Source organism: Dipodomys spectabilis, unplaced genomic scaffold, assembly GCF_019054845.1.
Source record: "Dipodomys spectabilis isolate Male_0828 unplaced genomic scaffold, ASM1905484v1 ptg000416l, whole genome shotgun sequence".
NCBI lineage: Eukaryota > Metazoa > Chordata > Mammalia > Rodentia > Heteromyidae > Dipodomys > Dipodomys spectabilis.
This window is the reverse complement of record NW_024871093.1, coordinates 924,717-1,042,500: the sequence shown is the minus strand read 5'-3', so window position 1 is coordinate 1,042,500 and position 117,784 is coordinate 924,717. Positions and strand designations below refer to the sequence as shown.

General features: G+C 44.6%; 6 protein-coding genes across 13 annotated transcripts; 3 read left to right on the top strand and 3 right to left on the bottom strand.

Moving 5' to 3' along the window:
• The first annotated feature begins 7,462 nt into the window (after nucleotides 1-7,462).
• Xbp1 (X-box binding protein 1) lies at nucleotides 7,463-14,089 on the top strand. Its single transcript, XM_042667644.1, is given in 6 exon segments — nucleotides 7,463-7,756; nucleotides 8,286-8,382; nucleotides 11,112-11,246; nucleotides 12,850-12,909; nucleotides 12,912-12,995; nucleotides 13,273-14,089. Coding segments are annotated over 6 exon segments (1,164 nt in total). The 5' UTR covers nucleotides 7,463-7,523; the 3' UTR covers nucleotides 13,828-14,089.
• A 5,865-nt stretch (nucleotides 14,090-19,954) lies between these two features.
• Nucleotides 19,955-34,223, bottom strand: Ccdc117 (coiled-coil domain containing 117). Its single transcript, XM_042667667.1, has 5 exons — nucleotides 33,890-34,223; nucleotides 33,287-33,337; nucleotides 27,247-27,459; nucleotides 26,460-26,597; nucleotides 19,955-22,764 (listed from the first exon to the last, which is right to left on the bottom strand). Exons 1-5 carry the CDS (start codon nucleotides 34,069-34,071, stop codon nucleotides 22,527-22,529), a joined length of 822 nt encoding a protein of 273 aa, XP_042523601.1. The 5' UTR covers nucleotides 34,072-34,223; the 3' UTR covers nucleotides 19,955-22,526.
• Nucleotides 34,224-41,340: 7,117 nt separating this feature from the next.
• LOC122097189 (vacuolar ATPase assembly integral membrane protein VMA21-like) lies at nucleotides 41,341-50,965 on the bottom strand. Of its 3 annotated transcripts, none has more exons than XM_042667694.1 (3): nucleotides 50,382-50,961; nucleotides 46,981-47,028; nucleotides 41,437-41,481 (listed from the first exon to the last, which is right to left on the bottom strand). In XM_042667694.1, exon 1 carries the CDS (start codon nucleotides 50,685-50,687, stop codon nucleotides 50,382-50,384), a length of 306 nt encoding a protein of 101 aa, XP_042523628.1. In that variant the 5' UTR covers nucleotides 50,688-50,961; the 3' UTR covers nucleotides 41,437-41,481; nucleotides 46,981-47,028. The 3 variants fall into 3 exon arrangements, 2 of the variants coding, with proteins under 2 accessions (XP_042523629.1, XP_042523628.1); XR_006145488.1 differs by having other exon boundaries at nucleotides 41,457-41,481; nucleotides 50,361-50,965; XM_042667695.1 differs by lacking the exon at nucleotides 46,981-47,028 and having other exon boundaries at nucleotides 41,341-41,481; nucleotides 50,382-50,964.
• On the bottom strand, nucleotides 41,341-55,774 carry Hscb (HscB mitochondrial iron-sulfur cluster cochaperone). 5 transcript variants are annotated; one of them, XM_042667688.1, is made up of 6 exons: nucleotides 55,462-55,774; nucleotides 52,067-52,163; nucleotides 51,652-51,741; nucleotides 51,303-51,447; nucleotides 46,981-47,028; nucleotides 41,341-41,481 (listed from the first exon to the last, which is right to left on the bottom strand). In XM_042667688.1, the coding sequence occupies exons 1-6, from the start codon at nucleotides 55,686-55,688 to the stop codon at nucleotides 41,390-41,392; spliced, it is 699 nt and encodes a 232-aa protein (XP_042523622.1). In that variant the 5' UTR covers nucleotides 55,689-55,774; the 3' UTR covers nucleotides 41,341-41,389. The 5 variants fall into 5 exon arrangements, with proteins under 5 accessions (XP_042523622.1, XP_042523623.1, XP_042523624.1 ...); XM_042667689.1 differs by lacking the exon at nucleotides 46,981-47,028; XM_042667690.1 differs by lacking the exon at nucleotides 51,652-51,741.
• A 115-nt stretch (nucleotides 55,775-55,889) lies between these two features.
• Chek2 (checkpoint kinase 2) lies at nucleotides 55,890-88,672 on the top strand. 2 transcript variants are annotated; one of them, XM_042667642.1, is made up of 16 exons: nucleotides 56,007-56,023; nucleotides 57,641-57,642; nucleotides 59,246-59,576; nucleotides 63,812-63,936; nucleotides 64,049-64,196; nucleotides 67,587-67,677; nucleotides 70,296-70,404; nucleotides 72,610-72,663; nucleotides 75,066-75,127; nucleotides 75,881-75,980; nucleotides 77,937-78,023; nucleotides 78,729-78,892; nucleotides 79,118-79,233; nucleotides 80,479-80,564; nucleotides 84,438-84,518; nucleotides 88,169-88,672. In XM_042667642.1, the coding sequence occupies exons 3-16, from the start codon at nucleotides 59,252-59,254 to the stop codon at nucleotides 88,256-88,258; spliced, it is 1,638 nt and encodes a 545-aa protein (XP_042523576.1). In that variant the 5' UTR covers nucleotides 56,007-56,023; nucleotides 57,641-57,642; nucleotides 59,246-59,251; the 3' UTR covers nucleotides 88,259-88,672. The 2 variants fall into 2 exon arrangements, with proteins under 2 accessions (XP_042523577.1, XP_042523576.1); XM_042667643.1 differs by lacking the exon at nucleotides 57,641-57,642 and having other exon boundaries at nucleotides 55,890-56,023.
• A 2,885-nt stretch (nucleotides 88,673-91,557) lies between these two features.
• LOC122097171 (tetratricopeptide repeat protein 28-like) lies at nucleotides 91,558-115,912 on the top strand. Its single transcript, XM_042667662.1, has 2 exons — nucleotides 91,558-91,748; nucleotides 115,613-115,912. The coding sequence occupies exons 1-2, from the start codon at nucleotides 91,647-91,649 to the stop codon at nucleotides 115,910-115,912; spliced, it is 402 nt and encodes a 133-aa protein (XP_042523596.1). The 5' UTR covers nucleotides 91,558-91,646.
• Nucleotides 115,913-117,784: the final 1,872 nt, after the last annotated feature.

The following is a 117,784-nucleotide window of genomic DNA, read 5'->3' as shown; positions in this document are numbered from 1 at the left end:
TTATTTACTTGCAGATTCCATCTCCTTCTTCCCCAGACTCGCAGCTTTAGTGGCCTGGGTACGTGCACAGCAGCCACAGGCCACCCGCCCCCAGCAGTGGCGCAACCTAGATCTGACCCTGGGATCTCGCCGCAGATCACCGCTCTGTGTACTCTGCAAATGTTTGCAGTACTTTTCTGGGAATTTTATTACAGATCACACTAACTGGACAGATAATTGGCAGCCTATGACCAGGCCTAGCCCACTCAGAGGTAAAGGAGGTAGTTTGATCTTGGTCTGGAAACAATTGGAAAAAACTCACCTCACTGGGCGCCGGTGGCTCACGCCTGTAATCCTAGCTACTCAGGATCTAGCTACTAGAGATCTGAGGGTCATGATTCAAAGCCAGGCCAGGCAAGAAAAGTCCAAGAGACTCATCTCCAATAAACCACTAGAAAATCGGAAGTGGTGTGGCTCAAGTGGTAGAATGCTAGCCTTGAGCTGAAGAGCACAGGGACAGCGCGCAGGCCCAGAGTTCAAGCCCATGACATGACCAACCAACCAAAAAACAAACAAACAAAAAAAACCCTCACCTGGTGTCTGTTTCTCTGCTTCATGAACCTCATTTCTGCTCCTCAATATCAGTGACTAAACTTACTTTGTTTTTGAAAGAAATGAAGTATGATTATGTTCCCCAGGCTGGCCTCTCACTTCTCTCCTGGTCTCCAGAAATCCTCCTGCCCTGGCCTCTTGAATAGCTGGGACTATAGGTGTGCATTGTTGTGTCCAGCTTCATAGACAGTTATGAGGCCTGAACTCTGAGCCTGGGCGCTGTCCCTCAGCTCATCAGCTCAAGGCTAGCACTCTACCACTTGAGCCACAGCGCCACTTCCATTTTTTTTCGGTTTGTGTGGTGCTGAGGAATCGAACCCAGGGCCTCATGCATGCAAGGAGCCACCTTCCCAGCCCCCAAACATGCATTTTTAAAGATGTGCATACTTTATTGTTCTTTATTGTACTTTGTCTTCTAGAAACTGTCAGACTTTTTGTCAACCAAATATTTACAGGTGGAAGAAAGGATGACATGGTGATGATAGTGTAAGAAGGGCTCAGGAATGCTAATTGGCAATAAGTGATTGGCCTTTGATAAGGACAGTAATTGTTCCTGCCATTCACGGAACAAAATACATTCATACCTCATGCAACTCTCATTTTATTGTTCATTTATTTGTCTGCCAGCACTAGGACTTGAACTCAGGGCTTCCCACTCTCACTCAGGTGTTTTTCCCCTCAAGGTTGGTGCTCTGCCACTTGAGTCACACCTCTACTTCCTGCTTGTTTGCTGCTTCATTAGAGATAAGAGTTTCACCTGGACTTTTCTGCCTGGATTGGCTTCAAACAGGGATCTGGAGCCACCAATGCAAGCTTGCAGCTCTTGTTTTAGAAACAAGGAAATCGAGGCTTAGAGAGACAGTAAGTAACTTGTTCAAGGTTACCCAAGAAATGAAAATGGAAGATCAGAAAGGCTACCCTGATGTGCTTTGGTGTCACAGCTAGGGTATTTCCCCACCCCATCCCCCCCAGGTTTGCAACGACAGCTCCAGGAATGGGAGAGAAAGAAATGAGAGAAGAATGGTCCCTGCCAGGTCCTCTGAAGCAAAGATAATTCTACTTCCTTCCTGGGCCTGAAGTTTTCTTTTCTGTCTGATTTATTCATCAAACCACGGAGTTGGTTCTATATTTTACCCAGCTGGCTTTTGGAACCACATAAATCTTCCCTGTATGAAAGAACCCAGGAAGAACAGCTTGCAGTCCTTTCTCCCCAGGAATACAGATGTGCAAAGTCAGTTATAAATAAAAAGAAGTGCTCCAAGAGGCAGGGTATGTGGCGCTGGGAATGTGGCTCAGTGATAGAGTGCTTGCCTAGCATGCATGAAGTCCTGGGTTTAGTTCCTCAGTACCACATAAACAGAAAAAGCCAGAAGTGGCACTGTGGCTCAAGTGTTAGAATGCTAGTTTTGAGCAAAAGAAGCTCAGGGACAGTGCCCAGGCCCTGAGTTCAAGCCTCAGGACTGGCAAAAATAAATAAGTAAATAAATAAATAGGGGAGGATGGGAAGGGATGGGAAGGGGAAACAAAGGAGGAGACTAGACTGCTTGATAAGAAATGTACTTATCTTAACCATGTAATTGTAACCCCTCTGTACAGTATTTTCACAATTAAAAAAAAAATTTAGTTGGACCAGGTGCCAGTGCCTCATACCTGTAATCCTAGCTACTCAGGAGGTTAAGATCTGAGGATCATGGTTCAAAGCCATCCAAAAAACTGGATGTGGTGCTGTGGCTCAAAGTGGTAGAGCTTGAAACAGTTGAGAGACAGCGCCCAGGCCGAGTTCAAGCCCTATGACAAAAACAAAATAAGTAAATAAAAATTAAAAAAATTTAGTTGGTTGCCAATGGCTTATGTCCATGCAATCTTAGCTGCTTGGGAGGCTAAGATCTGAAAATCCCAGTTCAAAGCCAGCCTGGGCAGGAAAGTCCATGATACTTTTTTTTTTTTTTTTCCAGTCATGGGGCCTGAATTCTGGGCCTGGGCACTGTCCCTCAGCTCTTCGGCTCAAGGCTAGTACTCTACCATTTGAGCCACAGCGCCACTTCCGGCCTTTTCTGCTTATGTGGTGCTCAGGAATCAAACCCAGGGCCTCATGCATGCAAGGCAAGCACTCTACCACTGAGCCACTTTCCCTGCATGAGACTCTTACCTCTAACTACCAAAAAAGTCAGAAGTGAACCTGTGTCTTAAGTGTTGGAGTGCAAGCCTTAAGAAAAAAAGCCTGGGCTGGGAAGGTGGCTCAGTGGTAGAGCGCTTGCCTTGCATGCTCGAGTCCCTGGGTTCGATTCCTCAGCACCATATAAGCAAAAAGCCGGAAGTGGCGCTGTGGCTCAAGTGGTAGAGCACTAGCCTTGAGCTGAAGAGCTGAGGGACAGCGCCCAGGCCCAGAGTTCCGGCCCCACAACCGGCCCCAAAAAAAAAAAAAAAAAGAAAAAAAGCCTAGGGATGGTGCCAAGATCTTGAGTTCAAGCCCCAGGTCTGGCACCAAACAACAACAACAAAATCTTTTAATACCAGTGTAACTGGTTTTTATTTCTCTTAGGGATGATGAAGGGAACCTGTGGCACTTCAACTTCTTTCAAGCAAGATAAAACCTTCCTTTGCCCTTTTAACCTGGGCATAAAGGATAATTATGGGCTGTGGAGATTCTCTTCTTCCCTTAAAACAACAAAAGCAAGCCCAGAGCCATTTCCCACTTTAGGTCACTGCCAACAGAAGAGACGGATGCCTTACACTCTCCAAGTAAATCTTTCCCCCTGTTGTGCCCTTTGGGCACCCATTTAGTGTACTGGGCAGGTGATCTGTGGCATTTTGCAGATGCCAAAGGAGAACTGAGTTTCTTAGAACCCTAATGAACCCAAGTGAATGTCAGGAAGTTTTCAGAAAAAGGTGGTAGCCAGGGGATTAAAGGAAACATTCATTATGAAGACTTGAAAGGTTTCCTGACCACACTGGGCACCTCAATGTTACTGAAAGTGTTCATAAATGTCTTTAAGAACACAGCAGAGGGCTGGGAAGGTGGCTCAGTGGTAGAGCGTTTGCCTTGCATGCCTGAGGCCCTGGGCTCAATTCCTCAGCACCACATAAGCAAAAAGAAAAAAGCTGGAAGTAGCGCTGTGGCTCAAGTGGTAGAGCGCTAGCCTTGAGCTGAAGAGCTGAGGGACAGCGCCCAGGCCCAGAGTTCAGGCCCCACGACTGGACCCCCTCCCAAAAAAAAAAAAAAAAGAACACAGCAGAAGCCAAGCACTGGTGGCTCACACTTGTAATTCCAGCTACTCAGGAGGCTGAGATTTGAAGATCCTGGTTTGGAGCCAGTCTGAGCAGAAAAGTTCATGAGAGACTCTTTCCCCCAATTAAACACAAACCTTGGGGGAAAAAAAAAAGGCCAAGTGAGTGCCAATAGCTCAGGCCTATGATGCTAGCTACTCAGGAGGCTGAGATCTGAGTATTGTGGTTTGAAAGCAGCCTGGGCAAGAAAGACTGGGAGATTCCAATGAACTACCAAAAGTTGGAAGTGGAGCTGTGGCTCAAGTAAGAGAGCTCTAGACTTGAGCAAAGAGGCTCATGGACAGTGCCCAGGCCCTGAATTCAAGCACCAGGACAGGCACAGGAAAAAAAAAAAAAACAACCAAGTCACAAGCTCCAGTACTAATGTGCGTGCACACACACACACACACACACACACGCACACACACACACAAATATACACACACCAATACACTAAATCACTGAATTTCTGAATCCTGCTCTTTTTTTTTGGGGGGGGGAGGGGGTGGTCCGGTCATGGGCCTGAACTCTGGTCTGAGCACTGTCCCTCAGCTCTTCAGCTTAAGGCTAGCGCTCTACCACTTGAGCCACAGCGCCACTTCCAGCTTTTTTTTCCTGCTTATGTGGTGCTGGGTTCGCCCAGGGCCTCATGCATGCAAGGCAAGCGCTCTACCACTGAGTCACCTTCCCAGCCCTGAATCCTGTTCTTATGCAATTTCTCCCCTCATTTACAAAATTGCTGCTGAACCTTCTCAATTTGGCACACACCTCAGTTTTCCAGGCAAGGAGGAAGGAAAAGAAAGAGAGCCCACAGACTCCCAGTTGGGGATTCTCTATTGAACCCTCTGTGCCTATAACTTCCCCTCCTGTGTGGGTCTGAAGTGCATTCTTGTGTTCTTGTGGCTTCACGAGAATCTGGAAGCTGAGCATTTGGGGGCTTGAATCTAGCCTTAAACTCCCACTTTGCTTTCTCATTCAGGCTAGTGCTCTATCACTTGAGCCACACACCGCAGCTTGTTGGTTTATCTCTGGGACTTTTCTGCACTGGCTGGCTTCAAACCTCCTTCCTCCGATCTTCCAGAGTAGCTAGGATTACAGTCACTGCCTTGCTGAAATAGTATTTTATTAATTTCTGTCATTTTTTTGTTGTTGTTGGTTGTGGGGCTTGAACTCTGGGCCTGGACACTGTCCCTCAGCTCTTCACCTCAAGGAGAGTGTTCTACCACTTGAGTCACAGTACCACTTCCAGTTTTCTAGTGGTTTATTGTAAATAAAGAGTCTCACAGACTTTCCTGCCTGGGCTGGCTTTGAACTGTAATCGTAAGATGTCAGCCTCCTGAGTAGCTAGGAATACAGGCGTGAGCCACCAGTGCCATGCTTCTCTGTCATTCTTTCACCTTTTTGTTGTTGTTGATGCCCAGCTTTCCTCTTTCTTCCCTCTTCTCCTTGTTTCTTTCTCTTCCTCTTAAGAGACAGGGTCATATTGTGTTCCCTAGGCTGGTTTGTCTCAAGCAATCCTTCTGCTTGTCTTCAAGTAATCGAGACTAGGGGTTGGGAATGTGGCTTAGAGGTAGAGTGCTTGTCTAGCATGAATGAAGCCCTAGGTTTGATTCCTTCATACCACATAAACAGAAAAAGTCAGAAGTGGCCCTGTGGCTCAAGTGGTAGAATGCTAGCCTTGAGCAAAAATAAGCTCAAGGACAGGGCTCAGGCCCTGAGTTCAAGCCCCAGGATTGGCAAAAAGAAAAAACAAAACAAAAACAAAAACAAGTAACTGACACTACACATATGATACCATGTCTGGCTGGGCCCCATTCTCAAATTAACACTTTCAACAGTGGGGCCCAAACAGAAAAAGGAAAGAAAAAAAAAGAGATAAAAAGTTAAAACCACTTGGAGCTGGGAAGGTGGTTCAGTGGTGGAGTGCTGGCCTCGCATGCATGAGGCCATGGGTTTGATTCCTTAGCCCCACATAAACAGAAAAAGCTGAAAGTGGTGCTGTGGCTCTAAGCACTAGAATGCTAGCCTTGAGCTGAAGAGCTGAGGAACAGAGCCCAGAGTTCAAGCTCAATGGGGGGGGGGGGGGGGGGGGGGAGTTAAACTACTATCTGTCCCTATTGACTCTACTACTAATCTTTACATCTCTAGAACCTGGAACAAGGAGCATAGAGGAGGAAGCAACTACTTATCAAAGAAAGTTTTACTTTGTAATTTGGGGAATTTTGTAATTTGTCTCCTGCCTATGTGAGGAGTTGGCTTAAGTTTCTCCTGTTAATATTTTTGCAGTCCAAGGGGTAGTGAATTCTTAGAGAGAGGCTCTGGGTTCAATCTCCAGTACTAGACAAAAAAATAAAAGCTGAAAGAAAATGAAATGCTTCCTTGTTACTGCCTGGGGACCTCTCTTTCGCAAGCAAACGGACCCTCTTTGCACCACAACCGCCTAACTGAAGCCTCAGACCTCACTGTAGGTTCAGAGATTCAGGGTAGGCCCCTGGGCCTGTTGGTGAGTGTGTGTGGGGGGGGGGGGAGGAGGTGGAAAGGGAGGGGGAGGAGGGTGGTGGTGGAAGGGAGAGGGTGGCGGGAAAGGGCAATGACTACGAGGGTTCTGGGGCTTAAACTTAGGGCCTGGACACCGTCCATGTTCCTGAGCTTGCCACAGCACCACTTCCCGCTTTTTTGGTGGTTAACTGGACTTTTCCGGGGTGGGGTGTGGGGATGGCTTTGGACTTGGATCCTCAGATTTCAGCCTCCTGAGAGTAGCTAGGATTTACAAGCAGGAGCCACTAGTGCTTGCCTAGGCCTGGGTTTTTGTTTTCTTTTTCTTCTTTTTTTTAATGTAACATTTTGTTTTCTCGATGGAGAAATGGCTCGGTGGCAGATGGCTGACCCAGCACGCAGGGGACTCTGGGTTCTGTCCTTAATATATTACAGCAAACAAAACCAGTAATAGTAACCATCATTATCATCAGAATAATGTAGGCTCCTAGTAGAAAGTTTACGAAAAACCAAAACTAAAAACTAAACGGTATCCCCAGTACCCCAGGATATTCTGGCTGCTAAGTCCTCGGCCAGGTGCTACCCTTACTTTGAAATGCGTGATCTCATCCTAAAGACTCACTTTGCACAATTTCTTCCCACCCCGCTCCCATGCAAAACTGAATGTGCCATCCGTCTCAATTTTCGGCTGACCTCGGGGCGGAAGTGGCGCATGAAATACAAAGTGATCGCAGACAAGAATCTGGAATTCCTCGGCCTGGAATCCCTCTGTTTGCAGTTTAAAGTCTGGCATTCCAGGCCAGGGGCAGGGAGGGATGCACCTGGCCACTGAAGACCCCCTGGCCCTAGGGGACCTCTCGTTCCCTTCCGCCCCGACCCCGGGGCCCCACCCCAGGCTTTCGCGGCTCCCCGAACGGAACATTTCCCAGCAGAAAATACGCCCAGTTCCCGGCGCTCGCCACGCTGGACAATCCTGCCCCGCCTCCTCTGGATAACTCCGCCCCTTCTCCGCTGGGCTTCAGGACCAATGGGCACCGAGATCAGTGTCGCGTCACGAGGCGCTGACCAATCGTGTGCGGCCACGACCGTAGAAAGGCTGGGTGCGGCGGGGCTGGCCGCTGGGCGGCGGCGGCGGCGGCGGGGCGGTGTGGCGTGGACAGTCTGTGGCCATGGTCGTGGTGGCAGCCGCGCCGAGCTCGGCCGCTGGGGTCTCTAAAGTGTTGCTTCTGTCCGGCCGGCCCGCCGCCGCCGCCGCCGCCGGCGCCCCGGCCGGCCAGACGCTGCCGCTCATGGTGCCGGGCGAGAGAGGGGCCAGCCCGGAGGCGGCGGGCGGGGGGCCGCCCCAAGCACGCAAGCGGCAGCGCCTCACGCACCTGAGCCCGGAGGAGAAGGCGCTGAGGAGGTGGGCGAGGGCCTGGGTCGAGGTCCCGACCGGGGCGGGAAGGCCGGACCGGCGCGTCCCGGGCTGCGCAGGCGGGCTGGCTGTCACCATTAGTCAGGATCAGAGCTGGGAGGGGGCGGGAAGGGCCCTGGGAGTTTCAGGCCCCCTTCCTGTGTGACTCCGGGCCGGCCGGCCGGCCTCTCTGGATTGGAACTTGTCGGGGCCCAGGTGTTTAAGGCACTGCCAGGTTGCAGACTTGGCCCGCGGTCCTCCGGATCCGGTTTCGGGAAGCGGCGGGGGAAGGGCGGGGGAGGAGGGGTGGGAATTCCTCTGATGCAACGCGCCCGCGCTGGCCTCCGGTGCTGCAGCCCCGGCGCTGCAGCCCCGCCTGACCCCGCCTGACCGAGGCTGTAGTGGTTTGGTTTTAGTGAGGGATATTTTTACCTTGGCGTTGGAAACTCCAAGGAAGGCTCCAGCTGGCCAAGTTTTCAAATGAAGATATAAGAAAAGTTTGAGATGAGTCTACGTGGCTTGTTCCTTCTCTCCACAGGAAACTGAAAAACAGAGTCGCAGCACAGACTGCCCGAGATCGCAAGAAAGCCCGGATGAGCGAGCTGGAACAGCAAGTGGTAGATTTGGAAGAGGAGGTAAAGCTGACGGCCACGTTCTTATCCCTGCGTGTCCTCCCTCTCCCTGCGCTGCTCTGAGTTCCTGTCCACCCCAAGGTGTTTCAGAATACAGTTCACTGAGTGACTAGAGGCTGAACTGGCCTCAGGGAAGGCCCAGTGGTAGCGCACAGTGTGTGCAGCGATGGAACCTTGGCCTTGGGTGGACCTGCCCACGATGCTCAGCTAGCAAGTGCTAGCAAGTGCGAAGAAATTACCAAGGACAGATAAGAAGTCATTCTTTAAACTTTAGATTCTTACTGCTTTGGCCAAAAGTTCACTAATGCCTTTTCCTTCTTTGGTTCACCTGTTATCTAATCTTAAATTGCTGCCAGCTATACATCTTGAATGTACCTGGATTAGTATTGGTATTAAGGTATAAATCATTAGCTGAGATGTTTAACATATAATCCACCATTATTATTATTTTTTTGCCAGTCCTGGGGCTCGTACTCAGGGCCTGGGCACTGTCGCTGAGCTTTTCTTTTTTTTTTCCGGTTGTGGGGGCCTGAACTCTGGGCCTGGGAGCTGTCCCTCAGCTCTTCAGCTCAAGACTAGTGCACTACCTCTTGAGCCACAGCGCCACTTCTGGCTTTTCCTGTTTATGTGGTGCTGAGGAATCAAACCCAGGGCCTCATGCATGCAAGGCAAGCGCTCTACCATTGAGCCAACCTCCTAGCCCCCCTGAGCTTCTTTTCTTCAAGACTAGTACTCTACTACTTAAGCCACAGCCCCACTTCTGGCTTTTTCTGTTTATGTGGTATTGAGCAATCAAACCCAAGGCTTCATGCATGCTAGGCAAACACTACTACTAAGCTACATTCCTAGCCCACCAGTACTGTTTTGTTGTTACCTGACAGGTGAAGATTAGGTATTTTTAATTGGGTTTAGGATTTTGTGTCATTCCAGGGGCTTGAATTCAAGGTCTGAGAAATACCTCTAGGCTACTTTGCTCATGGCTAGTGTGCTCTGCTATTTGACCAACAGCCCCACTTCCGTTTTTTTTTTTTTTTGGGTGCTTAATTGGAGATAAGAGTCTTGTGGACTTTCCTCTTCAGACTGTCTTCGAACTGTTATCCACATCCTGTGTAACTAGGATTACAGGCATGAACCACTAGCACCTGGCTTGGGATTAGTTTTTTTTTTTTTTTAGCCTAGGCTGGCTCCAAAACATAATCCTCAGTGCTCAGGCTTCTCAGTAGGTAGGATAACAGGCATGATCCACCAGTGCCTAGCTTAGGTTTAGTTTATTTATTTTTTTAAAATAGGTTGCCGGGCTTGAATTCTGGGTCTGAGTGCTATCCCTCAAGGCAAGCACTCTATCATGTGAGCCACAGTGCCATTTCCAGTTTTCTGGTTGCTAATTGGAGATAAAAGTCTCAGACTTTCTTGTCTGGGCTGGCTTGAAACAGCAATCCTCTGATCTCAGGTTCCTGAGTAGCTATGATTCTAGGTGTGGAGCCACTGGCACCCAGCTAAGTTTAGTTTTTATTTTTTTTTTTTTGATTTTTTTGTTTTTGTTTTTGTTTTGCTTATGTGGTGCTGAGGAATTGAACCCAGGACTTCATGCATGAGAGACAAGCACTTTACCACTGAGCCAACTTCCCAGCCCTAAGTTTAGTTTTTAAAACAGGGTTTTCCTATACAGTTAAAACCCAAGATACTCCTGCCTCAGCCTCCTGAGTGTTAGAGTTACAGACATGCACAACCACTCTTGGCTTTTGTTTATTTTTTAAACATTAAAGTTGAAAGTCAGGGAAGGAACAGACAGGAAGAGGAAGAATGATGGAAAGGGTGACTCTGATCAAGAAGCACTGAACGCTAAGATGGACACATTAGATTATGATCACCTTTTACAACCTGTTGAATTTCAGAAAGTGAAAAAGATTCAAAGTCTGTATTTGAGGCACGTTAGCTTTATTTATTTTTGTCAGTTGTGGGGCCTGAACTCTGGGCCTGGGCGCTCTCCCTGAGCTCTTCAGCTCAAGGCTAGTGCTCTACCATTTGAGCCACAGTGCCACTTCTGGCTTTTTTCTGCTTATGTGGTGCTGAGGAATTGAACCCAGGGCCTCATACATGAGCAAGCACTCTACCACTGAGCGAATGTCCCAGCCCTAGTTTTATTTTCATAATCATGGTCTAGCTACTACCAATTATGAGCAATTACATAAGCCAAGTGTTTCAGAAGGAAACTAATTGGTGTAGAATTCTCTAAGGTAGTCTTTTTTTTTTGGGGGGGGAGGGGAGGGAAGTCAGCCATGGGGCTTGAACTCGAGGCAGAGAAACAGTCCTTGAGCTCTTTTGCTCAAGGCTGACACTCTACCACTTGAGCCACAGTGTCACTTCAGTTTTTCAGATGGTTATTGGAGATAAAGTTTCATGGACTCAGTGCGAGGCTTCCAGGTATAGAGTCTTAACTGAAAGAAACATGTTTTATCAGTCACTGATGGCTCAAGCCTACAATCCTAGCTATTCAATAGGCTGAGAGCTAGGATCATGGTTTGAAAGCCAGCCTGAGAAGAAATGTCAGTGAGACTATCTCCAACTAAGCAGAAAAAACAGGAAGCATTGTGGCTTAAGTGGTAGAGTGCTCTAGCATGGAACACAAAAAACTCAGGGATGGTGCTCATCAAGCCCAAAGTTCAAGTCCCAAGGCTAGCTAAATAAATAAATAAATAAATAAATGATCTTTCTTGTGGATTTACTTCCAGAACCAAAAACTTTTGCTAGAAAATCAACTTTTACGAGAGAAAACTCATGGCCTTGTTATTGAGAACCAGGAGTTAAGACTGCGCTTGGGAATGGATGCGCTGGTTGCTGAAGAGGAGACGGAGACAGAGGCCAAGGTAAATGTTCTTTATCTGGAGGCATATGAGAACTAGTTCCCAGGGGCTGGGAAGGTGGCTTAGTGGTAGAGTGCTTGCCTTGCATGCATGAGGCCCTGGGTTCGATTCCTCAGCACCACATAAGCAAAAAGAAAAAAGACGGAAGTGGTGCTGTGGCTCAAGTGGTAGAGTGCTAGCCTTGAGCTGAAGAGCTGAGGGACAGCGCCCAGGCCCAGAGTTCAGATCCCATGACGACCAAAAAAAAAAGAAAAAGAACTAGTTCCCAGGATGGTACACAGATTGTGTCTTCATTCTGCATCTTTGCTCAAAAATATTCCAGGGGCTGGGAAGGTAGCTCCTAGTGTTAGAGCGCTTGCCTTGCATGCATGAGGCCCTGGGTTCGATTCCTCAGCACCACATAAGTAAAAAGAAAAAAGCCGGAAGTGGCGCTGTGGCTCAAGTGATAGAGCGCTAGCCTTGAGCTGAAGAGCTGAGGGACAGTACCTGGGCCCAGAGTTCAGGCCCCACAACCGGACCACCCCCCCCCAAAAAAAAAAAAATTCGATTTTCTTTTATTGGAAACATTTCCATGCAGGTAGGGTTTTTTTGTTGTTGTTGGTGGTGGTTATGGGGTGTGAACTCTGGGCCTGGGTGCTGTCCCAGAGCTCTTCAGCTCAAGAGGAGAGCTCTACCACTTGAGCCACAGTGCCACTTCTGGTTTTCCAGTAGAGCTGGCTTTGAACCACAATCCTCAGATCGCAGCCTCCTGTCTGGGTGCTGTGTGTGTGTGTCAGTGTCAGTCATGGGGACTGAACTCGGGGTGTGGGGTGTGTGTGTATGTGTGTCATGGGGACTGAACTCTGGGTGTGGGCATTGTCCCTCAACTCTCTCAAGGCAAGTACTCTACCACTTGAACCACAGCACCACTTCTGGCCTTTTTTCTACTTACTTGGTGCTGAGGAACTGAACCCAGGGCCTCATGCATGCGAGGCAAGCATTCTACCACTGAGCCTACTTCCCAGCCCTGGGTGCATTCTTTAATACTCATTTTCAAGCGTAAGTACTAATAAAAAAAGTTACATGGCTCTTGCGACCAAGTACTGACAAATGCCAACAGCCAACAAGTTGTACCATGCAAGGATCAAGGAGAAGCAGAACACTGGAGCCAAACTCTTATTTATTGAGTGGGAAGACAAGTTAGATTTTTTTTTTTTAAATACAAGAATCCATGTAGTATGGCTGGGAAGGTGGCTCAGTGGTAGAGCGCTTGCCTTGCAAGCCTGAGGCCCTAGGTTCAATTCCTCAGCACCACATAAGCAAAAAGAAAAAAGCCGGAAGTGGCGCTGTGGCTCAAGCGGTAGAGTGCTAGCCTTGAGCTGAAGAGCTGAGGGATAGCGCCCAGGCCCAGAGTTCAGGCCCCACAACCGGACCCAAAAATAAAAAAAAGAATCCGTGTAGTATAATCCAGGTGGTTCTCCCTCAGTTAGTCTACTGAATGCAACAATCACAGGTGCTACACGTCCAGCTTTGTTTTTAGCTTCTTGAGGGTTGAAAATCTGATCTGCCTGGCAAACGTTTTCTTGGGGACTCCCAATTCCTCATTCACCTCGGTCTTTCCTTTCAGGGGAATGGAGTGAGGCCAGTGACCGGGTCTGCTGAGTCCGCAGCACTCAGACTACGTGCACCTCTGCAGCAGGTGCAGGCCCAGTTGTCACCACCCCAGAACATCTCCCTGTGGATTCTGACAGCGTTGACTCTTCAGATACTGAGGTACAGATTATTCTCTCAGTAAAGAGCTATGATTGGTTAATTCCATCTTTAATATCTGACATCCCTCATGAGACACATGGGGAAGAAGTTAGATTTTATGGAGTTTGGGTGGAACATCAACTACATTCCTAGTTTTTGTACTTTAGGAAAGTGACTGAGGATCTGGTGGGTCCCGAGGCCAGTCTTCTATAATACTGATTGGCATCATGGAACCCAGGACCAAGAGGGTTTTCTGTAGACTCATATGCATTCTAACAGGTGTTTTTGCCTCTTGCAGTCTGATATCCTTTTTGGAATCCTGGACAAGTTGGACCCAGTCATGTTCTTCAAATGCCCTTCTCCAGACACTAGTCTGGGGGACCTCCCTGAGGTCTGCCAAGAAGGAGCTAGTTCCTTACCAGCCTCCCTATCTCCGTCAGTGGGGACGTCATCAGCCAAGCTGGAAGCCATTAATGAACTTATTCGTTTTGACCATGTGTACACCAAGCCTCTAGTCCTAGAGATACCCTCTGAGACAGAGAACCAAACTAATGTGGTAGTAAAAATTGAGGAAGCACCTCTCAGCCCCTCAGAGAAAGATCACCCTGAATTCATTGTCTCCGTGAAGGAAGAACCTATAGAAGATGACTTCATTCCAGAGTTGGGTATCTCAGATCTACTTTCATCTGGCCACTGCCTGAAGCCATCCTCCTCCCTGCTGGATGCTTACAGTGACTGTGGATATGAGGGGTCCCCTTCCCCTTTCAGTGACATGTCCTCTCCTCTTGGTGCAAACCATTCTTGGGAGGACACTTTTGCCAATGAACTCTTCCCCCAGCTGATTAGTGTGTAAGGAACAATCCAGTTCTGTTGCCTTTGTCCTTGACTATTACATGGCCTGGAGGACAGCAGAGAAGCCTATGCTTCATTCAAAAAGCCAAAGTAGGGGGCATACAGCCCTAGAGAACTCCTGAAGTATTTGACTCCTAGTATTGTGTCCACATCCAGCAGTCCAGGTTATTCAGATACTATGATTTAGAATGACAGTCTTTGAGATTACCTTCTGTCTTAAAGGTGATTGTGTACCCTGCAATACTTAGAGCATCATCTTTTGACCTGGTGTCTTAAGTAGAAATGGAATTTATGAAAGACCCTTTATCATTTCTCTCCCTCTTGACATCCTAGGCTTGCCTCTTTTAGATCCTTTAGTTTGTTTCTTCAAGGAGAGAAACATCTACTGAGGGGGCTCCTTTTCCCCCCATGTATGGTTCAAGGAAAGATTAAGAATCTTTTGTTCAGGTGGGCATTGGTAGCTTACACCTGTAATTCTAGTTACTCAGGAGGCTAAGATGCGAGGATCATGGTTTGAAGTCAACCTGAGCAGGAGCGTCTCTCTGTGAGACTCCTTATCTCCAGTTTACCAGCAAAAAGCCAGAAGTGGAGTTGTGGCTTAAGTGGTAGAGTGCTAATCTTGAGCAGAAAAGCTCAGGGACAGCACTCATGCTCTGAGTTCAAGGTCCAGGACCCACAGAAAAAAACAATCTTTGTAAAGTTACAGAAATTTACTATGTAAATGCCATAGAATCCTTTCCTGCTAGTACAGCTGTCTGGAAGGTGCTTCCTCCCTTTATTTAAACTACCAGTGCAATTAAAATGTGCAACGCATCATCCTTGTTCTGTGACTTCTTCTGGATCCATGTCTTTCTCTCGCGCTAGATATATCACTATCAGCTGTGGTATAATTTATCCAGCTAAAGTGGGTGTGCTACCTGAAGTGACTCCATAACTGTCTTTATTGTCTGCTTCAATTCTTGGCTGCTGTAAATGCTGTATCTATAGTCTGAGCAGTCACTACTGAAATAGCTTCATCTTAAGTGACCAGTGTCTCAGCTAAAGTGGCAGAGCTAGAATCCACCCATTTAGGTTCTGTATCATTTTATAAACAGGGAAGGGCACTGCTATTATGTATCAAGACTCACCATTTTCCTAGACTTTAAGAGCATTTTCTAGATTCCAACTTCCTGGTTTCATCTCAGCCACTAGGGAACATGGTAACCTGGGCCCGTGTGTCACCACTCACTTCATCTGTACTGAGGGAATGGTCGAGAAATAGAGAGGGGTTAGGAGCATTTCATATACATCAGGCACCATCTAAATACCCAAAAGTTAACTCATCTCTAAATCTACTTCAGCCACCAAGTGTGTGTGTGTGTGTGTGTGTATATATATATATATATATATATATATATATATATATATATATATTTTTTTTTTTTTTTTTTTTTGTCAGTTGTGGGGCTTGAACTCTGGGCCTGAGCGCTGTCCCTCAGCTCTTCAGCTCAAAGCTAGTGCTCTACCACTTGAGCTACAGCGCCACTTTGGTTTTCTGGTGGTTTATTGGAGATAAGAGTTTCACTGGCTTCCTGCCTAGGCTGGCTTTGAACTGCAATCCTCAGATCTCAGCCTCCTGAGTAGCTAGGATTACAGGCGTGAGCCATCGGTGCCTGGCTAGTTTTAGGTATATTTTGTAAGAGCTTCTTCCACGAAATGAATCTGGGATTGGGGTACACCTCAATGGTCCTGGCATGAAGACCTACATTCAATCTCCTAAACAGTAATCACAAAAATTCCTAAGAGACATAACTCCCAAATTAGAGGCTTAATAACATCATTCTTCATGGTACATTTTTCTGTAACAAATATAACAAGAACTTACCACATTTAGAAATGGTACGAGTCATCCTATGCCCATTTAACAGTTAAACACACTAATCCCCTGTTTATTAGGACAGGTGCAGTGGCTCACAATGTAATTCCAACTATTTTAGGGCCAGGATCACCATTTGAAGCCAATGTGAACCATTTTAACCAACATAGCATAGTCTGAACTATGCTGGAGGATAGGTACAAGGATCAAGCTCTAAGGCTGGCCTTAGACAAAACCAAGTCCCTACAAAAAAAAGAAAAGGAAGACTATCTCTCAACAGGTGGTGGTGCTACATGCCTGTAATCCCAGGACTTAGGGAAACCAAAGAAGGAAGACAAATTTTAAGACAGCCCGGGAGTAGTATGAGTCTTCAAACAAGTGTTCTACGCACTGATTACTGTGAGTGGAGGTATGGCCACACGCACACTTATAGGCAAGTCAGAGCTGGTGGCTGAAGCAGAGCTAAATCCCAATGCTCAGCAATGCAAGCTTGCTCAGGGTTAAGCTTCGGTGTAGTAAACATAAGGACTACCTACAACTGTGCCAGTGATTGAAAACAATCTTGCCTGCAAATTTCACAATCTTGTGAAAATTTAAGGACCAAGGCTCTACTTAGGGATTATATACAGATGTAGCTACAGATGCAATTCTACTTCCATCATAACAGCATCAGCATCTGGAGGTTGAGGCTCCAGTCATATATATTCAATATTGTATGAAAGCAGCAGCTGTGCTGCTATGTTAGCTGTGCTAACAAGGACAGGACTTAACTTGTAGAGATTATCAAGTTTCTCATTTCCTGCACAGATGGGTGAAAATGCTAAATGCTGCTCATTCTTGAGAAAGCACCTGCTATTCCAGGATGTTTTCATATCCAAACACCCAACAGAATGGCTAGAACTAAAAAAATGAACATAAAAATAAATATCTTCCCACAAACCAAAGCAAGGTGTCTATTAATGCCAGAGTTGATCCAGAGTTGAGATTAAAGATATAACAAGAGCCTACTCACCACTCCCTTGGGCCTTACAACATGGATATGCCTCTGCCCTGGTTTTCCTCTTGAGCTGTGTTACTGAAACAGAAGGCAATCTGCCCATTCCAGGAGCATTTTATATTATCAGCTGAATGTTGGTTCCTTAAAAATTACATCTTTAGCTGGGCGCCGGCTGGTGGCTCACACCTATAATCCTAGCTACTCAGGAGGCTGAGATCTGAGGATCGCCATTCAAAGCCAGCCCAGGCAGGAAAGTCCCTGAGATTCTTATCTCCAATAAACCACTAGAAAACTGGAAGTGGTACTGTGGCTCAAGTGGTAGAGCACTAGCCTTGAACTGAAGAGAGCAGGAACAGCCAGCCCCCAAGCCCAGAGTTCAAGTCCCACAACCGACCAGAAAAAAAAAAATTACATCTTTGCCAGATGATGATGGCTCAAGCCTGTCATCCTAGCTACTGAGGAAGCTGAAATCTAAGAATTGTGGTTCAAGTCCAGCCCAGGGAGGAGAGTCCCTGAGACTCTTAGCTCCAATTAACTACTAGAAAACTAGAAGTGTCACTGTGTCTCAAAGTGGTAGAGTGCTAGCCTTGAACAAAAGAGCTGAGGGACAGCACCCAGGCCCTGAGTACAAGCCCCACAACCAACAACAAAAAATACATCTTGGGGCTGGGAAGGTGGCTCAGTGGTAGAGTGTTTGCTTTGCATGCATGAGGTCCTGGGTTTGATTCCTCAGCACCACATAAGCAGAAAAGGCCAGAAGTGGCGCTGTGGCTCAAGTGGTAGAGAGCTAGCCTTGAGATGAAGAGCTCAGGGACAGTGCGTAGGCCCAGAATTCAGGCTCCACAACTGACAAAATAAAAAAAAATTACATCTTTGCCCTCTGACTTCGAAAGTTCCTAATGGGATAGGAAGGTGTGACTTACCTAACAGATGTCCAAAATCAACATCATTTGCAGGAGCTCAAGTTTAAACACTGCATTTTAAACACATCTACTTGGTCTCAAAATTACTGCTTAAAGTCTGAGGAATTAGGAAACGAACAGAGCAAGAATATTTAAAACTGATATTCACAAAACTGTATTTCCTTGTTTATCATTACACTCTGAGCCACATTTTACTATTTGTCAGTCCTTGGGCTTAAACTCTGGGCCTGGGAGCTGTCCCTCAGCTCTTCGGCTCAAGGAAATTCCAACTAACCACCAGAAAACCAGAAGTGGCACTGTTGCTCAAAGCAAGAGGACTATCCTTGAACAAAAAAAAGTTCAGGGACAGCACCAAGGCCCTGAGTTCAAGCCCCATGACTAACAAAAATCCACAAACACTATGCTTTGCTTTCTGTAACTGCAACCTAAAGATTAATACCTACCTTGCAATTTCTGGGATCCACATTTATCACAGGATGGTGATATATAAGCAATACTGCCACCCAGTGACTGGCTAGCTCTTAAATAACCATGTAATTTCCCACCTCATCTGCTCCCCTCTCCTTTTATGCAGGGAATTGAGCAACAACCGCCCCCCTCCCCCAAGAAACAAGCACTCTGAGCCATGTCCCTTTTGTTTGGACTTTGTTTCTGACACGGGATCTCTAACTGACTGTGCTCATTTTTCTGTCTCTACCTCCCAGCAGCTGGAATTGTTCCCCACGTTACTTTTATTTATTTTTGTGTCAGTAAGGGGCTTGACCCCAGAGTCTTGTACCTTTTATATATTTTTTGGTTGGTCATGGGGCTTGAACTCTGGGCCTGAGCGCTGTCCCTGAGCTCTTCAGCTCAATGTGAGTGCTCTACTACTTGAGCCACAGCGCCACTTCTGGTTTTCTGGTGGTTAATTGGAGATGAGAGTCTCACAGACTTTCCTGCCCGGACTGGCTTTGTACCTCCATCCTCAGATTTCAGCCTCCTGAGTAGCTAGGATTACTGGCGAGAGCCACCAGCGCCCGGCTGAGCCTTGCACTTTTTTTTTTTTTTTTTTGAGCCTTACACTTTCGTTTGGCTTTATTGCTCAAGGCTGGCAATTAACTATTTGTGCAATGCCTGCAGTCTGGCTTTTTTGCTAGTCAAAATTGAGATGTACTCTCCAGACTTTCTACCTAGGATAGCTTCAAACTTTTTTTTGTGCTGTTTGAATTTAGGGCCTGGGCACTGTTTCTGAGCTTTTTTGCTTAAGGCTAATGCTGTACCACTTTGAACCACAGTACCACCAGTTTTCTGGTAGTTCACTGGAGAGAAGTCTCAGACTCTCCTGCATGGGCTGGCTTTGAGCTGCAATCCTCGTGTCTTGGCTCTTGAGTAGTTAGGATTACAGGCATGAGCCATTGATGCCCCGCTAGTTTCAAACTTTGATCCTCAAATCTCAGCTTTCTGAAGAGCTTGGATTTCAGGTGTGTGCCACTGCAACCTGGCCATATTCCTCACTTTTCAACCCCTCTATGAACTTTTTGTTTTTTTTGGTCATGGGCCTTACCTCTGTGCCTGGGCCCTGTCCTTCAGCTCTTCAGCTCCAGGCTAGCACTCTACCACTTGAGCCACAGCACCACTTCCGGCTTTTTCTGCTTATGTGGTGCTGAGGAATCAAACCCAGGGTCTCATGCATGTAAGGCAAGCACTTTACTACTGAGCCACCTTCCCAGCCCCTTCTATGAACTTTTATAAGCCATTTCCAGCTCCACATTAATTTTTTTTGGTCAGTTGTGGGGCTTGAACTCTGGGCCTGGGTGCTGTCCCTGCACTCTTCAGCTCAAGGTGAGCACTCTACTGCTTGAGCCACAGCACCACTTCCGGTTTTCTAGTGGTTTATTGGAGATTAGAATCTCACGTTGCTGCCAGAGGTGGCGTTGAACTGTGCTCCTAAGATCTCAGCCTCCTCAGTAACCAGGATTACAGGCATTAGCCATGGGCGCCTGGCCATATTTAAATATTTATGAAGGTTCATTCCATAGCAGTGAACTGCTCAGTGAAAAGCATGCTATAGGCTTTAAAATGGCAAATTATTTTTCATTTTAAGTTTTAGCAAGACATGGTTAAAGTAGAGCAAAATGGAGAAATATTTCCTGCTCCTTATGCAGAAAACCAGAGTTAGAGTCCCATCTGTAGCTCCTAAACTTAAAACTAATTGCAGCTATGAAACTTACCTGTAGTCCCCATACAAGCATCTTTTCAGAGATTTAAGTAAGTCCTTCACTGATATGAATGTTGCTTTAGTTATAATTTAAAGGAAAGAAAGAACTATATGCTTCATTTACTGAAGTCAGGAGTACAAATACTTCAAAAAATTCAAAACACAAGTTTAATTGAAAATGATAAAATACAGAAACACCAGATTCTCACTTTAAAGTAAAATCAACAGTGTCTTCCACAACTTTCCTGGCACTGCACCATTCTTGCTAACCAAGTTCCAGATACAAAATTACGAGCCTTCTGGTAAACATCCTTCCCATGGTTTTAGGCCCCTTTCTAATTATTCATCTTTACAATTATACCTTTTCAAGAATAAGTAGCAGTTGGTTTTTTTGTTTTAGCTGATTAGTATCTGTGAGAACTGCCCTTTCTTCATATTAATTACAGACAAGAAAACCGCACACACTCTACTCAAAACTCAGAAAATATACATTTGTTCATTAAAGCTCACCTGCTTTAGGCAATGTTTTCTCTTCACACATTAACATACTAAGCCAATGTTTGATCCATGCTGCAAAAACTATATAAAATGAAAAGACCTGTTAATTCTCCAGAAAAACCTTAAGGCAAAGGCAAACTCAAAAGGCCTTATGCTACCAAAAAAACCTCCCAAAACAGAATGCAGTGGCTTCGGGACTGTGGAGATGGCTCAGATGAATAAGCACCACAAGGATGAAACCAAGTGCCACAAACATGTGCAAGATAAAGCACTAGAAAATTCACTTTCCTGCAGACAGGATGATGTCAGATGTCACCTGAAACCAATTCTGCTTGAGTTTTTATTTGCAGAATCTCAGTTCCTTCCTGTATTTACCAATTCCACCAAAGCTTTTTAGTGCTCTTCTTCTCATGATGTATAGACCTTTGACCAGACGCCCAACCAACAATGGCTACAGCAGACAATATTGGCGTGCTTCGGGTGTGTGGAAAGCTGTGTCTTCCCTCCCACTCTTAACACTCTCTGGGACTAACTCAGTCCCTTCAAGGTTTTGAATTCGACTGCAACTTCTCAGCATGGAGATTTCTTTAAGGCTATCATCAATGTCACATGTTGGTCCCATTAAATAATGACCTCAGGGCAGGAGTTCCTCAAACTGCATGAATCAAACACTTGCACATCTTTACAGAATACAGTTTCCATTCATCTCTAGGTCTGAGATTAAAAAACTGTTAGCTTGTTTCCAACTGGTTTCAATACTGATTTGAAGTGTGAAGAATTTTACTGTGTAGATATTAAATATTCTGTTTAAATATTAAACATTAAATCTTTTCCTGACTATCCAGACAGAAACAGAGAGCAGGAACAACAGGCAAAGAGAAGAAACAGTCCAACTAATAGACTGGTGACTTCTCCACTACCGTGACAAGGGGAGGGATTTCAGCATGGGTTTCAAAATTGCCAGGAAGCTGGTTTCTAAAAATTCACCTCTACTTGGCAGAAAACATTTTTTCCCCTTCCTATGAAGCAGGAAAAAAAAAATCCAGAAAGCTAATTAGAACTAGAGGGCTACCTGCTGTGATAAAGAGCTAGTATCACACTATTACACTTACTTTTTATCTTCTAGTCAATGTCCCACAGTAATAAGGATTTGTCTCTTTACCTTGCACTGAGTCCCCATCATGCCAATGAGTTCTTCCTGAGAAATTCAAGACTGTGATCCTGGTAGTTCCTAAAGGAATTACCTGAAGCCTGGTTTAGGTACTCAAGGAGGTTAAGATTTCTTGCTGGCAGAAATCCATTCCCCACTAACTTATAGGCTTACTACATAAATTTAAATTGACAATTTCAGCTGAAGTCTTAATGTCACTTGCCTATATACTCTTGGTTAATCATTCCATTTTCAAGAAAAACATTTAGAAACTGAACTTGTTAACACCAATACCACCTTTCCCTTTTTAAACTACAGAAGCTACCAATGTTGGTTTTAGCTGATACAGTGCTTCTTTAGGATTCATGAAAGAATGCTTCTTCTGTGGGCAACTGCAGATGGTTTGCCTCAGAATCTCTTAAACTATCAAAGTTACTTGAGTTGTAAACATTACTGGGCAATCAGACTTATCAATTATACAAAAGAGACAAAAAGAAACAACAGTAGTACAGGGCAAAGGGCCTTGAAGGACAAACCTCTTAGAATGCTTCATTGTATTTTCTAGGCTGAGAGCAGAACTGGTGTGCTTTCAGCTACTCAATCAATACAGCTATGCTGAACAACAGACCACCTTCATAGCCCTTGTTAAATTTATTACCAAGAGGCTTAAGTTACTGCTTCATTCCCTCCTGCCAGGAGTCAACTATCAGAGCAGGGTGGTAGCAGTTGGGAAAGTCTTACTTTTTCAACTCGAGTGCTCTCCAGGTGTATGAATGGCTTAGGCAATATGACAGAAGACAGTGTCACTTTTACAGCTTCTATATCTGCCTTTAAAGAGACCATAACGTAATGTTCCTTTAATATGCCCATTAGAAAACTGCTTTTCTCTTGAGACAAGATTCCTTGGCAAAAGTTGAATTCAAAAAATGGCTACCCAAAATGAGAATCCCACCCTAAATCACAGGTGGAGATATTACACCCGTTTTAGAAAACTTTCAAGTCTCTATAATATGCAAATAGGCTCACTACTAAACTTAGGAACCTTCTACCATTTGACAAATTAGTGTAAGAAACTGATTTCTAGAGTTCCATCTCTTCTTCTGTGCTAGCAGCGGTTTCCAAACTATTGTAAAGTGGCATCCTTGTTTGCCAAGGTTCCAAGAACAGTTCAGTTCTCTGTGGGAAGGCAGTGGCAGGAGCTACATGCTTAGTTTGGCTTTCTCCCATGAAGTTCTTAGTATTACATGATGGCTTTGGCTTATCAGAAAGGAGTTCAGGAAGAGGTTTCCAGAGCACGAGCTCCATGGAAGGACGGCTCCTAAGATACAAAATATACATTTTTAGCAAAAAGTTAGGACAAGAAAATAAAAGCTGTATGTTGAAAATCTTAATGTCTTCTAGTTATAAAGTTACAGTTCCTCAACAGGTGACTTAAAACAACTCAAATTAAGGTCATGCAAATTAACTTTTTTTTTCCTTGCTGGGATTTAACTAAGAGCCTCACACATATAAGTCATCTACTTCTTTTTTTTTTTTTTTTGGGGGGGGTGGGGGGTATCCAGTCGTGAGGTCTGAACTCTGGGCCTGGGCGCTGTCCCTCAGCTCTTCAGCTCAAGGCAAGTGCTCTACAACTTGAGCCACAGCACCACTTCTGGCTTTTTTCTGCTTATGTGGTGCTGGTGCTGAATCAAACCCAGGGCCTTATGCATGGGAGGCAAGCACTCCACCACTGAGCCAACTTCCCAGCCCCTAAGTCATCTACTTCTGAGCTATATTCCCAACTAGTTGTACTGATGTTGTTATGATTAGATGTGAAATATGCAGGGCACTGGTGGCTCATAACTGTAACCCTAGCTACTCAGGAGGCTGAGATGTGAGGATCACAGTTTAAAGCTAGTCTGGACAGGAAATTCCAATAAACTACCAAAAAGCCAGAAGTGGAACTGTGGCTTCAGTGGTAGAATGCTAGTCTTGAGGAAAAAAAAACAAAACTCCAGAACCATATCCAGGCCCTGAGTTCAAGACCCAGGCCTGGGGGGGCTGGGGGTGGGGTGGGGGGGCATGCGACACACAGGGGGCACAGCAGGTGGACACACACAGGTAATATAAGCATTCAAATGTAAAAAGGATACCCCTTGGTTTAATTTAATCTTATAATTTTTCATTAGCAGATATGCATGTCTACAGGTTGATTTGTTTTTGTGGTGCTGGGCCTCATGCATATGTTCACCACTGAGCTACCCCCTTAACCCTGTGGGGACTGCCCTATATTGAATTATTTTGAGTGAAAATGAATGACCTAACAATGACCTAACATATGAAAGTATGGCTTTTGTTTAGTACAGTTAGTAAATATAACGCTTTGGAGTTAAGCCATAATTATGCCACAGCCAGTCATCTTTTTCTCCCAACCCCTGTGGTGGTGAAATCTGTCCGAGAGAGGGAAGTTCAAAAAAAAAAAAGGGGGGAGGAGGGAGGAAGACGCTCAAAGGCTAACTTCTGGAAAACTACCTAGAGTGGCCATTCCTGATTTAAGCTGAGGGCAATGTGACCTGCTGAATTTGACAAAATTATTTACCCACTCTCAGGGCTTGTTAATGATAAACTCAAGCTAGGGCTCTAATGCAATCTGCTGAAGTAGCTAAACCTCTGAATACAAATCACTTCCACTTGTCTGAAGACAGTAATATTCGAACCTTTTGGCATCTCCTGAAGGCGGTCCCAAAATACCTGAATCTTAGCAAGTTATATACTAAGTTTTATTAGTACCAAGTTTATTTGTAAGATAAAAGTCTTTTCTATGCAATCCCCAAATGGTACTTTGTAACTTTCCTACACAACAGACAGGAGATCTTTTGGGCTTTGAGACTAAGCTGTTTTTTTCAGCCTGCCACTTTGCTGTTGCATATTTTTGGGGGGAGAGGCAGGAGGAGTGGGTAGTAGAAATTGAGCTCAGGGCCTTCCATTTGCTAGGCCCATACTCTATCACTTGAGCAACATTTTTTTTTGGGGGTCAGGTCGTGGGGCCTGAATTCTTGGCCTGAGCGCTGTCCCTCAGCTCTTCAGCTCAAGGCCAGCGCTTTACCACTTGAGCCACAGGGCTACTTCCGGCTTTTTTCTTTTTTGCTTATGTGGTGCTGAGGAATCGAACCCAGGACCTCAGGCATGCAAGGCAAGCGCTCTACCACTGAGCCAACTTCCTAGCCCTTGAGCAACATTTTGTGTGTGTGTGTGTGTGTGTGTGTGTGTGTGTGTGTGTGTGTGTGTGTGTGTGTGCGTGCGTGCTGGTTCTGGGGCTTGAACTCAAGGCCTGGTGTGTGTGTGTGGGGGGGTGCATGCATGCGTGTGCTGGTTCTGGGGCTTGAACTCAGGGCCTGGATATTATCCCTTGGCTATTTTACTTAAGGCTAGTATTCTATCACTGGAGCCACAGCTCTACTTTCAGCTTTTTGGTGATTAACTGAAGGAAAGAATATCATGGACTTTTCTTCCTGCCTGGGCTGGCTTGAATCACAATTCTCAGATCTTAGCCTCCTGAGTAGTGAGGATTATAAATGTAAACCACCAATGTGCACCTCCATCTACTTTTTAAAAATTTTTTTCTTTTCTTTTTCTTTTTATTGATCGTGGGGCATGAACTCTGGGCCTTGGAGCTGTCCCTGAGTGCTTCAGCTCAAGGCTCTCTACTACTTTAGTCACAGTGCCACTGCCAGTTTTTCTGGTGGTTTATTGGAGATAAAGAGTCTCACAGACTTTCCTGCCCTGGTTGGCTTTGAACTGTGATCCTCAGATCTCAGCCTCCTTAGTAGCTAGGATTATAGGTGTGAGCCACTGGCGACTGGCTTTTGAAATGTTTTAAATTGTTATTATAAAGGTGATGTACAAAGGAGTTAGTTACATAAGCCAGGTAGAATAAATTTCCTTTACTGTCGCCCAGTTTCTTCTTCTTATCTGCCTACAAGTTGTATAGTTCATTTTCAACAGGGTCCACTGAGTATCACTGTTGCACTTATTCACCCTTTGTCTGTCCATTTCTTTTCTTTTTTTTTTTTTTTTTTGGGGGGGGGGGTCTGGTCGTGGGGCCTGAACTCTGGGCCTGGGCGCTGTCCCTCAGCTTCTTCAGCTCAAGGCTAGTGCTCTACCACTTGAGCCACAGCACCACTTCTGGCTTTTTTCTTTTTGCTTATGTGGTGCTGAGGAATTGAACCCAGGGCCTCAGGCATGCAAGGCAAGCGCTCTACCACTGAGCCACCGTCCCAGCCCCTTGTCTCTCCATTTCTATGCTCCCCCTTACCCTACTAAAGACAGGTAAACAAAACTAAAAGAAAACAAAATTAGCAACAAAGAAAAAAAAAGCCCTGCTTCCATTTCCTGGAGTTCATTTTGTAAATATTATTTTATATGATCAGAGCTCTACTAAACTGGGCATAGGTACTCATGCCTATAATCCTGGTTACTCAGGAGCTGAACCCTTGAGGATCACTGAAGGCAGCTCAGGCAGAAAAGACTGCAATTACCTACCAATAAGCCAGGCTAGAGGTGCAGCTCAAGTAGTAGAGTGCTTGCTGTGTGAGCAGGAGGCCCTGAATTCAAACCCTGTACTAGTAAAAAAGTTCTGCTAAGGGACCTGAAGGGATTTGGTTTGTGGCTTTAGTGTAACTACTCTGGCGGCTACCATACCATTTTCTTTTTCTCAATGTTTTCTGGATACCTGAAACAGAAAAACCATAAAGAGAACAAGCTCGCTCTTGCTAATTCTCCCTTTCCCAATCACTACACTAGTACCTTAAGTTGTCAAGGCAGCCATTCCTGCATACTTCAAACTCATGCTTACACAGCAGTCTGTTCACCCCAAAGGAGCCAGGAAGAAAGCTTTCTCCAAACTAGGTTAAATATAGCAGCTACTGTCCTTTTACTTGCTTGGATAACACACTATGAAGAGCTTTGTTTAGAGATAATGGGTAATACCTGTGAGAGATCATAATTAAATGGAAATCAGGTACCAAAACTTACATAGACTCAATCATCTTCTTTGTAAAAACTTCATCAAATTCCCTCTTCAAACCTGTTTTCATGGTATCAGAAAGGACAAGGCTAGGGAGATGATTAACATTTCTGTCAGCTTCAACTTCCTCATCTTCATCAATTATCCTAAGCAAATGAAAAGGGTAGAAACAAGAAAAATATTTCATCAAGCTATTATATATTCTTCTAGTAATTGGGTAAAATTAAAAAAATAAAAAAGGACAGGCTAGAAATGTGTCTTAGTGGTAGAATGCTTGCCTAGCATGCACGAAGCCCTGGGTTTGATTCCTCAGTACCACATACACACAAAAAAAGCCAGAAATAGTGGCACCGTGGCTCAAGAGGTAGAGTGCTAGCCATGAGCAAAAGAATCTCAGGGACAGTGCCCAGGCCCTAAGTTCAAAGCCTCAGGACTTGTCCACAAAATAAGAAGAAAAAAGATAGAAGCAATAGTGCTATAGTTAAAGATTAAATAAGGCTGTACCTTGAAGAAAAATGAGAGGACCAAAAGGTATATACAGAAGAGGTGTCCAACTTTTCACTAAACAAAAGATTAAACATTAAATATTAAACATACACTAAACAATGGAGTCATATTTGAAGAAGACTGAAAGTATCTTATAAGCAAATATCAATATTTATTCATAAATGACAAAGGTTAGAATAATTCTAGGAGACCACTGTAGAGTATGTGCTTTGAATACTCTTAGATTTTATGAGAGTCTGAGGACCAAGATACTACCAAATGTTTAGCCAGCAGCAGTGCACCACTTACCTGTCCTCAATTTCCTGAAGCCTCCTTCGGGCAGCTTCACACTGAGGTTCTCCAGTAGTTTGATCCATTTCTTCACAAGCCACATCTATCATACCAGGCACAGAAAGGCTACTAGAGCACAGGTTTCCTGGATGACACTCCACATTCTGAATCCATGCATTACTACCAGCACAGAGGTCCGCCTCAGTCAGCCGCTTCTTTCTTACTGGACAACTGGAAAAATGGAGAAACGAAGTATCATCTCTATATCTAATTAAAAGACCCCAGATGTTTGGACAGTGTGATTTAGATGGACAAACATTTTTTTTTTTTTGGGTTGGTCATGGGGCTTGAACTCTGGGCCTGAGCGCTGTCCCTCAGCTCTTCAGCTCAAGGCTAGCACTCCACCACTTGAGCTACAGCACCACTTCCGGTTTTCTGGTGGGTTATTGGAGATAACAGTTCCACGGACTTTCCAGCCTGGGCTGGTTTTGAACAGTGATCCTCAGATCTCACCTCCTGAGTAGCTAGGATTATAGGCGTGAGCAACCAGTGCCCAGCTGTTTGTTTTGTTTTTTTTCCAGGGGCTTGAACTCAGGGCCTGGGCACTATCCCTAAACTGCTTTTTGTTGAGGTTTTATTTAGTTCTCTGACACTCTGAGCCAAAGCTTTACTTCCAGTTTTTTATTTTTGTGGGGCTTGAACTCTGGGACTAGACGCTATCCCTGAGCTCTCCAGCTCAAGGATAGCTCTACCTCTTGAGCCACACTGCCACTTCCAGTTTTCTGGTAGTTAATTGGAGGTAAGAGTCTCATGGACTTTCCTGCCCAGGTTGGCTTTCAAACCGTGCTCTTCAGATCTCAGCCTCCTGAGTAGCTAGTAACTAGGATTACAGGCATTGAGACACCGGCACCTGGCTTGTTCCTTGGCCTACTTTGTAAACTCCCCCCTCCCACCCAGGATTTTCTTTATTCCTTTTCTTTTTTTTTTTGGGTCCAGTCGTGGGGCCTGAACTCTGGGCCTGGGCATTGTCCCTCAACTCTTCAGCTCAAGGCTAGTGCTCTACCACTTGAGCCACAGCGCCACTTCTGGCTTTTTTTCTTTTTGCTTATGTGGTGCTGAGGAATCGAACCCAGGGCTTCAGGCATGCAAGGCAAGTGCTCTACCACTGAGCTACCTTCCCAGCCCCGTATTTATTCCTTTTCACCTGAAGGTTGAGATTGGAGAGGTGGGGAGCATATGGGCAGAACCAAAGAGATAATGGAGCAAGCTCTGGAAGTAGAAAAATTCCAAAATTAAAAAAAACGGAGGGCTGGGAAGTTGGCTCATTGGTAGATTGCTTGCCTTGCATACATGAGGCCCTGGGTTGGAGTCCTCAGCACCACATAAGCAGAAAAAAGCTGGAAACAGTACTGTGGCTCAAGTGCTAGCTCAAGTGCTAGCCTGGAGCTGAAGAGCTCAGGGACAGGGTCCAGTCCCAGAGTTCAGGCCCCACCACCAACCAAAAAAAAAAAAGCCAGCCCTGACAGGAAAGTCTGTGAGACTTTTATCTCCAATCAACAACCAAAACACTGGAAGTGGAACTGTGGCTCAAAGTGGAAGAGTACTAGCCTTGAGCAAAAGAGCCCAGGGACTACACAGGACTGAAGTTCAAAGCTTAACAACTCACTCAGTAAAACAAAAAACAAAATAACAAAAAACCTCAAAACAAGAACAACAAAAACCTTGGTAATCTTAGTATTCTGAAGACTACGCATGGAGATCCAGGCTCTAAAAAAGTCTAGTTATCAATATTTATGTAACATTTGAATACTTTGTATGCTTTGTGTGTGTAGGCTTGAACTCTGGGTCTCTTGCTCTTCGCTCTTCTTTGCCCATCAAGTCGCCCCACCTCTCTCCCACATAGCTGGAGCTCCACCACTGGAACCATACTTTCACATCTAGCTTTATGCTGGTAATTGGAGACAAGTATCTTCCCATTCTGTCTGCCACAGATGGTTTTGCTTTGAAGTGGGCCTCTGAAGATTTAGCCTCCTGAGTAACTAGGCTTATGCGCATGTTTTAACAGTTTTAAGGATATAATGTTTTCTGGTTTGTTTGTTTTTGGCCAGTCCTGGGGCTTGAATTCAAGGCCTAGCCAGAGCACTGTCCTTGGGCTTCTTTTGCTCAAGGCTAGCCTTCTACTACTTGAGCCACAGCACCATTTCTGGCATTTGCTGTTTATGTGGTTCTGAGGAATCAAACCTAGGGCTTCATGCATGCTAGGCAAGCACTTTATAACTAAGCCACATCCCCAGCCCCAAGGATATAATGTTCTGATGATTTATCACTTGTTTGACATGCACAAAGCCTTGGGTTCAGTCTTGATTTTTAAAAAAAGTAGGGACTGGTAAGGTTGCTTAGTGGTAGAGTGCTTACCTCACATGCATGAGGCAGAAAAAGCCGGAAATGGCGCTGTGGGTCAAGTGGTAGAGCTCTAGCCTTGAGCTGAAGAGCTGAGGTTCAGCACCCAGGCCCAGAGTTCAGGCCCTCCAACCAATAACAACAAAAAAAGCAAAGGGCTGGGGCTGGAAAGGTGGCTCAGTAGTAGAGCGCTTGCCTTGCATGCCTGAGGCCCTGGGTTTGATTCCTCAGCACCACATAAGCAGAAAAAGCCAGAAATGGCGTTGTGGGTCAAGTGGCAGAGGTCTAGCCTTGAGCTGAAGAGCTGAGGGACAGCGCCCAGGCCCAGAGTTCAGGCCCCACATCCGGACCCCCCCAAAAAAAGCAAAGGTCTGGGAGGGTGGCTTAGTGGTAGAGTGCTTGCCTTGCATGCATGAAGCCCTGGGTTTGAGTCCTCAGCACCACAGTTCAGGCCTCACAACTGACAAAAAAAAAAAAAGCAATGTTTGGAAAGCAGAAAAAAATAAAAGTAATTTCTTTTTAATTTCTATAAAACATCAGTTTTGGGGGCTGGGAAAGTGGCTCAGTGGTAGAGTGCTTGCCTTGCATGCCTGAGGCCCTGGGTTCGATTCCTTAGCACCACATAAGCAGAAAAAGCTGTGGCTCCAGTGGTATAGCGCTAGCCTTGAGCTGAAGAGCTGAGGGACAGTGCCCAGGCCCAGAGTTCAGGCCCCATGACTGGCAAAAAAAAAAAACAAAAAAAAAACATCAGTTTTGGGTGGGTGCTGGTGGCGGCTCATACCTGTAATCTTAGCTAGTCAAGAGGCTGAGGTATGAGAATCACTGTTCAAAGCCAGCCTGGGCAGGAAAATCCCTGAAACTTCTCTGCAATTAACTAGTAAAAAAAGCGAAATCATAGCTGAGGCTCAAGTGGTACAGCAGTAGTCTCAAACAAAAAAAGCTTAGGGACAGTGGGGGGCCCTGAGTTCAAGCCTCAGGACTTGAAAAAAAAAAAAATCCACAGAACTACAATTTTATGAATAGAATGGAGGGGGGTGGGGAGAAGAGAGGGAGAGATAAGCAGGGTATGAGAGGCTTACACTATAATCTTAGTTAGTTCCTATTAAACTTTTTGTTGTTGTTGTTGGTCTTGGGGTTTGAACTCAGGGCGTAGGCACTGTCCCTAAGCTTTTTTGCTCAAGGCTAGTCCGCTAGAACTTTGAGCCAATGTGCCACTTCCATTTTTTTCTGGTGGTTAACTGGAGATGAGGCTCATGGACTTTCCTGCACAGGTTAACTTAGAACCATCATCCTCAGATCTCAGCCTCCTGAGTAGCTAAGATTATAGACTTGAGCCACCAACACCTGACTTTAGAGTCATCTCTAATTAACCACCAAAAAGCCAAAGGGCAGCACCCAGGCCCTAAGTTTAACCCTCAGCCCTGACATTAACAAGTCTTAAAACACAATTCAAAGCTGGGTACTGTGGGGTCATGTGTATGAGCTTAGAAACTCAGAAGGCTGAAATCTGAGGGTCATGATTTGAAGCTAGCCAGGAAGCAAAGTTCTTGGCTCTTATCTCCAATTAAACAGCAGGAAGTTGGAAGTAAAGGTAGAAAAGCAGCATATAGCTCAAACGGTAAAAGTGACAGCCTCGAGCAAATAGCCCAGTACTGAAAAAGACTATGAGGCTGACTTTAACCTCCAGCACCAGTAGACAAAAACAAATGAACAACACCACCACAAAAACCAGTTCAAGAACAAGATAAGAGATACTGGTATTGCCACTGTGCTACATCTTTGTGTAGCCTTTCTGAGTCTTGTACTGTTGCTCAGCCTGTGCAAGAAGCCATGATCTCCTAGTGTACATTTACTAAGATGCACACAATGCCTGCTAACACATTTATACTGCTAATAGGAATATAAGCTGGCAACAACCTGCTGGCCAATGGTGACTCGCGCCTGTAATCCTAACTACCCAGAAGGTTAAGATCTGAAAATCATGATTCAAAGCAACCTTAGCAGGAAGTCCATGATACTCTTATCTCCAATAAACTACTCAGAAAAAGCTGGAAGTCCTGCTGTGGCCTTGAGCACAAAGAGGCTTGGGACAACGTCCAGGCCAAGTGCTAGCTCCAGGAGCAGCCAAAAAAAAAAAAAAAGTAAAAAAAAGGAAAGATTCAGTAATTCCACACTAGGCAATCTATTAACCTGCAAATACTCAAAGAACTTCAAAAGAATGATCTTGGTAGAACTGTTAGTAACTCTGAAATACTAGGAATAACTTAATAGAGCCAGGTGTCTGTGGCTCACACCTGTAAGTCTAGTTACCCAGGAAGTGGAGAACTGAGGATGGCAGTTAGAAGTTAGGCCAGGCAGGAAAGTCCCTGAACTCTTACCTCCAACTAGGCACCAAAAAGGCAGGAAGTGGAGCTTTGGCTCAACTGGTAGAGTGCTTAAAAAAAGGTAACCAAAGCTGGGTGCTGGTGGCTCACGCCTGTAATCCTACTCAGGAGGCTGAGATCTGAGGATCTCGGTTCAAAGCCACCCGGTCAGGAAATTCCGTGAGACTCTTTTCTCTAATAAACACTCAGAAAACTGGAAGTGGTGTTGTAGCTCAAGTGGTAGAGCGCTTGCCTTAAGCTGAAGAGCTGAGGGACAGCGCCCAGGCCCAGAGTTCAAGCCCCACGACCAACAAAAATAAATAAAAAATTTAAAAAGGTAAGCAAAAAAAGCTCAGAGACAGTGCCGAGGCCTTGAGTTCAAGACCCAAGAATGGCACGAGAGGAAAAAAAAGAAAAAAAGAACTAGAAACAAAAATCCATTAAATCCATTAAAACAGGTGACTGGCTATAGGAGGGTAAAATGGAAAAAAAATGTGCTGCAGTGTGAATGTTTCTACAAATGTAAAAAACCACAATCATAAAATAGTTTTAGATTCCATTCTGAAGGAGAAATAAGGAACAGCTAACAGGATTGTCTCTGGAAAGAAAGACTAGGGGGTAGAATGTTTTTAATGCTGTAATCCTACCTATTCAAGAGGCTAGGATTTAAGAAACTGTTCAGCCAGCCACTGGTTGCTCAGGCCTGTAATGATAACTACTCAGATTATGGTTAAAAGAGTAGGGGTGGGGGGGTAGGGGGGGAAGGAAAGTCTTGACACTCTTATCTCCAATAAACCACCAGAAAACCGGAAGTGGCGCTGTGGCTAAAGTGGCAGAGAGCTAGTCTTGAGCTGAAGAGCTCAGGGACAGGGCTCAGGCCCAGAGTTCAAGCCCCACGACCGACCAAAAAAAAAAAAAAGTATAATTACTGTTCAAAGCCAGCTCTGGGGCAGCTCTGGACTATCTCCGATTAACCAACAAAAAAGTCTAAGTGGGGGTGTGGCTAAAATGGTAGAATGTCAGCACTGAGGGGAAAAAGCCAAGTGAGAGCGCCAGGCCCTGAGTTCGAGTTCAAGCCCCAGTACAAGCACAGGAAATAAAAGAAAAAATTTAACCAGTCAGTGAAACGTCTCCTTTTACCTGCCAGCCTTTTCCTAAGTAATGGCAATGAACATTCCTGGTTTCTAATGCCTTCTTCCGGACACAAACTCGTTTTACCTTTTCACGTAAACTTAACGATATAATACATGTTAAATTAACAATGGCCTAAGTTGTGTGAACGGCCTGACACTTACTCGTCGTCTTCAGCCTCTCGCTTGTGTTTCTTTTTACAGTGAACGGAAACACTGTTAAAACAAACAAACAAGTATCAGTGGACGGAGCAAGGCACTTGGGCTTTAGCTTTCAGCGCCGTCTTCCTAGCTGCAATCACCCGGGTTCTGTCGCCGGTTTCCGGCGCGCGGGGTGGATTCGGGTCCCAAAGTAAGTCATGGGAAGCTGGGTGAAGACGTCACACCCACAGCCCCAAACCTACGCGTCCACTTGTCACCTGGCCGCAGGAAGAGGGAAAGGAGCTACGCGCGTCTCGGTCGCCCGCACTGAGCTCCGATCGCGCCGCGAGGGCCACGGCCGAAGGGGATCCCGGACGTCCGGGTGGCACCGAGCGTCGCGCGGCGGGGATGCTCGGGCGCCGGGCGCCCGGATTCCGAGGGGCAGCGTCTCCCCGCTGCGGCGCGCAGCCCGGCGCGGAGCAAGTTCGAACGGGACTCCCGGGCTGCGCCATCTACAGTTAACGTCTCCGGGGATCAGTTTCCCGGTTTGTACGCGGGGCCGGGACGCCCCCCGCCGCGGGTGGAGTTAACGAGCCCGCCCGCCTCGCGTGCCCGCGCGGTCCTCACCGTCCGCGCGCGGCGCTCCCGCCCGGGTTGCTGGGGACAGCGCGGGGTCCCGGCCGCGGGGTCCGCTCCGAGCCGTCGGCCCCCGGTGGGAAGGCCCGGCCCGGGAAGGCCGGCGGCGGCTGCAGGAACTCCGAGCTGCCGCTCAGGGGGAGTCCGCTGAAGGGCCGGCCCAGCGCCGCCATGGCTGGCGAGACGAGGCAGCTGTGACCGCGACCCCGGCCGCCTCCGTCCGCAGGCCGCACAGTAGCAGCCACGGCCACTGCCGACGAGCGCCCGCCTCCAAGCCCGCTTCGACCCCACGTCACGCCTTCTAGAACTCTCCACCCAAGGCCGCCCAGGGGTACGCCGGGATTTGTTGTGCGGAGCGGCCGCGAGGGATACTGGGAGTTGTAGTCCCCGCGAACTACAAACAAAATGGCCGGGCTGGGCGCCCTTGGTTCCTAGCTACTGCGGAGGGTGAGATGTGAGGATTGAGGTTCGAAATTAACCCGCGCAGGGAAGTCCATGAGACTCTTATCTCCAACTAGCCAGCAAAAAACAAACAAACAAACAAAAACGGAGTGGAGCTGTGGCTCAGGTGGTAGGGTGCCAGCTTTGAGTGGAAAAGCCAAGGGACAGCGCTCATGCCCTGAGTTCAAGCCACAGTTCTGCCCCACCCCCCCAGCAATAATAATAATAATAATAATAAAACAAACCAAGATGGCTGCTCCTCTACTCACTTAAGCCTAGGCATTTCCCCTCCGCCTTCCTCTGTGACCTGGCTTTGAATCCTCATTCCTCAAGTTCTGTAATGTGCATTTAAACTGAGAATGGAACGTAGGCCCTTGTGCATGCTTTGCAAGCAGTTACTGAGGACTGAGCCTCAACCCTGCCACCTTAATTGTAATTCTTGAAAGTTATCTAAATTCTGTGTGGGTGGGATGGGGAGTATCTGATCCTTCCTGGCCTCAGGAAATGCTGCTTCCTTGCTCTGAAAGACACAACCCCTCTATGTAATACAGCCTCACATAGAACTTGGAAAGCAGATAAGTATTAAAGCCACTCCTTTCAGTTTTGGACACATCCCTAATCCCTGAAATCTACAGCCTCCACCGGGTTCCCAGTAACAAACTTCTTAAGGCATTGTCCTTGGGGATGTACGGTGTACACGGGTACAGAGATGCATGTGTGGGGTACAAACAATAGTCCTCAAGTGGTCACATGCTCATGGACACTTGTTCTCTTCATTTCCTTTGTCATCTTCAAAGCAAAGTTCAGAGATAGGTCAACTTTATACTCTTGGACTACTTTATGAACTTTATTCTCTCAAGCATGGGTTTGCAGGGCTGGAGGTGAAGTTCAGTGATAGAAGTAGGTGCTTAGCATGTGTAAGGCCATAGTTTCAACCCCTGGCACACACACACAAAAAGACCATGCATAGTGCAAACCTGAAATCCAGGTACTCAGGAGGCAGAGGTAGGAAGAAAACTGTTGAAAGCAGACACTAGGCAAAAGCAAGAGCTCCTATCTGAAAAACAAAGCAAAAAGGGTGGGAGGCATGGCTGAAACAGTATAGCACCTACCTGCCTACCTAGCAAGTGTGAGGTTCTGAGTTCAAACTCCAGGAACACCAAAATAAATAAATGTTTGCCAGGCACAGATGGTTCGCCCACGTAATCCTAGCTACTTAGGAGGCTGAGAACTAGAGAATCAAGGTTTGAAAACAACCTGAGCAGATAAGTCTATGACTCCATCTCCAATTAACCATTGAAATGCTAGAGTGCCAGCTTTGAACAAGAAAACTGAAAAAGCTGGGTGCTGGTGGCACATGCCTGTAATTCTAGCTACTCAGGAGGCTGAGGTCTGAGGACTGTGGTACAAAACCAGCCTGGGCAGAAAAAGTCCATGAACCTTTTTTTTTTTTTTTTGGGTCCAGTGGTGGGCCTGAACTTTGGGCCTGGGTGCTGTCCCTCAGCTCTTCAGCTCAAGGCTAGCACTCTACCACTTGAGCCACAGCGCCACTTGCGGCTTTTTTTTTTCTTTTTTTTTCTGTTTATGTGGTGCTGAGGAATCAAACCCAGGGCCTCATGCATGCAAGCCAAGCGCTCTACCACTGAGCCACCTTCCTAGCCCTCCATGAACCTTTTATCTCCAGTTAACTACCAAAAAGTCAGAAGTGGGACTGTGGCTTAGGTGGTAAAGTAGTAGCATTGAACAAAAATGCTGAGGGACAGTGCCTGGGCATTGAGTTTAAGACTCAGGACTAGCAAAATTTAAAACAATAAGAGACAAAATGGATAATTTATGAAGTTTTACCCAGACATTTTTTCCCCCTGGTGGTTCTCTAGTGTGGCCTAGCTTTTAATGAAACGGAAAGAGAACTAGGACCAGAGATGCTAGAGTTAAGTTGCAAGTTGCAAGGCTATTTTGTACTTCCTGGCTAACTGTCCTTACATGAAGCAGAATTCTGAGTGACATCCGCTTTTTGAATTTTCTTCCAGCATGGCTTCAGAAATGGTCCTCTAGGTCTTTGATCTTCTTGAGTATGATTAGGATTACAGGCACAAACACTGGTGCTTAGTTCTATTGGCCTTTCAAAATTTAAACTCAAGGAAGTGGCTCTGTGGCTCGAGTGGTAGAGCACTTGCCTTGAGCTGAAAAGTACATGGGCAGTGCCCAGGTCCAGAGTTCAAGCCCCATGACTGACAAAAAAAAAAAAAAAAAAAAGATTTAAACCCAAATCTATTAGTTTGTCTCAGCTGCCATAAAAAATACTATAGAGGGGCTGGTAATGTGGCTCAGGGGTAAAGTGCTTGCCTAGTATGCATGAAGCTCTAGGTTTGATTCCTCAGCATCACATCAACAGAAAAAGCTGGAAGTGGTGCTGTGGACCAGGTGGTAGAGTGCTACCCTCGAGCAAAAGAAGCTCAGGAGCAGTGCCCAGGTCCTCTGTTCATACCCCAGGACTGAAAAACAAAACAACAACAAAAAACATAGAAGCTGGGTGCCAATGGTTCACCCCTATAATCCTTGCTACTCAGGAGGATGAGATCTAAAGATCATGGTTCAAAACCAGCCCAGGAGGAAAGTCCATGAGACTCTTATCTCCAATTAACCACCTGAAAACCAGAAATGGTGCTATGGCTCAAAGTGGTAGAATGCTAGCCTTAAGCAAAAAAGCATAAGGACTCAGGCCCCATGTGTACCAAGAAAACAGAAACAAAACAAAAAACAAAACATAGAACTGAGAATGTAATGTGGCTTAGAATAGTAGAATGTGGGAAGGTGGCTCAGTGGTAGAATGCTTGCCTTGAATGCATGAGGCCCTGGGTTCGATTCCTCAGCACCACATAAGCAGAAAAAGCCAGAAGTGGCGCTGTGGCTCAAGTGGTAGAGCGCTAGCCTTGAGCTGAAGAGCTGAGAGACAGCGCCCAGATCGAGTTCAGGCCCATGACCGACCAAAAAAAAAAAAAAAAAAATAGTAGAATGCTTGTCCAGCATATGTAAAGCCCTGGGTTTGGTGTCTACACTGCGAAAGCATAACAAACCAAAAGAACAGACTGAAATGCTTAACAAAAAATTTCCCTCATTTACTAAAATAGTTGTATTAAAGGGGTTTCAATTCCATAAGCAGAACTTTTTTTTTTTTTTTGTCGGTCGTGGGGTTTGAACTCTGGGCCTGGGTGCGGTCTCTGAGCTCTTTAGTTCAAGGCAAGTGCTCTACCACTTGAACCACAGCACCATTTCTGGTTTTCTGAGTGGTTTATTGGAGATAAGAGTCTCACGGACTTTCCTGCCCAGGTTGGCTTTGAACTGTGAGCCTCAGATCTCAGCCTTCTGAGTAGCTAGGATTAAAAGCATGAGCCACCAGTGCTCAGCTAAACTTTTTTTTTTTTAATTGTGAAAATATCCTACAGAGGGGTTACAATTACGTGGGCAAGGTAATGAGTCCATTTCTTATCAAGCATTGATGCCTCCTCCTTTGTTTCCCCTTACCATCCCCTTCCCATCTCCCCCCCTCCTCCAAACTTTATTTTTTTAAGTAGTCCTTTCTAGTTTGTTGAATCTTTTTTTTTTTTTAGGACACAAACTTTCAGTCCATGACACCAGACTGTCTGACATTAGAGTAGGAAGACAGAAACAGGTGGAAACTTCTGATTTTTTAAATATTGTATTAGGTCCTATGCAGGAAAGAGGGTTTACTGGAGGGGAGCCAGCGGGAGAAGGTGAGGCGCATGCTCAGTTTGTATCACTGATCAAAACTGTAATCCAAATGGACTGCCAAGGTTTCAGACTAGAAACATACCTCCCACAGGGCTTTGTTAGGCAACACTTGAAAGGGTTCCTGGATTTTGAAGTGAAGCTCAACTTGGATTTTAGACAAAAAGGGAAAGTTTGGAAGAGGGAAAAAGAAAAAGGTAATCTCTCTGACCTCAGAAGCCATGATTCAGAAACAATGTCTTTTTAATTTATCCCCTATGTCAGAAATGGTTTGCTGAGAGGCCCCACAACTGTCCGGTAAGGGGAAAGTTTTCTTTCAGGTTCCTCCAATGATATGTTTGACATAACTGCAGACCTGATTTCTTTTTGTGGTCGATTGTTTTCATTCCTCATTGTTATGAAGAAGGAATGAAAATTGTTTTTAGAGGATTTCTAACCTTCCTTTCATCTGCTTAGAAGAAGCAGATCTTCATTTAATCAGCACATTTGCTAACACAAATTATTTACTTAAAAGACTCCTTCAGGGCTTTAAATAAGTAAATTTCCAGGGGGTAGAGATTGCACTGATATTCCCAATATTTGTAGGTCAGCTGTGATTAATTTCTCTTCTGAAAATGAGTAAATCCTAAGATGTTAACCAAGAAAAATTGAATAAGGACAGGCAAAATACACATGTTTTTGGACAAGGGCAAGGAGCTGCAAAAGAAATAGTTTTAAGGTTTTAGAGCATTTGGTTCAAAGGTTTTGTGCAACCTGATCTCTATTCCTAGTTATTTATTTTTTGCCAGTCATGGGGCTTGAACTAAAGGTCTGGGCACTGTCTCTGAGCTTTTTTTGTTCAAGGCTAGCACTCTACCATTTGAGCCACAGCACCACTTCCAGCCTTTTCTGTTTATGTGGTACTAAGGAAATGAACCTAGGGCCTCATGCATGCCAGGCAAGCACTCTACCACTGAGCCACCTTCCCAGCCCCCCTTCCTAGTTATTTAAAATTTTTACTTTCAGACAAAGTCTCAATAAATTGGGCTGGGAAGGTGGCTCAGTGGTCGAGTGCTTGCCTTGCATGCTGAGGCCCTGGGTTTGATTCCTCAGCACCACATAGCAGAAAAAAAAAAAAAAAAAAAAAAAAAGCCAGAAGTGGCACTGTGGTTCAAGTGGTAGAGTGCTAGTCTTGAGCTGAAGAGCTGAGGGACAGTGCCCAGGCCCAGAGTTCAGGCCCCATGACTGGACCTCTCCCTCCCCCCCCCCCCCAAAAAAAAGTCTCAATATAATTGCCACCAGTTCTTAAACTTGAGATCCTCTTGCCTTAGCCTCTCAAGTTGTAGAGGTTACAGGAATTCCGCACCACACCCAGCTTACTTTTTCAATTAACAAGTGATTCTTTCCAGTAGAGCCTGAATGCTTTTCCTTGGAATTGTTTAATCAGGATTTTGTTTTAATAATCTTTCTTGATCCAGAGATTGGGGGAGGCTGTATAACTTTTTCTTTTTCTGGAACTGGATCAAGAACTAAACTGAATTTTCAAAGCTCTGAGTGATGGAGGAGATGAATCAGAAGAACCTGGAAGTAAGAAAATATCAATAGTCTCGGGACTAATTTAAGCTGTCCCATCCTATGAGGGAGGAGGAGAATGTGGTTAACTTTCCTCACCTGGCTGACTCTAGTTAACATTATCTACTGAAGGAGGAAACACCTTAAGTGGCTTGCTACCAAATGGAATGCCCAAAGGGCACAGAAAAAAAAGGAGAATAACTCTAGTGAAGGTCCTGGCTTTAAGAAGCTGGCACACTGCTGGGTGTTGGTGGCTCAGGTCTGTAATCCTAGCTACTCTAGAGGCTGAGATCTGAGAATCACAGTTCAAAGCTAGCCCAAGCAGGAAAGTCCTCGAGACTCTTACCTCCAATAAACCACTCAGAAAACGGGAAGTGGCGCTGAGGCTCAAGTGGTACAGCCTTACACTTGAGCTGAAGGGCAGAGGGATGGCACCCAGGTTCAAGCCCCACAACTGACAAAACAAAAAATATTCAACAGACAACGAAGCTGACACATCCTAGGCACCTGTGGCTCAGGCCTTTAATCCCAGCTACTCAAGAGGCTGAGATCTTAGAATCATGGTTCAAAAGCCAATCTAGGAACAAAAGTCCCAAGAAGACTCTTATCTCCAATTAACTACTCCTAAACTGGAAGCTAGCACTTTAGATAAATCTGGTACTGTTTTGTAAATAGTTTCCTTCCTCTTTTTAAATTTTTTTTGTGGTTTTAAGAGTGCTGGAGGGAGCAGCCGGGCGCTGGTGGCTCACACCTGTAATCCTAGCTACTCAGGAGGCTGAGATCTGAGGAGCGAGGTTCAAAGCCAGCCCGGGCAGGAGAGACTGTGAGACTCCTATCTCCAATAAACCACCAGAAAACCGGAAGTGGTGCTGTAGCTCAAGTGGTAGAGCGCTCGCCTTGAGCTGAAGAGCTGAGGGACAGCGCCCAGGCCCAGAGTTCAAGCCCCACGACCGACCAAAAAAAAAAGAAAAAGAGTGCTGGAGGGGGTTGGGAAGGTGGCTCAGTGGTAGAGTGCTTGTCTTGCATGCATGAGGCCCTGGATTCAATTCCTCAGCACCACCTAAGCAGAAAAAGCTGGAAGTGGTGCTATGGCTCAAGTGGTAGAGCACTAACTAGCCTTGAGCTGAAGAGCTGAGGGACAGAACCCAGCCCTGAGTTCAGGCCTCAAAACTGGGGTCTCACAGAGTCTCACAGAGTACTGGAGGTTGGGTACTGGTAGCTCACGACAGTAATCAAGCATGCTGAGATCTGAGGATCCTGGTTCAAAGCTAGTCTGGGCAGATAAAAATAAAAAACTACCAGAAATTGAGTTCTGGGCTTTATACTTTAGTCTGTTAAGTGTTCTACCAGAGCCACATTTCCAGTCTTTTTGGAAATGAGAGTTGGTAGTTCACCAGTTTACATTTTGTCTATAGCTGCTTTGTGCTCTGCTGGCAGAGCAGAGAAGTCGAGGCCATATAAGCCCACTGTGGGGCCCTTTGCCCCAGTTTCAGACTCTTCCTTGTTCTGCTGGCCTCAAGTTGGCCTTGCCTCCACCTCCCCATCCACTGGCCTCAAACTGACTCAACTTCTACCTTCCAATCCACTGGCCTGAATGGAGAAAACCCTCAGGCATTGGGCTGACAGCTTGATATCATTTACACTGGAGTCACCGACTGAACTGAAGTTATAACTATGATTAAAGCAAATTCCCAATTAGCAGAAGTCAAAAAGAAATACACGTTTATTTTTTAACAATTACAACGGCAACTAGAGGGGAATCTTCTTTAACTTGACCTTTTCTTCTACATTAGAAAAGTATTTCATCTTTGTTAAGATTTCCTTGGCTTTTTCAAAGTCATCTGAAATAAATAAGAGACACTGATGTCAAACTTTGTTTCTAGGAGGAATAAAGCCAACCCTGGCAACCAAGACAACTGGCTCAAAGCTGATCTCAGATCTGGAGGCCTGTCAGTTACTCAGTAAATCAGTAATGCAGAGGAAGGATACCTGCATGATTTTTTGGTAGTAAAATTTTAAATTTTACTTAAAAAAATTGTTATTAAGGTGATGGACAAAGGGGTTACAGTTACCTAAGTCAGGAAATGAGTACATTTCTTTTCTTTTCTTTTTTGTCACTCTGGGGTCTTGAACTCTGGACATGAGCGCTGTCCCTCATCTGTTCAGCTCAAGGCTAGCACTCTACCACTTGAGCCACAGCGCCACTTCCTGTTTTCTGAGTGGTTTACTGAGATAAGAGTTTCATAGCCTTTCCTGCCTTGGCTGGCTTTGAGCTGCAATTCTCAGATTTCAGCCTCCTGAGTAGCTAGGATTACAGGCTTGAGCCCCAGGTGCCTGGCATGAGTACTTTTATTTTAGGACTATGCCACCCCTTCCCTTGCTCTCTCCCAGTTTTTCCTTCCCATCCCCACCCACACTGCCTAGTGAGTACGGTCAGCATTAAGCCCACCTTTATTCCTCAGCTCCACCCAGACCTTAGCTCCTCTGCCTTGGAGTTCCCACCATACAGCTGGCCCCTCCTTCTCTCTGCCTACACCCACCTGAACTCCCATCAACCTCACTTCCTACCCCCAGATGCTGTTGCTACCTAGATAGTGGAAGTCCTCATGTGCTCTCTCTCAGGGAGAAATAGGGCTCCTCTAATAAACCTTGTAATAATCTTTCTCCAGTGCCTGCCTGCCTGCCTCTCTGTGGTCCCCTGGGATGGATGTGACAGAACCTTTCAAGTACCACTGCTGCATTTGTTCACCCTTTATTCCCCATTTCTGTGCTTCTTTTACCCTCAGACATATAAATGAACAAACAAGACAAAACCAAAACAAAACTCTTGTTTCCATTTCTTAGAATTCTTTTTTTTTTTTTTTTGTCGGTCTTGGGGTTTGAACTCTGGGCCTGGGCGCTGTCCCTCAGCTCTTCAGCTCAAGGCGAGCGCTCTACCACTTAAGCTACAGCGCCACTTTTTTTTTTTTTTGGTCACTCATGGGGCTTGAACTCTGGGCCTGGGTGCTGCCCCTCACCTCTTTAGCTCAAGACCAGCACTCTACCACTTAAGCCACAGCACCACTTCCAGTTTTTCTGGTGGTTTACTGGAGATAAGGGTTTCAGAGACTTTCTTGTCTGGGCTGGCTTTGAACAGTGATCCTCAGAGGCTTGAGCCACCAGCACCTGGCTCTTAGAATTCATTTTGATAAACATTATTTTGCATGATCAGAGGCACAGAGGCAATGTAACTTTGGGTTCCTTCCCTAAGAGGAATATACCTATTTTATTACTGTTTTCTTTTGTGCTGGTCCTAGGGCTTGAACTCTGGGTCTGGGCATGTCCCAGAGCTTCTTCTGTTTAAGAATAGTACTCTAGGGGCTGGGAAGGTGTCAGTGATAGAGGGCTTGCTCTGCATGCATGAGGCCCTGGGTTTGATTCCTCAGCACCACATAAACAGAAAAAGCAAGAAGTGGCTCTGTGGCTCAAGAGGTAGAGCGTTAACCTTGAGCTGAAGAGCTGAGGGACAGTGCCCAGGCCCAGAGTGCAAGTCCCATGACAAAAACAAAAGAAACCCAACTAGTACTCTACCACTTTAGCCACAGTGCCAGTTCCGGCTTTTTTTTTTTTTTGGTCGGTGGTGGGGTTTAAACTCTGAGCTTGGGCGCTGTCCCTGCGCTCTTCAGCTCAAGGCTGGCCCTCTACCGCTTGAGCCACCGCACCACTTCTGATTTTCTAGTGGTTTATTGGAGATAAGAGTCTCACAGACTTTCCTGCCCTGGCTGGCTTTGAACTGCGATCCTCAGATCTCAGCCTCCTGAGTAGCTAGGATTACAGGCATGAGCCACCGGCGCCTGGCTTACTTCTCTCACAGACTTTTCTGCCTTGGTTGGCTCTGAACATGATCCTAGATCTCCTGAGTAGCAAGGATTAATAGGTGTGAGCCACCAGTGCTTGGCAGATATCTGTATTATTATTACTATTATTGTCAGTTGTGGGGCTTGAACTCAAGGCTTGGGTGCTGTTTCTGAGCCTTTCTGTGTTCAATGCTAATATGCTACCAATTGAGCCACAGCTCTACTTCCAGCTTTTTGAGTGGTTAATCAGAGATAAGAGTCTCACTGGGACTTTTCTGCCAGGGCTGGCTTCAGAACCCTTATCCTTAGATCTCAATTTCCTGAGTAGCAAGGATTATAGACACAAGCTATCATCAGCACCTGACTGTATCTGTATTATTAAGGAGATAAATTAATCCGGCATGCCTGTTTACAGAGTACAGATAAATCAGAAGTGGTGTTTCTCTCTTTTTTTTTTTGGGGGGGGGGGGGGGTCCAGTCGTGGGCCTGGACTCTGGGCCTGAGCACCGTCCCTTAGCTCTTCAGCTCAAGGCTAGCACTCTACCACTTGAACCACAGCGCCACTTCCAGCTTTTTTTTTTTCTGCTTATGTGGTGCTGAGGAATCGAACCCAGGGCCTCAAGCATGCAAGGCAAGCACTGTACCACTGACTGAGCCACCTTCCCAGACCATGGTGATTCTCTTTTGGACAATCCCAAGTAATAGTTGCTTTTTTTGTTTGTTTGTTTGTTTTTGGCTTTTTATCTTTTGCAGAGCTGGGGACTTAACTCAGGGCCTTGCACCTGCCACAAAGGTGCTCTTCTACTGAGCAAAATCCCCATCCCCAGTGTAAAGTGATAAATGGGTTGTGTTTGGGATGCTCAAACAGTAAAGCTTCCTCTACAGAGCTACCCTAGGGGCAGGGATTCCATTCTCTGGAATGATGCCCATAAACCAACATGGCTTTCAGCCAAGGGTAATTTTGCCCCATGGAGTCATTGGGCAATATCTGGAGACATTTTTGGTTGTCATAACTAGGGAAGAGGTACTGACATCTAGTGGGCAGAAACAGGGATGGGAGAAATATGTTAGTGCAAAGAACAGCCCCATAACAAAGAATTACCTGGCTCAAAATATTAGTAATGCCTGAATTAACAAACCCTGACCTAGGTAAATACAATAATAATTTTAAAAAATTCTTGCTGTGCCAGGGACTGAATTCAGGGCTTTGCACATGTTAGGAAAGCACCGTATCAGTGAGCTATATCTCCAGTCCTTTGAATCCTGTTACTTTAAGCTAGGTAGGCTTTGAGCCTTGATCCTCCTAGATCAAGATTACAGGTGTGCACCACCATGCCTGGCCAACGTACCATAATGCATACTAAAATGAAGATCTCGCTGGGCGCTGGTGGCTCACGCCTGTAATCCTAGCTACTCAGGAGGCTGAGATCTGAGGATCGCGGTTCAAAGCCAGCCCGAGCAGGAGAGACCGTGAGACTCCTAGCTCCAATAAACCACCAGAAAACCGGAAGTGGCGCTGTAGCTCAAGTGGTAGAGCGTTGGCCTTGAGCTGAAGAGCTGAGGGACAGCGCCCAGGCCCAGAGTTCAAGCCCCACAACTGACAAAAAAAATAAAATAAAATAAAATAAAATAAAATGAAGATCTGTTATGCAAAACCAAAAAGTAAAATATTAAGAAAAAATGAGTTATAAAAGTACATATAAGATATGAAATAGGGCTGGGAAGGTGGCTCAGTGGTAGAGCGCTTGCCTTGCATGCATGAAGCCCTGGGTTCGATTCCTCAGCACCACCTAAGCAAAAAGAAAAAAGCTGGAAGTGGTGCTGTGGCTCAAGTTGTAGAGCGTTAGCCTTGAGCTGAAGAGCTGAGGGACAGTGTCCAGGCCCAGAGTTCAAGCCCCATATCCGGACCCAAACAAAAATAAAATTAAAAAAAAAAAAAAAAGATATGAAGTAGCCAGGTGACGGTGGCTCACGCCTGTAATCCAGATCGCTGTTCAAAGCCAGCCAGGGCAGGAAAGTTTGGGAGACTCCTATCTCCAATAAACCACTCCAAAACTGGAATAGCGCTCGCCGGGAGCTGAAGAGCACAGTGACAGCGCCCAAGCCCAGAGTTCAAGCCCCATGACCAATAAAACAAACAAAAGAAATGAAGTCACTTACACAAAAGTGAAAAAAAAAAAAAAGCAAAACCAAGTGATATACTGTTATGTTCACCAATGGTTAAAATATCAAGTAAAGCAAGGGAATCAGTAAGACAGAGTTCAGGAGAGTACTCACTGTGCAAGGGAGATGAAACAGCAAATGGAGTGGTGTTTGGAAGGCCATGGTCAAGTTTCACTTCTGTTGTTTTGGTGGTACTGGGGTTTGAACTCTGGCTTTGTGCTTGGTAGGCAGGAACTTTACCACTTAAGCCACTCCCTCCAGCTACTTCATTCTTTTTTTTTTTTTTTTTTGGGTCCGGTCGTGGGCCTGAACTCTGGGCCTGGGCGCTGTCCCTCAGCTCTTCAGCTCAAGGCTAGCACTCTACCACTTGAGCCACAGCGCCACTTCCTTTCTTCTTTTTTTGCTTATGTGGTACTGAGGAATCAAACCCAGGGCCTCATGCATGCAAGGCAAGCGCTCTACCACTGAGCCACCTTCCCAGCAGCTACTTCATTCTTTACCATCTTGCTAAATGGAAACACTTTTTCCTATCTAATGTTTAATTGGATTATTGCTTTTTTTTTTTTTCCCTGCTGGCACTGGGGCTTGAACTCAGGATCTGGGAGCTGTCCCTGAGCTTTTTCACTCAAGACACTAGTGCTATACTGCTTGAGTTACAGCTCCACTTCTGGCTTTTTGTTGGTTAATTGGAAATAAGGCTAGACTTTCCTGCCTGGGCAGGCTTTGAATCTCTATCCATGTATTTCAGCCTACAGGAGTGCGCCTCTGGTAGCACGCCTTGAATTTTGAGAACATTTGTGCCAGGGCTGGCCTCCAACCTTGATCCCTCAATCTTTGCCACTGTATAAGCCACCAGTGCCCAGTCAAACATGATTTTGATTCTTGTATTGCCTGCCTGTAGCTCACACCTATAATCTGGCTGGATTATTGATTTTTTTTTTTTTTTTGGGTCAGTCATGGGGCTTGAGTGCTATCTCTGAACTTTTTGCTGAAGTCTAGTGCTCTAACACTTAAGCGACAGGGCCACTTCCAATTTTCTGATGGTTAATTGGAGATAAGAGTCTCACTGACAGCCTGGGCTGCCTTCAAACCAGGATTCTTAGATGTTAGCATCCTGAGTAGCTAGAATTACAGGTGTGAACCACCAGCTTGGCCCTATTGTTGTTGTGGATTCATTGTTTTATTTTTTCAGCAAGGCAGAAACACAGATTCCTGTATAGTTTGTATCTCCTACTGTTCCCATTGTAGGCTAGGGATATGATAGCTATGTTAATGACTGGTCTGCCCCAATGCTTACACTTCCTTGTCATACTGAATAAAGTCAAGAATTCAATGAAGTACCTTGTTCAAAAGCCATCTTCACATTGTCAGTAAATTCTTTCTGTTTAGCTGAAAAAGAAGATAGTCAACTTAACTTTTCAATTTACATAGGCTCATAATATGAAGACAACAGTTTGTGATCATGCTGCTTTAAATTCAAAGCAGGAAGCCAAGCACTGGTAGTTCATGCCTATAACTCTAGCTACTCCTCAAGAGGATGATAGTACCTAGCAAGCCAGGGCAGGAAAGTCCATGAGATTCTTATCTCCAATGAACCACCAAAAAAGTTGTAAATGGAGCTGTGGCTTAAGTGGTAGAATACGAGCCTTAAAGGAAAAAAGCTCCCAGGCACTGAGTTTAAGCCCCAGGACCAGCAAAAAACAAACAAAACCCAACCAACCAAAAAAAAACCCCAACAAAACAACAACAACAACAACAAAAACCCACACAAGGGAGAAGCTTACATTCAAGGTCATAGTTTTATAACATTTTGTCTCTACGTATACTGTGACAGTTTTGTCTTTTTTTTTTTGTCAATCGTGGGGCGTGAACTCTGGGCCTGGGTGTTGTCCCTCAGCTCTTCAGCTCAAGGCTAGCTCTCTACCACTTGAGCCAAAGTGCTACCTCTGGCTTTTTCTGCTTATATGGTGCTGAGGAATCAAACCCAGGGCCTCATGAATGTAAGGCAAACACTATACCACTGAGCCACCTTCCCAGCCCCTACTGTGACAGTTTTTATTTTATTTTTGCAATGTAGGGAAAGAACTTAGGGTTGTACAATCTAGGCACCCAGCTATATTCTCAGTTATTAGTTTTATAGCTTCTGAGTGATAAGATACAGGTGTGCAGCTGATATTTAATGCAGCCCTCAGACCATGAACGATCTGAGGGCAATCATCAATGTTTATAAAATGGCTATGAAAAAAAAAGAGGAATTTCAGCAAGGAAAAAACTCCTTTTTTTGTTGTAGTGGAGCTTGAACTCTGGGCCTAGGTGCTTATTCCTCAGCTCTTCAGCTCAAGGTGAGTACTCTACCACTTGAGCCACAGCGCCACTTCTGGTTTTCAAGTGGTTTATTGGAAATAAGAGTCTCACGGAGGAAGTGGCATTGTAGCTCAAGTGGTAGAGTGCTAGCCTTGAGCTGAAGAGCTGAGGGACAGCGCTCAGGCCCAGAGTTCAAGCCCCATGACCGACAAAAAAAAAAAAAAAAAAGAAAAAGACCAGACAAATCTAAGCCAACAACTCTCCTGAATATACATTGGATCAAAGAATTCTAATTTGAACTTAGGTCCATTGGCTTATATTTTGGGGCTGGGAAGGTGGCTCAGTGGTAGAGCGCTTTGCCTTGCATGCATGAGGCCCTGGGTTCGATTCCTCAGCACCACATAAGTAAAAAGAAAAAAGCCTGAAGTTGCGCTGTGGCTCAAGTGGTAGAGAGCTAGCCTTGAGCTGAAGAGCTGAGGGACAGTGCCCAGGCCCAGAGTTCAGGCCCCACGACCGGACGCGCCCCCCCCCTCCCAAAAAAAAAAACCAAACCAAGTCGGGCGCCGGTGGCTCACACCTGTAATCCTAGCTGCTCAGGAGGCTGTTCAAAGCCAGGCTGGGCAGGAAAGTCCGTGAGGCTCTTATCTCCAATAAACCACTAGAAAACCGGAAGTGGCTCTACCCAAGAGGTAGAGCGCTCGCCTTGAGCTGAAGAGCACAGGGACAGTGCACCCTGGCCCAGAGTTCAAACCCCAAGACCAACTAAATAAATAAATAACAGCAAGAAGAATTTTCCGAAGAATTGTGACTTCCATATTGAATGAAGGCACAGCATTTTGTGAAAAAAATTGGCCTGAAAAGCATAAAGCTGGCAGCCTGATCTTCCTCTTAGTTTTTAAGCCCTACAATAAATCAAAGCTTTTGTTTTGGTCAGTCCTGGGGCTAGAACTTTAGGCCTGGGCTCTTCAGCTCAAGGCAAGAGCTCTACCACTTGAGCCATAGTGCCACTTCTGGCCTTTTCTGTTTATGTGATGCTGAGGAATCGAACCCAGGGCCTCATGCATGGGAAACAAGCACTCTACCACGGAGCCACCTTCCTAGCCTCTCAAAGTCTTTTGAATGAGAATTATGAACTTCCTTCATAACTAATTACAGTGTTCATATTTAAGCAAGTTTCCACAGGAAATAAAAATCACAAATCCAAGGAGCTGGTATTCTCATGATAGCTAGGTAAAGCATTACAGCACAGAATGAACTTCAGACTTTCTTCACAATGCACACCTTAATGCACCCAGAGTGAAACATAAAAACAGCTACCTTGCTGGGAATGTGTCTTAGTGGTAGAGTGCAAGCACTCTACCATGCACGAAGCCCTAGGTTCGGATTCCTCAGTACCACAAAAACAGAAAAAGCTGCAAGTGGTGTTGTGGCAAAGTGCTAGAGTGCTGTCTTTGAGCAAAAAAAAAAAATCAAGGAGAGTGCCCAGGCCCTGGCCCTACAACCATCACCAACAAAAAAGCTACCTGAGAGGCAAACTCTCTACAAAACCTTTTTGTGGCCGGGGCCGGTGGCTCAAACCTGTAATCCTAGCTACTCAGGAGGCTGAGATCTGAGGATCACAGTTTAATGCCAGCCCCCCACGGGAAAGTCTGTGAGACTCTTATCTCCAATAAACCACCAGAAACCAGACTTGGCGCTGTGGCTCAAGTGGTACACGTGGCACTGTGGCTCAAATGGTAGAGCACTGGCCTTGAGCTGAAGAGGGCAGGGACAGCGTCCAAGCACAGAATTCAATCCCCAGGACTGACCAAAAAAACAACAACAAATTTTGTTTTATAGTAATCAAATGCTTTCCAGCAAAATGTGCAACTCATTTAACAAATCTGCTTTGCTGCCTAACTTCAATTTACTAAATTCATCATAGCAAGTGAGAGATTCATAAAGTTAAAACTGGTTATACTAACCACCATATTAGATGGCTCCAAATGCATAATAGTCAAATGTGACCCTCTGGATGGATTATACCAGGTTCTTTCCATTTTATTCAAATAAAATACATTATAAATACTCTAGAAGCATTTCCCATCTTAAAAACCAAAACACAAAGCTTCTAATCACCATCAGAAGGTGATGTTCAGGTTAATGATGTTTGCCTTAAAGGCACTGTCTGCTTAATGCCAAAGGTGACCCTTATCCAACGGATGAGATCTGAGGATCGTGGTTTGAAGCCAGCCCGAGCAGAAAAGTTCATGAGACTCTTATCTCCCAATTAACCACCCAAAAGCCAGAAGTGGAGGTGTGGCTCATGTGGCGGAGGGTCGGCATGGGGAAAAAGGTCAGGGACGGCGTCTGGCCCTGAGTTCAAGCCCCAGTACCCGCAGGCCCGCTCCCGCGCGCCCACCCACTTACGCACGCACGCACAAAAAGGTGATGTTTACTTAGTCCTGTTTGCCTTCGTGCTGCTTCTGTGAGCCTTCGTTCCAGGCTACATACACAAACCGCGCCAGCACGATGTGAACCGCCACCACCGCGACGATGGCAGCATAAAAATCACTGTCTCTGTTGGACATCCCGAGGGCGCCTCGGAACACGCAGGAGGTGGTCGCGAAGTACAGGCCGATGGGAACCGTGATGATCAACGCGGTGAAGACCAGGAGCGTCTTCAGGCTGGACGGGAAGACGTCTTCGTTCCCGAACGCGGGTGGCTGCAGGGCGTTCAGCGTCACTTTGTCCACGCGCTCCATGCTGTGGCCGAGGCGTGGGGAGCGCCGGCCGGCAGAGCCGCGGAGCGCGTCCGGTCCGGACCCGATGCGCCGGAAGTGCTCGAGGCTTTTTGCCGGACCCTCGCGGCGGAACTTTGGTACAAGTCTCCGGGCCAAACAGGCTGGGTCCGGGCCGGAAGTGCTCCTGCTTTCCGCGCGGCGCGGAGGGATGACGTAAGATGCCGGGGGCGGGGCTGGTCCTGGGAGCTTGAACTCAGAGCCGGGGCGTTGTTCCTTAGCTCGTCTGTCTTTCTCTTTCCTCTTTCTCTCCTTTCTTTCTTTCTGTTGTGGGGCTTGAACTCTGGGCCTGGGCGCTGTCTCTCAGCTCTTCAGCTCAAGGCAAGCGCTCTACCGCTTGAGCCACAGCGCCACTTCCGGTTTCTCGTGGTTTATTGGAGATAGGAGTCTCACAGTCTCTCCTGCCCGGGCTGGCTTTGAACCGCGATCCTCAGATCTCAGCCTCCTGAGTAGCTAGGATTACAGGCTGAGCCACCGGCGCCCAACTGACAGACACATTCTTTACATGTTTCTCATTTAATCCCAGATATGGCGTCCTATAGTGGTAAAAAGTAACGGATGGCGCATTTTATCTTTTACCTTGCACAGTGGATTCAACGTCTGCCACGGCATCTTCACTTTCAGCTTCGGCGAGTTTTTCATTTATTTCCATTATTTCCATGAGGAACTGATTGTCCATTTCATAGTCTGTTCCTTCGGGAATCTCTATTCCATGGAGCTTTAGCTATAAGGGCAGAAAATAAGTTGGATTCAAGAAACTAGGGCCAGAGAGGTAATAATCTTAGATGTGGGAAGAACTTGAATGTCAGTAAAAGGATGTGGCTCAAGTGCTAGAGCTCTTGAGTAGCAATTAGGAGGCTCTAAATTCAAAGCTTAAAACTGAGGGTGGGAGGAGAGTGAAAAAGATAAGGTTGGGAAATCACCTTACAAGATATAGTCCTCTGCTCAGGGGAGCCAGTAGGGTCTTATAGGCATCATTCACCAGAGTGGAATGCTTCTCTGAGAAGTCCTTTTCAGTCTGTTAGTGGAGATGGAGATGAAGACAGTCTTATTATCATTGGACCCAGCCCTTTGTAACATGCTGATGGGCAGGCATCTAAGAAAGTATGGCCAAAATAAAAGTGATGTTTGGTGAGGTATATCCATCAACCAATGGATTCTAAGTTGTCTGGGAAGTCAGATAAAAGCTGTAAGTGACATCTCCGGACTGTAGCTGGCTGGGGATCTTGCCACAGGTGGAGGTGATTGTCCAACTCTGTTCCTGATCATCACTATAACCACAGGCCACTGCCTCTCCCCAGTGCACACAAGTTGGGGAAAAATTGGGGGTCCCAATAAACTACCTGAGACTTCTGGCTGAAGAAATCTGGGTGGATAAGACGTTGTAGCTGCTGATACCTGTTCTGGAGTTTGGTGATGTCAATTTTGAAGGATCGGTTGCTAGAAGGAAATTGGGAGACAAAAATACAGGGTTTTGGGGCTGGGAAGGTGGCTCAGTGGTAGAGCGCTTGCCTTGCATGCTTAAGGCCCTGGGTTCGATTCCTCAGCACCACATAAGCAAAAAGAAAAAAGCCGGAAGTGGCACTGTGGCTCAAGTAGTAGAGCACTAGCCTTGAGCTGAAGAGCTGAGGTACAGCACCCAGGCCCAGAGTTCAGGCTCCACAACCGGACCCCCCCCCCCAAAAAAAAAAAATACAGGGTTTTTTTTTTGTCAGTCCTGGGGCTTGAACTCTGGGCCTGAGCGCTGTCCCTCAGCTCTTCAGCTCAAACAGCTCACTTCCGGTTTTCTAGTGGTTTATTGGAGATAAGAGTTTCACGGACATTCCTGCCAGGGCTGGCTTTGAACCGCAATCCTCAGATCTCAGCCTCCTGAGTAGCTAGGATTACAGGCGTGAGCCACTGGCGCCTGGCGCATGCAGTTATTTAATTTATGAACTATGGTTTAGTTGCTGCTCTTGAGGAAGATGCAATAAACAGAGACAATTTTACAAAGTGGCAAGTGCCATGCTGGAAAACAGCAGTGTTGGAAAAGGTGGTAGAGGATATGGAGGAATAGAGATGACACCTGAGCTGAGAGCTGAATAATCAAAGATCAGAGGAAGACTTCTGGGCAGTGGGAACTGCAAGTGCAAAACCCAGAAGTAGGTCAGGTACCTGTAGTTCTTGCCTATAATCTTAGCTACCCAGGAGGCTGAGACTAAGAATCATCGTTGGAAGTCAGCTTGAGCAGACATATCCATGAGACTCTTATCTACAACTAAACAGCAAAAAGCTGGAAGTGGAGCTTTGGCTCAAGTGCCAGCTATGAGCTGGAGGCCCTGAGTTCCATCCCCAGTACTGGCAATAAAACAAACCAAAAAAAACCCTGGAAACAATATTGCCATCTTGACAATTTAAAGGGTAATGTGATGCAGCCCATTATAAGTGCTCAGGGATTGGGGAACATTATGCAGTTAAGGCAAAGGGACATTTGTGCACCTTCTCTGTCTTTCTATTGGCTAGGTCCCTTCATCCCTGTTTCCCCAACCCTTTCTTTGGTATGGGGGGGGGCGGGGTTGGTTGCAGGGCCTAGGCAATAGCTTTACCATTGAGCCACATCCCTAGCCCTTTTACATTTTAACACAGGTTCTTGCTAAATTACCCAAGGTAGTCTTGAATTTGCAGTCCTGCCACCTTAGTCTCCTGAGTAGTTCTGATTACAAATGTGAACCAGCAGGGTGGGCCATGAATATTTAGAGTCCTCTCTTTGTATTGTTTTTTTTTTTTTTTTTTTTATTTGTCAGTCCTGAGGCTTGAACTCAGGGCCTGGGCACTGTCCCTTAAGCTTCTTTTGCTCAAGGCTAGCACTCTACCACTAGAGCCACAGCGCCATTTATGGCTTTTTCAGTTTAAGTATTACTGAGGAATGAAAGCAGATGTTCATGCTAGGCAAGCACTCTACTACTAATCTATATTCCCAGCCCCTGTATTGTGTGTGTGTGTGTGTGTGTTGGTTGTGGGGCTTGAACTCTGGGCCTAGGTGCTGTCCCTCAGCTATTCAGCTCAAGGCTACCACTTGAGCCACAGTGGCACTTCCGGTGTTCTGGTGGTTTACTGGAGATAAGAGTTTCATGGACTTTCCTGCCTGGGCTGGCTTTGAACTGTGATCCTCAGATCTCAGCCTCCTGAGTAGCTAGGATTACAGGTGGGAGCCATGGTACCTGGCTCCTGTATTGGGTTTTTAAAGCTGGATCCCATGTGGAGAATAGGCAAGGACTTTACTGCTGAGTTATGGTCCCAGTTTCCATTTTAATTTCTCTTCTTCTTCTTCTCCTTCTTCTCCTCCTGCTCCTCCTCCTCTTCCTCCCCCTCTTCCCTCCTCTTCCTCTTTTTGTTGGTCATAGAACTTGAACTCAGGGGCTTGGCCACTGTCCCTGAGCTTTTTCAGTCAAGGCTAGCATTCTACCACTTTGAGCCACAGCTCCACTTCTGGTTTTCTGGAAGTTAATTGGAGATATGAGTCTGACAGACTTTCCTGCCTGGGCTGGCTTCCAACCATCGACCTCAGATCTCAGCTTTCTGAATAGCTAGTATTACAGGTGTAAACCACAAACACATGGCTAAAATTTTTATTTATTATTTATTCTTTTTGTCAGTTGTGGGGCTTGAACTCTGGGCCTGGGCACTGCCCCTCATCTCTTCAGCTCAAGGCGAGCACTCTACCACTTAAGCCACAGCACTACTTCTGGTTTTCTGAGTAACTAGGATTACAGGCTTGAGCTACTGGCGTCTGGCTATTATTTAAGTAGTTGTACACGGTGTTTCAATTTAGTAAATCAGTTTACAAGTATAATGCATCTTGATCAATGTCACCCCATCAATTACTCTCCCTCCATCACAGCTTTTTTTTTTTTTTTAATCTAGGATTTTTTTCTACCTCCACAGCTTGCTCCATTTCCTCTCTGGTTCTGCCCACATGTTCCCACCTCTCCAATCTCAACCTTCAGGGGAAAAAGGAGTAAAGAAGATCCCGCTTATTGGGTTCTTTCCTGCTAATTCTCAATGCCCCTTAGATTTTGCCTGTATTTGTGTGTGCACGCGCCTTTACTTCCATATATATTGTGGACTTACTTTCATAGTGTGGGGTTCGAATCCTTAAACATACAAGCTACGCAAGCACCACATTCCCAGAGCTTGTTCCTTACATAACCTTGGGCTTTATACGTCAGCACTTTCTTTTTTGGACGGGTAGAGTTTACTGGAGGCTTGAACTCAGGGCCATGCGTTTGCCTGGTCAGGCGCAACCTCGCAGGACATCACGCCTCCAGCCGTGCCAGCACCCCTTTCTTAAAGAGCTCAACCCAACTTCCCCATTTTTTGAGCCCGTTCCTTCCCTCAAGCTCGGGTCCTCGGCTTCTACCCTTTGGCCATGGGCCCGCCCCTCAAGTCTCCCCCTAGAGTCACTGACTCAGTCGCTCCACGACTCTCCCCTCTCCCTTCCTCTACCTCCCTTCCACAACATCGCTTCCAAGGGGTCGGTCTCCGCCCCTTCATTTCCTCTGTTTTCCGGGTACTTCCTCAAGCCCGCCTCTCTAGGGCTACGCCCACCTGCCTCATCAGCAGTCAGGGTCCTTCAGAGCCGGCTGGGCTCTGTCCTCCCCTCCCCTCCTCCCCCCCTTCCCTCCCCTCCCCTCCCCTCCCCTCCCCAGCCCCTGACGTCTCCCGGAGCCCGCCCGCCTCCCGGCACCATCGCTTGTACCAATCCATCAGGCTGAAGTAGTCTCGCGTGGGGTCAGGAGGCTGCAGCGCGCGGCACCGCGGGCAGAAGAACCCGTCCCCACGTCCGGAGTCCCCGCAGTGCCAGCATCGTGCCCAATTGCTTCCCGCCTGAGAGGCAGCATGGCTGCGTAGCAGTCGCCTTCCGGGGACCCCAGCCGGCTGCAACCCCCTTAGCCGAAGCGAGGCCCCGGCCTTCCAGACCCACATCTGGTCCAGCGGCCTAAGTCACCAGGGTCACTACTGCAGGAAAGGCAGTGATGGACCCGGCGAATACTGCTGATTGGCTGTAGAGCTGAGGGGGCGGGACCCGCTGGGAGGGGGTGTATGGGAAACCAGGATGTTGAATCTCGTTCCGCACTCTACAACTACAACTCCCAGCGGGCATCGAGGCTACGCGAGGCGGTACAATTCGTCGCATCTCATTGGGCTGGCGGCGGCGGAGGGCGTTTTGATTGGTTGAGGGTGGAGTTTGTATTTGCAGGTTTAGCGCCACACGGCTTAGTTGGGACTGTGGGGACCTTGCGGTTTTAGGTGGGCTCTCGGTGAGTGAGTCATCATTGGGGAATTTCTCTTGGGTAGTTAGGGGTTCGGATCCTGACCTCAGAGCTTTGTGCAAGTGGGACCTTTCAGACTTCCTCTTTGTATGGATTTTTGGGCTGTTGGGGGAGGGAGTGCGGAGGCGACTCTTTTCCTTCCTAAATAATCTAGATGTAAACACACTTTCCCTGTTAATTAACGAGTTGAGCCACAGGTCAGGGCGTATAGGATGAGAAGGAACAGAGTTGCTCTCTTCAATCAATCAGAAATTACGTTGTAAAGAGTTCTAGAAATGCTAGTAATCGTTACAGTTCTCTAGATCCAATCCCCCAAACACTCCCAGTTCCTGGGCTGCAGGAGTTGGGAGAGCCCTGGTGAGTTCGTGGATGTCCCCAGTGACCATAGTTAGGGTGAGAGGTGAGGTTCCGACGGTAGAGAAGAGGGAACTAGCTTTCCTTGGGACTATTTGAAGCAAAGGTTGGAATTCTTTTTTTTACAGTCTGAATTTTTGCTGCGGTTACTTTTCACTACAGGCCTTCCAATAAGAGCAGCATACAGTTGGCATATATTAAAAGGGTGAGGAGCCCTGTATTTCTCACTTCATTTAATCCTCATGATTTATCTGCTTGTTTTCAGATGAGAGGAACGGGCTCAAGGCAATTGTGAGCTATTTAAAGTAATATTGACTTTAGACTTGTCTGTCTCTAACCTCTTTACGTGTGTGCGCCGGTACTGGGACTTAGGACCTCATGCTTTCCCCGGCCCTTTCACTCGAGCCTGATGCTCTACCATTTGAGCACCACTTCCAGTTTTCTTTTGCTAGTTAATTGGAAATAAGAGTCTCACCGACTTTCCTGCCCTGCCTGTTTTTGGTCCTCAGCCTCCTAAGTATCTAGGATTACAGATGAGAGTGAGCCTCTTGTGCCTGTTTGTTTTAGGATTTCTTTTATCTTGAAAACTGTGTAAATGCAGTTGGTCTGGAATAATGTTTATAAGCCTAGAGTTTGGGGAAGAATGAGGATTGGAGGAAGTCTAATAGGTAGGTGGTAATGGAAAGTAACTTGGATTATCTACTGGTGGTTCTGTTTTAAGAGTAAAAGTGACCATCAAATTCATTTGGGTGGGAGCTTCTGTTTTGGTCTAACTCCTTCAGTTTCCTTCCTGGCCACTAAGCCATTTTGGAGGCTGTTATTCCAGCCCTGTAGTTAGCATCACAAAAGGGTAGGTGGGTTGTTTGGGAGAATTGTCTTTTCTACTGCTGGTGGTGACTAAGCATCTTTGAAGTTGTGGAACTGGGAATGAGCCAACCAGAGTTGGTTCCTAAACTGGGCAGCTGCACGGGAATAAAAGGAGAGTAACTGAAAGACTTTGTAAACCCATCTCCCAGCTGTAGTGGAGGAATACTTTTTCCCTGTCTTCTTTCTCAGCCTCCTGACCCTTCCTCTTCTTCCCTTTTTAAAAATGTATGTGATCCGGGCACCTGTGGCTCATGCCTGTAATCCTAGTTACTCAAGAGGCTGAGTCTGAGGATCATGGTTCAAAGCCAGCCCAGGCAGGAAAAGCTGTGAAACTCTTATCTGCAATAAACCACCAGAAAACCAGAAGTGGCGCTGTGGCTTAAGTGGTAGAGTGCTCACTTTGGGCTGAAGAGCTGACAGCTTCCAAGCCCAGAGTTAAAGCCTCAGGACCGACAAAAAAAAAAAAAGTATGTGAACTTTAATTGTACTGTTGATTATATTACCAAGTTTAATTCCTAATTAAAAAAACTTTAATACAAATTCTTAGGAGCCTTCCCTTCACCCCATTTTCACTACTTTTTTTTTTTTTTTCCCATTCTGGATCTTGAACTCATGGCCTGGGCACTGTCCTTGAGCCTCTCTGTGCTCAAGGCTAGCACTTTACCACTTGAGCCACAGCGCCACTGTTGGCTTTTTCTGTTTATGTGGTACTGAGGAATTGAACCCAGGGCTTCATGCATGCTAGGCAAGCAAGCACTCTACCACTGAGCCACATTTCCAGCCCCTTCACTACTTTTATTTGTAACCTTCAAGTAATATCTTTTTGTATCTTTGCATGTGGTTTATAGTTACTAGACAGCAAACTGGTCCTGATGAAAGTGATCTTATAAAAGACTCAGCTTAGAAGAACTTTAAATCTGGACAATGGGATTAAAATTCTAAAAAAGACTTTACTTTTTGTAGAGCACGCTTGCTGTGGGTTCTTTCTTAGCCATCAAAAGTACTGCTGTCACCAAGCACCAGTGGCTCACACCTGTAATCCTACCTACTCAGGAGTCTGAGATCTGAGGATTGTGGTTTGAAGCCAGCCTGGGGCAGAAAAGCCCTTGTGAGACTCTTTATCTCCAAATTAACTACTCAAAAACTGGTAGTGGTGCTGTGGCTCAAAGTGGTAGAGCACTAGCTTTGTGCAAAAAGAGCTCTGGGCTCAAAGTGGTAGAGCACTAGCTTTGTGCAAAAAGAGCTCTGGGACAGGGCCCAGGCCCTGAGTTCAAGCCCTATGACTAACAAAAAAAAAAAAAAAAAAAATATATATATATATATATATATATATTGCTGTTCCTCTTTTTTTGTGTTGCTCTTAGGCTTGAACTCAGGGCCTGGCCTCTGTCCTTAAGTTTTTGTGCTCAAGGCTAGTGCTCTATCATTTGAGCCACAGTTCTACTTTCTGCTTTTTGGTGGTTACTTGAAGATAAGAGTCTTCTGGACTTTTTAGTGAGGCTGACTTTGAGCTGTGATCCTCAGATCTCATCTTCCTGAGTAGTTGGGATTACAAGTGGAGCCACTGATGCCTGGCCCCCTTTAATTTTGGTGGTGCTGGAGAACCAACCTGGGACCTTGTACATGCTAGGCAAGTCCTCTACCACTGAGCTACACAGTCCCAGCCCTATTCTTCACCCCTACCTTTTCTAGTATGTCTTCTTTACCTTTCTGGGGCTTGAACTCAGGGCCTAGGTTCCATCCCTTAGCTTCTTCTCTCAGAGCTGTCAGTCTATCACATGAACCATACCTCCACTTTTGATTTTTGCTGTTCTGTTGGAAAGAAGAGTCTCAGACTTTTCTACTCAGGCTGGCTTCAAACCTCAATCCTCAGATCTCAGCTTCCTGATTAGTTGGATTACAAGGGCTTGAGTCACTCTTCATTCTTTACTCAAACTTCAAGTCTTGCTCCTCAAAACTCACCTTATTGTTGGTCATTTGCTTCTTCAGATCATAATGTCCAGAGAGAAGGATGCGGAGAGTCAGCAGTCCCAGGGCAGCACCTCCTCCCAGGCCCATGGCTCTAGTGCCTCTTCACAGTCCCAAGGCATCTTCACCCAGTCCCAAGGCTTTTCCCAGTCCCAAGGCACATCCAGCTCCTCCACCAGCACTGCACCCACCTCCAGCCAGTCTTCTCACTCCAGCTCTGGGACCATGAGCTCCTTAGAGACAGTATCCACTCAGGAACTCTATTCAATTCCTGAGGACCAGGAGCCCGAGGAGCCTGTTCCTGCCCCTTGGGCTCGATTATGGGCCCTTCAGGATGGATTCTCCAATCTTGGTAAGACGTTGGATTATATATAGTACATTGTGTTATTCAGAAAAATAATTCTAGAATGTTGTTGCAGCAAAAAATCTTAGAATGCTCAAGAATGATTCTGGAGTTTGGAGATGAGGCAAGAAAAAAACGAGAGAAGCAGTGATGAGCAGCCTTCCACCTGCTGTGGACTCCATGTTTTCTTTTAGTAAATATCCGTGAAACCTTCACAATGTGCTGTCCATCTGAGGCGAGCCTGTGGACCTCTTTCTAGCCATGCAGTCATGCATGCTTGCATGACTTCTGCCATAGTTCTGCTTCAAACCATCAGAGTGGTTCAGAACAGGGAAATCCTGGTTGGCATGGGACTTGTGATCTTCCTGCCTCAGCCTCCCTGTGCTGGGATTACATCTATGTCCCGCCATGCCTGCTAGTCTTTGTGTTTTGCAAAGCATTTTAGTGTAGGCATACTTATTTCTGCAAAGACCTGCCATTATTGGTTTGATAGAGATTGTGTTGACTTGTAGGCCAGACGGAGGTATTGCCTTAACAGTAGTCAGTATTGGGGCTGGGAAGGTGGCTCAGTGGTAGAGCGCTTGCCTTGCAATGCATGAGGCCCTGAGTTTGATTCCTCAGCACTACATAAGCAAAAAGAAAAAAGTCAGGAGTGGCGCTGTGGCTCAAGCGGTAGAGTGCTAGCCTTGAGCTGAAGAGCTGAGGGACAGTGCCCAGGCCCAGAGTTCAGGCCCCACAACCGGACCCAAACAAACAAAAAAAATAGTCAATATTTCAGTTCATGAATATATTACACACACATGTAGATTTTTAACTTTTTTCGTGTTTTGTAGTTTTCAGAATGCTAATTTGCACCTTTTTAGTTAAATTTGCCTGTGTGTTTTAGTACATTTTTGCTTTTATGAATGGAATTATTTTTAGAATTTTATTTTAGATTTTTTTCATTACTAATATATACAAGTTCAAATAGGATTGTTTTTTGGCAGTATCGGGGTTTAAACTCAGGTCCACTTGCTTGCTAGGCAGGTACTCTACCACTGAGCCATGCCCTCACCTACAAATGATATGTCATTATCTGTGTAGTAGAACGTTGAATAGGAGTGAAGAGAGTTAACATCCTTGGGCTTGTTTCTGATGCTAGGGGAGCTTTCATTTTTACTACTAAGTATGGTGATATCTGGATATTTTGTAAGTACCCTTTCCTAAGTTGAGAAAGCTCCCTTTTATTTATTTCTTAGTTTTCTGAGTATTGTGACTATTGAGATGATCTTGTTTTTCCCATGGATTTGAGTGTCATGTACTAAATTAATTGATTTTTCAGATATTAAATTAGCTATACTTTCCTGGTCTAATCCTTAGAGTGTGTGTGATATGTATATATAGTGTATATATAGTATATATATGTATATATATATATATATATATATATATATATATACACACACATATATATGTATATATAGTGACGTCTTGCCCAGATTGATCGTTTTTTTTTTTTTTTGGCCAGTTCTGGGGCTTGAACTCACGGTCTTTGCACTGTTCCTGAGCTTGTTTTCTCAAGGCTAGCACTCTACCACTTGAGCCACAGCATCATATATGGCTTTTTCTGTATATGTGGTACTGAGGAATCAAACCCAGGGCTTCACGTATGCTAGGCGAGCACTCTACACTAAGCCATATTCCCTGCCCCCAGATTGATCTTGAACTTGTGAGCTCAAATGATCCTCTTGCTTCAGCCTCCAGAATAGCTAGGACTATATAGCCTTGTACCACCACACCTGGATTTTCTTTTCCCCAATACATTGCTGGATGCAGTTTACTGCTATTTTGTTGATGATTATTGTATTTGCAGTCAAAAGAGATTTTGGTTTATAGTTTTTTTCTGATAGCAGTTTACTGCTATTTTGTTGATGATTATTGTATCTGCATTCAAAAAAGATTTTGGTTTATAGTTTTTTCTGATGTTTTTGTCTGGTTTTGGTGTATGTCACCATTTTGCTGGCCTTAAGTCAGGCTTATTTCTTGGAAAAGTCTGAGAAGAATAAGGAGTAATTTTTTTTATTTTTTTGGTCGGTTGTGGGACTTGAACTCTGGGCCTGGGCACTGTCCCTGAGCTCTTTAGCTCAAGATGAGTGCTCTATGGCTTGAGCCACAGTGCCACTTCCGGTTTTCTCGTGGTTAATTGGAGATAAGGAGTCCCACAGACTTTCCTGCCTGGGCTGGCTTCGAACCAGGATCCGCAGCCCTCAGCCTCCTGAGTAGCTAGGATTATAGGCATGAACCACTGGTGTCTGGCTGCTTAGTTGTAGTTTTTTTTTTTTTAATTGTGAAAATACCATACAGAGGGGTTACAATTACATGAGCAAGGTAATGAGTACATTTCTTAATTTCTTATCAAGCATTGTTGCCTCCTCCTTTGTTTCCCCTTACCATTCCTTTTCATCCCCCCACCCCCCCGAGTTGTATCTTTTGTTTGTTTTTTGCTGGTCCTGGGCTTAAATTGGCCTGGGCACTGTTCCTCAAGGCTAGTGCTCTACCACTGGCCACAGTGCCACTTCCCAGAATGCAAAGTTCTTTATCACCATGAATGGGGGAAATAGAGAAATTTCAATGGTTGCTTGCTGTTTCATGGTTATCCATAGTCACACTTATTGAACTCTCTGTATTAAATATTTGTTTTTGGCTATGTTGGGGAGCATGTGTCAGCTGGAGGAGGGGGAATGGAGGCCATAAATGTGGGTGAATATGGCTGGAGTACTTTTACGTGTATGTATAAAAATGGAACAATGAAACCTATTGAATTGTTTTAAAAAGTGGGGATGAGTAGAGAATGATAGAGGGGGTGAGGCTGATGCTGTCCATTGTCTGCATGTATGGAAATGTCACAACCAACTCTCCCTCCCTTGAGTAACTAATATGCTAATAAAAATGTTAACTTTTTTCTGGAGGATAAAAGAATATAATAGGGGATGAATATGATCAAAGGACATCGTATTTATTTTTCATCACTTATTTCTGTATTTATTTATTTTGGTGTTGGTACTGGGGCTTGAATTCAGAGTCTGCGCACTATTTAGCTTTTCTAATTAAGCCTGGTACTCTTCCACTTGATTCATACCTCCAGTTCTGACTTTTTTTTCTTGCCAGTCCTGGGCTTGAACTCAGGCCCTGGGTACTGTCCCTGTGCTTTTTTTTCCTGCAGGCTAGCACTCTACCACTTAAGCCATGGACTTGAGTCTCATGGATTTTTCTGCCCTGGCTGACTTTGAACCACAATCCTTAGATCTCAGCCTCCGGAGTAGCTACGAATATAGGCGTGAGCCATAGGCATGAACCACTGGTGCTAGACTTTTTTTTTAAACTCAGTTTGTATGAAAGAGTTGCCAGCTCGTAAGTTAGGTAATGAACACATTTATTTTTTTATTTTTCATTTTTTTTTTGGGTCCGGTCGTGAGGCCTGAACTCTGGGCCTGGACGCTGTCCCTCAGCTCTTTAGCTCAAGGCTAGCGCTCTACCACTTGAGCCACAGCGCCACTTTCGGCTTTTTTCTTTTTGCTTATGTGGTGCTGAGGAATCGAACCCAGGGCCTCATGCATGCAAGGCAAACACTCTACCACTGAGCCACCTTCCCAGCCCCCACATTTAGTTTTTAAACAATATTATTCTGTCCCTCAGTTTCCCCCATCCTGTCCCTGCTCACTAGTTACATAGTTAATTTTCCACATAGTGTATACTGAATAGCATGACTACATTTTTTCACACTTTTTTTTTTGGGGGGTTGGGTTGTGGGGCCTGGGCGCTGTCCCTCAGCTCTTCAGCTCAAGGCTAGCACTCTACCACTTGAGCCACAGTGCCACTTCCGGCTTTTTTCTTTTTTGCTTATGTGGTGCTGAGGAATCGAACCCAGGGCCTCAGGCATGCAAGGCAGGTGCTCTACCACTGAGCCATCTTCTCAGCCCACACTTTTTTTTTAATGTGCCCATACTGAGACTTGAATTCAGGACCTACTCTCTTATACATCTGGCACTCTTACCACTTGGGCCATGCTTCCAGTTTGTGGTTGGGTATTAAACTGAAGCTTTGAGCTAGGTGATACCACAAAGCCACCTTCCTTAAAAAAGAAATCCTGCTAATGGAGTCTGTACTCCCTTTCAGGCGGTTTTCCTCCCATAGATTTTCTGAGCACTTTGAAGGGTATGTGGTACATGAAATTCAAGTGTCTGGCATGTGCTTTCCTATTCCAGACTGCGTTAATGACAGCTACTGGTTTGGGAGGGATAAAAGCTGTGAATATTGCTTTGACGAACCACTGCTGAAAAGATCGGATAAGTACCGGACCTATAGCAAGAAACACTTCCGGATTTTCAGGGTAGGTCACGAGTGTCCACTGATTTGGATTGGGGGGAACTGATGGCTCTTGGGTATCTTCCTTCTATCAAGTCTCTGCTGTTAAAACTTGGAAATAAAATATTCTGTTTCAGGAAATGGGTCCTAAAAACTCTTATATCGCATACATAGAAGATCACAGTGGGAATGGAACCTTTGTAAATACAGAGCTTGTAGGGAAAGGAAAACGCCGCCCTTTGAGTAACAACTCTGAAATCGCACTTTCACTATGTAGAAATAAAGGTAATATTATTTTACGGCTACTGGATTAAATAAAAACAAAACACCTCCTATGTGAAAGGAAAACTGACTTTGTGTTCTTATGGCATATGGCTTAAGTAAAATCAAGTAAGTTAATATTCAAGATTTAACCCTGGTGTCTTAGTTATATTTTTGAGTTATGAAAAAGTTGTATCCAGGGTAGGGTATACCCTAGATGCCTTTCATCCCAGATACTTTGGAGGCATAGATTAGGAAGTTTGCAGTTAAAGACCAGACTAGGGGCTGGGAAGGTGGCTCAGTGGTAGAGTGCTTGCCTTGCATGCATGAGGCCCTGGGTTTGATTCCTCAGCACCACATAAATGGAAAAAGCCGGAAGTGGCTCTGTGGCTCAAGTGGTAGAGTGCTAGCCTTGAGCTGAAGAGCTGAGGGTCAGCGCCCAGACCCAGAGTTCAGGCCCTAAGACTGGCCAAAAAAAAAAGACCAGCCTCGGCAAAATATTGGAGATATCCCTGTCTTGAGAAACATGCCAGGCGTGGTGTTCATATCTGCCATCTCTGCTATTTGGGAGGTATAGGTAGGAGGATCATGGTCCAAACTGACCATTGGCAAAAAACAAAACAAAACAAAAACAAAAAACAACCCAGGAGACCCTATATGAAAAATGGCCGGAAGCAAAAGAGGCATAGCTTAAGCATAGAATGTCTGCTTACCAAATGAAGTTGAGTTCAAACCCCGATACCACCAAAGAAATGAATAAGTAAAACAAAATATAGTAAAATAAAGCAAGTGAAATAAAAACTTGTATTCAGAGAGGTTTTTTTTTGGTCAGTAGTGGGGCTTGAACTCTGGGCCTGGGCACTGTCCTTGAGCTCTTCAGCTCAAAGTGCTCTACCACTTGAGCCACAGCGCCACTTCTGGTTTTCTGGTGGTTAATTGGAGATAAGAGTCTCACAGACTTTCCTGCCCGGGCTGGCTTTGAACCTTGATCCTCAAATCTCAGCCTTCTAAGTAGCTAGGATTACAGGTGTATGTCACTGGTGCCTGGCTTCAGAAGAGGGTTTTTTTTTGTTGTTGTTGTTTAATAGATTGGATTGGTTTTATTTAAAGCCATACACTGTCAATTATATTTTGCTGATTTTAGTTCATTGATAGGTTCAGTTTATACACATCAGTCTTAGGTATTTGAATTGTTTCAGGCTACTAATTTTATTCATTCTCCCTCCCTTCCTTCCTTTTTCCTACTTTCTTCCCTCCCTTATTCTTCCCTTCATTTCTTTGTTCATTCATTTTGAGGTATACTTACTAAGCTCCTTTTATATCCCAGGCACCAGGCTGTGGATATGTCTCTGAGTTGTCAGCCCCACTGTTTGTCCTTTTACTCTGGTGGGTATCTTACATGGCAGGCAAATGCTTTGCAAATGACCACACCCCCAGCCTTCTACTACCGTGAATACCACATAGTAACTGTGGTAACAGGAGATGTTCACTGCTCTTATCAGGTAGCATTTTACAAACACCTAAAATTTTATGAATACATATCTAAAACAGTCAGTTATTCAGGTCAAAATCTAGAAAGAACAACTGAAAAAAAAAAGTGACTTACAAGTTGAGCATGATGGAGTATACTTATAATCCCAGCTTTAGGAGGTGGAGGCAGGAGGATTTTGAAATGAAGTGCCAGACTGGACTATATAATATGACCCTGCATAAAATTCCAAAAAGCAACCGCATAATGCCTTTTTTTGTTTAGTTTTTTGTTGTTTATGTGATTCTGAACCCAGAGCTTCATGCATGCGAGGCAAGCACTCTACTATTAAGCCACATTCCCAGCCCCCTGCACAATGTCTTACGGAGTTAAAAGTCAAGCTTGATGTCTACATTTAGGCAGCTGAGTTTCCCTCCTCTAAATGAAGCAGACTTTGAAGTTTGGAAAGATACATGCTCAAAGCTCACATTTATCAGTTCTCCCATGTTGCTGGAATCAGAAGCTAGGAATTACCTGGACAAGCCGGGCGCCGGTGGCTCATGCCTGTAATCCTAGCTACTCAGAAGGCTGAGATCTGAAGATGGCGGTTCAAAGCCAGCCCGGGCAGGAAAGTTTGTGAGACTCTTATCTCCAATAAACCGCTAGAAAACTGGAAGTGGTGCTGTTGCTCAAGCGGTAGAGCACTCGCCTTGAGCACAAGGACAGCGCCCGAGCCCAGAGTTCAAGCCTCATGACGAGAAAAAAAAAAAAAAGAAAGAAAGAAAGAAAGAAATTACCTGGACAGTTATTCCTGGCTTGAAATGTTTAGTAATTGTACACAGAATTGGCCCAAATTGGGTGGTTAAGTTATTGAATCAGTAGTTCTTTTGTAGTTTTGTTTTTGTTTTGTGGTCAGTACCAGGACTTGAACTCCAGAGCCTCATGTTCTTGCTCACAGCTGGTGCTCTGCCTTGAATCATGCTTCCAATCCTGTGTTTTGCTAGTGAGTGGAGTCTTGGACTTTTCTGCCTGGGTTGACTTTGTATCTGGTTTTTTAGATCTCAGCCTCCTGAGTTGCTATAATTACAGGTGTGAACTGTTGGCCTTTGGCATGGTTTTTCTTTTACTTTTCTTTTATCTTAGAGCCTAACAATTGGGGTGATAAAAGGGATTTGTTTAGAGAGTGCTATTTGTTTAACTTCCTGAAGAAGCTTAAGATAGTTGGTACTAAAAGATACTAGACGAGTAAAAGTACTAGTGCCTGGGAGAAGATGGTAATACTAGTATGAAGACAGGTGGTCTAATTTTTATTGGGATGTGGACTTGACTAGGATAGCTTTCCTAGGCTAGATCATTGGCTTTTTGGTTCTGGGCCTTTGGTAATCTCTTGGTATTTTATTACAGTTGGTTAGTATTCTGAAGTCCATGAACCTCAAAAGAATTAATGGTGCTGGTTTCTCACATTTTGGAGAGAACAGTACTGTATATTTCCATGAAAGAAATGGAAATTAGCTGGGTGCCAGTGGCTCACGCCTGTCATCCTGTCTACTCCGGAGGCTGAGATCTAAGATCGGTGGTTGGAAGCCAGCCTGGGCAGGAAAGTCCATGAGATTCTTATCTTCAGTTAATCACCAAAAATCCTTAAGTAGAGCTATGGCTCAAGTGGTAGAGTGTTAACCTTTCAGCAAAAGAAGCTCAAGGACAGTGCCTAGGCCCTGAGTTCAAGCCCTAGGACCAGCACAAAATAAAAAAGAAAAGAAAAAAGAAAAAGGAATTTGACTTATTCTGTGATACTAGTTAGCTTTGCTGACTTATTCTTTTAGGATTACGTATTAAATACAACTTAAAACAGTTGTCTTATATTTTCTGTGGCAACTGGATTTTAGAACCACCTACCTAATTGGATGAATTAATACGTCCACTTTCTGCCCTATTTTTCTCCTTAGTTTTCGTATTTTTTGATCTGACTGTGGATGATCAGTCAGTTTATCCTAAGGAATTAAGAGATGAATACATCGTGTCAAAAACTCTTGGAAGGTAAATTATTATTTTTCCTTATATAACAAATTGCATTTTTAATCACATTTGTCATTAGTTTTTATAATTTGATATTACAATATTCATTTTTTTATTTATAAAGTGGCTACATGGCAGCTTTTTGTAATAGGTTTATTATTTATTTTTAAATTAAATTAATAATACTATTATTCTTTTTAATTTTTTTGGTGCCTGTGCATGGGCTTGAACTCTGGGCCTGGGCACTGATTCTGATCTTTTTTGCTCAAGGCTAGTACTCTACTACTTAACCACAGCTCCACTTCTGGCTTTTTTGGTAGTTAATTGGAGATAAGAGTTTCTTGGGCCAGGTGCCGGTGGCTCACGCCTGTAATCCTAGCTACTCAGGAGGCTGAGATCTGATGATTGTGGTTCAAAGCCAGCCCAGGCAGGAAAGTCTGTGAAACTCTTCATCTCCAATAAACCACCAGAAAACCGGAAGTGGTGCTGTGGCTCAAGTGGTGGAGCGCTAGCCTTGAGCTGAAGAGCTGAGGGACAGCCCCAGGCCCAGAGTTCAAGCCCCACGACGACCACCACCACCAACAACAAAAAGAGTTTCATGGACTGAACTGCCTGAGCTAGCCTTGAGCCTCAATCCTTAACTCAGCCTCCTGAGTAGTTAGAATTATCGGTGGGAAGACCAGCACCCAGCTTGATACTAGAGATCAAATTCAAGGTTCTGTGCATGCTCAGCAATTGCTGTGCCATTAATCTTTACCTACATCTTAATTTCTCTTTCTTTTCTTTTCGTTTCTTTTCTTTTTTTTTTTTTTTCTGGTCCTGGGGCTTGAACTCTGGGCCTGGGAGCTGTCCCTGAGCTTCTTTTGCTCAAGGCTAGCACTCATTCTACCATTTGGACCACAGCACTATTTCCCACTTCTTCTGAGTAGTTTATTGGAGATAGGAGTCTCATGAGGTTGGGAATGTGGCTTAGTGGTAGAGTGCTTGCCTAGCATACATGAGGCCCTGGGTTTGATTCCTCAGTACCACATAAGCAAGCAAACAAACAAAAACAGTCTCATGAACTTTCCTGCCTGGGCTGGCTTCAAACTGTAGTCCTCAGATCTCGGCCTACTGAGTAGGATTACAGGTGGAGCCTCTTGTACCTGGCTTGTACAATATAGTACAAGACCCTGGGTTCTATCTCCAGCATTAGCCAAAAAAAAAAAAAAAAGGAATTTAGTGATTATTAATGTATCCACAGGAGGCTGGGAAGGTGGCTCAGTGGTAGAGCGCTTGCCTTGCATGCCTGAGGCCCTGGGTTCGATTCTTCAGCACCACATAAGCAAAAAGAAAAAAGCCAGAAGTGGCGTTGTGGCTCAAGTGGTAGAGCGCTAGCCTTGAGCTGAAGAGCTGAGGGATGGTGCCCAGGCCCAGAGTTCAGGCCCCACGACCGGACCCCCCCCCCCCAAAAAAAAAAAAATGTATCCATAGGATTGTGAAATCATCACCACAATCTAATCTATTTCACAGCATTTGTACCTCCTATCAGAACACATGGTTATGGCTGGGAAGGTGGCTCAGTGGTAGAGCGCTTGCCTTGCAGGCATGGGGCCCTGGGTTCAATTCCTAAGCACCACATAAGCAGAAAAAACCGGAAGTGGTGCTGTAGCTCAAGTGGTAGAGCGCTAATCTTGAACCGAAGAGCTGAAGGACACCCCCCAGACCCAGAGTTCAAGCCCCACGACCGACCGAAAAAAAAAAAAAAGAACACATGGTTACTGCATATTATAATGAGACTGTGAACTGTTCCCCTCAGCCTCATCTACTAGGGTTTTGGTTGCCAGCTGATGGGCTTTGGGAAATTGGTGCTGGTGGCTTATATCTGTAATCCTAGCTATTTAGGAGGCTGAGATCTGAGGCTTGAGATTCAAAGCCAGCCGGGCAGGAAAGTCCAGGAGATTTTTATCTGCAGGTAACCACAAGAAAAGTGGAAGAAGGGGCTGGGAAGGTGGCTCAGTGGTAGAGTGCTTGCCTTGCATGACCTGGGTTCGATTCCTCAGCACCACATAAGCAAAAAGAAAAGAGGAAGTAGAGCTTTGGCTCATAGTGGTAGAGCACTAGCCTTGAGCAAAAGTGCTTTAAAAAAAAAAAGTTCAAGCCCCAGGATGGGCACAATTGTACACACACACACACACACACACACACACACACACACACACACACACACACCCTGTAGCTTTGTACACACACACACACACACACAATTGTACACACACACACACACACACACACACCCTGTAGCTTTGTACACACACACACACACACACACACACACACACACACACACACACACACACACACACACACACACACACACACACACACCTGTAGCTCACACCTATAATCTTAGCTACCTAGAAGACTGATATTGAGAAGATTGAGGTTCCAGTCAGGATATATGCAGGGGCAGGAAGTGAGACCCTATCTCAAAGTAACTAGCATGCACAGGCATACACAGACAGACAGACACATAGATACAGGGAGAAGTGGCTCAGTGGTAGAGCACTTGCCTAGCAAATGTGAGGTCCTTAGTTCAAACTCCACTACTAACAAAACCAAGCAAATGACTGAGAATTGCTGTCTGTTTTTCTCTCTAGTGGTGCGTGTGGAGAGGTAAAACTGGGTTTTGAGAGGAAAACATGTAAGAAAGTAGCCATAAAGATCATCAGCAAAAGGAAATTTGCTATTAGCTCTTCAGGAGAAGCAGTAAGTATGGGGTTTTACATTTCTTTTCAGCCTCAGGAAGACTTGACTAAAGCGTGATATAATCATTTATGAATAGAAAAAAAATCACTGAAAAAATTTACATTGAAAAATTTAAGTGTCCTTTGATTGATCTAGAAACTTTCATTTATAGATAATTTGGTTTCACAAATATTTGTCCATCTTAATATACATAGCAAGAAGATGTTTTTTCTTTCCTCCACTTTGAAATGTTATGACTCTTTTTACAATAATTGAAAGGAAATCAGAAAGGAAAAAAATACAGTTGTAATCCTGCCACTGTAACCCCAACAGCTGTTTTCAGCTTTTCTTTCCCTTCTAGCCTTGGTTTATATGAGTTCATGTTTTTAGATGGCTGAAATCATATTGCATGTATAGCTTGGCATTCTGCCCCCCCCCCCTTTTTTTTTTCCTGCTTGGTACTGGGGCTTAAACTCAGGGCCTAGGTACTGTTCTTGAGGTTTGTTTGTTTGCTTGTTTGTTTTTTTGCTCAAGGCTAGGCTCTACCACTTGAGCTACAGCTCCACTTCTGACTTTTTGGTGGTTAATTAGAGGTAAGAGTCTTATGACCTTTCCTGCCTAGGCTGGCTTTGAACTACAATCCTCAGGTCTTAACCTCCTGAGTAGCTGGGCCAGCTGTCTTTTAACTTTTTCTCTCTGGGCTGGTGTTCTGTCACTTGAGTCCCAGCTCCACTTCTGGCCTTTTGGTGGTTAATTGGAGATCAGAATCTCACAGATTTTCCTTCCTGAGCTGACATTGAAATGATCCTTAGAAAAGCCTCCTGATTGGTATTATAGGTATGAGCCACCAGTGCCCTGCTCTAGTGTTTTTTTTTTTTTTTTTTAAGTTTTAAATCTTTTTGGTGACATTAGTGATCAAACCCTAGGCCTCATTCTTGGTAGGCAAATGCTCTACCACTGTGTTATATTCCCAGCTTTTACTTAAAGAGTTAAAAAATTACATTGTTTTATAGCAGCTATTCATCTTATAACATTTAAAAAACAAATCTACATTTGCTGAATGGGTGATGTTGCCAAACATATTGGTTTTTCCATGCATGACCTAACAAAGTAATATAAAACACAGCCCCTAATCACAGTTTCCTTTGCAGCCAGCTGTTTCTGGCTATTATACTTTAACATTCCTTAAAGATCTTTTTTTCCTCCCTAGACAATTCCATGGTCACATGGCAGGAGGAATTTCCTTTCTGTGTTCACCTCTCCTCTGAGGTTCCGGATTTGCTTTGCCTTTTGGGGAGAAGCAAATTATCTACTAGACTGTTAAAAATGTAGAACATGTTGCTTCTTAATTTCCCTCTTTGAATCTTTTATTTGACATTTTAGGATCTCTCTCTGTTAACAGTAACACGCCCTGATTTGGTAATGAGTGTAAGGGCTTTCCGGAAGAGGCAGGCCTTTAAACCTAAACATCTGGGGCTTTTTAGCTCAAGTCCATTTTACATAAATATGTAATTCTATATCCTCTTTGCTCATGGAGGGTGTAGTTGGGAAGTTGAAGTTGAGTTACTCAATTCATCCTCTGGAATTGTGACAGAACAACTCCAGTTCTCTGAAGCTTGCTGTCCTCAGAGTGGAAGGAAACTGGTTGGCTTGCGATTGTTTAACTTGTGTCTGCTGATTATTGGAAATTTGAATTGACATTTTTTTAAGCATAGTTTAATTAAGCACCTTTTTGTCTAGGGTTTTCATTTGTTTTCTTCTCTATCTTTTTTGGTGATGGTGATAGGTCTTGAACTCAGCACTGGCTGAGTAGAAGGCTGGCCTTCTACCACTTGAGCCACATCTCCACTTCTGGCTTTTTTTTTTTTTTTTTTGTAATTAATTGGAGATAAAGAGTCTCCCAAACTTTTCTGCCTGGGCTTGTTAACTTTTCCAAAGTAGCTTGGATTATAGGTGTGAGCCATGGGTTCCGTTTAGTGTGTGTGTGTGTGTGTGTGTGTGTGTGTGTATGTGTGTGTGTACTGGGGTTTGAACTCAGAGCCTCTATTTCCACAAAGTGATTTCAGTAAGTTATTCATCAACCTCTGTTTTTTTTGACTAGAACCTGATGTGGAACTTAGACTTTTCTCAACTAAGTTTATCTGTAAACTTAAAAAAATACTTGATATTATTACTATTACATATTCTTGTTGCTATTAATAAATCCCAGTATTCTGTTTATCATAGGACTCAACTCTCAATGTTGAAACTGAAATAGAAATTTTGAAAAAACTAAATCATGTAAGTATTTATTACTCCCATATTGCTAATATGGGAGCAGTGTAAAGTGATTCAGTGTAATGAAACTAGTATTAAATCTGGATTCCTTAATTTTTTTTTTTTGGTTGGTTGTGGGGCTTGAACTCTTGAGCCCTTCAGCTCAAGGCTAGTCACTTGAGCCACAGTGCTACTTCTGGTTTTTTCTGTTTATGCAGTGCTGAGGAATTGAACCCAGGGCCTCATGCATGCAAGGCAAGCACTCTACCACTGAGCCACCATCCCAGCCCCTGGGTTCCTTAATTTGTATGCATGTATACACATATACATAGACCCTGCTGTCACTTAGCTTAGAGGAGTTTCACTCTAAAAACAAGTAGAAACTAAGAACAAAGTCACTGCTTTTAATGCTATTATTTCCGCAGCTCCCTTAGAACTTGATGGACCTGCTAAACCATGACAACATGAGAAGCTGGCTAGCTGAGAGCTGAGGGGCTGGCCTCCCTGCTTGGCTTCTTCTCATTTCTTGGCAACTTCTTCCTGACTTTGCCAGGTTCCACGTTAGGTAGGCTGGCCTCCAACTCCTGAGCTGTGCATTCTTGTGTGTCACTTCTTTTTTAATTTCAATGACTAGAGGGCCTCTAAAGAGTAAATCCTCTAAACTAGAAAACAAGACAAAACAAAACACCTAAGGTAAATAGTGAGAAACCTCATGAGAATTTTCTCTGCCAGAGGATCCCCAAATGTAACATATATACAAATTCAGTGTCCAGTGCTAGACAGCAATGTAGTCCTACCCCTCCTCCCCCCACCCCAAATAGGGGAAGTGTAAGGGCACATTGACCTGTGGGAAAATTGTAGATTTTTTTTTAGTGGCTCAAGCCATTGGCCTGTGGAGTCTGCACAGTGTTTTGCTCAAGTGGGCCAGGCTGTTTTCTAGCCTCTGACAGTTGTCAGCCAGATGGAGCTGTCCAGCCCTCCCCTCACAATGACTTCAGTCTAGTGTGTTCCACAGACCTGGGCTCCTAACCCATTTCTGTCACCTGGCTTTGATGAGTCTGGGTCCTGCCTAATGGGCCTGGTGATCATCTCTACTGGGAAGTAGGATTTAGGTTTGTTTCCTATTGCTTTCTTTCTTTGTGCCCTCTCTTCCCTTTCTTCCTTCCCTCCCTTCATTTCTTCCTTCCCTTCCTCCCTTCCCTCCCTCTCTCTCTCCCTCTCTTCCTCTCTCCCTCTCTCCCTCTCTCCTTCTCTCTCTCTCTCTCACACACACACTCTCTCTTTCTCTGCCTGCCTCTTTCTTTCTTTCTTTCTTTCTTTCTTTCTTTCTTTCTTTCTTTCTTTCTTTCTTTCTTTCTTTCTTTCTTTCTTTCTTTCTTTCTCTCTCTCTCTCTCTCTCTCTCTCTCTCCCCTCCCTCTCTCCTTCCTTCCCTCCCTCCCTCCCTTCCTCCCTGCCTGCCTGCCTGCCTTCCTTCCTTCCTTCCTTCCTATGCTGGTCCTAAGTCTCAGCTTTTTTCCTCAATATTAGCCCTCTACCACTTGATTGCAGCTCCACTTCTGGCTTCTGGTGATTGATTAAAGAGACAAATCTCACAGAATTTTCTGCCTAAACTGGCTTTGAATCTTCATCCTCAGATACCACCTTCCTGAGTAGCTAGGATTACAGGCTGAGCCACTAGCACCTGACACCATTCCTTCTTTTAAGTATTTTAAAAATTATATAACACCTGACACATGCAAAAGGATACATGACAAATGTAAATTATAAAGCATACTGATATAAAGCAGAGCTTTGAACTTGTCACCCAACTTCAGAATGAAAACTTAGCTGGATGTGATGGTGCATGCCTGTATTCCCAGCACTGCCGAGGTGGAGGTGAGGATCATGAGTTCAAGGCCAGCTCTGGCTACATTCAGCTTTCATTACTTGATAGGACCTCTGTGTACAAAATAGGAGGTTGGGACTGGGAAGGTGGCTCAGTGGTAGAGCACTTGCCTTGTATGCTCGAGGCCCTGGGTTCGATTCCTCAGCACCACATAAGAAAAAAGCCAGAAGTGGCGCTGTGGCTCAAGTGGTAGAGCGCTAGCCTTGAGCTGAAGAGCTGAGGGACAGCACCCAGGCCCAGAGTTCAGGCCCCATGACCGTACCCCCAAAAAAACCAAAAAAAACAAAAAACAAAATAGGAAGTTGCCCCTCACTGACATGGTATGGTGGAATTTTTCTCCTGTGTTCTTATCCAGGCTGCAGCTAGACTTCCACTTGCTTTCTGCTGTGCTTCAGCTTTAAAGCTTCTGGAAACCAAGGGCCAAATACTTGATCTTGGCCTTCCTGATCCCCTCTGGGCTTATGTCTTAAATGCTGTGGGTTTTGTGGGTTTTTCTTCTGGAGTTTCTCACTATTTCCCCTCCTTTCTTTTCTGTTTTAGCCATGCATCATCAAGATTAAAAACTTTTTTGATGCAGAAGATTATTACATTGTTTTGGAGTTGTAAGTAGCTGGCATTTTGAATTTATGTCTCTATGTAAGTGCTTAGAAGCCAGGAAAGAATTGAATACAGGCTTACTCCTTTTTCATGCAGGGGCCACTCACTGTCTATTTCTGTAGTGCTTAGGCCCACAGTGGGGGAAAAGAGAAAGTATGGGGGAGGGAAAGTTAATACCAATTCTAAAAGCCCTCTACTGTTTCCAGAGGCAGGGCGAAAGGAATTCTAGTCCTTGTGTCTCAGGCCTGGCTTCAAACTCCATCTCAGCTCATGGTGAGCTGACCACACACAGGCACATCACTTAGTTGCATTTTTTTTAGCATTAAATGTAGTGAATAATGGTCATAATGATGGTGTCATATGCAGACTCCTTGTGATGACCTCTATGTCCCTTTGTATTTGGTGTCACCACGATAGCTTCCTGCCTCATTCCTGGAAGTGACCCATCTTAATGTCTGTTCTGCATGAATCTGCAGAGTTTCTGGGAGTGGCTGTCGTGACAAGCAGGGAATGCTTTGTTTCTGGCTGGCAAATGGTAATCTGCTTTAACCATACAGATTGACCACTAAGATTCCATAGTCAACAATGTTGGGATGGAACCCAGGGCCTCCTGCATGTCAGGCAAGTGCTCTACCACTGAGCTTCATCCCCAGCCCCATTTGCTTGCCTCCATGACTGTTTTTACTTATATGTTAATTCCCGTCTGAGGGAATTTTCTTCCAGGAATAAATGGCCTGCTTTGTCCCTGTGTGTTTCAGGATGGAAGGAGGAGAGCTGTTTGACAGGGTGGTAGGGAATAAACGCCTGAGAGAAGCCACATGCAAACTATATTTTTACCAGATGCTCTTGGCGGTACAGGTAAGGGGAGTTCACAGTCTTTTTGACAATGTACTTTTTGTTAGGTGAATCACTCCAAGTTAGGTGGAAACTGAGGGCTTGGGGGTTAGAACACCGATCAGATGCCTTGTGTTTGTTCTGTCCTTGGGAAAAAAAAATCTTATCCATTTAACTCAGATGTCAAAGCCTTTGCTGTTGAAGTTAAGAGATAGAAAATGGGGTACCCGCTTTTTTTTTTTTTTTTTAGCCTTGAGCTGAAGAGCTGAGGGACAGCGCCCAGGACCAGAGTTAAAGCCCCACAACTGACAAAAAAATAACAAACAAAAGAAAAGCTCCCAGTTATCTACTAACCATAGAAGCTGCTATTTGGGGCTGGGAAGGTGGCTCAGTGGTAGAGCGCTTGCCTTGCATGCCCGAGGCCCTGGGTTTGATTCCTCAGCAACACATAAGCAAAAGAAGCTGGAGGTGGCGCTGTGTCTCAAGTGGTAGAGTGCTAGCCTTGAGCTGAAGAGCTGAAAGACAGCGCCCAGGCCCAGAGTTCAGGCCCCACGACCAGACCCATAAAAAAAATGAAAGAAAATGGGGTAGAGGAATAAACACATGACTCCTCTCTGTGGCTTGGAAGTGTTTCTGAAGGTCATTGTTTTTTGTTTTTTGCCAGTCCTGGGGTTTGCACTCAGGGCCTGGGCAGTGTCCCTGAGCTTCTTTTTGTGTCCCTGAGCTTCTTTTTTGCTCCAGGTTAGCACTCCACCACTTGAGCCACAGCACCACTTCTGGCTTTTTCTGTGTATGTGGTACTGAGGAATTGAACCCTGGGCTTCATGCATGCTAGGCAAGCACTCTACCACTAAGCCACATTCCCAGCCCAGGTTATTGATTATTGCACCTATCTGACCCTGTGGGAATCTTTTTAAGTCTGAGATCAGGAGCTGTGAGGACTGGAGGGCAAGGCTGAGAAGTTGGGGTGATTAGAATAGACCATTATTTACTATGTTGCCCATTCGAGGCCTGCCTGGCCTTGGACTTTCAATCTTCCTGTCTTAGTTTCCCTTAGTGCTGAGATTTCAGGTGTCCACTAGCACATCTGGCTCACATACACACACACACACACACACACACACACACACACACACACACACACACATACGTGTGTGTGTGTGTGTGTGTGTGTGTGTGTGTATCATTTTGATGGAATTTTACTGTTTATTTTGCTAAATATGTTACTCAAGCAAAATTTCTATTGAAATAGACATCTTTATTTCTACTGATATGAAAAGGTATGGGAGATATAAGGTTTCTTTTTTTTTTTTTTTGGTCCAGTCGTGGGCCTGAACTCTGGGCCTGGACGCTGTCCCTCAGCTCTTCAGCTCAAGGGTAGTGCTCTACCACTTGAGCCACAGCGCCACTTCCGGCTTTTTTCTTTTTACTTATGTGGTGCTGAGGAATTGAACTCAGGGCCTCAGGCATGCAAGGCAAGCACTCTACCACTGAGCCACCTTCCCAGCCCCAGATATAAGGTTTCTGATCCTAAGTTATTTTTTTTTTTCTGCTTTTTTTAAAAACAAGTTTTAAGAGAAAACATATTTGCACCAAGTGCCAATAGCTCACGCTGGTACTACTAGCTACTTAGGAGGCTGGGATATGAGGATTGCAATTCAAAGACAGTCTAGGTAGGAAAGTCCATGAAACTCTTATCTCCAATTAACTACCAAAAAGCTGAAAATGAAATTGTGGCTCAAGTGGTAAAGTGCTAGGCTTGAGCAAAAAAGTCTCAGGGATAGTGCTTAGGCCCTGAAGTTAAGCCTGAGGACTGGCACAAAAGACAAAACAAAAAAAAAAACTTCTCTATGATTTTGAAGAATGTGGTTGTACATAACACATCTGCAGTTCCACCCAGGCTATGATGTGTGTTGGCAACTGTCTCTACTCACATACCCACTGCATAAAGCTAAGGCTCACACCTCCCTTTCTGTGCAGTACCTTCATGAAAATGGCATTATACACCGAGACTTAAAGCCAGAGAATGTTCTACTGTCGTCTCAAGAAGAGCACTGTATTATCAAGGTAGGAAATTTATGTTCTTTTTGGTGCTGGTCCTGGCGCTTAAAATCAGGGACTGGGTGCTGTCTGTGAGTTTTTTGCTCAAGAACAGCACTCTACCACTTGAGTCACAGTTCCATTTCCTGCTTTTTGGAGATGATGGACTTTCCTGCATAGGCTGTCTTGGAAGCTCGATCCTTAGATCTCAGCCTCCTGAGTAGTTAGGATGACAGGTGTGAACCACTGGTACCCAGCTAGAAGGAATACTCTTTGTCAGGTTATAAAGAATAGTAGTAACTTGGAAAACCCAAGCCTTTAGACTCCTAGGCTCAGAGATTTTATTTTTTATTTTATTTTTGTCAATTGTGGGGTGTAAACTCTGGGCCTGCCTGCTGTCCCTCAGCTCTAAAGCTGTATCACTTGAGCCACAGCACCACTTCCAGTTTTCTGGTAGTTAATTGGATATAAGAGTCTCACGGACTTTCCTGCCCGGGCTGGCTTTGAATCGTGATCCTTAGATCTCAGCCTCCTGAATAGCTAGGATGACAGGTGTGAGCCACCTGTGCCTAGCTCAGAGATTTTATTTTATGTAACATTGACTTGTGATGACATTAATTTGTAGATTTCAGGTTAACTTGTATATGTGAACCAGGAAATCTACCTACTTGCGTATCTTTTGGGACTGGGCCACTCTGCTCATGTTTTCATTTTATGATGTTGTAATTTTAGATTACTGATTTTGGGCAGTCCAAGATTTTGGGAGAGACCTCTCTGATGAGAACTTTATGTGGTACCCCTACCTATCTGGCCCCTGAGGTTCTTCTTTCCGTTGGCACCACCGGGTATAACCGTGCTGTGGATTGTTGGAGTTTAGGAGTTATTCTTTTTGTCTGGTAAGAAAAGTTTTAGATTGTTTCACAGTCTGGTTGGATGTGATGAGTTGAAAACAATGAACATGTTCAGGTGGAGAGTTTGTGTTTGATGTTAGGTCACTTTGTGATCCTCAATTTAAAGAAAAAAATCTGATAATCATTATGCTTAAAAAGAAATCTATATATCTGAATGCCACTGAGAATGTCACTTGATTTCTTTTCCTTTCTCTCTCTACCAATATTAAGCCTTAGTGGGTATCCACCTTTCTCTGAGCATAAGACTCAAGTGTCACTGAAGGATCAGATCACCAGTGGAAAGTACACCTTCATTCCCGAAGTCTGGGCAGATGTCTCAGAGAAGGGTATGGATACAGAAGGGTTAAGAATTTATGGTTTACTAAAATGTGGGTGTTCTGTTGGTGGGAGTTTCTTTTCAAACCCTGGTGTTTTCTCCTGTCCATTTTGTTCTTAGTTTTTATTGTTACTTTTTGCACCATTTGAGAGATAGAGGAAATTATTTAAGAGTGTGGTCCAGAAGTCCTGGGTCTGCTCTTTCCAAGCTGGGTGACCTTTGGCAAGTTATTTAGCATCTCTTTTCTTCATTTCCAAAGAGGGCCACAATAACTTCTTACCTTAAAGGGTTTTTGTGAGGATTGAGTGTCATGCCCTCAGGTACCTCAAACGTATCAGATGTATAAAATAATAGTTTTTAGTGTAGCCTTTCCTTTGAGTGAGCAATATGTAAAACTTGGTTGTTTTTAGTTACCTTATATTTTATAATTTAATAGTGCAACCTTGGCTGGGGTCCCAGTGGCCCACACCTGTAATCCTAACTACTAAGGGGGCTGAGATTTCAGGATTGCCATTCAGAGCCAGCCTGGGTAGGAAAGTCTGAGACTCTTACCTCCAGTGAACTATCAAAAAGCCAGAAGAGGAGCTGTGCCTCAAGTGGTAGAGCATCACCCTTGAGCAGAAAAAGCTAAGGGATAGCACTAAGACCATTAGTTCAAGCCCAGTATAACACACACACACACACACACACACACACACACACACACACACATACACACACACACACATACACACACACACACACACACACACGCACACATGCATGCACGCACATGTGCAACAACCTTATAATGCTCTAAAGATGATTCAGACTAAATATCCAATCCTAAATGTCACATTCTATTCCATGTCATTGTGTTGAAAAATAATAATGTTCCAGTGTCCAAGCTACCCTACAGTTGCTGCTTGCTTGCTGGGGCAAGCCTGCAGTGCCAGGGAACTCTTTCTGGGGAGGGCTTCATAGATGTCCGGGAGAGTTTGTTGTGCATTCTGAGTCCTCAGAACAAAGTGGAAATTCAGCTTTTAATTAGTTTTCACTTGATTCTAGCAGCCTGATGGGAATCAGGGAGCTAAGAGGTTGTGATATCCAGCAGAGAGAGATGGGGAGTGTTATTGTCACTCCTGAATACGGACAGTAAGGAGGATTGGGGCTCTGGCCATGGAGTCTACTGACGACAGGATAGTAATCTTGAATCTTGTTGATGGAGTGTTTATATTCTTTTCACTCTCTTTTGCCCATTTTCTTTTTACTTTAGCTCTGGACCTTGTCAAGAAGTTGTTGGTTGTTGATCCAAAGGCACGGTTGACCACAGAAGAAGCCTTAAATCACCCATGGCTTCAGGTGGGTATTGGACAATGTGCCCACTGGTTTAAAACTGTCTGGGCAAGTTGAGGAAGGCTCTGCCACCTTGACATTGTTGAGTGTGTGTGTGTGTGTGTGTGTGTGTGTGTATGTGGCCAGCCTTCAACCTTTTCCACCATTACTGTGGTTTTCTGATGGACAACCTCATGTCATGATCACAGTCTCTCTGTCTCTGTCTCTGTCTCTGTCTGTCTGTCTGTCTGTCTGTCTGTCTGTGTCTCTCTCTCTCTCTTTTTGTGGGTCGTGGGGATTGAACTCTGGGTCTGGGCACTGTCCCTGAGCTCTTCAGCTCAAGGCCAGTGCTCTACCGCTTGAGCCACAGCACCACTTCACCAGTTTTCTGGTGGTTAATGGGTAATAAGAGTCTCACGGACTTCCCTGCCCGAGCTAGCTTTGAACTGTGATCCTTAGATCTCAGCCTCCTGAGTAGCTAGGATGATAGGTGTGAGCCACCAGTACCCACTGCAGGGATTTTTTTTTTGCCATGCCACGAGGTATGTTTTATTTTCATTATGCAGGCTGGTGGCTTGTGTCCATTTTTCAGGTGGCTCTTCCTCCACATCATGAGGTGACTCTGAGATGACCTGGGGCTGGAGGAGAGAGGGAGGGGGGGTGTTGGTGGTGGGAGGGGACCCTCTAGGTTCTTAGGAAATTTCACTCTGTTTTTCCTGTTTAATGGTCTCTTTGGTCGGCAGGGTGTTCTCCTGTGTTTTGGTTTTCTTCAGCTTGGCCTTATCAAAGCTGAACAGTTCGCAGTGACTCGCTCCGAACACAAGGTCTGGTGCTTCCACTCATGTTGCAGCAGCAAGAGACCTGCAGAGATCTTCCTTTTTTTTTTTTTTGGGTGGGTCATGGGGCCTGAACTCTGGGCCTGGATGCTGCCCCTCAGCTCTTCAGCTCAAGGCTAGTGCTCTACCATTAGAGCCACAGCGCCACTTCCGGCTTTTTTCTTTTTGCTTATGTGGTGCTGAGGAATTGAACCCAGGGCCTCATGCATGCAAGGCAAGCGCTCTACCACTGAGCCACCTTCCCAGCCCCCCCTGCAGAGATCTTTTGAGAGTTCTTTCTTCATCCCCCAGCTCAGGGCTTCCTGTCTTCATGATCCCCTTTTAACAGGTGGGGTGGGCCGGGCTGGGCTGCATTTCAGCCATCTTCAACTTTAAACAAAGGAAGCTGAGGCAGGGGCATGTGGAAGAGGGCAGCTTAGCCTCCCTGGGAAGAACTAAGTCCCAGTGAGTAGGTATAAAGGGCCCATTTCTTGTTCTTGGGGCATAAGAATGCCATTAGTGCAGGCTTTCCAAGTCTGCATTACCTCTGTGTTCCTCCTGGGAACCGTGGCTGACTGATGGTATACTGACTTTATTCAGAGCTGCTGGAGTGGGAAATCTTTTGTTGCTCTGTGAGGTTCATCTTTGGCTGTGGCATTAGCTACATTATCAGAAAACTTTTTCTGATGGATGTTTATCTTCTATTCTGCATGGCATGGTCCTCTCTGAACATCTTATGGTCTTTCTGTTTCTGATTGGGGGTGGGAGACTTAGGTACCTGGAGACAGAGGTTGTTACTTGGGATTACAGGTACAGATATCCCTTGTGCAGTTCCATCTCACCTCTGTGCCACTGATAGTATGGGAAGAATGTCCTCATTCTCTCTTCCAGCCCTCCATACCTAATAGTTTTTACTCAGACTAGCTCATGTTGAGAACTTCAAATCCTTAACAGAAAAACAAAACAAAACAAAAACCAGAAGAAAATGGGGTGTGGAGGGGCAGATATATGTGTTTTGGCTGTTGCTGTAGAAACAGCAGTCTCCCCCTGAAGAAATCTGTCATATTGATTTAGCATTCAATAGGCCACATAGATCTGAAACAGCAGGACCTTAGAGAAAATGAGTTTGGAACAAAGGGTGCCTTTGCGCGTGGGGATTTAATGTCACTGATGAAAAAAGAAACACTCCTCCTGGCTCTTTTTATGCGTCCTAATTGGAAAACTCTTGGGGTCCAACATGTAGAGATTGAGGAGCTGAGTTAGCTTTGAAAATGAAAACAACAACAACCACCACCAGGAGCTGGCCAGTTAAGCCTGGGAACAAGGTTTGTATTTGCCTGAAATTTATGAGCCAGCCTTAGCCTATGTTTCTTGTACTTTGTCTCTTGAGAGAGGATTTATTCACAACCATGGAAAGGTGATGTTCAACTATGCCACAGAGGTTCTGTATGAACACCCTTTTGTTCATGTTTTGTTTTCACAGGTACAGCAAAACTGAGTGGGGATGAGGATGCAGATCTGAAACATCTGTTGGTGATGGTTAGGTTTTATTTTGGGAAACTTCTGTGTTTTTAAGAAACTTAGTGGGGCTGGGAAGGTGGCTCAGTGGTAGAGCGCTTGCCTTGCATGCCTGAGGCCCTGGGTTCGATTCCTCAGCACCACATAAGCAAAAAGAAAAAAGCCGCAAGTGGCGCTGTGGCTCAAGTGGTAGAGTGCTAGCGTTGAGCTGAAGAGCTGAGGGACAGCGCCCAGGCCCAGAGTTCAGGCCCCAGGACTGGACCCCCCCAAAAAAAGAAACCTAGTGGTTTTGTAGATTTGGTACCAGTCTCCTTTTTGTCATGAACAATATCTTTGAGAATATCCCATGTGTCCTCCTTCTGTCTTATTTTTACTAAACTGGAGTTTTCTTTTCTGCTGGCCATTGAGGGATATTGTGAGTGGCTAGGTTGGGTCTGGGGTTTACCCCATAACTCACATTTCTAGTTATACTTTGTTTCCGAAGATGAGGGGAACTGCACCAGGTCACCTTTTGGAGTTTCCAAATGTACTTCCTTGAACCCTGAATCACTGAGTATTCGGGGGGGGGGGGGGGAAGGATCCATTCACATATATGGAGGCAGGAGTTCTCTTTGCCCACCCCATTCCTTTCCCACCTGTCTTCCTGAAGAATGAAACACCTGTTATGCTATGCCTTGGTCAATGTCACCCTTTCTCGTGCCTTCGAAGCCTTCTGGCAATAGGTGTAGCACCTGATGGGGAATTTTCTTAGGGTGCTGGGTTGGCTGATTGAATGACTCACTGGGGAGCTTCTGGAAGGACTCACACTGCCACGGCTATTGTGCCTCATACTTACTCTTGCCTCTTGGCTGTCAGCATCTGGGAGGCTGGTTGTTCCTCTTTTTTTTTTGTCTGTTGTGGGGCTTGAACTCTGGGCCTGAGCGCAGTCCCTCAGCTCTTTAGCTCAAGGCTAGCGCTCTACCACTTGAGCCACAGCGCCACTTCCGGTTTTCTGGTGGTTTATTGGAGATAAGAGTTTCACGGACTTTCTTGCCCAGGCTCTTTGAACTGCGATCCTCAGATCTCAGCCTCCTAAGTAGCTAGGATTACAAGCACCCGGCTTCTTCCTCTTTTTTTGTCAGTTGTGGGGCTTGAACTCAGGACTTGGATGCTGTTCCTGAGCTCTTTGCCTCAAGGATAGTGCTCTACCACTTGAGCCACAGCACCACTTCCAGTTTTTGAGTGGTTAATTGGAGATAAGCATCTCACAAGGACTTTTTTGCCCAGGCTGGTTTCAAACTGTGATACTCAGATCTCAGCCTCCTGAGTAGCTAGGATTACAGGCATGAGCCACCAGTGCCTGGCTCTAAATTCTATACCTCTAGAGTTTGTGGTTCTCTGCCCCACTGAAAGCTAAGGGTTTAATTCAGCAGGTGTGAGCAGCACTGACCACTCCTGACACTGCTCTGAGGAGGCAGAAGTGAGCAGCCATGGTTACTTCCTCCTCTTACTTAAGCAAGCGATGGAGATCTCAGCCTGCTTCCTTTCCTTCCAGTATACCCTATTGATGTTTTAAATTTCTTCACAGGATGAGGACATGAAGAAAAAGTTTCAGGACCTACTGGCTGAGGAAGATAAATTGATGGCTATATCCCAAGTCCTAATTGAGGTACTGTTCTCATGGCCATTGTGTAGAATAAGTTTAAAGAGTTGATAAGGAAGCCTGAAGGCTACAATGGTTCTCTCTCTCTCTCTCTCTCTCTCTCTCTCCCTCTCCCTCTCTCCCTCTCCCTCTCCCTCTCTCCTCTGTCTCCTCTCTTCCCCTTCCCTCTCCCCCTCTTTTGTGCTATTCTTGGGGCTTGACCTCAGGCTCTGGGTACTGTCCCTGAGCTTTTACACTTAAGGCTAGTGGTCTACCACTTGAGCTAAAGCTCTCTTCTGGCTTTTTTGGTAGTCACTGGAGAAAAGAGTTTCATAGCCTTTCCTGCCTGGGCTGGCTTCAAACTATGATCCTCAGATCTCAGCCTTCTGAGTAGCTAGGATTATAGATATGAACCACCAGTGCCCAGCTGACAATGGTTCTCTCGAGTAACCATTGCTTGCTTGCTTGCTTTCTCTCTCTCTCTTTCTTTCTATCTTTCTTCCTTTTTTTTTTTTATGGTTTTTTCTTTTGTGGAATTGAGGTTTGTCTCAAGATGCCTTGCTTGCTAGGCAAGTTATCTAGCACTTGAGACATGCTCACAACCTTTTTTGCTTTAGTTACTTTCTTTTTTTTCCCCTTGGTCCTGGGGGTTGAACTTGGGATCTGAGAGTTGTCCCTGGGCTCTGTTTGCTCAAGACTAGCCACTTTGAGCCACACACCCCCTTCTGGCTTTTTTGGTGATTAATTGGAGATAAGTCTGATGGACTTTCCTGCCCTGGCTGGCTTCAAACTATGATCCTCAGGTGTCACTGTCTTGACCAAAAAAAAGCATGATGTGGGGCTCTGAGTTTTTTTCTCTCTCTCTCTCTTTCCTTGGTATGTGTGTGTGTGTGTGTGTGTGTGTGTGTGTGTGTGTATCTGTGTGTCTGTCTGTCTGTGTTGATTAACTACACAGATGCTTTGCAGGTTAGGTTAGGATAAGGTTGCATCCTGATGCAACAGACCCTTGATTTCTTGGGTCTATGGCTCCCTGGACTGTCACTGAGGAAAGAAATGTACATGCTTAAGATTCATAGAGCTTCGTTCTAAACTGTAGATGCTTGATGCATTTTTCCCATAATGCCAAATAGCAGACTGGAGCATTATCACTTTAATCAGCACGTTCATTTTTTTTTTTACCTTGCTTTGGGGGAACCATGTGCTGTTTTTGAGGGGTGACTATTCACTCAGTTATTGACAAGAAAGCACTTAGGAGATCACACAATGATTTTAAACACAACTGATGATAACATGGGAATTTATTAATTTTTTTGTCGGTCATGAGGCCTGAACTCTGGGCCTGGGAGCTGTCCCTGAGCTCTTCATCTCAAGGTTAATGCTCTACCACTTGAGCCACAGCACCACTTCTGGCTTTTTTCTGTTTATGTGGTGCTGAGGAATTGAACCCAGGGCCTCATGTATGCAAGGCAAGCACTCTACCACGTTCTAAACCACCTTCCCAGCCTCAATTTTTGTTTGTGAAATTTCTTTCTTCTTTCTCTGTCTTTGTCTCTGTCTCTGTCTGTCTGTCTCTTTTTTGTTGGTTTTGGGCTTGGCCTCTGGGCCTGGGTACTGTCCCTGAGCTCTTCAGCTCAAGGCTAGGGCTCTACCACTTGAGTCACAGCACCACTTCTGGTTTTCTGGTGGTTAATTGGAGGTAAGAGTCTCATGGACTTTCCTGCCCAGGCTGGCTTCGAAAGATGATTATTCAACTAGATCCTATTAGCTAGGATTACAGGCGTGAGCCACTGGTACCTGGTTTTGTTCTCCTCCTCCTCCTCCTCCTTCCTCCTCTTCTTTCCTCCTTCTCCTTCCTCCTCTTTCCTCCCTTCTTCTTCCTTCCTTCTTCTCCTCTTCCTCCTCTTTCTTCTTCTTTCTTCTTCCTTCCTTCCTTCTTCCTTCCTTCCTTCTCCTCCTCCTCCTCTTCTTCCTCCTCTTCCCTCTTCTTTTTTTGTTTTTTTTGGGTCCGGTCATGGGGCCTGAACTCTGGCCTTGGCGCTGTCCCTCAGCTCTTCAGCTCAAGGCTAGTGCTCTACCACTTGAGCCATAGCACCACTTCCGGCTTTTTAAAAAAATTTTGTTTATGTGATGCTGAGGAATCGAACCCAGGGCCTCCTGCGTGCAAGGCAAGCGCTCTACCACTGAGCCACCTTCCCAGCCCTCTTCCCTCTTCTTCTGTGCTAGTCCTAGGACTTGAACTCAGAGCCTGGGCACTGTCCTTTAGCTTTTTTGCTCAAGATTAGTGCTGAGCCACATAAGCCACAACACTACTTCTGCTTTTTTGGTGATTAATTGGAGATAAGAGTCTCACAGACTTTCCTGTCCAGGATAGCTTTGAACTGAAATCCTCAGATCTCAGCCTCCTGAGTAGCTAGGATTACCGGTGTGAGCCACTGCTGCCAGCTTGAAATTTGTTTTATTAGAATTATTGGCCAAAACTGAATGCAATAAATTCTTGAATAAGGGGAGCTTTCTGTTATCTTAAGCTGAAATTACTATAAGCCAAAAATGCATTTAATATACATATGCCTGGAAAAAGATGTAGTTGTTTTTTGGGGGGTGTGGGGTGTGGTGGGGTATAGTAATCAGATTTGAACTCAGAGCCTTGTGCTTTCTAAGCAAGTACTCTTACCACTGAGCCATGTCTCCAGTCCTAGTTTTTGCTGGTTAGATAGGGTCTCATTTATCTTGGGCACAATCCACCTGTTTGGCTTCCTGGTAACAGGACTACTGGTGCATGTCACTGTATCCAGCTCTTAAGAAGGGGTCCTCATTTTTTGTCAGTTGTGGGGCTTGAACTCTGGGCCTGGGCGCTGTCCCTCAGCTCTTCAGCTCAAGGCTAGCTCTCTACCACTTTATCTATAGTGCCACTTCTGGTTTCCTGAGTGGTTTGTTGGAGATAAGAGTCTTATGGACTTTCCTGCCTGGGCTGACTTTGAACCATAATCCTCAGATCTCAGCCTCCTGAGTAGCTAGGAATACAGGTGTGGGCCACCAGCACCTGGTTTCTTTGTGTGTGAATGTGTGTGTGTATGTGCCTGTACTGGGGGTTGAACTCAGGGCCTCATACACTTGCTTAGCCTTTTTGCTCAAAGTTGGCACTTTACCACTTGAGCCACACATCTACTTCCAGCATTTTGCTGGTTAATTGGAGATAAGAGTCTTATAGATTTTCTAGCCTTGACTGGCCTTGAGCCTTAATCTTCAGATCTCAGCCACTTGAGTAGCTAGGATTGCAGGTGTGAACTATCAGTGCCCAGCTTGAAGGCATCTTGAGGACTTTTTTCAGCTTAGGTGGCTTTGAACCATAATCCCAGCCATCTCACAAGAGCGAGCCATTGGTGCCCAACTAAAAGATGTACATTCTTAGCTGGTTTCTATTATCTGGGTATTGCTTTCACACTGTCAGCAAATTATAGCCAACTGTCCATCATTACGTGGTTAGAAACCACAAGGGAGAGAAGTGTCAGATAAACATGTCTGGTCTAGAGGGATAGAGGGAGGATTCAGTTATCATGACGACTAGTAATTCTTGGTCCTAGGCATTTCACATGAAATGGCCTCAACTTCCTGGAAGCATATTGGAGAACTTGCATAGATTTTCTTTTGACTATTTCTCCCTTTTCTTTTATTCCTAGCCTTCCACTAGTCGAAAGCGACCCCTTGAAGGGGAAGCGGAGGATGCAGAGAGCACAAAGCGCCTGGCCATATGCACTGCTATGTCATAAACACTGATTTGAATGTGAAAGAAACAGACTTTCTTTCAGTCAGCTGTCATTTTTATTTTCTTGAGATTTTATTTTAATAGTTTTTATTTTAATTATGAGAATAACTTTTTTTCCCACAATCACTGATACATAATTAAAATCCCGACGGAACCTGCTCTTGCACTTCTGCTTGATGAAGAGTGCTGTCGTTTGAAAGTCCTGTCGTGTGCCTTTCATCTGGGATTTCTCCTTGGCTGTTGTTAACCAGGCTAGTACTTTGGGATATTTTTATACTATTAATGCTTAGCATAAATTCTAAAGCCTCTTTAGAAAGTCTCAACGAAAGAGACACAGAGATGGTGGGTGAGTTTGGTGTCTGGCTGCCAAAGATCCCATTTGATGGCAGGTATGTGCCGCACATATCACTAGCCAGGATTTTTTTTGTTTTTGTTTCTTTTAATCTTTTAAAAATTTTTTTCCTGTCCTGGAGCTTGAACTCAGAGCCTGAGCACTGTCCCCAGGCTTATTTTGCTCAAGCCTAGCACTCTACCACTTGAGCCACAGGCCATTTCCAGCGTTTTCTGTTTATGTGGTACTGAGGAATCAAACCCAGGGCTTTATGCATGCCAGGCAAACACTCTACCACTAAGCCACATTCCCAGCCCACACCAGCCAGTTTTAAATTCTCATCCTCAATCCTGGTGTGGTTGTCAAAGCCTGTAATTCTAACACTGAAGAGGCAGAGGCAGGATAATCATGAATTCAGGGGTAACCTGGGCTACCCAAGATAAAATAAAGGAGAAAAGGGAAGAAAATAGAAGGGAAGGGGACAGAAGTAAAGGGGCGTGGAGGGGATTAAAGAAAGGAAAATCCTATTCTCATTCCCATAAAGATTCAAGTCTATAGTCTCTGAAACATTGGGGCTAGATGACATTGGGGCTTGCCAAATTAAAAGGTTTCTAATTTTCAGAAACTGATGAGATTAATATTTCTGCAGCAAATATCCAGAAGAAAAGGGATAAAGATAAGTAGTCTCATCAATTCATGTTAATCTTTTTTGCCAGATGGGTTGTAGATGAGTTGTGTTTCAGAGCTGTTTGGGCTTTGGAAGTAGATCAACATGACAACTGCCCTGGCTAACTTTGAACTGTGATCTTCAAATCTTAGCCCCCTGAGTATCTAGAATTACAGGTGTGCACCACTGGCACTGGCTTATAGTATCTAAATCTTAATAGCCAGTGTGTTCACTTATTATGAATAGAGAGTTACCCAAAGGAGCAGATACACTTTTTTGCCTGTCAGGTGCACTGAGCCTCTTCGGCTGGCTATGGGAACTGTGCTAACCATTGATAGAAGTTGAAACATCTTGGTGGCAAGAAACAGAAGCCCATTCACCTGGTTTCATGTCCTTTCATGTCCTTCTGGACAGGGTGACCCAACCCCTTCTTATATGGCCAGGCTTAGCCAATCTGGCTCAGGAAAGAGTATTAACTCAAGTGTGACCAGTAAAAATCAACTCGGACTCAGGCTAAAATTTCAGGGTAAAAATCCTTAATCTAAAAAATCCAGTATGTTCCCAAATCCAAAATGTTCCCAAACCCAAAACAGTGACATGATGCTGTGTGGGACATTCCATAGAACTGTGTTGCATGCACAAAACTAGTAAATACCTTCAGGCTGTTTAAGGTATATGAAGTGTAAGTCAATTTCACATTTAGACCTGGGTTTCATCTCTAACATATCTCATATATGTGCAAACATTTCAAAATGCAGGAAAAAAATTGGGGAGCTGAGACACTTCTGGCCCCATTTTGGACAAGAAGTGCTCAGGTTGTAACAAGAAATAACCCTTGTTTTCTTGGGTAGATGTGAGCTAAGGACTATATGAGAATCAAGACCTATGATAGATGTGAAAGTTTGAGTTTGGTTTCAGCTACTAGATCAAACTGTGCCTGAAGTTGAGTCACCACCCCGAGACTTTTGAATTATGTGACCATGTATGCTTTTTTTGTTTTGAGTTTGTGTCATTTGTATCTGGAAAAAAAAAAGCTACCAAATAAAATTGATCATTTACACATCTCAAGAAAAGTCCTTTATTTCTAAAAACAAAAACACAAAACCTAGTAGGGAATGTTCCCTACTACTGTTTTTCTGCCAACCTTTTGGGTTTTAAGAGAGGTTTGGACAGGGAATGGAAAGTGAAGATGTGAGAAGAGTCCCTGCAGTCCTATGTTGGGTGAACTCCCAGCTAATTACACTGCAGGGTTTGGAATCAGAGCCCCTATTATTAAACTTTTCGTGTTGGGAGGATAGGGCAGGAGTTACACGAATGAGCTTTGGAGAATGTTTTGTGTGTTCCTGGCAGGCACTGCTGAGGATGTGCACACATGATCCCCCTCAAAAGCTCAGCCACCCAGTGAAGTGTCACTATTGCACACATAGAAATCAAGGCTCTCGATTTCCTGTCCTGTTCAAGATTTCAAGAGATGGAGGTGGAGCTTGTACCTGGTCTAGAGAGAGCACTTGGTTCTTACCTGTTAAAACCACTTAAAGAGTGCTAGGTTGCTGTGCCTCACGCCTATAATCCTAGCGACCCTGAGCTCTGAGGATCTCGGTGTGGAAGCCAGTCTGGGCAGGGAAGTCCGTGAGACTTGTATTTCCAGTTAACCACCAAAAAAGCTGGAAGTGGAGCTGTGGCTCAAGGAGTAGAGTGCTGGCCTTGCGCACAGAGAAAGCTCACGAGTTCAAGCACTAAGATGGCAACAAAGAACAAAGAGACCATCTGGAAACCCCAGGCAGCGGAGTCCCCCCAGTCAGACCTGCGCTACTCGCACTAAGGGTTATTGGACACTCAGGGTGGAGTTCAAGGTCTCCCTCCTCTGGGTCCGGCCTGCTCCAGGGTGCGGGCATGAACCTACGTGCCCGCACACGTGCAGGGCTCGAATCTCACCCCCGGCCCTCGCCCTACCAAGGAGAGGGAAGCCGAAGGGACCGTGCAGGAAGTGGGGGGGCGAAGGGGGTCCGCAGTGTGGCGGGAGGCGGCGCAGAGCCGGAACAGCGCCCCGGCCCTGCTCGGAGCCCGATGGGCGGCGGCGGGAGTGGACGCGACGCCGGGAACAGCACCCGGCTCCAAAGGGCTCCTAGCGGGATGCGCGGGAGAGGGGACGGCGCGACGAGCGTGCGCGTGCGCGGCGTGCGCGCGGACCTCCGCGGGGTCGCGCGTGCGCGAGCGGGGATGCGCGCCGGGCGGTGTGTGTGTGTGTGTGTGTGAGTGTGTATGGGGGCGGGAGGGGGGTGCGGTGAGGAGGCGGCGCGCGGCACGGCGGGAACATGGCGCGCGGGAGCGGTGCGCGCGCCTAGCTGGCGGGACCGTTAGCTGAAGGCGAACGCAGCCCGGGCCCTCGCGGCGATGGAGCAGTCGCTGCCGCCGGCACCTGAGGCGACCCTGGGGTCGACTCCAGCTCGGAGCCGCAGGCGCCGAGAGCCCGAGTCTCCGCCGGCGCCCGCGCCGGTGAGTGCGTGAGGGGCGCGGGCCGGGAGACTTTCTTTGTGAAACTCCTTCGGTGCGAGCCGGGCCGGGCCTCAGCGACTCACGAGAGTCCGCGAGGCGGAAGTCGCCTGGCCGTCCGGGTTCGAACCCTGCGGAGGGCCTCTCCTGGGCGCGACCCGGCCGGGCGCCCGCCGGTCTCCGTTTCCGCGGGAGTGTGTGGGAGCGCGCGGGTGGGGTGGGGGGGCGGTATTCAGTCGGCGCCTAACGCCCGGGGCCCCGCCCCTGGAGGGCGGCCCCGGCCCCGCAGAGCTGAGATGCGGGTGGCTGGCGGACAGGTGTGGGCTGCCCCGGAGCCTCAGGTGGGGCCGGGCGGGAGTAAGCTCTCGGTGCCCTGCAGGCAGCAAGGCGGTGGGTCGGGTGTCTCTCCACTGCGAGGTGCCTGGCAGCTTTCCGGCCCACCCTGGCGTCGGGTTTTGGGGGGGATTTGTCTAGGTGAAGAATGGGTGCTGAGTAAAACGGATTTTGCAGGTGGGGCTCCTGCCCTGTTCTGTGGGCTGCTCCTGAGGACTGGGCCACTGCCACCCCCTTCCCCCAGCTACCCAGGGCATAGCAATAATTGGGGAGCACAAGAAAAATAAGACACCCGACAACCCATCCAACTGGGGTTCAGACTGGCAAAGCAGGTTTTGGGTTAAAATTTTTTTTTTCAATGTTAATTTATTAGTTTATTTTGGTGCGAATACTGGGATTGAACGCTGGGCTTCATGCTCTACATGAGCATTTTCCCTCAAGCTGGCACTCTACCTCTTGAACTACACATCTCTAACTTCTGGTTCTTTGGTGGTTCATTGGAGATGAGAGTCTCACCGACTTTTCTTCCCAGGGCTGGCTTTGAACCTCCATCCTCAGATCTCAGCCTTCTGAGACCTGCTGTGCATATACCACCCGGCTTGGTTTCTGCTAGACCGGATGATGTTTAGTAAATAATTATAGGAAAACTAAATGATGAGGTAGTTTGCAGAACAAGAGACTCTGAGAAACTTTGAGGAACTTCTTGAGATTAATATCTTGCCCAGCTTCACTCTGTATGTGATTTTTTTCTTAGCTCCTAATTGAACTTTTGTGACAGTTTCTCATGCCTTCTTTCCAGTGTGTTCCAGTTTAAAGCTGGGACTAGTTGGCTAGTATAAAGATCAACACTGTATACCATAGCTATGTTAAAATTAAATCCCAAATTAGAAAATGCTTCTTTATTTGTCTTCATTTGGGAAAACTGGGCTCAAAAGATTTTGTTACTTTTCAGAGGTAAACAGTTACAATTTCCATCAAAGCAAATCTGAATTGTTGTTTATTCAGGAAAGTTGGCAATTTGCTAAAACCTGAATATTTGCAGTTTTTATGTAATACTTGGAAATTAGATTTATATTTAGTTGGGAGTCAATGCTTGATATTTCTCATTTTTTTCTTCTTCAGTAGAGTTGTTCACTGAACAAGTTGTTCGGTTCATTTGTTCTATATGCTAGTGTAGAAAGACTCTTGGAGGGCTGGGAAGGTGGCTCAGTGGTAGAGCGCTTGCCTTGCATGCCTGAGGCCCTGGGTTTGATTCCTCAGCACCACATAAGCAAAAACGAAAAAGCCGGAAGTGGCGCTGTGGCTCAAGTGGTAGAGCGCTAGCCTTGAGCTGAAGAGCTGAGGGACAGTGCCCAGGCCCAGAGTTCAGGCCCCATGACCAGACCCCCCCCCCCCCAAAAAAAAAAAAAAAAGACTCTTGGAGTAGAGACTGTATCTGAATAAGAAAAATGGAAAACTTAGGTGATGTCATATCGATATGTTGTTTTGTCTTTTAAGAAACTGGTTTTAGAAAGCTTTATTGAGTTACAGTGTACATAAAATTAACCCCTTTAGCGTAAAAAGTTTTGTGGTTTGTAATGTATTCATTATCATTGTCTACTTTTAAGGCATTTGTGTCACCCCATAGGAAATCCCTTACCCTTAGAAGCCATTCCTTATTCTCCTTTCTATTTCTATGAATTTAGCTATTCTAAACATTTTGTAAAATGAACTCATAATTTTTTTTTGGTGATTGACTTCTTTCTCTTAGCACAGTACTTTTTTATTGCTGAATAATATTCTTTTGAATGGATATACAGATCTTGTTTATCTATCCTAATGTTAATAGGGTTTCTCCCCAGTTTAGGGCTATTTTAGGTAATGAATCCCATTAACATTTGTGTATAAGTTTTAATGTGGAACTGGATTTTCCTGGGTATATTCGTAGGGGTCTCTAGTTTTTTTTTTGTTGTTGTTGTTGGTCATGGGACCTGAACTCTGGACTGGGTGCTGTCCCTCAGCTAGCACTCTACCACTTGAGCCACAGCGCCACTTCCAGGCTTTTTCTGCTTATGTGGTGCTGAGGAATCGAACCCAGGGCCTCAGGCATGCAAGGCAAGCGCTCTACCACTGAGCCACCTTCCCAGCCCCTCTAGTTTTTCTTTTTCTTTTTTTTTGCCAGTCCTTGGCTTGAACTCAGGGCCTGGGCACTGTCCCTGTGCTTCTCTTTTTGCTCAAAGCTAGCACTCTACCACTTGAGCCACAGCACCCTTCTTGCTTTTTCTATTTATGTGGTACTGAGGCTTCATGTATGCTAGGTAAGCACTCTACCACTAAACCATATTCCCAGCCTAGTTCTTTTTTTGAGGAATTGCCAACCTTTTATTTTTTTGGTAGTGTTGTGGCTTAAAGTCAGGGTCTGGGAGCTGTCCCTGAGCTTTTGTGCTTTAGGCTATCGCTCAACCACTTTGAGCTATAGTTCTACTAGTTTTCTGGTGGTTTATTTTAGATCAAGAATCTCACAGACTTGCCTGCCCAGGCTGCCTTTGAATTGTGATCTTTAGATCTCAGTCTTCTGAGTAGCTAAGATTACTGGCATGAACCACCAGCGCCAGGCACAAATATTTTCTGTTCTGAGTTGTATTTTCAGTTTTGTTTGATAATGTCTTTTAATGCATAGCAGTTTTTAATTTAACTTCAATGAAGACCAGTTTATCTCTTTTTTTCTTTGTTGCTCTCTTCTTTGGGTATCGTATCTGAGTTTATTGCCAACTTTAGGATCATGAAGATTTACTCCTGTGTTTTCTCCTTTTTTGGGGTGAGGGGCAGGGAAATACTATATTTTTTTGTGGTGTTATGGTTTAATGCAGGACCTTGCACTCACTTCATTTGCTTGTTTGCTTGCTCCCTCTACTGGTGCTCTCCCACTTGAGCTATACCTCCAGCCTTCTTTTTGTTGGTCATTTTAGGGACACAGTCTCTTGGATTTTCCTTCCTGGACTAGCTTTGAACCATGATCCTTGGGATCTCAATCTTCTGAGTAGCTGGGGTTACAGGTGAAAGCCCCTTGTGCCTGGCTAGTACTGGGGTTTGAACTCAGGGACTTTTGCTTGCTAGGCAGGTATTCTGCTTCTGAGTCACACCTCCAGCCTGAGTTTTATGCTTTTAGTCCTAAATTAAGGTTGCTGATTCCTTTTGAACTAGTTTTTGTGTATGGTGTTAGTCTTCCAAAACTTGTTCTTTTGCATGAGGATATCTAGTTTTCCTAGCAGTCAAAAAGACTGACTGTTCTTTCTTGCATTTAGTGGTCTTCACACTCTTACTGAAAATAAATTGACCATATATGGGATTTTATTTTTGGACTCTGAATTCTATCCTGTTGATATGCATGCATAGATGTCTTTCTGTCTACCTATCTAGCTAGCTATCTGTATCTGCCTTCATACAAGTACTGCATCATTTGTAGCTTTGTAATAGATTTTTTTCTTTTTGGTGCTGGTATTGAGATTTGAAATTAGGGCCTTGTGCTTTTTTTTTTTTTTTTTTTTTTGCTTATAGCTACCACTTGAGTCACACCTCTTCTGGTTTTTTGCTGTCTAAAAGAATTTATCAGATACGTCTGCCTGGATTGGCTTCAAACCTTGATCCTCAATATCAGCCTCCAGAGTAGCTGCGTGAACTGCCGACTCCAGCCTGTAATAGATTCTGAAATGAAGTGTAGTTCCTCTAACAGTTAATTTCAAGACTGGCTATTCTATTTGTTTTCTTTTGGCGGTGGCAGTCGTGGGCCTGAATTCTGGGCCTGGGTGCTGTCCCTCAGCTCTTCAGCTCAAGGTTAGCGCTCTACCACTTGAGCCACAGCTCCACTTCCGGATTTTTTTTTCTGCTTATATGGTGCTGAGGAATCGAACCCAGTGCCTCATGCATGCAAAGCAAGCGCTCTACCACTGAGCCACCATCCCAGCCCTAAGACTGGCTATTCAAAGTCCTTTATTTTTTCACATGGTTTTTAACATCAGTCTGTCAATTTTTGCAAAAACAACTGATTTTTATGGTGATTGCCTTAGATTCATTCTTTTAATTATGTTTGGTAAAAGTCTTGAATTTGAGTATTTTGATATTAGTATGCATGGGGCTACTTTTAAAAATTATTATTATTATTTTGTCCATCATGGGGCCTGAACTCTGGGCCTGGGCACTGTCCCTGTGCTCTTCAGCTCGAGAGCACACTACCTCTTGAGCCACAGTGCCACTTCTGGTTTTCTAGTGGTTTATTGGAGATCAGAGTCTCATGGACTTTTCTGCCTGGGCTGGCTTTGAACCATGATCCTCAGATCTTAGCCTCCTGAGTAGCTAGGATTACAGGCGTGAGCCACTGGTGCCCAGCTTACTTTTTAAATTTTTGTGCTGTACATTTTTTTTTTTTTTTTGTCAGTTGTGGGGCCTGAATGCTGGGCTTGGACACTGTTCTTCAGCTCTTCAGCTCAAGGCTAGCGCTCTACCACTGGAGCCACAGTGCCACTTCCAGCTTTTTCTGCTTATGTGGTGTTGAGGAATTGAACCCAGGACCTCATGCATGCAAGGCAAGCACTCTACCACTGAGCTACCTTCCCAGCTCTGTGCTGTACATTGTTAGAAATGTAAGTTTACTTTTGCATATATATGTATTTTAACTTTATCATTTAGTGATTTATTTCAATTTTCTGTTTCTAATCCTCTCTTCAAAATTGATAAGCAGTCTAAATTTGGACTAGGAAGAGAGAGGTTCTAGGTTTCTGTGGCTCAGCTACTTTCTAGTTGTATGAACTCTGATGTAACTTATCTATTATGAGTCTCAGTTTGTCATCTGGAGAGGAGAGTAAAGCAGTGGCCTTCATCCAAAAGAATTGTTAAGGTGCTGGGAAGATGGCTCAGTGGTAGAGTGCTTGCCTTGCATGCCTGAGACCCTGGGTTCCATTCCTCAGTACCACATAAGCAGAAAAAGCCAGAAGTGGTGCTGTGGCTAACGTGATAGAGTGCTAGCCTTGAGCTGAAGAGCTCAGGGACAGCACCCAGGCCCAGAGTTCAGGTACCATGATGGACCCCCGTCCCCCCCCACACACAAAAGAATTGTTAAGTAAAACAATCCACTTTAAATTTAGTTAGCACAGTGCTTTGCACATGGCAGGGACTTGATATTTGTTGATCTTCTTTTCATAATTAACTTTAGTTAAAAACATGCAAGAAAGTAAACTCCAGATAACCAAAGTAAACACAAAAGTCCAATCCCCTTAAAGCCCCATACTATCCCCTCCCTCACAAAACCCCCACAACTGCAAAAGAGACAAACCACAAAGAGAGCTCACAAACCTCTTCTTGTCCCCACCACTTTGCTCTACATAACCTGGTGAGTACTTAAGGAATGATAGAAGAAGGCAAAGTCTATATACCATGTAGTGTACCTCCACATCACTTATTGTACAGGAGGTCTGACATTCTAGTCATAGGATTGTTAAAAACAATAACAAAGTGAGCTACTCATTTTTACCCCATAATTAGTGTGCTGTTCTCTGCCACTTTTTTAAAAAAAGGTGAAGCAACCTTTTTTTTTTTTTTTCAAGTAAACTCAATGACTACAATGATTACTTCTTTTGATTACTACTAATTTTTAATAACTCAGGAAGTATAATGATTGAATTTAAACCAAGAAGCTTTTATTTTGTTTGTTTGTTTTTGGTTGGTCATGGGGCCTGAACTCTGGGCCTGGGCGCTGTCCCTCAGCTCTTCAGCTCATGGCTAGCACTCTACCACTTGAGCTACAAGCCACTTCCCGGCTTTTTCTGCTTATGTGTTGCTGAAGAATTGAACCCAGGGCCTCATGCATGTGAGGCAAACACTCTACCCCTGAACCACCTTCCCAGCCCAGAGAAGCTTTTATTTTGATACCTTTTAAGTAGCTAAGGTGTATTGTAACTTTGTAAGGGAAGAAACCACAGACACAATAGTCTACTTGCAACATACCTTGTTCATTGAATGCAAATTCGTTATGAGCCAAGGAAAATATTTACTCTGTAACATAAAATTGGAATAAACAACCACTAAATGAAGTTAAAATAAATGCAAAAGTAAACTTACATATTTACTATGTAAATACTGTTTTAGCAATAAAAGTTCCTCCCAATCAAAATGCTAAGTAAATTTATAACCTACACTTTTCTTTTTGTCGTTTTTGCTCATTTATCTATCTTTGAGAGGGTAAGGGAAGGCAAAGGTGAACAAATGAAGTAGTGGTACATACTAGACACTGTTGAAAATGAACTATACAACTTATGGGTGGGGATAGAAAGGAAAAACTGGGAGGGAGCAAGGGAAGGGGTGACATTGTCCAAAAAAAATTTACTATTTGGGCTAGGAAGGTGGCTCAGTGGTAGAGTGCTTGCCTTGCATGCATGAGGCCCTGGGTTCGATTCCTCAGCACTATGTAAGCAGAAAAAGCCTGAAGTAGCCTTCTGGCTCTAGTAGTAGAATACTAGCCTTGAGGGACAGTGCCCAGGCCTGGAGTTCAGGCCCCACTACTAAAAAAAAAAAAAAATGTACTCATTACCTGACTTATGTAACTGTGACCCCTCTGTACATCACTTTTATAATAGCAATAAAAAATGTAATAAAAAATAAAAAATTGTAACCTGTAAGTACACAGTCCATACAAGAAATTGAGAAATGAAAAAAATTCCTTTTAAAATATCAAAATGTATTTTTACTTTAAAATTTTATTTTTTATTAAAACAACACATGAGTGTTGTATAAAATTCAAAAATATAAGAAGAAAAAGCCTGCAGAAATTGGGTGGGGGATGGGGAGAGGATAGGATGGGAAGGGGAAGCAAAGAGGAGGCTACAATGCTTGATAAGAAATGTACTCATTATCTTACCCTGCAATTGTAACCCCTCTGTACAGTATTTTCACACACACACAAAAAAAAAGCCTGCAGAATATCAAGTGCTGGTGGCTCACACCTGTAATTCTATCTTCTTAGCAGTCTGAGATCAGAGGATTATGATTCAAAGCTAGTTCATGAGATTTTTTTTTTTGTTGTTGTTGTTGTTTGGTTGTGGTGCTTGAACTCTGGGCTGGGCCTGAGCACTGTCCCTCAGATCTTCAGCTCAAGGCTAGCTCTCTACCACTTGAGCTACAGTGCCACTTCTGGTTTTCTGGTGGTTTATTGGAGATGAGTCTCATGGACTTTCCTGCCGGGGCTGGCTTTGAACCTGGATCCTCAGATCTCAGCCTCCTGAGTAGCTAGGATTACAGGTGTGAGCCACTGGCACCTGGCTTCCATGAAATTTTTATCTCCAACTATCAAAAAAGCTGGAAGTGGAGCTGTAGCTCAAGTGTTAGTGTGCTATCCATGAGTGATAAAGCTTAGTGATAGAGCCCAGGTCCTGACTTCAAGCCCTAGGACCAGCAACACACACACACACACACAGCTCCCACAAACCCATCTCATACCAATGCTCAGTGATTACTATTAGTGCCTCATTACATACCCTTCTGGATTTTTTCTGTGCACCTTTTTTTTCCTGGTTGGTTGTGAGGCTTGAACTCTGGGCCTGGGCACTGTCCCTCAGCTCTTCAGCTCAAGGCTAGCGCTCTACCTCTTGAGCCACAGCATCACTTCCAATGCACCTTTTTTTTTTTTTTTTTAGCAGTATTTATGTACATAAAAATGTATATCAGCCTTTTAACCAAAATAAGATCAACCTATACAAAGTTATTAATGTCAAATGTGTAGAATTAAGTTCTGGCAAATAAGTATATTCAGTTGTATAATGGCAGCACAGTCAGTAGAAATGACAGGCCATTCTGTCATTTACAGCACTGCCCCATTGAATGTGACCCATTCATAAACTTATAGTGGTTTCCAGTTTGGGGCAATTATGAATAGAGGTGCTGTGAACATTCACATACAAATCTTTGTGTTGTGTGTTTTCTCTTATTGCTAAGGGTTGATACTTAACAGTGGGATTGCTTGTCTGTCTAGTAAACATATATAGATACTGTTTTGAAATAAATTTTTAAAAATTTGCCCTTTCTCTCTCTTAAGTACATTTTATTCTCAATACATGTCCAGACAATACTCAATTTTTTCTACTTAACCCCAAAATGTTCTCCTTCCCTTTCTTCTCTTCCCTCCTTCCCTCTTTCCCTTCCTAAATCTCTTTTAGTTTGGCACTGGGGCTTAAAATCAGGATCTTGGCCCTGTCCTTTAGCTTTTTTGCTCAAGGCTAATTCTCTATCACTTGGGCCATGTTCCACTTCTTGTCTTCCGATAGTTAATTGAAATAAAATTCTTAAGGACTTTCCCGCCAAGGCTGGCTTCAAACTGCAATCCTTAGATCTCAGCCTCCTGAGTAACTAGGATTACAGGTGTGAACCACCAATGCCTGTTATTTTTCTTTTTCTTTTTTTCTGGTTCTGGGGCCTGCACTCTGGGCCTGGGCGCTGTCTCTCAGCTCTTCAGCTCAAGGCTAGCGCTCTACCACTTGCCACAGTGCCACTTTTGGCTTTTTCTGCTTATCTGGTGCTGAGGAATCAAACCCAGGGCCTCATGCATGCAAGGCAAGTGCTCTACCACTGAGCCACCTTCCCAGCCCTTATTTTATTTTTTCTTTAAAAAAAGTGCTTTAAAGGTGTTGAGTTTATCTAAATCAGTATCTATTCCAGGTCCATGCCTTAATTAATGTCCAAGTCTTTCTTAATCTGGGGTGCAGAGACGAGATCAGCTGTCCTGCAGAATTCTCTATCTTTGACCTAGGCAAAATTTGAGACCCTCATCTCAAAACAACCAGAGCAAAAAGGACCAAAAGCATAGCTTAAGCTGTAAAGTATCTGCCTAGCAAGATTGAATCCTGAGTTCAAACCTCAGTACTGCCAAATAAGACAGTGTGATAATGGCAAAAGGATATTATATGGATCAATAGAATTGAGAGGACCACTCATTTGCTAGGCAAGTGCTCTGCTGTTTGGCTACGTTCTCAGCTTTTTTGCCTTATTTATTTATTTTTTCCTGGTCGTGGGGCTTGAACTCTGCGCCTGAGCCCTGTCCCTGTGCTCTTCAGCTCAAGGCAAGCACTCTACCGCTTGAGCCACTGCGTCACTTCCCGTTTTCTAGTGGTTTATTGGAGATAAGAGTCTCACGGACTTTCCTGCCCAGGCTGGCTTTGAACTGTGATCCTCAGATCTCAGCCTCCCGAGTAGCTAGGATTACAGGCGTGAGCCACCGGCGACTGGCTTGCCTTAGTTATTTTTCATGCCATGTCTCACTTTTTTTTTTTTTTTTGGCCTGGGCTGGTCTTGATGGCAGGTGCCTCCAGTATCTTGGAATTATAGATGAGAACCATCTAACACTCAAACTAGCTTTTTCCCAGACAGGTCTGGGAATGAGTTCTTCCCAATGTCTGCCTCCCAAGTAGCTGGGCATGAGCTACAAGGGCATGAGCCCCTCTCCTCCCCTGCCCTCCCCTTCCCTCTTCTCCTTTCCCCTCCCTATCTTTCCTTTTGCCCTCTTTCCCTCCGCTCCTCTTTCCCTTCCCTTTCCCTCTCCCCTCCCTTTCCCCTCCCCCTCTTCTCCCTTTTCCCATTCTCCTTCCCTGTTTCCCTTCCCATCTTCTTCCTTTCTCCATTTTCTGTTTCCTCCTCCTCTTCCCTTTCCCTTTTCTTCCCTTTACCCCTTTCCCTCTCCTTCCCTTCACCCTTCCCTTCCATCTTCCCCTCCCCCATTTTCCCTTTCTCCTTCCCCTTTTCCCTTCCCTTCCCCTCCTCTTTCCCCTTTCCTTCCCTTCCTCTCCCTTTCTCATTCCCTTCCCTTCCCTTTTCTCTCCTCCTTCCTCTGTCCCTTTCTCCTTCCCCCTTCCCTTTTCCCCTTCCTCCTTCCTCCTTCTCTCTTCCAGTCCTGAGCCCTTTTGCCAGTCCTTGGCATTTAATTCAGGGCCTGGGGGCTGTCCTTGAGCTTCTTTTTGCTCAAGGCTACTACTTGAGCCACAGCTCCACTTCCAGCTTTTTTTTGTTAGTTTCTTGCCCAGGCTAGCTTTCAGCCATGATCCTCAGATCTCAGTCTTCTGAGTTGCTAGGATTATAGGCTCAAGCCACTGGCACCCATCTATTTTCTTTTTTCTTTTTTTTGTCGGTCGTGGGGCCTGAACTCTGAGTCTGGGCGCTGTCCCTCAGCTCTTCAGCTCATGGCTAGCACTCTACCACTTGAGCCACAGCACCACTTCTGCTTATGTGGTGCTGAGGAATTGAACCCAGGGCCTCATGCACGCAAGGCAAACAGTCTACCACTGAGCCATCTTCCCAACCCCTATTTTCTTTTTTCTAACAGCTTCAGTGTTTGAACTTAAGGTTTTGTGTTTGGTAGGCAGACCTATTATCACTTGAGCAAGGCCTTTAGCCCTTTTTGTTTTGAATAGGGTCTCATGCTTATGCCTGGGCAAACCTGGACTCTGATCTGGATTATAGCTGGGATGAAGTTGTACATCACTGTGTTCTACTTTTATTGTTTGACATGGATGGCTTACAAACTGTTCTAGGCTAGCCTGAAACTATGATCTTCCTGATTTCTGCCTCTTGAGTAGAATTACAGGCATGAGCCTCTGTACCTGGCCTCAACTGGTTTTAAATTAAGATATGGGTTGGGTATCATCTGAAGTGCTCAGGACCAGAAGTACTTTTCAGACCAGAAGTACTTTTCAGACTTTGGAAATTTGATTGGATTAGACACAGATCACAGACCTAGTCCCTTTTATTGTATTCATAATAGATATCTTGGAGATGGGAACCCAAGTCTAAACAGTGGAATTTATTTTATTTATTTCTTTGTCAGCCATGAGGTTTGAACTCTGGGCCTGGGCCCTGACCCTGAGCTCTTCAGCTCAAGGCCAACACTCTACTACTTGTGCCACATCTCCACTTCTGGTTTTTTAAAAAAAAAATTTTTTTTTTTTGTGTCCGGTCGTGGGGCCTGAACTCTGGGCCTGGGCACTGTCCCTCAGCTCTTCAGCTCAAGGATAGCACTCTACCACTAAAGCCACAGCACCACTTCCAGCTTTTTTCTTTTTGCTTATGTGGTGCTGAGGAATCGAACCCAGGGCCTCAAGCATGCAAGGCAAGCGCTCTACCACTGAGCCACCTTCCCAGCCCATCCACTTCCAGTTTTTGAGTGGTTAATTGGAGATAAGCATCTCACAGGGACTTTTCTGCCCAGGCTGTTTTCAAACTATGATCCTCAGATCTCACTCTCCTGAGAAGCTAGGATTACAGGTATGAGCCACCAGCAGCCACCAGCACCTGGCTTAAACAGCGGAATTTATGTTTCATATATAGCTTATATACATAGCCTGAAGGTTTCTTTTCTTTTTTGTTGTGCTAGTGATTGAATACAGGGCTTTGTTTATGTGAGGCAAAGGCTCTACCAATAACTACATCCCTAGCCCTGAAGGTAATTTTAAAAGCATTTTTTTGGGGCTGGGAAGATGACTCAGTGGTAGAGTACTTGCCTTGCATGCATGAGGCCCTGGGTTCGATTCCTCAGCACCACATAAGCAAAAAAGCTGGAAGTGGCGCTGTGGCTCCAGTGGTAGAGCGCTAGCCTTGAGCTGAAGAGCTGAGGGACAGTCCCAGGCCCAGAGTTCAGGCCCCATGACTGGTGGGGGGGCAAAAAAAAAGCATTTTTTTTGTGTGTATTGTGACTGTGATTTGTTATATGAAGTCAGGTGTGTAAGTTTCCACTTGTAGAGTCCTAGTGTTTCTCAAAAAGTTTCAGATTTTGAGTCTGGGGCATGGATAAATGTGGTAGACTTGCCTACGTAGAAAGCAAAGACCCCAAGTTCAAACTGTACTACCATAAGAAAACAGTTAAGGATTTTGGAGCATGTCAGACTTCAAATTGTGTGTGTGTGAATATGTGTGCGTGTGTGCATATGTCTATGTGTACACAAGTAATGTGGCTTGAATTGAGAGCTTCACACTCTCGCTTGTTCATATCCGTTGTTCTACCATTTGAACAACTTCTCCATCTCCATCTGACATTTTGCTGGTTAATTAACACTGGAATCTCTTGGACTTTTCTGCCTATGCTGGCTTTGAAGTACAATCCTTCAGCTCTCAGCCTCCTGAGTAGTTAGGATTACAGGAGGCTCAACATTCAGAGCCAGCCCAGGCAGACAAATCTGAGAGACACATCTCCAATTAACCAGCAAAAAGCCTGAACTGGAGGCACTTAAATCAATAGAAATAGTAGTTTATAGAATAAATTGTGTATATCAATAGACTTTAGATTTAAGACAGTAGTGAAGGTAGCTTTTTCTTTTCTCCCTTTTTTAGTGTAGAAGATTATTTCATCGACTTTACTTTGCTTTTTGTTGCCAGGTTGGATGTTTTTAGCAGAGACTGGAAAAATCCCTCCAATTTGGAAATTTTATTTTTTTCATAATGCTACAAGTTCAGAAATAAAAAATTAAAAAAAAACATGTAAACAAATGGTGCTTAATAAAATTTGCATGTCAAAGGTTTCTTTAAATTTACAGAGAATTGCTTATTATGGTATTGTAGCTGTCAAAAGTAGTCAAAAGCATAGATTCTAGACAGTCTGATGCCTGGTTTAGTCTAAGACATTCAAGAGCTATATGGCATGTTGGACTATTTATTTACCTTTTCTGCACCTTATTGTCCATCTGGAAGTGGGAGTGCTACAGTTATCTACTTCACAGAGTTGTTGTGAGTATTAAGTGCACTTATTCACATATACGGTTGTAAGTAGTTTCAGGCAGGAAGGAAGGACTAAACCTATATTAGGTGAGGTGGTGGTGTTATTACTGTTCAAACAGCAGAAGATGCTTAAATTTTAGATACAGATTGAGACAGACTTGTAGATTCTTGTTTTTTCTTTTCCTTTTTGGTACTGTGTTGGAATCTAGGATATCTCACTTGATAGGCGAGCACTTTTGCTACACATTCCAGCCTGACTTGTAGATTATTAAACAGATAGTTTTGTGTGATGGTAGAACAGAAAATATTTTACTAAATTGTTGTCCATATGCATCCTGTTTATTTAGATCTGTGATTCTAGGACTAAGACTCAGCCAGTCTGTGTCCTGTTGCACATGGGGAATTGAAGGTACAGAAGAGGAGCAAGGGACTTGCCTCTTCTAGTCAGTTCGTTGTTCCTATGAGTGCTGCCCTAATGCCACTTCTTCATTCCAGCAGCAGCAGTTCCTTCCTGTAACAATTTGGATCCAAGAACCACTTACATCAAGCTCTCTTCAGAGACAACTAACACCAGCCAGCCAGCACTCTGCATAGAGGTCCCGGTCCCAGGCCCAGTGGGTCTCTCCTTGGAAACCAGAGACCCTAACACCAGCTGAGCACTGCTTTCCCAGAAGGCTGGGTGTGGGTTCCCTGAGCCTCTACTCCAAGCTTTTGTTGGCCTTGCCTTTGATGCTGTAGCTGCTTCCTGCATTCTCTGTGTCTTTGATTTCATACTTTCTCTTAACATTTTTTTCCCTCTACCTTTAGGCCTGTACTCAAAAATTTCAAACTCAGTTAACAAAACCTTGTATTAAATTCTCTGTTCAAATAACTGGTGTAGTTTCTGTCTTCTGACCGAATCCTGACTGTTAGAGAGAAGTGATAATGACTAGATGTCAGTATGGTTCACTTAAGAGCTTAGTATTACCTTCTCCTTTTTGTGTGTGTGTGTTGGTCATGGGGCTTGAACTCGGCCTGGGCGTTCTCTCTGAGCTCTTCAGTTCAAGGCTAGCACTCTACCACTTGAGCCACAGTTCCACTTCTGGTTTTCTGAGTGGTTTATTAGAGATAAGAGTCACTGATTTTCCTGCCTGGGCTGGCTTTGAACTTTGTTCCTAAGATCTCAGCCTCCTGAGTAGCTAGATTACAGACATGAGCCACCAGCACCCAGCAGTATTACCTTCTTTTCAGGGCAATTTTAAGATGACATGCTATATAAGAAATAATATCCTAATATATATCCTAAATAATTTAATAAAGTATCTCATGATTATGGGCATATAAGTGCTATAAATTTCTTTTTTTAGTTTCTTTAAGAATTTTTTTATTGTCATTATAAAGGTGATATACAGAGATGTTACAGTTACCTGTCAGGTAAAGAATACATTTCTTTTTGGACATTATCTCCCCTTCCCTCACACTCTCCCAGTTTTTCCCTCCCATATTTGCTTTAGATTTAATGATGGTAAAGTGGTTGAATCACACAGTTATAGAAAATCTGTACCAAGATTATGTTTTTGTTGTTATTGTTTAGCAGTATTGGGAGTTTTGTCCTTCCTAAGATAACCTGTAAACCGATCCACACCTCCATCCCTTTTTTTTAAAATTTTGTTGTAAAGGTGATATGCAGAGGGGTTACAGTTACCTAAGTCAGGTAGTGAGTGCATTTCCTTTTGAACAGTGTCACTCCTTCCTTCATTCTTTCCCAGTTTTTCCCCGCCTGTCTTCCCTCCCCATAAATTTGTTTGTTTTTGGTCCAGTCGTGGGGCCTGTACTCTGGGCCTAGATGCTGTCCCTCAGCTCTTCAGCTCAAGGCTAGCGCTCTACCACTTGAGCCACAGTGCCACTTCTGGTTTTTTCTTTTTTGCTTATGTGGTGCTGAGGAATCGAACCCACAGACTCATGCATGCAAGGCAAATGCTCTACCACTGAGCCACCTTCCTAGACCGTTCTCCCCCCAATAAATTGGTATAGTTCATTTCCAACATAGTGTCTAGTGGATTTCCCTGCTGAATTGGTTCACCCTTTGTCCTACTATTTCTGTGTTTTCCTTTCCCCTCCCCAAGTCAAATAAACTTAAGACAAAAGGTACAGAAATAAAAAACAGTGACAGAAAGGAATAAACCAAAGAAAAAAGGAAAGAAGAAAAGTAAAAAAACATAAACAGTATAATAAAAAACCTCTTCCATTTCTTGAAGTTCATTTTGATAAATACCATCTTATGTGATCTTATGCACATAGCTATTTAGCCCTTGTGATCATCTCCTAGGAATATCCTCCTTTGTTCTCATTGTGTGAATATTTAGATTGCTTTTTAATTAGTCATGTCCATGTGTTATTACTTGTCTCTTACTGTCCATTGAGTTTACTTATAGATTTATAAGCACATTCTAGATATTACAAGTAAGGGAAACCATGCAACCTATGTTTCTTTGGGTTTGGCTTACTTCACTTAGCATAATTATTTCCAAGTATTTCCTTTTCCTTACAAATAGGGCAATGTCATTCTTTCTGATGGAAGCATAGAATTCCATCGTGTGTGTGTGTGTGTGTGTGTGTGTGTATACATATATATATATATATATATATATATATATATATATATATATATATATATACACCATATATATTTTTAAATCCATTTGTTTACTGAGGGGCATCTGGGTTGATTCTATATCTTGGCTATGGTAAACAGTGCTGCAATAACATGATTGTGCTGGTCAGCCCTGATTTTTGAGGTAGGGTCTTGCTTCATTTTTTTTTCTTTTGTCCTAGGCTTGAACTCAGGGCCTGGGCACTGTACTTGAGCTCTTAAGCTCAAGGTTAGTGCTCTACCACTTTGAGCCACAGTACCACTTTCAGTTTTCTGGTGATTAGTTGGAGATAAGAGTCTCTTGGACTTTCCTGCCTGGGCTGGCTTTGAACCTCTCTCTTTTTTTTCTACCGAAGCTGGCCTTAAACTGCAGTGATGGTAATTTCAGCCTCCCAAGTAGTTACAAGTGTCTGGCTACTAAGATTATTTTTCAAATCTAAAGTAATAGTATACTGTTATCTGAAAGCATAAGAAGCATGTTTATTGGATTTGTATTTTTCACATATAGGTGAGGATAAATATACTGAAAGAATTAAGATTCAGAGATAGTAATACACTAGAAAGATATGAGAACATAAAGATGGTCTGTGTTTTAGAGTATAGAGACAATGCATATTTTTTTTTCTTTTTCTTTTTTTTTTTGGGTCCAGTCGTGGGGCCTGAACTCTGGGCCTGGGCGCTGTCCTTCAGCTCTTCAGCTCAAGGGTAGTACGCTACTTCTTGAGCCACAGTGCCACTTCCAGAATTTTGAACTTTTATACTTACATCTAGATTTTCCTCTTCTGGATGCTGGGGAATATAGAGAGAATTATGTCTGCATTAATTATGTATATCTGAATTCCTGCTGTTGAGTGTTCTGTGTTCATTTCTAACACCATTTCCTGTTAATTATCTCATATGGCTTATTTTGATAATATTTAGTTCAATTAAAGACAGATTCTTGGGCTGGGAAGGTGGCTCAGTGGTAGAGTGCTGAGTGCTTGTCTCACATGCATGAGTCCTTGGATTCGATTCCTTAGCACCACATAAGCAGAAAAAGCCAGAAGTGGCGCTGTGGCTCAATAGTAGAGCACTAGCCTTGAGCTGAAGAGCTGAGGGACAGCGCCCAGGCCCATGACTGACAATAAATAAATAAGAATAAAGACAGCTTCTTTTTGTCTTTATTCTAGTGTACTTAGCTTCGTGACTGTTAGGGGAAGTTCTGAAGGACAAAAAATGGACCCAAAAGATTAATGGAAACTGAGTTGTTTGGGATACTTGTACATCCTTCTGTTCTGTCTGACCCTATGAGGTTTGCATGTTTCCATCATCTTTGAGCTATTTTATAGACTTGTATATTACCGATTAACTAATAGCAACACAACTAATTCTTGTCTACAGATGTGCAAAGAATTCTTTCTAGATGGAGAGACAGCTGATTTTCCTTTTTTCCTTCTGAGAAAAAGCTGGTTTTTCATCTATTTAAAATTTATCTTCAATATTCCTGATTGCTTATAGATATATGGTTCTTTGAATTCTCTCTGAACTTGTAATATTTTACTCATAATTAATGAACTAAATAAAACCTTTGATTTACATTCATTTGATGTTGGTACGAGAGGCATAATTTACTTGATTTTTTTTTTTTTTTTTGGCTGGTCATAGGGTTTGAACTCTGGGCCTGGGCACTGTCCCTGAGCTCTTCATCTTAAGACAAGCACTTTAACACTTGAGCGACATCACCATTTCTGGTTTTCTGATGGTTAGTTCAAGATAAGAGTCTCACAGACTTTGCTGCTCAGGCTGGCTTTGAACTGCGATCCTCAGATCTCAGCTCCCTGAGTAGCTAGGATTACAGGCATGAGCTGGTGCCAGCTTTACTTGATATTTTTATGTTTATGTGTGTGAGTGTGTGTGTACTTTTTACTGGGTCCAGGGTTTGAACTCAGGGCCTTCCATTTACTTGGCCGGTATACTACCCTCAGAGACACACTTTTAGCCCAGCTTTTTGCTAGGTATTTTGCAGATGGAGTCTCATGAACCTTCCTACTTTGAAGCTGAATCCTCAGGTGTCAGCCTCCTGAGTAGCTAGGATTACAAGCATGAGCCACTGGTGCCTGGCTTTAGATTAATAAAGGGCCACATGTGGTAGTACATGCCTGTAGTCCAGTGACTCAGGAAGCAGACAGAGAGGACCACAATTTGAGGCCAGCCTGGAAATAAGTTAATGATACCCTATTTTAACAAATAAACTGGGCATGGTGGCTCACAATTTTAATCCCTTTGCAGGATATAGGTTGGAGGATCATTATCTGAGGCTAGCTGATACAAAAAGGCATGAGACCCTACCTGAAACACAACTAAAGATAAAAGAGCCAAGGTGAAGTTCAACTGGTAGCCTAGCAAACCTCAATATGGTTCCCCAGGGTTTTGTTTTTTTTTTAAAGATAAATGAATTCCAAGAAACTAAGAAAAAAGCTGAACAAATTAAGGAAGAAAATGCAGTACACGAATGAGAAATTCAACAGAAATAGATTTTATCTGTAAAAGAACCAAACGGAAATGTTGGAAATGAAAATTTTGCTAAGGGGCTGGGAATGTGGCTTGGTGGTAGAGTGCTTGCCTAGCAGACATGAAGCTTTGGGTTCAATTCCTCACACCACATAAACAGAAAGAGCTAGGGGAGGGGGAGGGGTGGAAGATGGGAAGGGATGGGAAGGGGAAACAAAGGAGGAGGCAACAATGCTTGATAAGAAATACACTCATTACCTTGCCCATGTAATTGTAACCCTCTGTACGATATTTTCATAATTAAAAAAAAAAAGAGCTGGGAGTGGCGCTGTGGCATAAATGATAGAGCGCTAGCCTTTTTTTGGGGGGAAGGGGGTCCAGTTGTGGGGCCTGAACTCTGGGCCTGGGCGCTGTCCCTCAGCTTTTCAGCTCAAGGCTAGCGCTCTACCACTCTTGAGCCACAGCACCACTTCCGGCTTTTTTCTTTTTGCTTATGTGGTGCTGAGGAATCGAACCCAGGGCCTCATGCATGCAAGGCAGGCGCTCTACCACTGAGCCACCTTCCCAGCCCCTGGAGCACTAGCCTTGAGCAAAAGAAGCTCAGGGACAGTGCTCAGGCCCTGAATTCAAACCCTAAGACTGGCAAAAAAAGAAATAAGAACAAGAAGAGAAAAGTTTAATAAGTAAAAGCTGACTAGAAAACCTCACCAATAGATCAGGAGAAAGGAGAATGTTAGGACTTAATAACAAGATAAGAACATTCAGAAAATAATGAAGAGAAAAAGCAATTAAGAGCCGAGCATGTATGACCCTCTGAGACATGATTAAAAGACCAAACTTAAGTGTTTTTGGTATATAAGAAGGCATCAATGGGGCTGGGAAGGTGGCTCAGTGGTAGAGTGCTTGCCTTGCATGCATGAGGCCCTGGGTTCCATTCCTCAGCAACACATAAGTGGAAAAAGCCGGAAGTGGGGCTTAGGCTCAAGTGGTAGAGCGTTGGTCTACAGCTGAAGAACTGGGGGACAGTGCCCAGGCCCAGAGTTCAGGCCTCACAACTGACAAAAAAAAAAAGGCAGCACCAAGACACCAAGACATAGACTAAAGGTATAAGATTTTTTTTTTTTCATTGAAAAAATAGCAGAAGGGTTGGGAAGGTGGTTCAGTGGTTGAGTGCTTGTCTCGCATGTATGAGGCCCTGGATTCGATTCCTCAGTGCCTCATAAACCGAAAAAGCCAAAAGTGGTCCTGTGGCTCAAGTGGTAGAGTGCTAACCTTAAGTGAAAAGCTGAGGGACAGCTCTTAGGCCCAGAGTTCAAGATCCATGACCAACCAAAAAAGAAAAGAAAAAAGAAAAAGAAAAAAATAGCAGAAAATAGTCGGGAGCTGGTGGCTCACACCTGTAATCCTAGCCTCTCAGGAGGCTGAGATCTGAGGATCATGGTTCAAAGCCAGCCTGAGCAGGAAGGTCTATGAGACTCTTATCTCCAGTTAACCACCAGAAAACCAGAAGTGACGCTGTGGCTCAAGTGGTAGAGCGTTCTCCTTGAGCTGAAGAGCTGAGGGATAGCGCCCAGGCCCAGAGTTCAAGCCCCACGACCAACCAAAAAAAGAAAAAAAGCAGAAAATATCCAACATTGTGGGAAAATATGAACATCCAGGAACAGGTGCATTTAGGTCCTAAACACACATGACCATAAAACCTATCATATTGTAGTTAAAATGACAAGAATACAGAACAAAGAAAGAGTATTGAAAGTAATGAAGGAGAAGTTCCATGTAATTTACAAAGGCAAACCTCTCAAGTAGATGTAATAAGTTGAGGAATGTACAGAATGATGAATTTCAAGCTCTGAAGGAAAATAGCTGCCAACCTCAATTGCTATATCCAGCAAAGATCCTTCAGAATTAGAGGAAATATAAAGAACTTCCAAAATAATCCTAAACTAAAAAAATTCATGAACACTATACAGCATTGCATAAAATATTTAAAAAAAAGAAGAGTAGTTGCTGTGCGCTGGTGGCTCATGCCTGAAATCCTAGCTACTCAGGAGGCTGAGATCTGAGGATTGAGGTTCAAAGCCGCCCAGGTAGGAATGTCTGTGAGACTCTTATCTCCAACTAATCACCAGAAAACTGGAAGTGGCACTGTGGCTCAAGTGGTAGAGTGCTACTCTTGAGCAAAACAGCTCAGGAACAGGTCCAGGTTCTGAGTTCAAGTTCCACAACCACCACCAACAACAACAAAAAACAAAAAACAGCTGAGGCAGAAAAGTCTTTGAGGCTCTATCCCTAACGAACCAACAAAAGGCCAGTTTTGAGGTCCTTGGTTCAAGCACTGGTAGTAGTGCACACACCACACACACACATACATGCTCACGCACGTGCAGGAACACCCACATACCTTCCCACCATAATATTTACTGTACATATGTAAGGTGACTTGAGGGAATGCATGGGGTTGGGTCAGATGGAGAATGATGGAATATATACTGTACTCAAAAACTGACATGTTGAATTGAAACCCCTTTGTACTATTACTTAAAGATAATTTAAAAAAATGAAACACAGGGCTGGGAAGGTGGCTCAGTGGTAGAGCGCTTGCCTTGCATGCATGAGGCCCTGGGTTCGATTCCTCAGCACCACATGAGCAGAAAGAAAAAAGCCGGAAGTGGCATTGAGGCTCAAGTGGTAGGGCGCTAGTCTTGAGCTGAAGAGCTGAGGGACAGCGCCCATGCCCAGAGTTCAGGCCCATGACCCGACCCCCCCCCCCCCAAAAAAAAAAGAAACACCTAGGAGATTAGTAAACTACATCTGAGTTTGTCTGTGGTAGCATTTCCAGAGACAGTACATCATGAGGGTTCTGATGTTATGAGTGGATTAATCCCTTGATGGGTTCATAAAAGGATAGCATTAAGAAAGTGTGTGCATGTGTGTGTAGGGGGGAGGAGGCGGCTGTAAGTAGGAGGAAGCAGGTCACTGGGATATATCCTTGGGTGTAATATCTTGTCTTGGCTTTTTCCTGATGCCCTACCCCCACCTCCTTTCTGGTTCTTATCTACCATGTGAACTCTGCTCTGCCATGCTTTCCCTGACATAACAGACTGACACCTCTGAGCCAAAATAAATCTTTCCTTTAGTAAGTTGTTTCTGTCAGGCGTTCTGTCATAGCAATGAGAAAAGTAACTCCTACAGATAGAATGATATTTCAAGCAAATGAAACCTGGAAACAAGAGTGACTATGCTCTGACAAATTATCAAGCCAAAAGTAGAAGAGACACTGTTCCTTTTATGTATTAATACAAGGAACAATAAATAAAGATAATGATTATAAATTATAAATAGTGGCACACCTAATTTCTTTCTTTCTTTTTTTTTTTTATTTGTGGGTTGTGGGGCTTGAACTCTTGTCCTGGGCGCTGTCCCTGAATTCTTCAGCTCAAGGTTAAAGCTCTATCACTTGAGCCACTGCACCACTTCCAGTTTTCTGGTAGTTAATTGGAGATAAGAGTCTCACAGACTTTCTTGTCCGGGCTGGCTTTGAACGGCCATCCTCAGATCTCAGCCTCCTGAGTAGATAGGATTACAGGGGTGAGCCACAAGTGCCTGGCAACACATTCCTTCCTTCCTTCCTTCCTTCCTTCCTTCCTTCCTTCCTTCCTTCCTTCCTTCCTCCTTTCTTTCTCTTTCTTTCTTTTCCTTTTCCTTCCTTCCTTCCTTTCTTTCTTTCCCTCCCTCCCTCCCTCCCTCTCTCCCTCTCTCCTTCTCTCTCTCTTTTTCTTTCTTTCTCTCTTTCTCTCTCTCTTTCTTTCTCTCTCTCTCTTTCTCTCTTTCTCTCTCTCTCCTTCCTTCCTTCCTTCTTTCTTTCTTTCCTTCTTTCTTTCTTCCTTTCTTTCTCTCTCTTTCTTTCTTTCTTTCTCTCTTTCTTTCTTTCTCTCTTTCTCTCTTTCTCTCTTTCTTTTCTTTCTTTCTTTCTTTCTTTCTTTCTTTCTTTCTTTCTTTCTTTCTTTCTTTCTTTCTTTCTTTCTTTCTCTCTTTCTTTCTTTCTTTCTCTTTCGTTGTGAGGCTTGAACTTTGGGGCTGGGTGCTGCCCCTGAGCTCAAGATTAGTGCTCTACCACTAGAGCCACAGTGCCACTTCTGGTTTTCTGGGAGTTTGTTAGAGATAAGAGGCTCCCAGGTGGGGCTGGGAAGGTGGCTCAGTGGTAGAGCACTTGCCTTGCATGCCTGAGGCCCTGGGTTCGATTCCTCAGCACCACATAAACAAAAAGAAAAAAGCCAGAAGTGGTGCTGTGGCTCAAGTGGTAGAGCACTAGCCTTGAGCTGATAGAGCTGAGGGACAGTGCCCAGGCCCAGAGTTCAGGCCCCATGACTGGACCCAAAAAAAAAAAAAAAGAGAGAAAGTTTAAGAAAATAAAAGTACTCTATAGTCTTATATTAACATGCTAAAAACATTAATTCTATATTCTTCTATTATTTGTTGGATCAGACTCATAATAACATAGTTGAGATCATGCCTTTTCTTTTCTTTTCTTTTCTTTCATTTTTCGGTCATGGAGCCTGAACTCTGGGACTGGGTACTATCCCTCAGCTCTTCAGCTCAAGGTTAGTGCTCTACCACTTGAGCCACAGTGCTACATCCGGCTTTTTCTGCTTATGTGGTGCTGAGGAATTGAACCTAGGGCCTAATGCATGCAAGGCAAGCGCTCTACCACTGAGCCACCTTCCCAGCCCCAAACTTTATTTTTATTTTTTTGTCGGTCATGGGGCTTGAACTCTGGGCCTGAACGCTGTCCCTCAGCTCTTCAGCTCAAGGCTTGCACTCTACCACTTGAGCCACAGCTCCACTTTCAGTTTTCTGAGTGGTTTATTGGAGATAAGAGTCTCACTTTCCTGTCCAGGCTGGCTTTGAACTAGGTCCTCAGATCTCAGCCTCCTGAGTAGCTAGGATTACAGGTGTGAGCCACGGGTGCTTGGCTTTATTTACAGGCATGAGCCACAGGTGCCCGGCTCTATTTTTATTTTTTTTTTGTTGGTTATGAGGCTTGATTGAGCCACAGCTCCACTTCTGGTTTTTTTGGTGGTTTATTGGAGATAAGAGTCTCATGGACTTTCCTGTCCAGGCTATCTTTAAACCGTGATCCTCAGTAGCTAGGATTATGGGTGTGAGCCACTGGCACCTGGCCCTAGTATAATTTTAAATGGCAAAAAAACTTGTTTTGCACTCATTCTCTTTGTAAGTCAACAACTATGTACGTGTATAAATATGAATGTATATAAGTATCACACATACATATACCTATGTGTATTCAAGGCATGGTTGAATGCATTGGATGTTGTCTGCTTCAAGGAAGATTTATTGTCTTTCAGCCCATAGTCAACTATAAGGACATGAGAAGAAGGTCTGTGTTCTGCTGGGGTTCACATAAGACACTTGTCTGGGTGCTAGGAATGTGGCTTAGTAGTAGAGTGCTTGCCTAGCATGCATGAAGCCCTGGGTTCTATTCCTCAGTACCACATAAACTGAAAAAGCTGGAAGTGTCACTGTGGCTCAAGTGGTAGAGTACTAGCCTTGAGCACAGAGAGGCTCAGGGACAGTGTCCAGGCCCTGAGTTCATCTCCAGGACTAGCAAAAGAAAAGAAACTTGTCTGGGTGATCTGAATTTTGTTTAACAATGTTTCTTTCTTTGTAGGTTCCTCTCTTTGGTGTTAAGACTGTTGGTCAGAGAAGCCCTGATGAACCAGTACTGAGCAAAGCTGAATTTGTTGAGAAAGTTCGGCAGAGTAACCAGGCCTGTCATGATGGGGATTTCCACACAGCTATTGTTCTTTACAATGAAGCTCTGGCTGTTGACCCTCAAAACTGCATCTTGTACAGCAATCGGTCTGCAGCCTACATGAAAATCCAGCAGTATGACCAGGCACTGGATGATGCCATCAAAGCCCGACTCCTCAACCCCAAGTGGCCGAAGGTAGCAGTTTTATTACATTAGAGTCTCGTGCTGATACTGTATTTTAACATAACATCTTATTGATTCAGTGTGGTTATTAGATAATCAGCTTCATCAAAATGCACAGTGCCTTCACTGGACTTCACTTGACTTAAATTCTAGTACCCAGGAGTTGGAGGGAGTAGGTTCGTAAATTCAAAGCCAACCTTGGCTGCATAGCCAAATCAGGACAGCTTGAGATATATGTGTAATATGTGTGTGTTTGTATGTATATATATTCACACTTACAAATACACACATTTATATACATGAATATATATACACATATATATATGTATATACATACACATATACAGATATATATTAAGACTTTGCCTTAAAACCAAACAAAACAAAAGCCAGAAATCTAATAAAAAGCTTTTTTTTTATAATAAAGCTTATCTCATATAATCAATGTAATTGCATTTCTATATCCCAGAATTCCTGGCAGTGGAGCGCACTGCAGAATTCTTTTTTTTTTTGTCGGTAGTGGGGCTTGAACTCTGGGACTGGGCGCTATCCCTCAGCTCTTCAGCTCAAGGCGAGCACTGTACCACTTGAGCTACAACACCACTTCCTACAGAATTCTTTATCCAGTACAGTTCACTGCAGAGATTATTTACTTTCATGAGTATATTACTGATGGGAATTGTGGCTCAAGGTCACTGCTGTGCATCATCAAACAGTATCCTATGACAGATCACTAGTCTCTGACAGTAACAAAATTCAGAATCTGAAGAATGTTTCTACTGAGTACATATCACTCTTTTTTTTTTTTTGGGGGGGGGGATCTGATCGTGGGGCCTGAACTCTGGACCTGGGTGCTGTCCCTCAGCTCTTCAGCTCAAGGTTAGCACTCTACCACTTGAGCCACAGCGCCACTTCCAGCTTTTTTTCTTTTTGCTTATGTGGTGCTGAGGAATCGAACCCAGGGCCTCATGCATGCAAGACAAGCACTCTACCACTGAGCCACCTTCCCAGCCCTAGTACATATCACTCTTAAACCAACAGAAAGTTGAAAGTCATTACATGGAACCCTCATAATTCTGGGACCATCTGTGCTGTTTGAGTCTATGGGGCTCTTAATTGGTTCTCTATTTTCTTTTCTTTTCTTTTTTTATTTTTTTGTCAGTTGTAGAGGCTGAACTCTGGGCCTGGGCGCTGTCCCGCAGCTCCATAAAAGTTAAACTGACTAATATTGTCAATATTATTATATCTCATATATTATTTCCAAAATATTTAGAATTATTTGTTTGAAATTGGATTCAGATAAAGACAAACTTCTTTTAATTAGGCTTCCTTTTATTTTCCTTTGAGTCTACCTGTACTTGTTAATGTTTAGGTCTCCTATAGCTTTGCTTTTTTTTTTTTTTTTTCTTTTTTGTCAGTTATGGGGGTTGAACTCTGGGCCTGGGTGCTGTCCCTCAGCTCTTCAAGCTCAAGGCGCGCACTCTACCACTTGAGCCACAGAGCCATTTCCAGTTTTCTGAGTGGTTTATTGGAGATAAGAGTCTCACGAACTTTCCTGCCTGGACTGGCTTCGAACTGGGATCCTCAGATCTGAGCCTCCTAAGTAGTTAGGATTACAGGCGTGAGCTATTGGCACCTGGCTAGCTTTGTTAAATTTATTCAAAAATATACTTTCATTGGGCACCGGTGGTACCCAGTAAATAAAATATTTAAATATAAAAATATTTTTGTACTTTATGTCATGTGACTGTTAAATTAACTTTTGAATTCTACTAATTTTTTTCTTTACAAATTCCTTAGGATTTTCTATGCATGTGATCATTTTGACAGAAAGTAACCACAATTCTATTCTTTTCTTTCTTTTGCTTGTTTTCAGAATGGTATTTAATCAGTGCTAATGTAATT

Excerpts from the sequence above, each read along its gene's own strand:
- Ccdc117 (XM_042667667.1), bottom strand. The coding sequence starts at position 34,071 with ATGGCGGCGCTGGGCCGGCCCTTCAGCGGACTCCCCCTGAGCGGCAGC. Across the intron at positions 33,338-33,889 it reads GGGAGCGCCGCGCGCGGACG|TGTTTCCGTTCACTGTAAAA; the intron begins GTGAGGACCGCG and ends TTGTTTTAACAG. Across the intron at positions 26,598-27,246 it reads CTTCAGGAAATTGAGGACAG|GATAATTGATGAAGATGAGG; the intron begins GTAAGTGGTGCA and ends TCATTTGCTTAG.
- LOC122097189 (XM_042667695.1), bottom strand. The coding sequence starts at position 50,687 with ATGGAGCGCGTGGACAAAGTGACGCTGAACGCCCTGCAGCCACCCGCG.
- Hscb (XM_042667688.1), bottom strand. The coding sequence starts at position 55,688 with ATGTGGGTCTGGAAGGCCGGGGCCTCGCTTCGGCTAAGGGGGTTGCAG. Across the intron at positions 51,448-51,651 it reads TGAGCAGAGGACTATATCTT|CTAAAGCTCCATGGAATAGA; the intron begins GTAAGGTGATTT and ends CTGCCCTTATAG. Across the intron at positions 47,029-51,302 it reads CGTTGAATCCACTGTGCAAG|CTAAACAGAAAGAATTTACT; the intron begins GTAAAAGATAAA and ends CTTCTTTTTCAG.
- Chek2 (XM_042667643.1), top strand. The coding sequence starts at position 59,252 with ATGTCCAGAGAGAAGGATGCGGAGAGTCAGCAGTCCCAGGGCAGCACC. Across the intron at positions 64,197-67,586 it reads TTCACTATGTAGAAATAAAG|TTTTCGTATTTTTTGATCTG; the intron begins GTAATATTATTT and ends TTTTCTCCTTAG. Across the intron at positions 80,565-84,437 it reads TAAATCACCCATGGCTTCAG|GATGAGGACATGAAGAAAAA; the intron begins GTGGGTATTGGA and ends ATTTCTTCACAG.
- LOC122097171 (XM_042667662.1), top strand. The coding sequence starts at position 91,647 with ATGGAGCAGTCGCTGCCGCCGGCACCTGAGGCGACCCTGGGGTCGACT. Across the intron at positions 91,749-115,612 it reads CTCCGCCGGCGCCCGCGCCG|GTTCCTCTCTTTGGTGTTAA; the intron begins GTGAGTGCGTGA and ends CTTTCTTTGTAG.